General features: G+C 35.6%; 5 protein-coding genes, 16 long non-coding RNA genes and 1 pseudogene across 24 annotated transcripts; 12 read left to right on the top strand and 10 right to left on the bottom strand.

The window, feature by feature from the left end:
- Nucleotides 1-10,941: 10,941 nt before the first annotated feature.
- Nucleotides 10,942-11,780, bottom strand: LOC124459313. Its single transcript, XM_047008801.1, has 3 exons — nt 11,528-11,780; nt 11,277-11,390; nt 10,942-11,114 (listed from the first exon to the last, which is right to left on the bottom strand). Exons 1-3 carry the CDS (start codon nt 11,778-11,780, stop codon nt 10,942-10,944), a joined length of 540 nt encoding a protein of 179 aa, XP_046864757.1.
- Nucleotides 11,781-18,158: 6,378 nt separating this feature from the next.
- LOC124459224 lies at nt 18,159-18,929 on the top strand. The gene is made up of 2 exons (XR_006953516.1): nt 18,159-18,562; nt 18,779-18,929. It is a non-coding gene; the product is annotated as an uncharacterized LOC124459224 (long non-coding RNA).
- Nucleotides 18,930-37,731: 18,802 nt separating this feature from the next.
- LOC124459257 lies at nt 37,732-42,556 on the top strand (annotated as a pseudogene).
- Nucleotides 42,557-43,620: 1,064 nt separating this feature from the next.
- LOC124459272 lies at nt 43,621-44,295 on the bottom strand. Its single transcript, XR_006953549.1, has 3 exons — nt 44,124-44,295; nt 43,825-44,009; nt 43,621-43,739 (listed from the first exon to the last, which is right to left on the bottom strand). It is a non-coding gene; the product is annotated as an uncharacterized LOC124459272 (long non-coding RNA).
- A 44-nt stretch (nt 44,296-44,339) lies between these two features.
- On the bottom strand, nt 44,340-47,398 carry LOC124459262. The gene is made up of 5 exons (XR_006953537.1): nt 47,292-47,398; nt 47,113-47,139; nt 46,705-46,998; nt 45,649-46,002; nt 44,340-44,455 (listed from the first exon to the last, which is right to left on the bottom strand). It is a non-coding gene; the product is annotated as an uncharacterized LOC124459262 (long non-coding RNA).
- Nucleotides 47,399-47,961: 563 nt separating this feature from the next.
- On the top strand, nt 47,962-49,308 carry LOC124459269. 2 transcript variants are annotated; one of them, XR_006953546.1, is made up of 4 exons: nt 47,962-48,488; nt 48,643-48,849; nt 49,065-49,129; nt 49,212-49,308. It is a non-coding gene; the product is annotated as an uncharacterized LOC124459269 (long non-coding RNA). The 2 variants fall into 2 exon arrangements; XR_006953545.1 differs by having other exon boundaries at nt 47,962-48,493.
- A 2,223-nt stretch (nt 49,309-51,531) lies between these two features.
- LOC124459312 (carboxy-terminal kinesin 2-like) lies at nt 51,532-55,015 on the top strand. The gene is made up of 5 exons (XM_047008800.1): nt 51,532-51,795; nt 51,947-52,234; nt 52,398-52,568; nt 54,703-54,776; nt 54,905-55,015. The coding sequence occupies exons 1-5, from the start codon at nt 51,532-51,534 to the stop codon at nt 54,984-54,986; spliced, it is 879 nt and encodes a 292-aa protein (XP_046864756.1). The 3' UTR covers nt 54,987-55,015.
- A 1,003-nt stretch (nt 55,016-56,018) lies between these two features.
- On the bottom strand, nt 56,019-58,503 carry LOC124459265. Its single transcript, XR_006953541.1, has 4 exons — nt 58,182-58,503; nt 56,601-56,932; nt 56,302-56,486; nt 56,019-56,216 (listed from the first exon to the last, which is right to left on the bottom strand). It is a non-coding gene; the product is annotated as an uncharacterized LOC124459265 (long non-coding RNA).
- Nucleotides 58,504-59,330: 827 nt separating this feature from the next.
- LOC124459260 lies at nt 59,331-60,118 on the bottom strand. Its single transcript, XM_047008765.1, has 3 exons — nt 59,791-60,118; nt 59,610-59,636; nt 59,331-59,497 (listed from the first exon to the last, which is right to left on the bottom strand). Exons 1-3 carry the CDS (start codon nt 60,101-60,103, stop codon nt 59,466-59,468), a joined length of 372 nt encoding a protein of 123 aa, XP_046864721.1. The 5' UTR covers nt 60,104-60,118; the 3' UTR covers nt 59,331-59,465.
- A 6,380-nt stretch (nt 60,119-66,498) lies between these two features.
- On the bottom strand, nt 66,499-69,616 carry LOC124459270. The gene is made up of 6 exons (XR_006953547.1): nt 69,450-69,616; nt 69,182-69,243; nt 68,946-69,035; nt 68,257-68,344; nt 66,676-66,805; nt 66,499-66,564 (listed from the first exon to the last, which is right to left on the bottom strand). It is a non-coding gene; the product is annotated as an uncharacterized LOC124459270 (long non-coding RNA).
- Nucleotides 69,617-71,120: 1,504 nt separating this feature from the next.
- Nucleotides 71,121-72,751, top strand: LOC124459268. Its single transcript, XR_006953544.1, has 3 exons — nt 71,121-71,185; nt 71,267-71,344; nt 72,552-72,751. It is a non-coding gene; the product is annotated as an uncharacterized LOC124459268 (long non-coding RNA).
- Nucleotides 72,752-73,668: 917 nt separating this feature from the next.
- On the bottom strand, nt 73,669-75,732 carry LOC124459263. The gene is made up of 4 exons (XR_006953538.1): nt 75,345-75,732; nt 75,186-75,248; nt 75,054-75,098; nt 73,669-73,970 (listed from the first exon to the last, which is right to left on the bottom strand). It is a non-coding gene; the product is annotated as an uncharacterized LOC124459263 (long non-coding RNA).
- Nucleotides 74,859-75,261, top strand: LOC124459281. The gene is made up of 2 exons (XR_006953560.1): nt 74,859-74,888; nt 74,962-75,261. It is a non-coding gene; the product is annotated as an uncharacterized LOC124459281 (long non-coding RNA).
- A 514-nt stretch (nt 75,733-76,246) lies between the features above and the next one.
- Nucleotides 76,247-76,836, top strand: LOC124459273. The gene is made up of 3 exons (XR_006953550.1): nt 76,247-76,385; nt 76,595-76,659; nt 76,739-76,836. It is a non-coding gene; the product is annotated as an uncharacterized LOC124459273 (long non-coding RNA).
- A 2,742-nt stretch (nt 76,837-79,578) lies between these two features.
- LOC124459311 (deleted in azoospermia protein 1-like) lies at nt 79,579-82,868 on the top strand. The gene is made up of 10 exons (XM_047008799.1): nt 79,579-79,604; nt 79,649-79,655; nt 79,766-79,857; nt 80,146-80,267; nt 80,454-80,512; nt 80,593-80,622; nt 81,937-82,008; nt 82,252-82,343; nt 82,631-82,751; nt 82,824-82,868. The coding sequence occupies exons 1-10, from the start codon at nt 79,579-79,581 to the stop codon at nt 82,866-82,868; spliced, it is 666 nt and encodes a 221-aa protein (XP_046864755.1).
- A 3,794-nt stretch (nt 82,869-86,662) lies between these two features.
- On the bottom strand, nt 86,663-87,068 carry LOC124459280. Its single transcript, XR_006953559.1, has 2 exons — nt 87,039-87,068; nt 86,663-86,964 (listed from the first exon to the last, which is right to left on the bottom strand). It is a non-coding gene; the product is annotated as an uncharacterized LOC124459280 (long non-coding RNA).
- On the top strand, nt 86,667-88,260 carry LOC124459264. Of its 2 annotated transcripts, XR_006953540.1 has the most exons (3): nt 86,667-86,739; nt 86,828-86,872; nt 87,959-88,260. It is a non-coding gene; the product is annotated as an uncharacterized LOC124459264 (long non-coding RNA). The 2 variants fall into 2 exon arrangements; XR_006953539.1 differs by having other exon boundaries at nt 86,667-86,872.
- Nucleotides 88,261-90,627: 2,367 nt separating this feature from the next.
- On the bottom strand, nt 90,628-90,970 carry LOC124459275. Its single transcript, XR_006953552.1, has 3 exons — nt 90,924-90,970; nt 90,763-90,840; nt 90,628-90,681 (listed from the first exon to the last, which is right to left on the bottom strand). It is a non-coding gene; the product is annotated as an uncharacterized LOC124459275 (long non-coding RNA).
- A 1,423-nt stretch (nt 90,971-92,393) lies between these two features.
- On the top strand, nt 92,394-92,997 carry LOC124459274. Its single transcript, XR_006953551.1, has 3 exons — nt 92,394-92,493; nt 92,700-92,761; nt 92,910-92,997. It is a non-coding gene; the product is annotated as an uncharacterized LOC124459274 (long non-coding RNA).
- Nucleotides 92,998-102,696: 9,699 nt separating this feature from the next.
- On the top strand, nt 102,697-103,730 carry LOC124459267. The gene is made up of 4 exons (XR_006953543.1): nt 102,697-102,787; nt 102,900-103,030; nt 103,361-103,426; nt 103,502-103,730. It is a non-coding gene; the product is annotated as an uncharacterized LOC124459267 (long non-coding RNA).
- Nucleotides 103,731-104,071: 341 nt separating this feature from the next.
- Nucleotides 104,072-106,929, bottom strand: LOC124459258 (fibroblast growth factor receptor-like). The gene is made up of 3 exons (XM_047008759.1): nt 106,636-106,929; nt 105,587-105,940; nt 104,072-104,330 (listed from the first exon to the last, which is right to left on the bottom strand). The coding sequence occupies exons 1-3, from the start codon at nt 106,778-106,780 to the stop codon at nt 104,089-104,091; spliced, it is 741 nt and encodes a 246-aa protein (XP_046864715.1). The 5' UTR covers nt 106,781-106,929; the 3' UTR covers nt 104,072-104,088.
- A 9,373-nt stretch (nt 106,930-116,302) lies between these two features.
- LOC124459278 lies at nt 116,303-118,544 on the top strand. 2 transcript variants are annotated; one of them, XR_006953556.1, is made up of 3 exons: nt 116,307-116,368; nt 116,532-116,718; nt 118,183-118,544. It is a non-coding gene; the product is annotated as an uncharacterized LOC124459278 (long non-coding RNA). The 2 variants fall into 2 exon arrangements; XR_006953557.1 differs by lacking the exon at nt 116,532-116,718 and having other exon boundaries at nt 116,303-116,368.
- The last annotated feature ends 4,949 nt before the right edge of the window (nt 118,545-123,493 follow it).

The raw sequence follows: 123,493 nt of genomic DNA, 5'->3' as shown, positions 1-123,493 counted from the left end.
CGTCACTGCGTATCCGCGTATCCACTAAAAACATAGCTTCAACTATCTTTCTTTATATAGGTACTAGTCCTCTTATCTTATGCCTCGTTCTTTAACTAGTCCTCTTATCTTATGCCTCGTTCTTTAAACTAAACCTCTTATCTTATGCCTCGTTCTTTAAAATAGTCCTCTTATCTTATGCCTCGTTCTTTAAACTCGTCACTGCGCATCCGCGTATCCACTAAAAAACATAGCTTCAACTATTCTTCTTTAGAAGGTAATAGTCCTCTTATCTTATGCCTCGTTCTTTAAACTAGTCCTCTTATCTTATGCCTCGTTCTTTAAACTCGTCACTGCGTATCCACGTATCCACTAGAAAACATAGCTTCAAATATCTTTCTTTATATCGGTACTAATCCTATTTTCTTATGCCTCGTTCTTTAAACTAGTCCTCTTATCTTATGCCTCGTTCTTTAAACTAGTCCTCTTATCTTATGCCTCGTTCTTTTAACTAGTCCTCTTATCTTATGCCTCGTTCTTTAAACTCGTCACTGCATATCCACGTATCCACTAGAAAACATAGCTTCAAATATCTTTCTTTATATAGGTACTAGTCCTATTATCTTATGCCTCGTTCTTTAAACTCGTCACTGCAAATCCACTTATCCGCGTATCAACTAAAAACATAGCTTCAACTATCTTTCTTTATATAGGTACTAGTCCTCTTATCTTATGCCTCGTTCTTTAAACTAGTCCTCTTATCTTATGCCTCGTTCTTTAAACTAGTCACTGCGTATTCACGTATCCGCGTATCCACTAAAAACATAGCTTAACTTTCTTTCTTTATATAGGTAATAGTTCTCTTATCTTATGCCTCGTTCTTTAAAATCGTCACTGCGTATCCACGTATCCACTAAAAAACATAGCTTCAACTAACTTTATTTACATAGGTACTAGTCCTCTTATCTTATGCCTCGTTCTTTAAACTCGTCACTCCGTATCCACGTATCCGTGTATCCAATAAAAAACTTAGCTTCAACCATCTTTCTTTATATAGGTACTAGTCCTGTTATCTTATGCCTCGTTCTTTAAACTAGTCACTGCGTATTCACGTATCCGCGTATCCACTAAAAAACATAGCTTCAACTTTCTTTATATAGGTAACAGTCCTCTTATCTTATGCCTTGTTCTTTAAAATCGTCACTGCGTTTCCACGTATCCACTAAAAAACATAGCTTCAACTTACTTTATTTATGTAGGTACTAGTCCTCTTATCTTATGCCTCGTTCTTTAAACTCGTCACTGCGTATCCACGTATCCGTGTATCCAATAAAAACATAGCTTCAGCTATCTTTCCTTTATGGGTACTAGTCCTCTTATCTTATGCCTCGTTCTTGAAATCGTCACTGCGTATCCTCGTATCCGCGTATCCACTAAAAAACATAGCTTCAACTAACTTTCTTTACATAGGTACTAGTCCTCTTATCTTATGCCTCGTTCTTTTAACTAGTCCTCTTATCTTATGCCTCGTTCTTTAAACTAAACCTCTTATCTTATGCCTCGTTCTTTAAAATAGTCCTCTTATCTTATGCCTCGTTCTTTAAACTCGTCACTGCGCATCCGCGTATCCACTAAAAAACATAGCTTCAACTATTCTTCTTTAGACAGGTAATAGTCCTCTTATCTTATGCCTCGTTCTTTAAACTAGTCCTCTTATCTTATGCCTCGTTCTTTAACCTCGTCACTGCGTATCCACGTATCCGCGTATCCACTAAAAAACATAGCTTCAACTATCTTTATTTATATAGGTACTAGTCCTCTTATCTTATGCCTCGTTCTTTAAAATCGTCACTGCGTATCCACGTATCCACTAAAAAACATAGCTTCAACTAACTTTATTTATATAGGTACTAGTCCTCTTAACTTATGCCTCGTTCTTTAAACTAGTCCTCTTATCTTATGCCTCGTTCTTTGAACTAGTCACTGCGTATCCACGTATCCGTGTAACCAATCAAAAACATAGCTTCAACTATCTTTTCTTATATGGGTACTAGTCCTCTTATCTTATGCCTCGTTCTTTAAATCATCACTGCGTATCCACGTATCCACTAAAAACATAGCTTCAACTAACTTTCTTTACATAGGTACTAGCCCTCTTATCTTATGCCTCGTTCTTTAAACTAGTCCTCTTATCTTATGCCTCGTTCTTTAACTAGTCCTCTTATCTTATGCCTCGTTCTTTAAACTCGTCACTGCGTATCCGCGTATCCACTAAAAAACATAGCTTCAACTATCCTTCTTTATACAGGTAATAGTCCTCTTATCTTATGCCTCGTTCTTTAAACTAGTCCTCTTATCTTATAACTCGTTCTTTAAACTCGTCACTGCGTATCCACGTATCCACTAGAAAACATAGCTTCAAATATCTTTCTTTATATCGGTACTATTCCTATTTTCTTATGCCTCGTTCTTTAAACTAGTCCTCTTATCTTATGCCTCGTTCTTTAAACTAGTCCTCTTATCTTATGCCTCGTTCTTTAAACTAGTCCTCTTATCTTATGCCTCGTTCTTGAAACTCGTCATTGCGTATCCGCGTATCCACTAAAAAACATAGCTTCAACTATTCTTCTTTAGACAGGTAATAGTCCTCTTATCTTATGCCTCGTTCTTTAAACTAGTCCTCTTATCTTATGCCTCGTTCTTTAACTAGTCCTCTTATCTTATGCCTCGTTCTTGAAACTCGTCACTGCGTATCCGCGTATCCACTAAAAAACATAGCTTCAACTAACTTTCTTTACATAGGTACTAGTCCTCTTATCTTATGCCTCGTTCTTTTAACTAGTCCTCTTATCTTATGCCTCGTTCTTTAAACTAAACCTCTTATCTTATGCCTCGTTCTTTAAAATAGTCCTCTTATCTTATGCCTCGTTCTTTAAACTCGTCACTGCGCATCCGCGTATCCACTAAAAAACATAGCTTCAACTATTCTTCTTTAGAAGGTAATAGTCCTCTTATCTTATGCCTCGTTCTTTAAACTAGTCCTCTTATCTTATGCCTCGTTCTTTAAACTCGTCACTGCGTATCCACGTATCCACTAGAAAACATAGCTTCAAATATCTTTCTTTATATCGGTACTAATCCTATTTTCTTATGCCTCGTTCTTTAAACTAGTCCTCTTATCTTATGCCTCGTTCTTTAAACTAGTCCTCTTATCTTATGCCTCGTTCTTTTAACTAGTCCTCTTATCTTATGCCTCGTTCTTTAAACTCGTCACTGCATATCCACGTATCCACTAGAAAACATAGCTTCAAATATCTTTCTTTATATAGGTACTAGTCCTATTATCTTATGCCTCGTTCTTTAAACTCGTCACTGCAAATCCACTTATCCGCGTATCAACTAAAAAACATAGCTTCAACTATCTTTATTTATATAGGTACTAGTCCTCTTATCTTATGCCTCGTTCTTTAAACTAGTCCTCTTATCTTATGCCTCGTTCTTTAAACTAGTCACTGCGTATTCACGTATCCGCGTATCCACTAAAAAACATAGCTATAATTTTTTTCTTTATATAGGTAATAGTTCTCTTATCTTATGCCTCGTTCTTTAAAATCGTCACTGCATATCCACGTATCCACTAAAAAACATAGCTTCAACTAACTTTATTTACATAGGTACTAGTCCTCTTATCTTATGCCTCGTTCTTTAAACTCGTCACTCCGTATCCACGTATCCGTGTATCCAATAAAAAACTTAGCTTCAACCATCTTTCTTTATATAGGTACTAGTCCTGTTATCTTATGCCTCGTTCTTTAAACTAGTCACTGCGTATTCACGTATCCGCGTATCCACTAAAAAACATAGCTTCAACTTTCTTTATATAGGTAACAGTCCTCTTATCTTATGCCTCGTTCTTTAAACTAGTCCTCTTATCTTATGCCTCGTTCTTTAAACTCGTCACTGCGTATCCACGTATCCGCGTATCCACTAAAAACATAGCTTCAACTATCTTTATTTATATAGGTACTAGTCCTCTTATCTTATGCCTCGTTCTTTAATATCGTCACTGCGTATCCACGTATCCACTAAAAAACATAGCTTCAACTAACTTTATTTATATAGGTACTAGTCCTCTTAACTTATGCCTCGTTCTTTAAACTAGTCCTCTTATCTTATGCCTCGTTCTTTAAACTAGTCCTCTTATCTTATGCCTCGTTCTTTAAACTAGTCCTCTTATCTTATGCCTCGTTCTTTAACTAGTCCTCTTATCTTATGCCTCGTTCTTTAAACTCGTCACTGCGTATCCACGTATCCACTAGAAAACATAGCTTCAAATATCTTTCTTTATATAGGTACTAGTCCTATTATCTTATGCCTCGTTCTTTAAACTCGTCACTGCAAATCCACTTATCCGCGTATCAACTAAAAAACATAGCTTCAACTATCTTTCTTTATATAGGTACTAGTCCTCTTATCTTATGCCTCGTTCTTTAAACTAGTCCTCTTATCTTATGCCTCGTTCTTTAAACTAGTCCTCTTATCTTATGCCTCGTTCTTTTAACTAGTCCTCTTATCTTATGCCTCGTTCTTTAAACTAGTCCTCTTATCTTATGCCTCGTTCTTTAAACTAGTCCTCTTATCTTATGCCTCGTTCTTTTAACTAGTCCTCTTATCTTATGCCTCGTTCTTTAAACTAGTCCTCTTATCTTATGCCTCGTTCTTTAAACTAGTCCTGTTATCTTATGCCTCGTTCTTTAAACTCGTCACTGCGTATCCACGTATCCACTAAAAAACATAGCTTCAACTATCTTTCTTTATATAGGTAATAGTCCTCTTATCTTATGCCTCGTTCTTTAAACTAGTCCTCTTATCTTATGCCTCGTTCTTTTAACTAGTCCTCTTATCTTATGCCTCGTTCTTTAAACTCGTCACTGCGTATCCACGTATCCGCGTATCCATTAAAAAACATAGCTTCAACTATCTTTCTTTATATAGGTACTAGTCCTCTTATCTTATGCCTCGTTCTTTAAACTTGTCCTCTTATCTTATGCCTCGTTCTTGAAACTCGTCACTGCGTATCCGCGTATCCACTAAAAAACATAGCTTCAACTATCTTTCTTTATAGGTACTAGTCCTCTTATCTTATGCCTCGTTCTTTAAACTAGTCCTCTTATCTTATGCCTCGTTCTTTAATTAGTCCTCTTATCTTATGCCTCGTTCTTTAAACTCGTCACTGCGTATCCGCGTATCCACTAAAAAACATAGCTTCAACTATCCTTCTTTATACAGGTAATAGTCCTCTTATCTTATGCCTCGTTCTTTAAACTAGTCCTCTTATCTTATGCCTCGTTCTTTAAACTAGTCCTCTTATCTTATGCCTCGTTCTTTAAACTAGTCCTCTTATCTTATGCCTCGTTCTTTACTAGTCCTCTTATCTTATGCCTCGTTCTTTAAACTCGTCACTGCGTATCCACGTATCCACTAGAAAACATAGCTTCAAATATCTTTCTTTATATCGGCACTATTCCTATTTTCTTATGCCTCGTTCTTTAAACTAGTCCTCTTATCTTATGCCTCGTTCTTTAAACTAGTCCTCTTATCTTATGCCTCGTTCTTTAAACTAGTCCTCTTATCTTATGCCTCGTTCTTTAAACTAGTCCTCTTATCTTATGCCTCGTTCTTTAAACTAGTCCTCTTATCTTATGCCTCGTTCTTGAAACTAGTCCTCTTATCTTATGCCTCGTTCTTTTAACTAGTCCTCTTATCTTATGCCTCGTTCTTTAAACTAAACCTCTTATCTTATGCCTCGTTCTTTAAAATAATCCTCTTATCTTATGCCTCGTTCTTTAAATCGTCACTGCGCATCCGCGTATCCACTAAAAAACATAGCTTCAACTATTCTTCTTTAGACAGGTAATAGTCCTCTTATCTTATGCCTCGTTCTTTAAACTAGTCCTCTTATCTTATGCCTCGTTCTTTAACCTCGTCACTGCGTATCCACGTATCCGCGTATCCACTAAAAAACATAGCTTCAACTATCTTTATTTATATAGGTACTAGTCCTCTTATCTTATGCCTCGTTCTTTAAAATCGTCACTGCGTATCCACGTATCCACTAAAAAACATAGCTTCAACTAACTTTATTTATATAGGTACTAGTCCTCTTAACTTATGCCTCGTTCTTTAAACTAGTCCTCTTATCTTGCCTCGTTCTTTGAACTAGTCACTGCGTATCCACGTATCCGTGTAACCAATCAAAAACATAGCTTCAACTATCTTTTCTTATATGGGTACTAGTCCTCTTATCTTATGCCTCGTTCTTTAAAATCGTCACTGCGTATCCACGTATCCACTAAAAACATAGCTTCAACTAACTTTCTTTACATAGGTACTCCTCTTATCTTATGCCTCGTTCTTTAAACTAGTCCTCTTATCTTATGCCTCGTTCTTTAAACTAGTCCTCTTATCTTATGCCTCGTTCTTTAAACTCGTCACTGCGTATCCGCGTATCCACTAAAAAACATAGCTTCAACTATCCTTCTTTATACAGGTAATAGTCCTCTTATCTTATGCCTCGTTCTTTAAACTAGTCCTCTTATCTTATGCCTCGTTCTTTTAACTAGTCCTCTTATCTTATGCCTCGTTCTTTAAACTAGTCCTCTTATCTTATGCCTCGTTCTTTAAACTAGTCCTCTTATCTTATGCCTCGTTCTTTAAACTAGTCCTCTTATCTTATGCCTCGTTCTTTAAACTAGTCCTCTTATCTTATGCCTCGTTCTTTAAACTAGTCCTCTTATCTTATGCCTCGTTCTTTAAACTAGTCCTCTTATCTTATGCCTCGTTCTTTAAACTAGTCCTCTTATCTTATGCCTCGTTCTTGAAACTAGTCCTCTTATCTTATGCCTCGTTCTTTTAACTAGTCCTCTTATCTTATGCCTCGTTCTTTAAACTCGTCACTGCATATCCACGTATCCACTAAAAACATAGCTTCAAATATCTTTCTTTATATAGGTACTAGTCCTATTATCTTATGCCTCGTTCTTTAAACTCGTCACTGCATATCCACGTATCCACTAAAAACATAGCTTCAACTATCTTTCTTTATATAGGTACTAGTCCTCTTATCTTATGCCTCGTTCTTTAAACTAGTCCTCTTATCTTATGCCTCGTTCTTTAAACTAGTCACTGCGTATTCACGTATCCGCGTATCCACTAAAAAACATAGCTTCAACTTTCTTTCTTTATATAGGTAATAGTCCTCTTATCTTATGCCTCGTTCTTTAAACTAGTCACTGCGTATTCACGTATCCGCGTATCCACTAAAAAACATAGCTTCAACTAACTTTCTTTACATAGGTACTAGTCCTCTTATCTTATGCCTCGTTCTTTTAACTAGTCCTCTTATCTTATGCCTCGTTCTTTAAACTAAACCTCTTATCTTATGCCTCGTTCTTTAAAATAGTCCTCTTATCTTATGCCTCGTTCTTTAAACTCGTCACTGCATCCGCGTATCCACTAAAAAACATAGCTTCAACTATTCTTCTTTAGACAGGTAATAGTCCTCTTATCTTATGCCTCGTTCTTTAAACTAGTCCTCTTATCTTATGCCTCGTTCTTTAACCTCGTCACTGCGTATCCACGTATCCGCGTATCCACTAAAAAACATAGCTTCAACTATCTTTATTTATATAGGTACTAGTCCTCTTATCTTATGCCTCGTTCTTTAAAATCGTCACTGCGTATCCACGTATCCACTAAAAACCTAGCTTCAACTAATTTATAAAGGTACTAGTCCTCTTATCTTATGCCTCGTTCTTTAAACTCGTCACTGCGTATCCACGTATCCGTGTATCCAATAAAAAACATAGCTTCAGCTATCTTTCCTTACATGGGTACTAGTCCTCTTATCTTATGCCTCGTTCTTTTAACTAGTCCTCTTATCTTATGCCTCGTTCTTTAAACTAAACCTCTTATCTTATGCCTCGTTCTTTAAAATAGTCCTCTTATCTTATGCCTCGTTCTTTAAACTCGTCACTGCGCATCCGCGTATCCACTAAAAAACATAGCTTCAACTATTCTTCTTTAGACAGGTAATAGTCCTCTTATCTTATGCCTCGTTCTTTAAACTAGTCCTCTTATCTTATGCCTCGTTCTTTGAACTAGTCACTGCGTATCCACGTATCCGTGTAACCAATCAAAAACATAGCTTCAACTATCTTTTCTTATATGGGTACTAGTCCTCTTATCTTATGCCTCGTTCTTTAAAATCGTCACTGCGTATCCACGTATCCACTAAAAAACATAGCTTCAACTAACTTTCTTTACATAGGTACTAGCCCTCTTATCTTATGCCTCGTTCTTTAAACTAGTCCTCTTATCTTATGCCTCGTTCTTTAAACTAGTCCTCTTATCTTATGCCTCGTTCTTTAAACTCGTCACTGCGTATCCGCGTATCCACTAAAAAACATAGCTTCAACTATCCTTCTTTATACAGGTAATAGTCCTCTTATCTTATGCCTCGTTCTTTAAACTAGTCCTCTTATCTTATGCCTCGTTCTTTAAACTAGTCCTCTTATCTTATGCCTCGTTCTTGAAACTAGTCCTCTTATCTTATGCCTCGTTCTTTAACTAGTCCACTTATCTTATGCCTCGTTCTTTAAACTCGTCACTTATCTTATTCCTCGTTCTTTAAACTCGTCGTCTTATCTTATGCCTCGTTCTTTAAACTAGTCATCTTATCTTATGCCTCGTTCTTTAAACTCGTCACTGTGCATCCGCGTATCCACTAAAAAACATAGCTTCAACTATTCTTCTTTAGACAGGTAATAATCCTCTTATCTTATGCCTCGTTCTTTAAACTAGTCCTCTTATCTTATGCCTCGTTCTTTAACCTCGTCACTGCGTATCCACGTATCCGCGTATCCACTAAAAAACATAGCTTCAACTATCTTTATTTATATAGGTACTAGTCCTCTTATCTTATGCCTCGTTCTTTAAACTAGTCACTGCGTATCCACGTATCCACTAAAAAACATAGCTTCAACTAACTTTATTTATATAGGTAATAGTCCTCTTATCTTTTTCCGTTCTTAAAACTCGTCACTGCGTATCCACGTATCCGCGTATCCACTAAAAAACATAGCTTCATCTATCTTTCTTTATATAGGTACTAGTCCTCTTATCTTATTCTCGTTCTTTAAACTATTCCTCTTACCTTATGCCTCGTTCTTTAAACTAGTCACTGCGTATTCACGTATCCGCGTATCCACTAAAAATTATAGCTTCAACTTTCTTTCTTTATATAGGTAATAGTCCTCTTATCTTATTCCTCGTTCTTTAAACTATTCCTCTTACCTTATGCCTCGTTCTTTAATCTAGTCACTGCGTATTCTCGTATCCGCGTATCCACTAAAAATTATAGCTTCAACTTTCTTTCTTTATATAGGTAATAGTCCTCTTATCTTACGCCTCGTTCTTTAAAATCGTCACTGCGTATCCACGTCTACGCGTATCCACTAAAAACATAGCTTCAACTAAATTTATTTATATAGGTTCTAGTCCTCTTATCTTATGCCTCGTTCTTTAAACTAGTCCTCTTATCTTATGCCTCGTTCTTTAAACTCGTCACTGCGTATGCACGTATCCGAGTATCCACTAAAAAACATAGCTTCAACTATCTTTCTTTATATAGGTAATAGTCCTCTTATCTTATGCCTCGTTCTTTAAACTAGTCACTGCGTATCCACGTATCCTCGTATCCACTAAAAAACATAGCTTCAACTAACTTTCTTTATATAGGTAATAGTCCTCTTATCTTATGCCTCGTTCTTTAAACTCGTCACTGCGTATCCACGTATCCACTAAAAAACATAGCTTCAACTATCTTTCTTTACATAGGTAATAGTCCTCTTATCTTATGCCTCGTTCTTTAAACTAGTCCTCTTATCTTATGCCTCATTCTTTAAACTAGTCCTCTTATCTTTTGCCTCGTTCCTTAAACTCGTCATTGCGTATCCGCGTATCCACTAAAAAACATAGCTTCAAATATCTTTCTTTATATGGTAATAGTCCTCTTATCTTATGCCTCGTTCTTTAAACTCGTCACTGCGTATCCACGTATCCGCGTATCCACTAAAACATATAGCTTCAACTATCTTTCTTTATACAGGTAATAATCTTCTTATCTTACGCGTCGTTCTTTAAACTCGTCCCTGCGTATCCACGTATCCGCGTATCCTCTAAAAAACATAGCTTCAACTAACTTTCTTTATATAGGTACTAGTCCTCTTATCTTATGCCTCGTTCTTTAAACTAATCCTCTTATCTTATGCCTCGTTCTTTAAACTCGTCACTGCGTATCCACGTATCCACTAAAAAACATAGCTTCCACTATCTTTCTTTATATAGGTAATATTCCTCTTATCTTATGCCTCGTTCTTCTTGTTCATGGTGGTGTCATAACAGTATGACACCTCCATGATACCTCGTTCTTCGTTGTTCTTGGTACTGTCATAACAGTATGACACCACCAAGAACAAAATTCATCACGAAATGAACGGAGGCAATAAAACGAACCAAAAAAAAATTGTCTTGGTAAATGAGATCAATAGGTGGTAGTATACTCATAGTTTAATTTAAAAACTACTTAAGCTACTGAACTTGTAAACTTACATTTTATACTCTCGAATGAAAATGAAAGTATAACAGCTACACAATCGCTTTGTGCTGGATTTAAAGTAAGAGACCTTTTTACTCTAGAATCGGTACTTGTAAATCCAGTTTTATTATGTCATAACCATAAACTCTGACAAAAGGTTGAGTGGACTGTGCATGCTCAGATAATTTTGACTGAGTGAGCTAGTTACTCTCATGGCATGGTAAAGAGATCCAGTTAATAGCCTAAATTATCTTTACCTTCATCTTTACATTCTTCTCTGTACTGCAGTGTTTGAGGGCAAAACTTCAGATGTTGCTCCCGTAGTAATTGTTATTTTTCAACTTAGTTATTGATGATGTGCTCTCAGTTGTTGGTGGGCTTGGCAGTCTTGGTCTTTGTAGTACACCATTGATCATTTCCATTCGGTATTGAATCTCTTTTGGTGGTTCGCATATTGGTGGCTCCCAGATGCATGTCTCTGAATTACAAACATACTGTGATATACTTACATGTACCTACTTCTTCAAATAGAGTCAGTACAACAAGGAATGAGTTTTAATTTTGCAATATTCACAAAAAGTTTTGTTTTTTTCACACTTGAAACACTAAATGTTTGACTCCTTCATGTCTGGCTACCTACCAACTTTAGGGTTGCAAACATAGATGTGAAGTTTCATGTGATTGGTTAAACAATGTCCATCAGGCCCACTAGTCTTCCGGGTTTGAAGATCCTCAGGATAACCAACGCTTGTACCTTGTATATACAAACATTATTAAGTGATGGTTATTTTGATCATTTAGTCGATTAAAGTTAGTCGGGCATGGGACTTACGAACCTTACACTAGCCACTTGAATAGAAATGGATTTATTGCTAAAATGAAATCACTTACTTATAAAGTAGTAATGTTTTCCCGGAATAAATCTTGGCTCTTTAGCTGAGTATCGCGGATGAAATCCTAACTGCAATTTTTTGACATAACTTGGATTATTGCACACCAAGAGAAGTTTACCGCCGTCATTCACTTCGCATTTGTCGTATCCCGCTTTGTTCACGTGCCACAGGTTTTCATACAGCGAATCCGTATACAAAGGGCGTGATCGCCACGTGTTAACGGACGCTTCACTAGGACAAACAATGTTCATTCCCGTATAAGGTAAAACTTTTATGTAAAATTCTTTTGTCGAATTTGTCAGGTGTGTTTCAGCCAATCTGCTAAATCTGAAAGCATTGCAACAATTATTTCTCTGGAAAAACTCTTAAAAGCAACATTTAGGAACTATAAAACAATTTTAAAGAAAGCTCTGTTTTTGAGTAGTTATGGTGCAGGTATGGTCCCGGAAGTAAACGGAGCTCTTACCCGTGTCAATTAGTTTCCAGTCCTAGGAAGTAAACAGGGCGCGCGCGTGTAAACCGGAAACGATATAAAATGAACGAAGGTTGCTATTGGATGACATGATTAATTGCAACACGATAAAACTTAATTAAAATTACCAAATGGTTTCTATTCTTAAAGCAATATTAGATCTAAAAGATATTGATGATGCTCAAAATATTCTAATCGGTAACAAAGTATACAGCACAGCGCCCACATTGTATTATATGTTCATTTGGCTTTTACAAAATATGCGGTCTTTTTTATAACGAATGTTACTGCAAACGCGCATTGTGAAGTATATTATTCTTTGTTATTGAGCTTGCTTGTAATATGTTCTATAAGATATTGTCGATGCTCAAAAGTATTCTAATCCTAAGTATTCTGCTCAAAACCTGTCGTCATTTTATAACAAATCACACTTCAAACGCGCATTGTGACGTTAAATTTACGTATGAGATTAAATCTAGAAGTTACTACTTAGATCGTAGGAAATGGCCTATCCTCAATGCCTATACTCATTATGCTGAATATTCGCGCGCTTTTCATTCTTACGTATATGTACTTGCGTTTTCAAGTGCTTTATCGGTCTCGCCTTAACTGCACCTAAATAGCCTATCCTTAATTTATATGTTCAATATTCGCGCACTCTTCATTCTTACGTATAGGTACTTGCGATTTTCAAGTGCTTTATAGGTCTCGCCTTAACTCCACCTAGTTAAGAAAAAATATAAAAACCTCGCATCAAAAGTGGGCACATTACTGGCTCGTGGAATGAAATTTATATAAAGACGTATAAGCGTTCGAGTGTTTGCTCTGACTCATTATTAAACATTTCAACAGACTAAAATATATTAAGGAACAAATTTCGTGTTTCATACTCAGTATATGGCGCAGACAATTCTTCAGCGTGAATCTGCAGAATGCTCAAATAAACAAGTAAACTTCCTTAGAGAAAAACTCGCAAGTGTGCAAATTCTGGAAAATTACTGCACAGGATACATTGATGGAACGGTGGAGCAAATGGAAGAACTTCTTGAACAGTTTCAGGTCTCGTAGTTTGTTTTCAATTGTTGCACCAAACTGCAAACAATTTGTAACATATTCCGAAAAACATCATCATGTAAACTCAAAATTTCAGTTATAATAGCAAGAAACAAAATCTAAAAGCAATATTTTGACATTATTTCAAAGTCATTATAAAGCTAATATAGCTAAGTCTACGAGATCATGTTTTGTCGGCTGGAAAAGGTTTTTGTAATTCTTGAACAGTTAACTTTCAAAGGCCGTAATACGTAAACCTTGATAAATTGATTTCACGCGTTAGCTAATATATTTGAAAAGTGAAAGAGGTTTTTGAATTTAGGTAATTCACTCTATCTCATTTGTGAAAGCTGACAACCACTCAAAAACAAGGGGCAATAAACGTTTTTCACTTACAGGTAATCAACTCAACCGCATCAAGCATCTTACCCCAAATTAAAGCGAGAAAACACCAAGAGATTTTCAACCGACGCATAAATTGGGCAGCCAAGCCTGCTACATCCCCCCCCTTCTTTAATATTGCATGACCAATTAACATTTTATAGTCGCAAAGACATTCCACTATGGAGTTAGAAGAATCGAATCTAACAGTCATTTCTATCTATATTAACAAAAAACTCATTAGGAAAAAACCGTTCAATGACTCGCCAATTATTTTGCTATCTCTTTTAAATACATTTTATTATCTAACACATCTGCATAGCTTAGTATAATAAGAATGTTTTACTTGAAGACAAACAAAATGCTGAAAAAACATATCATTTATTTTTTCTAGCAGCGCCAGTGTTTGAAAGCAAGAAGGGAAATATTCCAATTGAGTTTTTTGGAAATCCGTTTTTGATTGTGAGCAACGAAACAAGACATTGTTTACATGGGAGCGCGAAAGTATGTATTCTTCGTTATGATATTTAAGATTTATTTGTGCACAATTTGTCTTGACACCACACTGTTTTATTTTAACAAACTTCTCAGGACAGCAGAGGCACTCGCAATAGAGTCCCTTAAGGACTGCAAAAACGATCAAGAGTCCCTGCGCAGGAAGGTAGAAACCTGGAAACAGAATTCTCCAAGCAGCAAGTTTTCTACCGCACAAGAGATAACGCTTCCAGAAACGATATTCCTCCAAAGGAGGATAAAAGTTTTGTTTGTGCATCAAGAGCATTGGCTCTTATTGACTTTGTCATAACGTCCTATCCATTTCCTGTATTCTGCTTACAAACCTTTTGCATTATACACTCTAAAAGCATGGTTGTAGTTTCTTAATTCAGTTGCTTAACTTAAAAGTCAAAAATTGATTACAATTTAAATACAAAAACAGTAAATACGAAAAGGAGAATACATACGTAACATACCTGCTTTTGACGAGTGCAGAAAAAAGTTTTCGTATTCAGCGATCAATTACGTAGCATGAACTCATACAACATGTACATCGTTTTTTGCTGACCCTCTAATCTTATCTTTTATCATTTTCAATGATAAACAGTGAACTGTAATTACAACATTGTTGTTATTTGAATGTTTTTTATGCAGTGCGGTGTTTTGAAATTAAATGAGATATGATCTTCGCACTTAGCTGGACAATTTAAGCAATCGTCTCAGCATAAAAAACATTCACATGACATTCATTTCACGAGAAAACATGAGCCCAACAATATTGACCTGCTCACCACTGTGTGACTTCATAGCTCAGTGGTCAGAGCACTGCACCGGCACCGCAGAGGTCATGGGTTCGAATCCCGTTGAGTCACCTGATTTTTTCAGGTCCTGAGACGATTGCTTAAATTGTCCAGCTAAGTGCGAAGATCATATCTCATTTAATTGTTGTTATTACAGTTCACTGAATATAAATCATTGGGATAAATGGGATTAGTTGAATAATACCATTTTATCCACTACACTGACCATAATGCATCGCAGACGCACCCTCTCTCTCCGCCCGGGATGTAATAGGGAGTTTTAGCCAGTGAACTCCATATATATATATATTTTCAATTATACCGCTCTGCCGTGGCATTGAGCACTCTAACCGTACGATTTTGTTTGCGATAGTTTCTATCACAAAATCCCATTATATTTCGCTCCTTTATTGTTGAGCACTCTACATATCGATATGGAACCCACAAACCTTGGATACTCGACGAAGAACATCCCTATAGCACAGCCAGACGTATACCTGAGATGCCTGATTGAAAAAACTCAAAACTTCCTACAACGCATGAGATGGAAAGCATATCATTTCCTCAACCCAAACGTCGCACCGACGCAAAAAGAGACTTTCGGATTTAAGACCACAAAATCACCACCACCAATTAACGAACTGCGCGAGTTCGAAGAAAGAATGTTAACACTTGTTCAGAATACTAACTTCCAAAACTCAACCTCCACCTTCCAAAACAATCTACGCCAAGATATGAACAAAATCAAGAAAGACAATATGCTATTTGTGCCAGCCGATAAAACAACTAACTTTTTACCGCATTAATCCGAACACATACCAACAGCTCCTCCAAAGTAACATAACCAAAAACTATAAGAAAGCTTCACCAGACGCAAAAACCGAAGTCATTAGGGAAGAGAAATCAATAGCGAAAGACCTCAAACTCGAAAGCAGAATCGACGCTCTAGCCGAGAAAAATTGCTTCATCACACTAAAATACCACAAACCAAACTTCAACAACAATCCGACATCGCGACTCATCAATCCAACAAAATCCGAGATTGGCATCATCAGTAGAAAGATTCTCGAAAGGATCAATAACAAAATAATAGCACACACCGGCGTAAAGCAATGGCAAAGCAGCGACTCAGTGATTGAATGGTTCAAAAGCATCCCCAACAAACGCTCCCAGTCATTCATCAGCTTTGACGTCGTTGATTTCTACCCCTCGATATCAAACGACCTTCTACACAAAGCCCTGGAATTTTCTTCCGAATTTGTAGAAATCACAGAGAAAGACAAGCGTATAATCACACAAGCTAAGAATTCCCTATTATTCAACAGATCTGAAGCATGGTGCAAGAAAGGCAGCATCTCAAATTTCGACGTAACAATGGGTAGCTTTGACGGAGCGGAAACATGGCAGTTGGTAGGCTCATTTCTACTCTCACAACTTCCTACAGACTACAGAAATAACATTGGTTTATATCGCGACGATGGCCTCGGTGCATTCAATGCTGCCCCAAAGACGATAGAAAAAATCAAGAAACTACTGTGCCGAATATTCAAAGAAAACAACCTGAAATTAACCATTAAAGCAAATAAGAAATCCGTGAACTTCCTTGACATAACCTTTGATTTACGATCTGACTCCTTTAAGCCACACAACAAACCTGGAAACATTCCTCAATACATAAACATTCACAGCAACCACCCTCCATCTATCCTACGCAGAATCCCGGAAACCATCAACCAGCGGCTCTCAAGAATCTCATCCAACAAGCAATCATTCGACTCAAGCATACACCCATACCAAGAAGCACTAACAAAAAAAGCGGCTTTAACTACAAATTACAATACAGCCCACAAACCACACGAAAGTCAATAAACAGAAACAGAAATAGAAACATCACCTGGTACAATCCACCATACAACTCCAATGTCCACACAGACATCGGACACAAGTTCCTTAGTATAATCAACAGGTCCTTTCCAAAAAACCATCCACTCAGCAAAATCTTCAACCGAAACACACTTAAGCTAAGTTACAGTTGCCTGCCAAACATCGATACGATAATTTCTACACACAATAAGACCGTTTTAACCAAAGAAGAAACGATGATAAACGCCACCACAGACAGAAAATGCAACTGCCGGAAAAAAAAGAGGAATGCCCACTAAAAGGAGAATGCCAAACCAAAGGGGTAGTCTACCAAGCCACAGTCACCAACACACTAACCAAACACAAAGAAACCTACATCGGTCTAACGGAGAATACTTTTAAAACACGCTACTTGAACCACACCAGCTCATTCCGAAATAAATCAAAACAACACTCCACAGAACTTAGCAAACACATATGGAAACTAAAAGACTCTAACACGCCATACACCATCAATTGGAAAATTGTAAAGAAATCACAACCTTACTCAAACAAAACCAAACGCTGTAATTTATGCCTCTCGGAGAAATTCTTCATCATCTTCCACCCAGAACTCAGCTCGCTCAATAAACGAAACGAACTCATTTCCGCATGCCGCCATCGTAATAAACACTTACTAACGTCATTAATGTAATACTATATCACCTAAACACTTAATTATTCATCTTAGTGTATAAGTTCCGTTGTGCTATAGTGCTATATTTATTCTCCTGACGAGTGTGGCAAGTTAAACAACTGCCATACGAAACAGCTCTGTAGTGAATAAATTTCGATGAAGTAATTCGTGGTTTATTATTTTATCAATTATATATATATATATATAGAAAGTTTTGTTTATTTGAATCTCCGTAAGTACAGTGCTCGATGCTTAAGAGCAGAGCGTAAATATTGATGAGAAAAAGAAAATACACAAAAACTACAATTTCATCCCGACAAGCCTGTTTCGTGATTTCTCACTCTTCAGGGGATAATATTAAATGAATACAAAGCATGTGCTAGATATATATACAAGAGGAAGTTAGGTTAAAAATTGAGATAGAATTACATAATATATTGAGTGTACGATTACAAATTACATAAAAGTGCTTTGTGTCTATGGCGACAAGAGGAGATAAGTTCGTTACGTTTGTTGAGTGATGATAGTTGTGGTTGGTAGGTGATGAAGAGTTTTTCTTTCAGGCATAGGTTGCATCTTTTGTTGGCGCTGTTGTACGGTTTGCTGTGAGTAATGATGTTCCATGAGATATTGTGAGCGATGTTGTTGTCTTTTAGTGTCCATATGTGTTTGCTGAGTTCGGTGGAGTTTCTTAGTTTTTTTGTGGCGAAAAGAGGCAGTATGGTTTCTGTGTCGAGTCTTAAATTCGTTTTCTGTAAGTCCGATGTAGGTCTCAGTTGTGTTATTGTCTAAACGTTTAACAGTTGCTTGGTAGATGACAGATGATTGTAGGCAGTTTCCGTTAAGTGGGCAGTTTTGTTTTTGACGGCAGTTGCATGTTTTTTGTTTGTGTATTTTTGTCATTGATGGTGTCATTAGTATTGTCAGGTTCTCTCAATATGCGTTTGTTATGGTTATTAATAATATGTTCCATATTGTTCATGCAGCTGTAACTTAATTTAATTGTGTTGCGGTTAAATAGTTTTCTGAGTTTGTGGTCTATGGGAAAGTGCTTGTCAATTAGTGAAATGAATTTGTAGCCGATGTTTGTGCTGACGTTCTTGCTGTATGGTGGGTTGTACCAGAGTATGTTATTTCTAAGTCTGTTTTTCCGTTTCGTAGTAGCGTTTGGGTCATATTTCAGTGTGTAATGATATCCATTTTCGTCAAGTGCTTTTTGGTATGGAGGGATTGCTTGGTCGAATGATGCTCTGTCGGATGATAAGGATGAAAGGCGTTTGTTAATGGTATCGGGTATGTTCTTTGTAATGCTTGGAGGATGGTTGCTTTCGTGGTGGATGTATTGCAAAGAGGTATTGGGCTTAGTGTAAGGTCGATGGGAAGAATTCTTTAGATCGGACGTAATGTCGAGGAAGTTAATGACTTTTTTTTTAGCTTCGATAGTGATACGCAATCCGTTGTTGTTAAATACGCGGCATATCTCTTTTTTAATTTTTTCTGTTTCTTTAGGTGTTGCTTTAGTAATGGCTAGTCCGTCGTCGCGATAGAGTCCTATGTTAGTAATGATGTGTTGCAGTTGTGAGAGTAGATAGCTTCCTACGAGTTCGCATGTTTCGGCGCCGTCGAAGCTGCCCATTGTCACGTCGAATGTGGAGTTGTATTTCTTTTGCCATGGTTGTTGGTTGTGAATGAGGTATGAGTTCTTGGCATGTATGATAATGTTTCTCTCTTGGTTTGTGATGTTGTCGTAGGATGAGGTGAATTCAAGTGCTTTGTTTAAAAGGTCTTGGTTGATAGACGGGTAGAAGTCTACAATGTCGAAAGATATGAAATTGTGATTTTTACGGTGGCCCACAGCGGCAATGCGGATATATAAGTTAGGAATAGAAATCAAAGTATTTTGCATGAAATGTTTTTATTATTCATGATATATATTAGTGGAGCAGTAAATATATATTCATTGAGCAGATATATTTATAAAGTACGCAGATATATATTTTCAGTACGCAGATATATATTTTCAGTACGCAGATATATAATTTCAGTGCACAGATATATAATTTCAGTACACAGCGTAGATATATATTATTAGTGCGCAGATATATATTTTCAGTGCGCAGATATATATTTGTAGTGCGCAGATATATATCAGATTTTCAGTGCGGATATATATTTAGTACGCAGATATACATTTATGGATAAATTGATATTGTTTAAAAATGAAAACATTAAACAAAATGGAAACATTAAACAAAATAAAAACATTAAACATTTAACTATGCTCTTATATTCGAATCCTCTAGTAAAATAATATTCAATCACAGTTCGCTCGTTTTCTACATTGTTTGTATCAGAATCATGCGAAGGAATGTCAACCATATTGGCAATATTTTGTAACTTTAATACAAATTTTCTCGCAGTTTCTCTTTTGTTGCTGAAACGTTTCTATATTTTTTGTATATATTCACAGTTCACACTATAAATATATGTTTGCGGAGTAAAAATATGTGTCTGCTTGTCTGCTTGCCATAAATATATATCCGCACTGAAAATCTGATATATATCTGCGCACTACAAATATATATCTAAATATATCTGCAATGAATATATATTTACTGCTCCACTAATATATATCATAATAAAACATTTCATGCAAAATACTTTGATTTCTATTCCTAGCATTGCCGTTGGGCCACCGTAGATTTTGTTTGTGTTTGATGGAGTTGAACCACTTGATGGCAGATGACGAGTTTTCCATTGGTTCAGCGAAGTGGCTTTTATGATATTGTTGTTTATTCTGTCAAGTATTTTTGCTAATTTTTCCAATTTCAGATTTCGTCGGGTTGATTAGTCGGCACGTGGGTTTATTTGAAGTTAACAAAAGTCATTAACTTCCTCGACATTACGTTCGATCTAAAGAATTCTTCCCATCGACCTTACACTAAGCCCAACACCTCTTTGCAATACATCCACCACGAAAGCAACCATCCTCCAAGCATTAAAAAGAACATACCCGATACCATTAACAAACGCCTTTCATCCTTATCATCCGACAGAGCATCATTCGACCAAGCAATCCCTCCATACCAAAAAGCACTTGACGAAAATGGATATCATTACACACTGAAATATGACCCAAACGCTACTACGAAACGGAAAAACAGACTTAGAAATAACATACTCTGGTACAACCCACCATACAGCAAGAACGTCAGCACAAACATCGGCTACAAATTCATTTCACTAATTGACAAGCACTTTCCCATAGACCACAAACTCAGAAAACTATTTAACCGCAACACAATTAAATTAAGTTACAGCTGCATGAACAATATGGAACATATTATTAATAACCATAACAAACGCATATTGAGAGAACCTGACAATACTAATGACACCATCAATGACAAAATACACAAACAAAACATGCAACTGCCGTCAAAACAAAACTGCCCATAACGGAAACTGCCTACAATCATCTGTCATCTACCAAGCAACTGTTAAACGTTTAGACAATAACACAACTGAGACCTACATCGGACTTACAGAAAACGAATTTAAGACTCGACACAGAAACCATACTGCCTCTTTTCGCCACAAAACTAAGAAACTCCACCGAACTCAGCAAACACATATGGACACTAAAAGACAACAACATCGCTCACAATATCTCATGGAACATCATTACTCACAGCAAACCGTACAACAGCGCCAACAAAAGATGCAACCTATGCCTGAAAGAAAAACTCTTCATCACCTACCAACCACAACTATCATCACTCAACAAACGTAACGAACTTATCTCCTCTTGTCGCCATAGACACAAAGCACTTTTATGTAATTTGTAATCGTACACTCAATATATTATGTAATTCTATCTCAATTTTTAACCTAACTTCCTCTTGTATATATATCTAGCACATGCTTTGTATCCATTTAATATTATCCCCTGAAGAGTGAGAAATCACGAAACAGGCTTGTCGGGATGAAATTGTAGTTTTTGTGTACCGTAAATGCTCGAATAAGCGCCCAGCTTCCAATAAGCGCCCCGCTTCGAATTAGCGCCCCCCCCTAGGACTCAAATTTTGAAATAAGCGCCCCCCTTCCAATAAGCGCCCTCGAGAAAAGACGGGTTTTGCTAAGCGTCCTCTCAAATAAGCGTCCTCTCAAATAAGCGCCCCAACCCCCACCCTTCCCCGATAAAGATGAACTTCGGTACTCAGTTCGATACACAGTATTTTTAATTTTTTACATCGGTAACGGACATTCGTTAGAACTCAAAATCAATGTTCTTCAGAGGTTTGCTTCTCATTTGCTTGATTTCAATATCCATGTGGGCACATAGGAGCTTTACTTTATCAAGTTCCTCGTTAAACTTTGCTCCCAGTCGCCGGCTTCGTGTTACTGCTTTAAAAGTTCCTGGAACAACTAGGCCGTTTTCAAGTTTTTTTTCCAGTTACTTTTACCTCCACCGCATTATCCTTATGAGCTCGTAAAAATGTAAACACGAGGAACGAAAGTTCAATGGGCGCATGTCCAACCAGCTTGCCACTGTCTTGAATAAATGTTCCAATCGCATATTCATCGTGCTCTTTAGCCTCCTTTCGATCGTCTTTCCGACACACTAGCCGTTCTCCAAGCTGTGGTGACCATTCAGCTTTATAAACATGGTGTCCTCTTATCACAGACGCAAATTCTATTTCGTAAACCATTTGCCAAGTAAAGGTATAGCTTGAACGCGCCATGTTGTAAACAGCAGATGAATGTCACCCACGTGTTTGGTAGCACGTGATACAATGTGATCTTCTCATGGGAGGTCTTTTCCGGCCTTCTCGCATTACAGCATGCTTACCTTTGACATCATGGACGAAAGTATAACTCTAGCATCTACATCGCACGCAGGATTGAAGAACTCTTCTTATTCTAACGAATTTAAACTTAAGGCTGTTCAATTTGCCGAAGAGTGTAACAGTAACCGAAAAGCCGCAGCAAAGTTTGGTGTCGACCGCAAGAGAGTAAGAGAATGGCGACAAAGAAAAGCAAATTGGAAGATACTAGCAGCAAGAGAAAGCGGCTTGAAGGAGGCGGACGAAAGCCATTCGATGAAGACCTAGAAGAAGCATTATTACAGTGGGTACATGAGCGCCGTTCCAATGGCCTTCGTGTTTCCAGAAAAATGATCGCAAGCAAAGCAAAATTTTTCGATAACGAGAAATGCAAAGAAGGAAATGCCACCATCGTTTCTTGCCAGTTCCGGTTGGTTACAGCGGTTCATGTCAAGACATGGTTTGGCAATCAGACGCAAAACCACTGAATCACAAAAGGCCCCCGAGAAACTGATAGACAAACTCATAGCGTATGTTTTGCAGATTCGCCGGCAATGTAAAAATCGCTTACCAAGACAGGGATATCATTGCAATGGATGAGACAGCAGTATGGCAAGATATGGTATCCAATACCACGGTCGACAACATTGGCGAAAGCACAATTCGATTGAAAACAACTGGCCATGAAAAAACGAAGGTTTCAGTGTGTTTGACTGCAAAGGAGACGGTACCAAACTAAAGCCGTTCATCGTTTTCCAGGTGCCAGAGAGAGTCGAAAGCACTGAATGAGGAATTCAGAACAAAGTGTGTCGTAGCGTCCTCGAATGGATGGATGAATGAAGAACTAACCGTTTCTTGGGTTAAAAGTGTCTTGGGCCAGTTTTCGTTCACCAGACGGATGCTGGCTTGGGATTCTTTTAGATGCCACGTCTTAGACAGCGTTAAACAAGAGCTCAATCGCGCGAAGATAGATCCTGTAATTATACCTGGGGGGTGTACGAAATATATCCAAGCGCCTGATGTATCGTGGAACAAACCATTCAAAGCCAAAGTGACTGAGAGATATGACGAGTGGATGGCAAATGGTCAACACACGTTTACTGCAGCAGGGAACATGCGAGCTCCTCCTAGGCGAGAGATTGTCCAGTGGATCATTGAAGCATGGAATGATCTGGATAAGGACATTATTGTTAACTCCTTCAAGTGCTGTGCGCTGACACTTGCTGTCGACGGTTCTCAAGATGAGCTGATACACTGCTTAAAGCCGAGTCAACCTTGTCATTCTGGCCTGGCACAACTGAAGGCAGTTCAGCAGCAACTTCAGCAAACACTGGTGAATGATCCTTTTCAGGATATCACGCTATCAGATGTTGAAGATGCTGCTCCTGTGTCAACATTGCTTGATGACAGCGATACAGAAATTGAGATTGATTAAGGATCAAATGGTTAGCGAAAGACGCGATATAGCATAAACAATGTCAGTACTATTTTCATTGTGTGTTAAATTGAAGACAACCGCTGAACATTAACGGCAGGCTTTCTTTATATATACAAAACATTTCACGATGTTAAACGCATTGTACAATACACATGCCCTTTAACGGGCACCAGGAAATCGCTTGGAGAACATTTCAAGTTTCACAAAATGTTAATGTTGCTTTCTAGAATGTTAACGTTTTCAAAATTTTCATACTTATGTTACAGTTAAGGTCACAAGAAATAAAAATACCAGTGTCATTTTCACGTCAAAAATCCGAAAATGAAATAAGCGCCCCCCTTCCAATAAGCGCCCCCCTTCGAATTAGCGCCCCCCTCTCGCCTCCAAAAATTAAATAAGCGCCCCGGGCGCTTATTCGAGCATTACGGTATTTTCTTTCTCATCAATATATATATATATATATATATACAAAGTGTATATACAATGTGCCCTCCCGGCTATCACCGTATTAAAACGGTGACTCCTGCACTTGGGACACAGGACGTACGGTTACATTGTATGGATTGTATTGTAGAGTCACCACAGTGCTCAAACCTATAAAGGTGAGCTTTGCATATCGCGAACACGGTGAACGTCTCCATTTGAGACTCTCTACACAATCCGACAGTGCTCAAACTACGCACGCGCAGTGAGCGTAATATACAAAGTGTAAATACAATGTGCCCTCCCGGCTATCACCGTATTAAAACGGTGACTCCTGCACTTGGGACACAGGACGTACGGTTACACATTATATGGATTGTATTGTATATATATATCTGGAATGATAATGACAATACATTTTATAGATATAAAATTGAAGCCAAAGTCCTAGTCTCTTGCGCGGTTTGTACGTCAGTTCCAGTCCTTCAAAGTCGCATATTCACGCGGTTTGTACGTCAGTTTCATTCCCCTGAGTGCTAAACATACACGGCCAATATAAATTTGAATACAAATTGCAAAAGCATAAACATATAAACAACATCACGACAAACAACACACGAGGCCAACTCTTCGCAAAAAGTTATTTTTTACAGCTGAAACTTTACTACAGTGAGTTTGTTGTAACTTACAACTTAAAACAAGAAAAAGCCAACTGAAAATTACACTGTATGCTAAAAAGACAATACAATAAGAAAATATGACGTGAAAATATTCAAGCAAACATTTTTCTTACATCGGAAGGTCAAACGGTGTTAAACGGTGTCAAACGGTGTTAGACAGTGTTTGTCTTTTTTTTTGTCGATTCAGTGGATTTAAAGATTTGTTTTCCGAAGAAAAAGAAACTTGAATATCCAGTTTCATAAAAAATATTGAGTCTATAACTCTCATTTTTACTTTTTACAGAGCGATTGTATTTTTCATCGATTTTGATAGTGCTTGAAATACTAAATGATTGTCATCTCGATATCAATTATTGAATATTCTTAAAGACTTTGATTTGTTTTAAAGGAAAACCACAGCGTTAAGAGCAGATCGACTAAGTTCACCTCACTTTGCTTCTCGATTTATCACTTTGATTCACTTTCCGTGAACCTTTTCATTCCAAAAATTTCTTATTTTTACGCTCTGATAAAGATCCGAACTCTATCATTACCAAGGGACAAATGATTTAAAAAAATTTAAATGAACATGCGAGAGACTTGAGCCTGGCGCGTGATGACGAATGATGACGACAAATATTTTTTTGGCTTCAATTTTTGGCTTCGGTTATCATTCCAGTTATTCAAATGTTGAGTTCACTGGTACGCCTACGAGTACGATTTACGTCATTTTGGCGCGAAAACATTGTTTGTTGCGACAACAAAAACACGTAGCCGTCATCAATCTGAGTACGATGTTTTGTAAAAAATTCTTAGTCGCGACTACGATGTCTTTTTAAGCAAAGAAAGTAGGTATATTTCTTCATTCTGTAAGAAATTAGTTTACAGTACTATTTTCGAGCATCCAGGCTTTAATTTAGAACCCTTTTTGAGCGCAGATGTACATTAAAAAGGAAAATATGACCTGCAAAACTTTCATGTATTTCGTACGCAAAGTGAAAGGTAAACAAACAATAAAATAGTACAAATATATCGTACATAAAACTTAAAATAGTGAAGATTTTTCAGTCTAAAGAGTCCTATATTCTCGCAAAACCAGTACTGTCGATTCTTTGATATCATGATTGACAAATAGAGCCGTAGCTGCTTCGCACACGTCGGTGTTTTACACAATAAAAGTCTCTTTCTGTTGTTTACAACTAAAGCAAAATTTTGAAGAAGCGACAAGGACAACAAACTTCCTCGTGCCATTCCCTTACACGGTCAAATTTCGTACTCGTTCTCGTAGTCGTACTCTTGCTAAAACTCCTAATGTTTCCCTAACTTCCAACATGGCGAAGCATTCTTGCAAAGGTTGCTGGGATCAAAATGGGATCAAAATGTAAAGCCAAAACCAAAACCCGGCATCCGATACAGTGATCCAATCCTGTAATCCACCTGATCATACGCTTGAAATTCAAGTCCGTAAAGTAAATCGCTACTCGATAATCCGCAAACTTTTAAGTGCGGCATAATATTTGAATGAGCAGAAACGGTTGCAATAATAAAAAGTACAAAATACGAGCTCGTTATTATACTGCTCAATTAGCAGAGCATGACAGCCCACTCTACAGTCTCTACTATGCCAAGGATAATTCCACATAGTTTTCTGATTTTGTATGCTTATACGCGCATGCGTACAGTTAAACGCAGAACAGAAGGAAGACGGCAAGGCAGTTATATCTTCATTAGATCGATTTAACAGACCATCAGTAACGCCGAGGAAACCTTCTCAGAGGATTCTCCCACACTAAATTCTGAAATGATAGTGGATAGCTGAGGAAAAAAAGCAACATTAAGGAATTCTTGACTTGCTATCAATCTCTCTTGGGATATACCGAATCTCAGGCAGTCAAACACCAAAGGAGATGATCGTGTATTGAAGGAATGAAGAGTATTGGGGAGACAAAATAGTTTGAGAAAGTTGAGCAATACTGTGAAAAAGTTGAACAGAAAAATAATGTTAATATATTCCATTTTGACTTTTCTGAAGATGAGCTGAATGTCAAAATAGAAAAAACATCAGAAATAGGAAAATTGAAAACTCCTTCTTTCCTATATTTTCGATTTTTTTGAAAACACAACTATGTAACAAAACTTTCATGATATTTCTACTTTTTTATAAAAAAATAAACTGGTTTGTAAAGTAAACATGCGAACAACGAAATTAAATTTTGCGTATGTCTACAGTCTTGCTATCTACAGTCTTGCTAAACACAAAAATAGATTAAATACTCCATCTCCATGGGCGAGTTCATCAACGCTGTATAAATATAGAATGCATTACTTTTTAAGATACATGACTAAGCTATTTACACAAAAAACGAGTAAAGACTTTGCGGCAATTCAAAACGATCTTGGCTTTATCTCATCATAGTAACCCAAATGATAAGTTTGATACTTCAAGGCCATTTTTGACTTCAGACATCTGGAATGCTGTCAATATGTATGGACAACAGTTGTATGACCCATTGCTAGTGGGGCAATGGTCCGCACATCAGTTAAGCTATAAATCATCGCTCAATAGTCCACTGAAACTGATAATACTCAATGGCCTTAAAATCGATTGACTAAACTCGCTTTATCCAATTTACGTCTATGGTTAACCTTTCTATAAAGACATACCAGCGTACTGTGATTTGAAACTGTAACACTTAGAATAACAACAGCGCTGTAAAACCATTTAGAAAACCTATACGGAGTTGCTTTATCATGGAATGTGTAATGATGATAAATTTTGCATCAAACGTAAAGTGAGTGGTAACTACTGTTTCTCATTTTTATCGAAGAGCTTCCAAAAAGCTTCCTTCATTCTCGGTTTCAATGACAACAGCGCTATTATCATTTTTCTCTAAAATTAGAGGTCAATTACAACCTTGAAAAACTTGTCAAGGAGGAAAGCGAGCAGAATAGGTCATTTCAAACTTCGCATAGGAACTGTTTTAAAAACAGCTGTACAACATGCGATTGCTTGACGATAAGTATTGCCGAGACAGATAAAGATTAAGACAACGGTTTCAATACCTCAGCAGTACGATATAGATTGTAGACTCTCGCCTCTGTCAATACTACAATCGTTGACGCTGCTAACGCTTTCGTCACTACCTTGATGACCCATCTGACTATCAAGATCACATAGCGGATTAATGTAATCCTCTTCAACGTCATAGAAAGGATTATCGAAAGCCAATCTGTAACCGTTATGGCGGATGCCCCGCGTTCGCAACTCTATCTCCATCTCCGCTTCGTTTTGCCGTTTTTTTTTCTCCGATTTTATTTTCTTCAAACGTCGCTGACGTTTACGGCAAAACCACAATGTTATCATCAAAACCACCAGGCCAAGAGAACCTGAATGAGACACGCATTGAACATGAAATAATATCCACCCAAGGCCATCTTTTTGGCTATTTATATGCGAAATTGCCTGTCATAAAGAAGGTAGGAAAAAACAACAAGTCTTACCTCCACTCGCGCCAATTACCAGCGGAGAGTACACTGAACCCGGGACGGAATTCTCTGAATAAAACACCCCGGAATAATAAGTACATCCAAGGATATTGCTTACAGCTTCTTCATCCAAACATGAAATCACATCCTTCACAATGCTACCCTTAAGTAGGATCTCGCCATCGAACATCACCATATTAATTGCGACAACTTCTTCAGAGCCATCCGATGTCAATCCGGGTTTGAGATCTGAAACGACAAGCTTAAATTACAGAGAGCATTCTGTATTTCATATCCAACAATAGATGCACTTCATCGATTCTGATATTACACTTCAATCACGAATTCTCAAACAATAACTTGCAATTGCAATTTGCAAAGTGAAATAATGCGTTCCATCGCGAGCAACTAAAGTTATGTAATACATTACTATCGTTTACAGCACTTTTCTATACCGATGAACTTACTTTTAGCGTGCGTGAAAAGATTGGTATATACGAAGGGAATTTGACAGTGAGAAGTATTCAAATTATATCTACTTATCGATAGCAAAAAATACCATATCGATTTATTAAAGTTGACGGAGCCTCCAAAGATGAAAATTTAAGATCAAATTGAGCAGCTTATAAACGAAAGGCAGATGTTGCCGATAGCTGTGAAGGTAAGCGCTTCTTACCTAAAATACATGCAACAAAGTCGTGCCTAGTTGCAGGTTGAATTGTTTCCGTTATCTGCGTGCTGACGATGCTTATATTTCCATGAATTGACGTGACCGGAATCCTTCGTCTCGAGAGATGACGTAGTTCCTCATACATGTTATTGTATTTGGCTATCAAAACGGCAACATTGAGTTTCAACTGTTTTCGCCGTACCATCTCATCGAACTTTGTGAAGTTTTCCTTGATGACGATTTGAAACCTTCCCACACGCGTTAGATAACAAGCACCAGTCACGTGATGGCACACGTGATCAACATCACAATCGCAGCGCTTTCCGCAGTTCTTTCCATAATTCTTCAGCATGCAATCACTGTCACACAAATGTCCTTCGGTAACCTGGAGAGCAGGGGCAACGGCCGTCAATTTTATAACACGTGCCGATCACGTGTCGGGAACAAACCGGGCAAGGATGTTTGCAATCTTCACCATAAGTCCCATCTTCGCAGAACTAATACATTTAAAGGAAGATGTGTTAAATATTGAAGTAAGATGGAGACACATGAATAGGAAGAGGTGCCTGTTGACAAGTGGCACCTCTGTAGCCATCGTGGCAAAGACATTGCCCGTTATCACCTCGAAATTTCCTTGTCTGATTCCACTCACACGAGTACTTGTTTTGACATTCAATGCCCCATAAACGGTCGGGACACTTGTCCTTACAACGACTCCCTGTGAATTCCGAAAGACACAGACATTTCCCATTTACTTTATCACATGACGCACCGTTTTCACACAGATAGACTCCTACAGAGAAAATCCATATCTAATCACGTGACTGTAGTCCTAGAGTGATCTCATAAATCACCATCTGCACAGACATAGGTTATTTGACTTCATCTCATGTAATTGAAAAATGCATCCCAAAATACAAACATACCTAAACAGTTCGCACCAAACTTTCCTTGAGGACAGGGCTTTTCACATTTCTTCCAATAAAACCTTTCGTGCAATCACATGTTCCGCTCATGTGATGACAAGAAGCCTCTTTTGCGCACTCGCAGTCCAATGCACAATCCTGACCGTATTTACCTTCCGGACATTCATTCTCGCAATGGTAGCCATAGTAACCAGGTAAGCAGATGCATTTTCCTGTCACGTGATCACAGGAAGACGACTGACTCTGGGCACACATACTGCAAGTGTCAGTACAGTTCACCCCAAACGTCATTGGAGGGCACTTGTGTTCGCATTTATCCCCTATAAACCCCGCCAAGCAGATGCACCGACCATCATGTAAACAAACTACACTTTGTTTGCAATCAGTAAATCAACTAACACTTTGATTTACTGTCGAATGTCCATCATGTTTATGCGTTATGCGTTATGCATTTGTCAATTGTACTTTTCTTCAATGCCCTAGTCCCGTTTAAGATATACCTTACCCAAAAAGTTAACGCTATTGAAATCGACCTTTTGTTCATAACAAAGAAGATTTTCTCGTCTAGTAATCATGACTGTGAACAGCAGTTTATGAATAATAGCGCTTTATGCGATTGCTGGGACATGTTTCATGTAAAAGCCATTTTCTTTAAATCACCAATGTTATCTTTAAGATCTTTTGATTATTCTACTCTCACCTGGTGATGGAGTGGGTTAGTTTCTGTTCTGTCATGGTGTAAGTAATTTGACTCATCAAACAGCATTAATTTTATCATGAAGCATATGCTAATTTGGGGGATATAGAATGCAATGAATGTGGGCTAGTGACGCCATACGTCATCGTAATTATGCTATTTGCATATCCTACATAAGTTTTGATTTGTTCGTTTGTGGTCATTCTTCATCGTGACGTGCTGGAGGCTTCTCAAAGTTTATAAAAAATGGCAAAGAGTAGGAGAAACCTCAAAATAAAGAGGAGTCCTCAAAAATGCAGAAAATGCAAGAATCACGGCGTACTCGCCGATTTAAAAGGACACAAAAAATATTGTAAATATAAACATTGCAAATGCAATGCATGTAAAGTAATCAATGATGAGAGAAGGAAGACGGCTGCAAGAATAGCTGTATCCAGAAAAGGCAAGTGTTTGCTCGAATCAGATGGTATGTTGCACAACAATCTATACTTTCTTTTCTAATGTTAAATTAATAGAACATTTGATTTTCCCAATAATTCATGCACAATATGCGATGTTTGTTTGGTGAAAGATTAAAATCATTTCGTCCAACTAAACAAATTTTGTTTTCTTATCTTCAATTTCTCTAAAGTGATGTTAGCTAGCAAACTGTTTTTCACACATCGTTACGATAGACAAAATCTTTCAAAACTATTTGTGTAAAACGAACAGACTCACTTGAATGGCACTATCGCAGACAAAATGAAACATGTGTTAGAAGCATTAGTTACGACATAATCCTGGGTCGAGAGAAAAGATTTTATTCCAGAATGAGAAATATTTCATTCAAAATCATACGAAAGTTATTTACGTTGTTCTTTCTGTCATTGGTGTAACCTGTTCTGAGCAAATGCCACCGCTATAGAAAATTACCATTTTCATTTCTATAGAACTTTTATCATTTTGAAATGAGTAAAACCAAAAATATTATCTATGTTACAACAACCACCACTTCGCCAATAAGAAGCACTTTTAATTGGAATTTTCATTTACCGCGTGGTAAAAACTTCGCGCCAGGGACGCCGGACTTTTACAATGTCCGAGTACAAACGTTTAGACATGATTTAAAATCGATGTGATTAAAGTATACTTTCAAGCTGTAACTGACGCACTGACTAACTTGTAACTGCTTCTAACCTCAGGTTAATAAAGTCCTGAGAAGGACTGTTTTTGTTGTTGTTGACTGACGTTTCGACAACCTTAGCGGTAGTCATCGAACGACAAGGTGCACAATTAAGGTGCAGTTTACAAAATAAACTGCTCCGACTGCCACGCCTCCTATATCGGGGAAACTGGTAGGAACTTAAACATAAGACTTACTGAGCACAAACGAGCTAATAAGAAACAAGACAAAACTAATCACAATGCTGAACATCACCGAATCACAAAGCACAACATTGACTGGGATTCGGCAAAATGCATCATTTACAGTACTGACTATAGACAGGGGCGTAACTAGACTTAGAGTAATGGGGGGTGTGGAGAAAATTTGCCCTGCAAAAGGGCGTTGCCCACAAAAACAAGGACATGCATTACGATTTCTTGAGTAAACATTATTTCTGAGGACAACGTTTCAGCGACAGTTTTTTTGCAGTGGTTAACATTTTCAGCCAATATGTTTAATTCAGCTACACAATTTTCTCATGACAGGTGAGATTTCTCTCTCTCTTCTTGTTCGTTAACAGATTATTCTTCATCAATCTAAAAAAGACCAAAATATAATTACTTTAGAAATAATAATTTTAAAAAATTAATTTAATTATTTCAATGTCATATTCAGATATTACAAACCACATCCATATTTTCCTCTTCCTCTGAATCAACTTCATTTATCTTGTTATCTATTTCAAATATTTCCTGGCATACATTGTGTATTTTTTATGCCACTTCAAGGTTTTCCAGCAAGGTAGCATTTTTAAACAGTATTTAACGTTAGAAAACGATGCATTGCCTGAAGATTGCTTTGGCATGAAACCCAGACTCCCAGTAGCAACATTTAAGAAATGTAATTTATTAAATTATATATATATATATATAAAATAGACAATAGCTGTAGTTTTTCGGAATTTCACGCAGTAGGGCGATCTTCAGGCAACTGACAGATTATTTATTATTCACTGCATATACAATTCGTTACTAGGTGTTAAATTAACGACGGCATGCACTAAAAGTTCAGAGCGTTTATTTAAAATTTACTTTTATGTCCTTTTAGGATTATTAGTCTTTTTCAAAACAAACATGGCAGGTTTTCAGCTTTGTTCGGAGGTGGAAGTTGTTTGATGAAGTCCCTCTTGATGCTGTAGTTTTGTTTGTTTTCTTTCTGTACCCACGTGTTTTTATAAATCATATATAAACAAGTGTATATACAATGTGCCCTCCCCGCTATCACCATAGTGCAATTGTGACTCCTGCACTTGGGACAGAGGATGTACAGTTAGGGTTAGGGTATATATGTGCAAATGTGCTATTACAGATTTACAAATCATGAGTTTTTGAATGTAACCTTTTGTGATATATAAGTATCATTGCAGAATTTTGTTTTACACTTTTGACTTCTTCATGCATTTCATCAAAGCTATCACATGTGACAGGGGCAGTTGGAAGGATCTAAAATAAATAAGAATACATTGAAACTTTATGGTATGAGTGTCCTTCACAATAACAGAGATAGTTGCTGCTGCAACAGTGCAGAATAACAAAGTTTTGTGCAACACGAATTATCAATTATTTCACATAAATTGAACGGCACTTATACAGAACTAACCAGCAATTTTCTAAGAGATCTATAACGCATGCTAAAGACTTTCATTTTATTTACCATGTACATATATAAGTAAGTGACATTTTACTAACCTTAGAAAAATGAAGCATTGTTTGTGATGCTTCTACAACATCTTGGGATTTTGCCATACCATTGTGTTTATTTGAACTGTGCTTCAAAAAATTATCAGCATTCATTTCTACACCACAATCTTTACATTTAACCTTTCGTCTATAAATTCGTGTACGTTGAGGTTTTGTTTTTTTTTGCGCGGGGCTCCTGAACGTTTTCATCTATAACTCTAGTTGCGCCTCCCTCTTAAGAGAAATTTCAATTAAATTAGAAATGTATCTGAGTAAACATCAAAATTATGACAGCGTACAATGAACTCACAACTCTCCTTCGGTAATTGTGGGTCTACAAACTTCGGTAAATATAACTAACCTTCCATTGAAAAGTAGTCTTTCTCGCCCTAATATACAAAACCGCATAGAATTTGACGAAATTATTGGATTAAAGCTCGCTTCACGGCTTTCGACAATGCAAAATTAGCATTAGCATGTTTTTACATTTGCAATCATTGTATCTGTTAGATTTTGTGATGTAGCCATCTACCTTCTTTAGTATATATTGACTTACACCAACAAATAGAGATATTACAGATAACTGTTATGATCACATTTAATGTTCAACGTCAATGTCTATGGTCAACGATCTATCCTACAATGGTTAAATTACTTATATTTATACAAGATATTACGTGTGGATATATTTGTTTCTTTACTAAATATGGTTAATTTACAATCAACGGAAAGCTATTAGGAACTATAAAAAATATTGTGATTATTGCATATAACTATCTCTTAAAACAATCAATTAGTTAGTTAAACTTGACTTGATTATTTACTAATTACAGGAAGAATATGAGAGCATATCTTAACAGTATCCAGCGGAATCTGTACCTGCATTTATAATTACTTCATCTTACACATCTCACAGACACATTGCACTGTAGAATTAAGCCAAAATTGTCAAAAATGAAGGTTTGTTATTTCCACTTAGTAATCATTTAGTTGTTTTCGATGGTATGGCAATTTTTCTACTTCCTGAACACTGCCCTGTCACTTGACGGCAATATGCCCTGCTAAAACACAGCTTTCAGCAATTGGGGGGGTGTCGCACCCCACACCCCAACAGTTGAGCCCTGACTATAGACAACGGCTTACATTAGAAAGTTGGTATACCAACTTGGAACAAACCCTGAACAGATCACAGCAATCACCGGCACCTTACAAACGACTTATTCACAATACAAACAAACGATCAACTAAAACACTACACTTCAAACTAATTCACAATGACAATACACAATTGACACCCACACATTACAACTAAATACGTCACACCTAAATCACACATCACAACTAAAATAAAATATTCCACTTCACACTGATCTACAATGACAATACACAATTCCTGTACACACAATACAATGACGAAAGAACCAGATAACAAATACGGCTAACTTGACGTTTACTCCTCATTTGACTCTGAAGATGACTACCGCTAAGGTTGTCGAGACGTCAGTCAACAACAACAAAAACAGTCCTTCTCAGGACTTTATTAACCTGGACGATCGTCATTTACAAATATATAATTGAAATATGCATGTTTAATTGCTTTAAATAATGAGGTCAAAAAATAAATCCTGAAAGATAAAGATCGTACAAACAGACGTTCGTCTTACATCTGCGTCCGCCGTCCGCGTCCTTCGTCCGCGCCCGCTTTTATCTACACCTAGTTTCACTTTAACATTTCTTTGTTTTAAGTACGTTTTTTAAGTTCTTTGTTTGTTTAATTTATTATTCTTTTTTGTTTTAACGAGTGAGAACTTGAAACGCAATGAAAGAGTGAGTACTGCTAATGACGTAAAGGAAAGCTCGACTTATGTAATTACCGATAGTATAAATGACATGTAAATAATTAACTCTAATAGATTGCGTAAGAATACTCCAGTAATACACACAGAAATGAAAGAAGAATTAAATATTTTGGAAAATACAATACATGACAAATTGTAAACTAGTGACGTTACATCGTTTGATAGTTATATTATCGTTAATATTTATCGACCAAAGCTGCGGACATGTGCTTCTCTACAGTGTATTGCAGGTAGCACATCTCTTTGGTGTTTATCAATATGAGATTATTTTTAGTATATTTCACTAATGTGGCCTTCCACAAATGCTTGCCCCTCCTGCCCTTTTGCCGTTCCGGCGTCCCTGCTTCGCGCTCGTCAGAGAAATGTTTGTGCTGAATCATAAAAACAGAAAAGACAGCTATATTTACCACTTGCATTGAGTCAATACATTACAAATGAACTGAATCACTATTTTCACATTATTTCTTCAAGTTTGGATAGCAAGAATCGTTTTTACAAGGCCACCATTTCGGTCTACACAATTCAGACACGTTTATACTTTACCTGAATGCTTTTGAATGGGGTGTTATTCTAACCGATTAAAATTATATAATTATGTGTTCACATTATATGATCACTTATGATTTTGCGCAACGTATAGTTTGGGTCCAAATATGTATAACATTTTGCAATTGTAAAATTGTATAAACCTAGATTGTACAGGTTTAACACCAAAAAGTGCAATTGTATAAACCTAGATTGTACAGGCTTAACACCAAAAAGTGCAATTGTATAAACCTAGATTGTACAGGCTTAACACCAAAAAGTGCAATTGTATAAACCTAGATTGTACAGGTTTAACACCAAAAAGTGCCTAGAGCGTAAGTTAATGAAATTATTTACTGAACGAAGATAGGTTTACATTTATATGTTTCTACGAGACCACGCTATCAAACAAAGAAGTGAAACAATTTAAAGTTGATGACAAATTTTCTTGTTTGACAATTTTAACGTTGGCAAAGAAAATGCCATATTTAATTTAACAACTTTTACTCAATTTTGTCTTAAACACTGTGCAGAGGAAACACTGTATAGAATGTCGGTTTTAAAATGGAGTCAGAATATCACCAGTTGTAGAAGTACGTTTTCATGTATGTTTCTATAAATACTAAGAGCTCTAATGCACGAGTTTTCTGAATGACTTTTTATGTTGGAATATGTTTCATTATACAACAAAAGCAAACCGGGCTTCAAGGTTGAGCAAAAATATTATAACCACTAATTTGAAAATAAGCTTAAAAGAATAACCTTAGTCTTTCCACTTTTCATTCCCTATTGCTTATAACCTCGGCGTTATACTTATACATTTCCACCCCTTGTCTATGTGTACATGTATGCCTTATTTATTATAACTTGTTTTGCTCGTTTTTATTACAGCTGTTGCCCCAAAGCGTGCTCCATTGGACTATAAAGGTCGTATGGAGGATATGGAGCAGTATCTGGGTACATTAAAAAGTACCCAGCAGGAAAGCATTCAAAGAATTGAGATATTGGAGTCACAGAAACACCAACTTCAAGGAAACGTTGTGATGAAAGAAAAAGAAATGCAAGAAGTATGTATTTTGAATGATTTTGGTTTTTTGAAATGCATAATTGCTTTTCTCTGTTAGGAACTTACGACGAAACATTGAAACATTACATTGGGGCGGTCACCTGTAAATCTGGTCGTGCTATGCAAACTTTTCTGTGTTTAATCATTGTAAAAACATTTTCTTTAAAAATGATTGATGATTGTGCTCTAAACTTTACATACCAGGAGTTCTACTTGCGGCCTTGCTACGCTTATGAAACATTTAAGTCACTAAAGCCTGTTTTCCACTTGCCACGTATTGTAACGCATCGTAGCAAAACGTAACATGGCGCATGCGTACTTATGAATTTGATGGTCAATAGGCGCAAGCACGCATGCGCCATGTTACGTTTTGCTACCATACCTTACGATACGTAGCTAGTGGAAAACAGGCATAAGTCAGGTTTTTATTGCCGATTTGATTTTATGACTTACCCATGGATTAGAAATGCTGCCTAAAAACATTCGTCTTTGCGAACTTCCTCGCCTTAGCATTTCATTTAGAACTGTGAAATTTCCTTAGATAGAGATGCGTGAATATAATCTGTAGGTTTTTGTAGGCGGATTGTTAAACTTTTCCGTGTCTGTTTTTCAATAAATTTAATTCAAAGTGATCTGAACCCTCTGGATCAACGATTTAAAAACGATACTTTCACTTCATTCAGTGCTTGCTTTGCAAAAAAATAAACGAAATTATGACGAAGAAATTAGTTTGCTGTTGATTTTAAGAAGCGCGATTTCTTTGTCGCACTCCAAAAGTACGTATGAGAGTTAGGGAACATTTAGAGTCCGTTGGGTCTTACTGATTTAAATGCTGAAAAGTCGTCTCGTGTTCTACGTATAAATATACTTTTGTGTCCTCGTTGACAAAGCTTTTCTTCAGGCTGCAGCATTGAGTAAAAATTGCAAAATCGACTGAATGAAAAGACAGAAGTTGAGGAAGAGTTAAGAGGCGAAATCGAGAGGCTGTTATCGGAAAAGATTTAATTGATCGTTAAAGAGAAGAGCTTAAGTTTAAACTGGAACTATCGCAAAATGAAGTGAAAACTTTAAAATTGAAGATGTCGACCTTTTCATCCAAACTGCTTGGTGTAAACACTGAGTTAGATGCTAGTAAGGTACGGACGTATGTTGTAAAAAAAAAATATATCGTAATAAAGTAAATGGTTTGAACCGTAAATGTAAGTGTTTGAAAAGTAAAAGGTTTGAACACAAAAAAAAAACAGATCATCGTAAAGCATAATCAAACTCGCCTCGTTTGTTTATTGTATTTATTGTGTAAAAATTTCCAGTGTCACACGGCGTGTATATCTTTAGAGACATAATATGTTTATGCGTGTATTGCTGTGCAGGTAGCCGCACAAATATTTTATCTCTAATTATGTATTGTGTTGATGATTTAAGGATGCTTACAAAAAAGCAAAAATGGAAATCGATCGTCAGGCAAGTGTTATTTTACAATTGGAAAGTAAGTTACGCGAACATCAAGATAGTATTTGTGAACTGGAGGCGAGACTTCGAGGTGAGGAGACAATACGACGTCAGCTTCATAATAAAGTACAAGAGTTGAAGGGTAACATTCGCGTCTATTATCGTGTTCGGCCAAGTCTGCCTTCAGAAACTAGTGTTTCGCTCATTAATATGGAGTTCGCCAATGACACTGATATTATTCTACGCAATAACAGCAAGGTATGTGTTTATTTATGTAGACCTTTCAATCTTTTATTGGGAACATTACGCTGTTCCGTTTATTTATGTTTACGTACGTACATAAACATACCAACGTTGTTTGGTGAATATTGAAGATTGATTCAAATGTTTTGCAAACTTTCCTGTTTAGTCTAGTACTTTGTCTAAGAAAAGCCAACAAGCCAGAATGTCATATTCATTTGACAAAGCATTTTGTCCAGAAACCACTCAAGTAACAATTTATCAAGAAATAGCACAGCTAGTTTAAATTGTGCTTGATGGATACAATGTTTGCATCTTTGCGTATGGTCAGACTGGATCAGGTAAAACATTTACAATGGAAGGTGATATCAACGGCCGTGATACGTGGGGTGTGATACCACGTGCTATGGAACAAGTCTTCTTTAGTGCCAAGGATCTCATGAGAAAAGGTTGGAAGGTAATAAATGTCCATTTTGTACACATAAAGTATCTTATTTATGACGACAGTTGACATTCCAGAAAGATACATGTAGCTCACGACACATGATTATGTTAAATCGCTCGATTGGGGTTTTCCAGCCATTTATTCAATCATGATTTTTCCCAAAACTTTATGTAGTACGAGATACAAGCGTCTTTTCTCGAAATATACAACGAGACAATACGTGATCTCCTTGGAAACCCTGACAGCAAACATGAGATTAAACAAGTAACCACAAACAATGGCAAACAAGCGAACGATGTGTTTGTTACCAACTTGAAAGCCGTTGCCGTTACATCATCCGATCAAGTAAGTAGCATTCTATTTCGTCATCGGCCTAAGTCGTTACGGGGCCGTACGAAAGGCTGTAACACCTGTGCGCAAAGATTTTTTGAAGAGGTTTTCATTTCAGTTTTTGGATTTTGCGGTTGTAGAGTGTTATCTGTGTTGCTTTAAGTTTATATCGTTTTAGTTTATGGTTTCTATGTTTTTTTTTAAACTTTGTTTCGTCTTAGTTTTACGTTTTTAGCTCTCTATCATTGAAGCAAACGATGATATCGTTGAATTTCATAATTAGTTTTCTCATACTAACATGACGGCTACGTACGTCTCCTACGTGAATCGCCATCTTCTATGTAACGCAAAAAAATTATGTGTTTATAAATGCAGTTCGTCCAGGTTGGTATAATCCTGAGAAGGACTGTTTTGTTGTTGTTGACTGACGTTTCGACAACCTTAGCGGTAGTCATCTTCAGAGTTCATCTCTGAAGATGAAACAAGTTCATCTCTGAAGAGTCATTTTGACTCTGTATATGGCTTCCGCTAAGGTTGTCGAAACTTCAGTCAACAACAAAACAATCCTTCTCAGGACTATAACCTGATGATCTACATTACAAACATGTAACGATACTCTCGGTTCAAACCATTTACTTTACTGCAAAAAAGTATGGTTGATGACAATAACTTAATACTTCCCTCTCTCAGCATCCGTGGTTTCTCAAAAATCACAGCAATCGGCGACAAAGGAAGCCAATGCACTAGCCTCATAAGAGGCAACACATGCAGCCTCTGATGAAACATAAGCCCGTCTTCTGATTAAGCTGAAACGTTATACAACAGGGACAGTGTTCCCCATAACACGCAAGTATAGCCTTTTTGAAGGAAATGATCACCCCTTTAATTCCAAAATTTTTGATGGTTTCCTTCATGTTGCCTTCATACGGCAACGCTGAGAGAGAAAGTTTGAGAAGACGAAAATGATGGTTTTCTTACAGTTGACTCTCGGGCCTCTTATGATCATCCAAAAACACGCATATCAGATGAGAAAACTAAAACTGTTCATAGAAATTACAAGCAAGCCACATGAAATGCTTTTTCGAGTTGATTTATACAAACAGCCAGTGTATCCCTTTAAGGGAATCTGTGACAACTGTTCTTCTATTTGAATAGGTAGAATAGCAAAGTGGAAAAGTTGAATTTTTAGAAAGGCAATATATTTGCTTCAGTAAATCATTTGCAAAAGAACATGCTTTTGAGGGGTTTTTCGGAAAGGCTTCCAATGCAAATTGTACAAAGCTTGTAAAACCGGTTGCTAGTTTTCTCTTCCAAAATTCTCTTCTTTTCCCAATACTGCTATACAAAGTACTATCTTTCAAAAGAACTTAACACTACATATCATGAATATATGAGTACGAGCCTCTTCCCCCAGTTAACAATCTTTCTACGCCCATGCTCGTCCAGTTGCTCAGCATAAACAGTTACACTCGCTCTTTAACACTGGTTTGCGCATGCATCGTGCTGTATCTTGTACAACTTCCATTTGTAACTGTTGACTCGTAGAATTCCTTCTAATTTGCGTTATAATGTTCTACGTTGCGTACAATACACTGCTGTGTTGCATCTTGTTTGTAATTAATAAAATGCTTTACATTCATTTGTCATCTAAATATAATAGGGAGCTTTAGCACGAGTACGGCTACGTGTTTTTGTTGTCGCAACAATCTTTTCGCGCCAAAATGACGTAAGTCGTACTCGTAGTCTTTGCTAAAGCTCCCTATTATTTTGTTACGCGTCATTTTAGGTAAGTGAGCTTGTCATGGCATATTTACTCTTTAAGAAACATGATTACAATGAGTGTGGTCTCACTCACTTTTTGCTGTTGTTTTTTGTAATTTTTTATCTATATTGTAAAATTTTCATACTCTAGGTGTCAAGTTTACTACGAAAGGCTTACGAAAATCGTTCTGTGGCCGCTACAAACTGTAGCGATCGCTCGTCGAAGTCACTCTGTCTTTCAACTAAAACTCGTCGGGAGTAATGAGATTACTGGGGAACTAAGTCAAGGCAGGATTATGCATATTTATGTTTTGTTTTCAGTTTAAGAATTTTTGAAATAGTTCGTCATATTAGAATATGGATGTTGACTATCGACTTAGTTCTATATGATTAGTCCAGCTTTTATTCTGCTTTAACACGTTTCCACGCGGTAAAACAGGGACTGCGCAGCGAAATCAAATCTGGAGGGGGGTTGGTTAAAGCCTGTTTTCCACTAGGCACGTGTCGTAACCTATCATAGCATGCGCCCTGTTACGTTTTGCTACGATACGTTACGATACGTAGCTATTGGCAGGCTTAGACATATTAACTAAATATACTACGTCTTACCTTGCCTTTAATTTAGCTAAAATGTATAAATGTTAGCAAAAACTTTATCTGGGGGTGGGGTGGTGTGTGCTCTAGTCCCCACTTTGGCGCCGTGGCTGTAAATGTCTCCTCGATATTCATCATATATTCAGTAGCAAAAGAATCTGCAAAATTGTTATCTATTGTTTTGCGATGACGATGAGCTAAATTTTTTCAGGGGTATTGAGTTTGGTTGATCTGGCGGGTTCTGAAAGAATAAGTGAATCCGGATGAACAGGATTAAGACTTAAGAAAGCTATACACATAAACTAGAGCCTCACACATTTGGGTATATTCTTCAACTTCTTGGCTATACTTACCTTATGATGGATGAACTTTAATTCATTGACAGGAGATATGATTTTTGTATTTTATTGATTAACGCTGTGCACAATGCGATTTTTAAACATTACATAAATATAAGAAAAATATACACATCTGCAACAATAGACCGTTCTTTGCAATTCCAACAATAGAAAGTTGCATGTTTAGATTATTTATTCCAGAAAATAAATGTTTGCGTCTGTTTTTAAATTTACTCAATCATACGTAGCTATACTGTGTAGAGAGATGATAGTCAAATAAATTATAATACATTTTAGGTTGGTCACGTGCCATATAGAACCTCGAAATTAACTCATTTGTTGCAAAACTCTCTTGGTGGTAACAGTAAAAGGTTGGTATTACTGAATATATGTGTATCAGATTTTCATCAATGTACACACGTCATTGTAGATGACATGAAGTATTAACATGTGTTAGTTGTGATAATTAGTGTATATGTAAATAATACATTCATATTTCAGTTTGATGTTCGTGAATGTTTCTCCTCGCGAGGACTCTTTCCACGAAACCCTATGTTCACTTCGATTTGCCACTCAGGTATGATTCGTATATGTCATAGCATGATTTCGAGTGCAATTCGGGGAAAACATGCACGAGTGAGTTTTTCAAAGACTATCGAAATTGCACGAGTCTGAAGGACGAGTGCCTGTTTTTCCCAAATTGCACGAGAAACCATGCTATTACTTATTAATAATATACATGAAAAAATTTCTCAATCCTGCCGGCAAGTTGTAAATATCGACCAACTCGTATTTTTGAATTCCGTCAAATATTACTTTTCACAACACCATAGCTTCCGCACACGCAGCTAGAACAAGGTATCTACTTTTAGCAGTGTTCATGTTTTCATACAGAAATAATTTGAAAACGGTGAACTGTAAGCTCGTTCGCCAAAGCATGAGTGTATGATCTATGAAGTAGAACATATATTTAGCATTTAATCTATTGTTGTATTTTCTCATGCTCTGTCATTAGGCTGCGACTACAGATATTTTTCATACGTCAATTTCTACGTGAGAAAGTGAATCTCATTTCATTTGGTTATAAACTATATATGTATGTTGCAACTAGCATTCAAGTTATTGTTTTTGAAATTTAACGTAAATTGTAACAGTGAAATCTGCACAACAATGTCATCAGGCATTAATATTTCACTATTGGCTGATTTCTAAAGGACATGACATAAGCATCCGCATAAACGTAAACTTAAAAAATATTTAACTCAAAGAAGAACAAATGAAGAATTGAATAAAAATTCCACGATGTCTTTGTTCTTGTAAACATTTTAGTAAGAGAAACTAAAGTCTTTTCGCTCATGTTCATTCCACTGTTGTAAAACATGCATAAACGTTTTAGCACGCTGCCTTACTCTACACTTTTATTCCATCAAAATCACCATTTTCCATTCATTGATATTCCGTGTGAAAACTTTAAGAAATAACTTACAAGACATTCCTCTGCAGTACAAAAAGTGTGAAGTTCAAAGTAATTATAAATGTCTTATAAAACAATGATATCAAACAAAAATATTTCCACTCGAAGTTCAGGCACAAAAATAGAAAATTTACTATAATATACATATACAAGAAAGTTTCTTTACGAAAACAATAAAATCCATAAAGACAAAAAATGCTTTCATATTCTTAAAAATTATTTATCAGGATTAATGGCACATTTTCACAGAATACATACGTCAGTTTTTTTGCGGTAATAGTCAATCTGATTAATGTCGCGAGCTAAACCAAAGTCTGCAATTTTCATTACTTTATCTTCACCAACTAAAATATTCCTGGCAGCAAGATCGCGATGAATACACTACAAAACTATTGGTGGTGTAAGGATAAATCATCACACCAATGCTTATATAGCTGTACAGTGATATAGTTCAAACTAAAGCTACCTTTCTTCCTGACAAATATTCCATTCCACGAGCAATTTGATAACTGAAGGAGACGAAATCCCTAAAGCACAACTTTTCTTCTCCTTCTATTGGAATGGTCTCTCCGTTTCGGTCAAGTCTTCTTTCACGAAGATATTCTCGTAAAATGCCGAAAGGTGCGTATTCGACAACCACCAGTAGCGGTCCTGAGAATTTCATGAAAGTAAATCAACGAAGCATAGTTTATGCGTGTAAGCATGTAGCTAGTAGGTATTCTCAACATTCAGTAGACTTTCAAAATCATCAGGAATGACACTTACGTCTGACAAAGCCGAGTCATGTCTTCGAAAACGCTGATTGTTCAACAGCGGATTCGTCGAGCTAGTCGACACAGATGATGAAGTAGAGCTCAGCAGGTCTCTCCCCTTCCGTGGATAATTTCGAGGGCGATAGCCGGCAACGCTAAACACGCGTTTCTTGTGTTTCTTGCATTTGAATGTTAATAAGTAGGCAATAGTTGAGCCTATGACACGAACGATGGTAGCCACGGATACAACAATGTAAAGGGAAATTCTTGAACTCTGAACTGATTCGTCCTTCTCAACTGGTTGTTGCTGGAGCATGCTGATGGTGCTGGAAAAAGTCTGGTTTGCTGTAAAAAGAAATGTGTGTAAACAAATAGTTGCAAACCTTGTTTTTGAAAATAGCTACAGTCAAACAGTCTTTGTCAGAAAATCACGTGTCATATGTAGATCACGCGTCAATGATAACACCTTTTTTATGGAAATAATCGTGGAAGTGAGATTAAAATCCATTGCTCTTAAAATTTCAAATAAAGTAAAAATCTCTAAAATAGCAGTTGCCCAGACAACGTGGAAAAGTTTTTTCGCTATTCGTAAAAATCATTGTAGTTTTTTCAGAATTTTGTTGCTCCTTGTGAAAACATACAATGCGTTGATTGGTGTCAGAGTGTTAGATATAATTATATGTTATTTACCGGCTGGGAGGTTCGGATGGAAAAATATTTTCCCGAGGTCTCAAAAAAAGCCCGTGGCCGCAGGCTGAGAGATATTTCTGAGACCGGGGAAATATTTTTCCATAAATCTAAATAACGTATATATTTTGCTAAAATAAACAATGAAAACTTTGCTCTTCATTTCACTTGAGCAAACTCAAAATTCACCTAAAATACATTATTATAATCAAAAGATGGCTGATAATTTCCTTTCGGAGTAAAACAAAACCAAACAAAACAGAAAAAGTCTTCGCTCAAGTATTAGCAAGAGGATTCCGGACAGCAGTCAGATATCGTAAAATTTCGCAAAATCGATCCCAACTCTACCAACAAAGGATTTCAAAAGGATTTATCCATATCGCAGTTAAATTCAGCTAGTCACTTGATTAACAGTCGAAATAAAACTAATGAAACCATTCGACTAGACCAGGGATCTCCAACTTTACAGCCAGAGGGCCACATGAACTTTCATTCAGCATGTTGAGGGCCGACAAACCGTATACCGCAGGTCAAAGAGCGAATATTTTAATAAAACGAAGTACATTACACAAGCTTTATTAGTTAAGAAAATATGTATTCAAAATTTGAAGGTTAAATTTCAACCAAGAGTAGTATCATAACAAAATAACTATTAGTCTGTTCAGTTTTCTCAATGTGAGTGGTGAAATTGGCTTCCTTAAGTGTCTCTGCGGGCCGGATTCAGAGGCCGCATCTGGCCCGCGGGCCGTAGTTTCGAGACCCCTGGACTAGACAATAAGCTCATGCAATGGTTGCGAAACTGCGCCAATGGTTTTATATGAGCGAAAAATAAAACATAAAAACGCACTCACCTGACATGGAGACTGGCGTCATAGGTCTTGGTAAAACGTGGAGGTAAAATCTTGTTTCATCATAACCCAGGTTATCGCCAACGACACAATAATAGTACCATTCGTCTTTTCTGGTTACGTTAATGAAGAGAATATGCACACCATGATATCGTTCATCTCCACCTTTCCATATACATTCGTCTTCGCTCAAGTTGGGATCCAGGACACGTACAGTTGCATTTTCTCCTTCGACGACAGCCCACTGAAAGTGCGGCAGACTATCGCTAAAAGCTTTACAAGTTGCCTTCACGTTGTCACCTTCTTATGCAGTGATGTTCTTCATATGCGTAATTAGAGGCTTTGTTATGAAGACTTCTGAAAAATCGATTTTAGCATGCTTTTTGTAAGCGATTTGTAAAAAAATAGGAAGAAAATTAAAGAAAGAATTGATATATATTAAAGCATTTGACATAGCAATTTTATTGGTGAAAATCTCTAGATACCGATGTTAAATGCTTTGTAAATAAGTCAATTAATATTCGGAAAAGAGTGTAAAAAAACAGGTCCATTTTACTACATAAATTAAGAAACGTGAAAAATGCCTTGATGTTATCTGCAAGATTTAATTTCTATCAGTCACTTAGAAAGTAATTCAACCCAGAAATTTAGCATTCAAATAAACTCATGCGCCTTTATTTTGTATAATGGTCATTAAAGAAAGTGTGCTATCCTGCATGCTGCCCAAAGCACCCTCAAATTTTGCAATTTCAGGCTGTAATTATTCATAGAAGGACTGAGGAGAGTGAATTTCACTAAATTCCATCAACCACAATTCAAAAATCGAAGATGGCGTCTAACGATCAACCAGCAATTTTAAAGATTTGAAAAGCAATTATTCGAGTTTGGGCGCATAGTTTTCTTGGGAATTTTTTTATGGGTGTATGCTAAGAGGAAAAGTACAAAATTGTAAAAATTTTCCATTTCTCAGATGTGTATCACGAAACAAAACAATTTGGTTTCATGGTCACGGCCTATCTGAAAGGAAAAGCATAAAACGAACGTTTTTTGAGTAACTACCTTTTGCTAGTACTGTGTATGTTGTTGAGATATTTCCCACTCTGTTCCATAAAAAACAACGGTAAGATCCGTCGTCTTTTGGATTTACATCGTGAAATATTAATACTTGTGTATCGTTCGCTAGAGGGTTTTTTCCATCCGGCATCTACGACATAAGTTGACCGTTTTTGTACCATTGCACCTTTGGTGAAGGTCGTCCATTAGCTTCACAGTTCATTGAAAACCGTTTTCCAACAGGAAAGTACTTGTGTTTCTTTTTTATCAAATGCGGAAATAGAAAAACGGGTGCAAAATCTATGAACATTTAGAGAGAGCAATGAATGTCCACAAAAAAGAGGTATGTCGTTATGATAGCCACTCCAGATTCTGAATACTCGATATTATAGGAGTGCCCTTTTTGGCACTTACCTTTAGTGATCTTGTCTACACGTGAGTCTGAAAAAATAAACATAATAGGAAAACAGGAAAGCACAAACTACAAGTCTTTGCCAGAACTTTGTCAAAAGAAAACCAGAAAATACAAATCAAAAGAAAGTTGAAGGTATAGCATTGTCGTGATCAAGGATCGAAGGCATTTAAACACTTACCCACGACAACAACGTTTATTATTCTGCTCACTTCTCCCGCCTTGTTTCTTGCCCAGCAAACGTATTCACCCAGCGTCAGCCATGTGATCTTTTTTATTATCAGATATCTATTCTTCTTGTAACGATATATTTTGCTATTTGTTATGCGTTTCCCTTCTCGTGTGAACCAGTAGTCGTTGTCCTCAGCACTGAGCACGTTACAGAGAATCTTTCCTTGCGAGACTCGTTTTCAACTTCGACCTTTGTGATGTTCGTTGTGAACGATGGAAGTTTCGTACTATTGGCTAAAATTGTTTTGAAAAAGATCGTCATTTCCACTAATTTCAATAATTCCAATAATAATAAAAAATTCAGTAATACAGAAGGAAAAACCGTCGTAAGATTAGCTGGATTGCAGAATTGTGTCGCAAAATTTAGTAATTCATATTAATTTGCTGTTGAATTTATCTGGTATTTTTCTTGGTAATACTTAATGACATTAATTATTCATAAAATATATTATGTTCATGTTGTTTAATATTCGCATAATTTAAACATCACACTAATGTTTATCACTTACAAATCATTTTCATGTACGGCCCAAACATATCTTCTTAATAGGTCATTTCAGTGTCAGTTTCATTACTGCGATCAGATGAAGCCATATCATAGCTGCTGCTTGTCCAAATAATTTCAAGTGACGTAAATTTATCAAACAAACGATTTTTATTGTCTCTCAATGAAATACGAAGTTTCAGATCTTGAGGACTTCGTACGTGGAACTAAATATAACAAAGATGGTGATTGTAGATACATGAATAATGAATTCAATAATAGAACATGCAGTAAATAGATAATGCTGCGGTATAGTCAATACATTGCAAACATATTTGTATTTTATTAAATCTATATTTGACACATCCTTAACATGACAATTTTCGTTCTACCATAATTTCTAATTAGCAGCAATTTTAAAAAACACTTGAGAAAAACGACGATTTATTTGAGAGCAAACATGTTTCGACATTATCAGAATGCCAGGTGTAAATGTAGATGTGCATGTACATGTACATGTAGATGTACATGTAGATGTAGATGTGAACGTTAAACGCGAGATGGAAGTGGAAGCTGTTACAATGGAGACGAAAATCGACAAAGTTAGAAAAACATATGATTCTGAAATAAAAGAAATTTAGAAGAATCATAAGAAGGAAATTGGTAAGGTAAAAATGGATACTCAATAAATTTTAAGTCTACGTACGTATGGCGTTGATCAAACTAAACAGCGTCGATTACTCATCATTTGATTCCGCCAATTTTTTTGTTCATTTTTTTTTCATGAAAAAAATAAACAAATAATTATTTCTTCTAGATGCGCAAAGATTTTCAGGAAATAGTGAAGCTAAAAAACTCTTTGAAAGAGGAAAATGTTTGGTTTAAAAGCGAAAAAGAAGAGATGGATGGTAGGATTAAGAAATTACGAGAAAAATTAAAACAAACAAAACATCAACTGGATGAGTGTGTCAAACGAGAAAATGATAAAGAAGTAGAGTTGGAAGTTGCCCATAATAAGATTGAAGTAAGAGTAAGTTTTTTTTGTAACTTTGTGTATATGTGACACGTTTTTTACGGTAAACAATCTATCACGTGTTGTATTCAATCCATCACGTGATGTATTAATCTATCACGGGGTGTATTCAATCTATCATGTGGTGTACTCAAAGATCCATTAAACTTTATCATATTCAAATTTTTTTTATTGAAATTGTCTGATTCAAAATCGTTTCATTTCAGTCAATGAATCGTGAACGACATTAGACAACTTGAAAATTGAATACAATCAGAACAATATTGAACGGGTCCGGTTTGTTGCTTAACTTTTCACCCATTTTCCATCAAATTTTACTTCTTTATCTTCTCTTTTATCCCATATCTTCCTAGGCCCGTTCATTACAGGATTTCATTTCACAATTAACAGAACTTCAGGAGCAATTTCAAACATTAGCGCAAGCTCAACATGAGACAAAATTACTTTGCAAGTAAAGTTCTATAAATTTACATATCCAAAAAAGTCACCCTGTTTCATATGGTGGACTTTATATAATCCATGTGGTAAACCGTATTGTCCATTTAGTGAACCATATCATTCATTTAGTCTTAGTGAACCATATTATACATGTATTGAACCGTATAATCTATCCAGTGAGCCGTCTTATTATCCATGTAGCAAACCGTATTATCCATGTAGTGAACCGTATTATCCATATAGTCAACCGTGTTATCCATATAGTCAACCGTGTTATCCACATAGTCAACCATGTTATCCATGTAGTGAACTATATTATCCATACAGTCAACCGTGTTATCCATGTAGTGAACCATATCCATACTGTCAACCTTGTTATCCATACAGTCAACCGTCTTATCCATGTAGTGATCCGTATTATCCATATAGTCAACCGTATTATCCATGTCGTGAACCATATTAACTATATAGTCAACCGTGTTATCCATGCAGTAAATTGAATTATCCTAATCATAAAACAATTTTCTACATCGTCAAGGCAAAAGGATGAGAAGATCAAAAAAGAAAAACAGCGTCGAATAGAAACTGAATTGATTTGTGAAGTGAGATAGTTGTTATTATAATATTATCTATTTCAAGAAATACAGCATTGATTTCATAGTTTTTTCTTCTATTTTTTAGTTTCTTGTGAATTGTTGCTTTTCATCGATTTTGTTATTCGAATTTTTCGAAATTGAAATCTCGTGAAAAACATCTTAAAGTGAAACACATCAGGTCAACTATATTCAAACTTTCTCAACAGCAAAATTCAAAAGAGACGCGAAAACACGAGATTGAGTATTCATTAGCAATCTATAATAAACGTATGAAAAAAAATTTTCGTTGCCAATGTCCTTTAATATAAATGATTGGAGTGACAGAAACACCAACTTCAAGGAAACGTTGTGATGAAACAAAAAGAAATGCAAGAAGTATGTATTTTGAATGATTTTGGTTTTTTGAAATGCATAATTGCTTTTCTCTGTTAGGAACTTACGACGAAACATTGAAACATTACATTGGGGCGGTCACCTGTAAATCTGGTCGTGCTATGCAAATTTTTTTGTGTTTAATAATTGTAAAAACATTTTCTTTAAAAATGATTGATGATAGTGCTCTAAACTTTACATACCAGGAGTTCTACTTGCGGGCTTGCTACGCTTATGAAACATTTAAGCCACTAAAGCCTGTTTTCCACTTGCCACGTATTGTAACGTATCGTAGCAAAACGTAACATGGCGCATGCGTACTTATGAATTTGATGGTCAATAGGCGCAAGCACGCATGCGCCATGTTACGTTTTGCTACGATACCTTACGATACGTAGCTAGTGGAAAACAGGCATAAGTCAGGTTTTTTTATTGCCGATTTGATTTTATGACTTACCCATGGATTAGAAATGCTGCCTAGAAACATTCGTCTTTGCGAACTTCTTTGCCTTAGCATTTCATTTAGAACTGTGAAATTTCCTTAGATAGAGATGCATGAATATAATCTGTACGTTTTTTGTAGGCGGATTGTTAAACTTTTCCGTGTCTGTTTTTTAATAAATTTAATGCAAAGTGATCTGAACCCTCTGGATCAACGATTTAAAACGTTACTTTCACTTCATTGAGTGCTTGCTTTGCAAAAAAATTAGCGAAATTCTGACGAAGAAATTAGTTTGCTGTTGATTTTAAGAAGCGCGATTTCTTTTGTCGCACTCCAAAAGTACGTATGAGAGTTAGGGAACATTTAGAGTCCGTTGAGTCTTACTGATTTAAATGCTGAAAAGTCGTCTCGTGCTCTACGTATAAATATACTTTTTTGTCCTCGTTGACAAAGCTATTTCTTCAGGCTGCAGCATTGAGTAAAAAATTGCAAAATCGTCTGAATGAAAAGACAGAAGTTGAGTTAAGAGGCGAAATCGAGAGGGTGTTTTCGGAATAAAGTAAATGGTTTGAACCGTAAATATAAGTGTTTGAAAAGTAAATGGTTTCAACACGACAAAAAAAAACAGATCATCGTAAAGCATAATCAAACTCGCCTCGTTTGTTGATTGTATTTTATTGTGTAAAAATTCCCAGTGTAACACGGCGTGTATATCTTTAGAGACATAATATGTTTATGCGTGTATTGCTGTGCAGGTAGCCGCACAAATATTTTATCTCTAATTATAAATTGTGTTCATGATTTAAGGATGCTTACAAAAGCAAAATGGAAAACGATCGTCAGGCAAGCGTTATTTTACAATTTGAAAGTAAGTTACGCGAACATCAAGATAGTATTTGTGAACTGGAGGCGAGACTTCGAGGTAAGGAGACAATACGACGTCAGCTTCGTAATAAAATACAAGAGTTGAAGGGTAACATTCGCGTCTATTGTCGTGTTCGGCCAAGTCTGCCTTCAGAAACTAGTGTTTCGCTCACTAATATGGAGTTCGCCAATGACACTGATATTATTCTACGCAATAACAGCAAGGTATGTGTTTATTTATGTAGACCTTTCAATCTTTTATTGGGAACATTACGCTGTTCCGTTTATTTATGTTTACGTACGTACATAAACATACCAACGTTGTTTGGTGAATATTGAAGATTGATTCAAATGTTTTGCGAACTTTCCTGTTTAGTCTAGTACTTTGTCTAAGAAAAGCCAACAAGCCAGAATGTCATTTTCATTTGACAAAGCATTTTGTCCAGAAACCACTCAAGTAACGATTTATCAAGAAACAGCACAGCTAGTTCAAAGTGTGCTTGATGGATACAATGTTTGCATCTTTGCGTATGGTCAGACTGGATCAGGTAAAACATTTACAATGGAAAGTGATATCAAAGGCCGTGATACGTGGGGTGTGATACCACGTGCTAAGGAACAAGTCTTCTTTAGTGCCAAGGATCTCATGAGTAAAGGTTGGAAGGTAATAAATGTCAATTTTGTACACATAAAGTATATTATTAATGACGAGAGTTGACTTTTCAGAAAGATACTTGTAGCTCACGACACATGATTATGTTAAATCGCTCGATTGGGGTTTTTCCAGCCATTTATTCAATCATGATTTTTCCCAAAACTTTATGTAGTACGAGATACAAGCGTCTTTTCTCGAAATATACAGCGAGACAATACGTGATCTCCTTGGAAACCCAGACAGCAAACATGAGATTAAACAAGTAACCACAAACAATGGCAAACAAGCCAACGATGTGTTTGTTACCAACCTGAAAGCCGTTGCCGTTACATCATCCGATCAAGTAAGTAGCATTCTATTTCGTCATCGGCCTAAGTCGTTACGGGGCCGTACGAAAGGCTGTAACACCTGTGCGCAAGCAAGATTTTTTTTGAAGAGGTTTTTCACTTCAGTTTTTTGGAATTTGCGGTTGTGGAGTGAGTTATCTGTGTTGCTTTAAGTTTATATCGTTTTAGTTTATGGTTTATATGTTTTTTTTTAAACTTTCTTTCGCCTTAGTTTTACGTTTTTAATTTAGCTCTTTATTATTGAAGCAAACGATGATATCGTTGAATTTCGTAATTAGTTTTCTCATACTAACATGCCGGCTACGTACGTCTCCTACGTGAATCGCCATCTTCTATGTAACGCAAAAAATTATGTGTTTGTAAATGTAGATTGTCCAGATTGGTATAATCCTGATATGTTTGTAAATGTTGATCGTCCAGGTTAATAAACCCGGACCGACTACTAGACCAATAATCTTACAACCCTACATAAACAATCAGAACAATAACAAGACGTGCACAAATCATATGAACACAATCAGAACATTAACAAGAACATCATATGAACACAATCAGAACATTAACAAGACGTGCACAAATCACATGTCAGAACATTAACAATCAGAACATTAACAAGAAAATCATATGAACACAATCAGAACATTAACAAGACGTGCACAAATCATATGTGATTCACAGGACGCTTTACAATACGAAAACAACTATCTCAAACGTGTTTTCGACAAAAACAACTATAACTCTGACTTTATCAAACGCAACACGTACAAACCCAACGAACCCAACGAAACGAACAACTCAGTGACAACAGCAACGATACCTTACATCAAAGGTACGTCTGATAATATCACGCGTATCTTACGACCATACAACATACGTGTCGCACATAAACCAATCACAACGTTACGACAAGTACTAACGAACATAAAGGACAAAGAACAACCCCAGGAACGACAAGGTGCAGTTTACAAAATAAACTGCTCCGACTGCCACGCCTCCTATATCGGGGAAACTGGCAGGAACTTAAACATAAGACTTTCTGAGCACAAACGAGCTACTAAGAAACAAGACAAAACTAATCACATTGCCGAACATCACCGAATCACAAAGCACAACATTGACTGGGACTCGGCAAAATGCATCACTTACAGTACTGACTATAGACAACGGCTTACATTAGAAAGTTGGTACACCAACTAGAAACAAACCCCCCTGAACAGATCACAGCAATTACTGGCACCTTACAAACGACTTATTCACAATACAAACAAACGATCAACTAAAAAACATCACACTTCAAACTAATTCACAATGACAATACACAATTGACACCCACACATTACAACTAAAAACGTCACACCTATATCACACATCACAACTAAAAATAAAATATTTCACTTCACACTAATCCACAATGACAATACACATTTCCTGCACACACAATACAATGACGTAAGAACCAGACAACAAATACGGCTAACCTGACGTTTACTCCTCTTTGACTCTGAAGATGACTACCGCTAAGGTTGTCGAAACGTCAGTCAACAACAAAAACAGTCCTTCTCAGGACTTTATTAACCTGGACGATCATCATTTACAAACTTATAGTTGACTCTCGGGCCCCTTCTGATCATCCAAAACACGCATATCAGATGAGAAAACTAAAATTGTTCATAGAAATTACAAGCAAGCCACATGAAATGATTTTCGAGTTGATTTATACAAACAGCCAGTGTATCCCCTTAAAAGAATCTGTGACAACTGTTCTTCTATTTGAATAGGTAGAATAGCAAAGTGGAAAAGTTGAATTTTTAGAAAGGCAATATATTTGCTCCAGTAAATCATTTGCCAAAGAACATGCTTTTGAGGGTTTTTTCGGAAAGGCTTCAAAATAGATTTTTGTATTCTATTAACGCTGTGCACAATGCGATTTTTAAACATTACATAAATATAAGAAAAATACATACATCTGCAACAATAGACCGTTCTTTGAAATTCCAACAATAAAAAATTGCATGTTTAGATTATTTATTCCAGAAAATAAATGTTTGCGTCTGTTTTTAACTTTACTCAATCATACGTAGCTATACTGTGTAGAGAGATGATAGTCAAATAAATTATAATACATTTTAGGCTAGTCACGTGCCTTATAGAACCTCGAAATTAACTCATTTGTTGCAAAACTCTCTTGGTGGTAACAGTAAAAGGTTGGTATTACTGAATATATGTGTATCAGATTTTCATCAATGCACACACGTCATTGTAGATGACATGAAGTATTAACATGTGTTAGTTGTGATAATTAGTGTATGTAAATAATACATTCATATTTCAGTTTGATGTTCGTGAATGTTTCTCCTCGCGAGGACTCTTTCCAGGAAACCCTATGTTCACTTCGATTTGCCACTCAGGTATGATTCGTATATGTCATAGCATGATTTCGAGTGCAATTCGGGAAAACATGCACGAGTGAGTTTTTCAAAGACTATCGAAATTGCACGAGAAACCATGCTATTACTTATTAATAATATACATGAAAAAATTTCTCAATCCTGCCGGCAAGTTGTAAATATCGACCAACTCGTATTTTTGAATTCCGTGAAATATTACTTTTCACAACACCATAGCTTCCGCACACGCAGCTAGAACAAGGTATCTACTTTTAGCAGTGTTCATGTTTTCATACAGAAATAATTTGAAAACGGTGAACTGTAAGCTCGTTCGCCAAAGCATGAGTGTATGATCTATGAAGTAGAACATATATTTAGCATTTAATCTATTGTTGTATTTTCTCATGCTCTGTCATTAGGCTGCGACTACAGATATTTTTCATACGTCAATTTCTACGTGAGAAAGTGAATCTCATTTCATTTGGTTATAAACTATATATGTATGTTGCAACTAGCATTCAAGTTATTGTTTTTGGAAATTTAACGTAAATTGTAACAGTGAAATCTGCACAACAATATCATCAGGCATTAATATTTCACTATTGGCTGATTTCTAAAGGACATGACATAAGCATCCGCATAAACGTAAACTTAAAAAATATTTAACTCAAAGAAGAACAAATGAAGAATTGAATAAAAATTCCACGATGTCTTTGTTCTTGTAAACATTTTAGTAAGAGAAACTAAAGTCTTTTCGCTCATGTTCATTCCACTGTTGTAAAACATGCATAAACGTTTTAGCACGCTGCCTTACCCTACACTTTTATTCCATCAAAATCGCCATTTTCCATTCATTGATATTCCGTGTGAAAACTTTAAGAAATAACTTACAAGAAATTCCTCTGCAGTACAAAAGTGTGAAGTTCAAAGTAATTATAAATGTCTTATAATACAATGATATCAAACAAAATATTTCCACTCGAAGTTCAGGCACAAAATAGAAAATTTACTATAATATACATATACAAGGAAGTTTCTTTACGAAAACAATAAAATCCATAAAGACAAAAAATGTTTTCATATTCTTAAAAATTATTTATCAGGATTAATGGCACAATTTCACAGAATACATACGTCAGTTGTTTTGCGGTAATAGTCAATCTGATGAATGTCGCGAGCTAAACCAAAGTCTGCAATTTTCATTACTCTATCTTCACCAACTAAAATATTCCTGGCAGCAAGATCGCGATGAATACACTACAAAATTATTGGTGGTGTAAGGATAAATCATCACACCAATGCTTATATAGCTGTACAGTGATATAGTTCAATCTAAAGCTACCTTTCTTCCTGACAAATATTCCATTCCACGAGCAATTTGATAACTGAAGGAGACGAAATCCCTAAAGCACAACTTTTCTTCTCCTTCTATTGGAATGGTCTCTCCGTTTCGGTCAAGTCTTCTTTCACGAAGATATTCTCGTAAATTGCCGAAAGGTGCGTATTCGACAACCACCAGTAGCGGTCCTGAGAATTTAATGAAAGTAAATCAACGAAGCATAGTTTATGCGTGTAAGCATGTAGCTAGTAGGTATTCTCAACATTCAGTAGACTTTCAAAATCATCAGGAATGACACTTACGTCTGACAAAGCCGAGTCATGTCTTCGAAAACGCTGATTGTTCAACAGCGGATTCGTCGAGCTAGTCGACACAGATGATGAAGTAGAGCTCAGCAGGTCTCTCCCCTTCCGTGGATAATTTCGAGGGCGATAGCCGGCAACGCTAAACACGCGTTTCTTGTGTTTCTTGCATTTGAATATTAATAAGTAGGCAATAATTGAGCCTATGACACGAACGATGGCAGCCACGGATACAACAATGTAAAGGGAAATTCTTGAACTCTGAACTGATTCGTCCTTCTCAACTGGTTGTTGCTGGAGCATGCTGATGGTGCTGGAAAAAGTCTGGTTTGCTGTAAAAAGAAATGTGTGTAAACAAATAGTTGCAAACCTTGTTTTTGAAAATAGCTACAGTCAAACAGTCTTTGTCAGAAAATCACGTGTCATATGTAGATCACGCGTCAATGATAACACCTTTTTTATGGAAATAATCGTGGAAGTGAGATTAAAATCCATTGCTCTTAAAATTTCAAATAAAGTAAAAATCTCTAAAATAGCAGTTGCCCAGACAACGTGGAAAAGTTTTTTCGCTATTCGTAAAAATCATTGTAGTTTTTTCAGAGTTTTGTTGCTCCTTGTGAAAACATACAATGCGTTGATTGGTGTCAGAGTGTTAGATATAATTATATTTTATTTACCGGTTGAGGTTCGGATGGAAAATTTTCCGAGGTCTCAAAGCCCGTGGCCGCAGGCTGAGAGATATTTTTGAGACCGAGGGGAAATATTTTTCCATCCGAGCAAATCTAAATAACGTATATACTTTTGCTAAAATAAACAATGAAAACTTTGCTCTTCATTTTACTTGAGCAAACTCAAAATTCACCTAAAATAGATTATTATAATCAAAATATGGCTGATAATTTCCTTTGGAGTAAACAAAACCAAACAAAACAGAAAAGGTCTTCGCTCAAGTATTTAGCAAGAGGATTCCGGACAGCGTTCAGATATCGTAAAATTTCGGACCGCGATCAAATATCGCAAAATCCCGATGGCTGCTACAGCCACTCAGATTACAGGAAAAGCTAGGATTCTGCTCGCTGCGAAATTTTAAAAAAACAAAAAGATTTATTCATATCGCAGTTAAATTCAGCTAGTCACTTGATTAACAGTCGAAATAAAACTAATGAAACCATTCGACTAGACCAGGGATCTCCAAACTTTACAGCCAGAGGGCCACATGAACTTTCATTCAGCATGTTGAGGGCCGACGAACCGTATACCGCAGGTCAAAGAGCGAATATTTTAATAAAACGAAGTACATTACACAAGCTTCATTAGTTAAGAAAATATTTATTCAAAATTTGAAGGTTAAATTTCAACCAAGAGTAGTATCATAACAAAATAACTATTAGTCTGTTCAGTTTTCTCAATGTGAGTGGTGAAATTGGCTTCTTAAGTGTCTCTGCGGGCCAGATTCAGAGGCCGCATCTGGCCCGCGGGCCGTAGTTTCGAGACCCCTGGACTAGACAATAAGCTCATGCAATGGTTGCGAAACTGCGCCAATGGTTTTATATGAGCGAAAAATAAAACATAAAAACGCACTCATCTGACATGGAGACTGGCGTCATAGGTCTTGGTAAAACGTGGAGGTAGAATCATAACCCAGGTTATCGCCAACGACACAATAATAGTACCATTCGTCTTTTCTGGTTACGTTAATGAAGAGAATATGCACACCATGATATCGTTCATCTCCACCTTTCCATATACATTCGTCTTCGCTCAAGTTGGGATCCAGGACACGTACAGTTGCATTTTCTCCTTCGACGACAGCCCACTGAAAGTGCGGCAGACTATCGCTAAAAGCTTTACAAGTTGCCTTCACGTTGTCACCTTCTTCATATGCGTAATTAGAGGCTTTGTTATGAAGACTTCTGAAAATTGATTTTAGCATGCTTTTGTAAGCGATTTGTAAAAAAATAGGAAGAAAATTAAAGAAAGAATTGATATATATTAAAGCATTTGACATAGCAATTTTATTGGTGAAAGTCTCTAGATACCGATGTTATATGCTTTGTAAATAAGTCAATTAATATTCGGAAGAGTGTAAAAAAACAGGTCCATTTTACTACATAAATTAAGAAACGTGAAAAATGCCTTGATGTTATCTGCAAGATTTAATTTCTATCAGTCACTTAGAAAGTAATTCAACCCAGAAATTTAGCATTCAAATAAACTCATGCGCCTTTATTTTGTATAATGGTCATTAAAGAAAGTGTGCTATCCTGCATGCTGCCCAAAGCACCCTCAAATTTTGCAATTTCAGGCTGTAATTATTCATAGAAGGACTGAGGAGAGTGAATTTCACTAAATTCCATCAACCACAATTCAAAAATCGAAGATGGCGTCTAACGATCAACCAGCAATTTTAAAGATTTGAAAAGCAATTATTCTAGTTTGGGCGCATAGTTTTCTTGGGAATTTTTTTATGGGTGTATGCTAAGAGGAAAAGTACAAAATTGTAAAAATTTTCCATTTCTCAGATGTGTATCACGAAACAAAACAATTTGGTTTCATGGTCACGGCCTATCTGAAAGGAAAAGCATAAAACGAACGTTTTTGAGTAACTACCTTTGCTAGTACTGTGTATGTTGTTGAGATATTTCCCACTCTGTTCCATAAAACAACGGTAAGATCCGTCGTCTTTGGATTTACATCGTGAAATATTAATACTTGTGTATCGTTCGCTAGAGGGTTTTCCATCCGGCATCTACGACATAAGTTGACCGTTTTTGTACCATTGCACCTTTGGTGAAGGTCGTCCATTAGCTTCACAGTTCATTGAAAACCGTTTTCCAACAGGAAAGTACTTGTGTTTCTTTTTTATCAAATGCGGAAATAGAAAACGGGTGCAAAATCTATGAACATTTAGAGAGCAATGAATGTCCACAAAGAAGAGGTATGTCGTTATGATAGCCACTCCAGATTCTGAATACTCGATATTATAGGAGTGCCCTTTTTGGCACTTACCTTTAGTGATCTTGTCTACACGTGAGTCTGAAAAAAATAAACATAATAGGAAAACAGGAAAGCACAAACTACAAGTCTTTGCCAGAACTTTGTCAAAAAGAAAACCAGAAAATACAAATCAAAAGAAAGTTGAAGGTATAGCATTGTCGTGATCAAGGATCGAAGGCATTTAAACACTTACCCACGACAACAACGTTTATTATTCTGCTCACTTCTCCCGCCTTGTTTCTTGCCCAGCAAACGTATTCACCCAGCGTCAGCCATGTGATCTTTTTTATTCTCAGATATCTATTCTTCTTGTAACGATATATTTTGCTATTTGTTACGCGTTTCCCTTCTCGTGTGAACCAGTAGTCGTTGTCCTCAGCACTGAGCACGTTACAGAGAATCTTTCCCTTGCGAGACTCGTTTTCAACTTCAACCTTTGTGATGTTCGTTGTGAACGATGGAAGTTTCGTACTATTGGCTAAAATTGTTTTGAAAAAGATCGTCATTTCCACTAATTTCAATAATTCCAATAAAAATAAAAAATTCAGTAATACAGAAATTCAGTAATACATGCAGTAAATAGATAATGCTGCGGTATAGTCAATACATTGCAAACATATTTGTATTTTATTAAATCTATATTTGACATATCCTTAACATGACAATTTTCGTTCTCCTCATTTATGTATACAGAAAAAAATTTTTTCATTAAAAGTTACAAAAACATTTATGTTTCTCTAGAGATACCAAACAAATGAACAATTGCTAATTATACGTAACAAATACCTCTTTATTAGGACTCTGACAATCCTGTAAACTGAACGTACGATCCGTGATCTCGGGTAGTTGGACATCTGGTTCAGAGTTGAGGGTGGCAGGTATCATGCAGGCAAATCTCAAAGTGATAATAGAGCTCGCTGGATAGTTATTAGTTTCTGATGGATTATTGCCAATTTTAACCACAATATTTTGTTCCCCGAACTCCTTACAAGTCACGTGATAATAATGTAGAGAGCTTTGTTCACCGAACGGATGTTGTGGTATCACATCAGTTCTTATTGAGATCAGAGCTAACTTCTCAGAGTTCAATGAAGTACAAAATATATTATAATTAGTTACTAAAGTAATACAATGGATGTAATTAACTTTCTCATAATGTGTAGATCTGACATGAAACCATAAATGACGTGGTTACGTACCTTTCTCATAATGTGTTGATCTATCATGAACCCATGGTTGAGGTCCACCTTGTATGATAAAGTTCTTTGCTGAACCAAGGGTGACAACAGCAATGTCAACAGGATCGAGAGCCTAGAAGATAATACATTTATAACGTGACAATAATGGTGTGAGATTTCTCATTTAGGGGATTGAAATTTGACAGTAAAACGAAACAGTAAATAAAATGTTAGAGAAAAGTAGATGAATTTTCCTTACTTTAAGTATTAAGTACGCAGCTACTGTAACAGTTGCTTTAATATTAATATTTTTATATTGATATCCAGCTGTGACAATGACATATCCTTCACGCAAAGCTTTGAGGCACGCTGATGTACAACCAGGAGTAATAATATCATCAAACTCATCCAAAATAAACATTTAAACATTAAAATCCTGGCCAGAGATTTGCGAGGCGGAAAGCGAATTTTCAATATGAACATAATAGCCCAACATAAGACTTTTAAAAAAGCCATCACAATAATAAATAAAAGGTTTTTTTTTATTAATAACGTTTCGTCTTTAATTTAAGACATCTTCAGATTATATGAGATAAATTATATACATAAGGTTTTAAATACGAGCATATACTACAGGGTGTTAAATTACATTAGGAAGGAGGAAGAGAGAATTGAGAAGTCATTAAAATCGGCAGAGTGAGATGTATTTCTTATATGGAAAGAACTGCTGATGGTTGTGGACATAAGGAAGGTTTCTCTGTTAAGGGAGAGATTCCCAAGTGTTCCGATATTCTGGTGTGTAAATGACGCCAGTGAAAGTGTAGACAGAAGTAAGATAATGCTCCTAAGAAAATCATGTACTTCTGTCTCCGATTCACTGACCTACACTGTCTTCAGATTCGCACTCAAATCACTCGACTCTGCAATGCTGCCTTTCCTCATATCAACGTTCGCTTTGTTTTTCGTTCTTCCAGGCGTCTCTCCTCTTTCTTTCCTTTTAAAGATAGGGTTCCCAAGCTCCTGAGATCTGGTATTGTATACTCATTTAGGTGTCGATGCTGCTCTGCATCGTATGTGGGTCAAACCACGCGTCATTTACACACCAGAATATCGGAACACTTGGGAATCTCTCCATTAACAGAGAAACCTTCCTTATGTCCACCACCATCTGCAGTTCTTTCCATATAAGAAATACATCTCACTCTGCTAATTTTAATGACTTCTCAATTCTCTCTCCCTCCTCCGACAATTATGACCTTATGATTCATGAAAGCCTTCTTATATCCAAACTTAAACCCTCTCTTAACACCCAAGGCAACTCAATCCCCCTTCACCTTCTTTAATATACCGCCGTTCTCCCTTAATTCCGTCATCTAAACTTCCTACTCCCCTCACATGTAATTTAACAACCTGTAATATATGCTTGTATTTAAAACCTTACGTATATAATTTATCTCATATAATCTGAAGATGTCTTAAGTTAAAGACGAAACGTTATTAATGAAAAAACCTTATATTTTATTATTGTGATTGCTTTTTTAAAAGTCTTATGTTGGGCTATTATGTTCATATTGAAAATTCAAACATTAGTAATAGTGAGACGATCGTTAAAAAGCGTTACGGTACACTGATGTATCTCCAGGAGTTAGAAAATCATCTATTTGTCTTAAATAAACGTAAAGTCATTCAAAATGTACGACTCGAAAATTGTGCTGTTTAGATTATATTTTCATTGAACATAACTTTATTCACGTCACGTTTCACTCTCAAGATAATGTAGTTTGTGTAATGGACGCTTTACAAAACGTTTTTCGTCACATTGCATAATGAAAATTTGACAGAGCAGGTATACTTGCTGTTAACCGAAGAGAAGCTTCTTTTATTGTGAGGAGTTAATGATAAAAAAGATTTCCTCATAATTTTGACAAAAAAGTTGCCTTGAAACTAAAGGATGTTGGAAACTTTGTATCAACTCATTGTGCAAAATGACGTGGAAAGTTGTGTAAATCGGTTATTAAAAAAACTTTAATATCGCAATATCTACGATATGCATAAACAGTTCTACAAAATACACTGCCATTTTTAAAGTTCTGTTGAACGAAAATATAATTAGAATAGTAAATTTTTGGAGTCATATGCCCTTTAAAAATAACATTAGTATCATCATATGTTTGTAAATGATGATCGTCCAGGTTAATAAAGTCCTGAGAAGGACTGTTTTTGATGTTGTTGACTGACGTTTCGACAACCTTTGCGGTAGTCATCTTCAGAGTCAAATGAGGAGTAAACGTCAGGTTAGCCGTATTTGTTGTCTGATTCTTACGTCATTGTTGTTCTTGTTGTTTGATGTAATAGTTGATTCGTCTGTGACAGTTGTTAATCCGTGCTCGTATCAGTCGTCTGCTGGTGGATTTGATAATCTGAATAGCCTCTTGTGTGTTCAACGGAGACTTAATTCTAAGTCCTGCCGGAACGAGACCAAAATCCTTGCAGCGGTGGTTGAACCAGAGTTGTTGGCGTATGCGTCTGACGTTGCTTGCAAAACGTATGTAGTCGTTAGCAAGTTGTTCGCTCTGTCGTCCAAATGATCGTAATAAAGTAAATGGTTTGAACCAGTCAATGATTTCAGTCAACAACATCAAAAACAGTCCTTCTCAGGACTTTATTAACCTGGACGATCATCATTTACAAACATATAACGATACTCCCGGGTTCAAACCATTTACTTTATTACGATCATTTGGACGACAGAGCGAACAACTTGCTAACGACTACATACGTTTTGCAAGCAACGTCAGACGCATACGCCAACAACTCTGGTTCAACCACCGCTGCAAGGATTTTGGTCTCGTTCCGGCAGGACTTAGAATTAAGTCTCCGTTGAACACACAAGAGGCTATTCAGATTATCAAATCCACCAGCAGACGACTGATACGAGCACGGATTAACAACTGTCACAGACGAATCAACTATTACATCAAACAACAAGAACAACAATGACGTAAGAATCAGACAACAAATACGGCTAACCTGACGTTTACTCCTCATTTGACTCTGAAGATGACTACCACAAAGGTTGTCGAAACGTCAGTCAACAACATCAACAACAATCCTTCTCAGGACTCTACTAACGTGGACGATCCTCATCCACAAACATTTAATGATACTCCTGGGTTCAAACCATTTACTTTATTAGTATCATCAGTCGCCACGTAAACAACAAACCTGATGTTCCAAGTACTTGAAATATTGAAGGATCATTAACAGATATCGTAAGCTTCATTTTGCGACAATCATCAAAAAAACAATAAATCGTCGTTTTCTAAAAAAATTATTCATAAGTTAAATAACTTCAATTAATAATCACGCCTAAACTTTTGTACGTAAAGTTTCAATGTTTAGAAGTATTTAAAAAAGGATAAATTATATCTATCTTTAAACATGTATTATCGAAAGAAAGGATGAACTACGTATAACTGATTCTAAACATTACATGTTTGTTAAACAATATACGTATCTACAACAAACCTGATAAAGAAAATGCAGCAGCAGACACAGGAATCTTTAACTTTGTACCAATTTCAACTTCAACTCTTGAGGGGACAAACTTTAAGTTGTCCGGAGGCAATATATAAACCTAAAATACAACAAGTGAATTAAAAAAACAACCATTTAAAGTTTTCTTCTTCAAGTTACGCATACACACCTTTGATTGACCATAATGCAATAAATTCTCAGTGTCATGAGCCTTCACAATAGTGAATCCAGAGTCAGCAGTCGTAGTGAGAAGACCTCGAATGTTGACACTTGCAATAATCGTAGCATCAGAAGGCCACGAGTATTGTCCACTCCCCCCTGTGGCGTAAAAAGGTAATGCACAATGCTACATAAAGTATTTATATTGTATACAACGTGATCTACGTAAAATAACTGGTTAAACTTTTGGAAAGCGAAAACAAAACAGCAATTTCTTTATGTCAAATCCTCTTCCCTCCTCCCAACATGCAGTAAAATTAGGTTCATGTACATACTTCAAGTTGGTATTTGTAATGATCCCAACCATTTAGTATCCATTGAAACGCCAAAACAGCAGGTGTCACGGTGACAGGATTATAAATAATAACATTTTGTTTACCACGTACGGGAGTATCGAGGACCGCATTTTCTCCAGTGATAATTGACTATAAAATGGAGTAAGTGAACATTACATAACTTGACAATAATATTGATATGAAAATCATTATTGAGCAGCTGGCATCAACTTCTCCACAATAATGAAACAAACTGTGATATCCTTCACTTTATTAGTATAACGACCTACCGTACAAGGCATTTACGTATGATTTACATATGAGCGTTTAAATCTGATCAGTGAGAAAATAAACTTTGTAATCCATACAAATATCCATTACATAGTAGTACATATGTATGGCAATCAACTACACAACACAAAACATTCAAATTGTTACCGTAATCTTAGACAGTACAGCACGCAGCACTATTTTCCCACTGGTCAACGTCTTGGTCTCATGATACGATCCATTATCAGATGAATAAGAAACATCGAAATGGGATTTTGGAAATTAAGTTGTGATTTGAATGTTACCACCAACATAAAGTTTATGATTAAGTTTGTTAAAGACGTTCACTGTGACAAAACATTCACGTTTACTTTCTAAGATCCAAACATCGCCAGAAGTGATAGAAAATCCTAAAAAATCATAGAGACGGAATCATCTCAATGTTAACATTACATGAAAACTTTCTTGATTTTGCTTGAGTTTATGTGATAAATATTTACGTGATGAAGCAACAGTAACAACAGCTTAAGCAACGCACGAAAATTGAAGATTTCTTTCATAAGACTATTGATGTGGTTTTCAAATAGTTAGCAAATGTTCAAGTTAATACGAGAGAGTTGTGAGATTTCTATAAACGTTAAGCTGAAATATCAATGATATTTTACAAATCAAAACTTAAACATGTAGAACTCGTGTAAAACGTCACAGGTAAATGTGCTTTAACTCTTTCATTCAATGAAATCAATAAGAATTTTTCCAAATCCTTTTCTAACGCAATTTCTTCGCCCAAGTTTTGAAATTTTAACGTCGTTTCGTGTTTGAAAACAAAATTTGGCGCCAAAAGTTTTGCCTTGCAAACGTCACAACTTGCGCTCAGTGACGTCACACGAACACGCTTCAATAATGAATCAAGCACGTGCAAATCACGACGTCCATAATCATTTTAAACAGTTATGAATTCAAGAATTACCTAGATGAGGTTCATCAACATAAATATAAGCTGTTGGTTGTCTTGTAGATATTTGATCTTTCATGTCTCATCATTACGTTAAAGATTAAACCAAAGTATCCATAAAAGTACCTACGTAATGTACTACAAGTATCTACTGACGTACCATAAGTACATGCTGTCTATTGTATTGTACAGTGAAACAGAAATACGTACATACACAATGATTTTAAGAGAAGCTAATAAAGAACATGCATATATAAATGTTAGCCAGCCTCCCTCGCGCGACAATTGTCAACCCACCCAGTCCATAGTGTGCACAAAAGAATACTTTTATCAACAAGGGTGACTTGTACATACCAAAGAACAAAAACCTACCCCTCAGTCCAGAAGTACACACAAAAAGATACTTTTATCAACGAGGGTAACTTGTGTATAACCAAGAACACGACCAATAAAATTAGATGATGGCTCATGAAGAACTGCAACAGTTTTATTGCTTAGAACAAACTCAAATTGTGTTGACGGCATTTCGACATCTAATGATAAAATGATGTTTTACAATTTTAATTGTACAATTACTTTTCTTAAATCATTGATATTATTAAAGTAAACGACAGCACGGGAATAAGAAATGTAATTATGTTTACCTATCATAGAGTTTTGTCGAAATCTTTTGACTGTGTATTTGACAGCAGTATTTATCACAATGTAGACATCCCTCGATGGAATTATTAAGTTATCAATCACCAATAACTTTACTTCGTCAGATTGAACATCCTAAAAGACAACATGAACGTAAAAGTACAAGAAACATCAATAAATAATCTTAGAGTTTTCCTTCCAGCAATAAATTCCATTTGCGATATTACATTTTAGTGTGATAAATGGAAAAGTTTCTAATTTTGTCAAATCGTTCTGTTTTTACGGTAAAGATTAAATTGAGCGTCGACATTTTTCAATGACTTTGCCCCAAGCCTGGAGCAGCTAATCTTTGTGACGTCACGCACAGGATTCGTTAATACGAGAAATAAGTATATGCCAACTACCTTGGATGACGTCAGAATTAGGCTAGACCCAGACCTCGCGCCACGACGGACAAGGTTCATTAAAGGCAACTTAAAAGCGTTATAATAAGCCGACGATTTGACCGAAGAATTAAAAATTTTTATTCAAGAACAATAATAAAAATTTTGTTAGTTGGGGCACTTTAATACGTAATAAAACCATGTTTATGAAAAGACGATGTTGAGTTCAAATGTTTTATTTATAATTAAACTGCATCATTTTGATTCCACCCAAACATTGCAACAGTTATTGCAGCTTTTCTCCTATTTTTTTCGGAAACAAGGAAACGTTTCTTCGAAGTTTTCTAATTTACTCACGCTCTCAGATTGATATTTTGCTTTTTTTATATAACAAAGGAAATACGCTTATAAGCTACGTACGAACATCGTTATAATTTTCATCTCCGAAAAACAAAACTCACGTGATTAGTCTTTTCACAAAAATAACATAAAGTTTCTAACAATTTATTGGCAAATTGCAGAGAAGTCGCACTGACAGTACGGATCCAAAGATAATACAATGTAAAAAAAACACAGTCTTTTGACTCCCATTTAATTTTGATTCACGTACGTATTATGAGAAGAACATCCATTGACTTCAATTTACATTTTGAACAAAACATATCACAAGCTTATGGTGTAAATAACCACTTCTTGTCTTACAATCGACGGTTTGCAAGCTGAGCGATTTTCTCTTTAAGATCTAAAGTGTAATGTCCATGGTAATGTAGAAGCACGCCATGCACATATTGGACGTCAAGTTAAGTCTCTCAATGAAACGTTAACACGCGATGAACTAGTGCTTAAATGTCTCGTCCATTTTAGGGAAAATAAGAATTCATTAAACGCTCAAAATACGTAACAAACTATATAACATAGGAATTCTTGAATACGTGTGAATTGTTTGCACATTGGAAAACAACACTGTCTGGCTCGTTGTTAGATTTGTGAATTGATCTACGACGTATGGACTATGTTTCATACGTGCATAAAGCTGTCCAAGAAAGACTTAAGTACTACGAAGTACCATCCTTTACATAACCCACAAAATTTACAATAAACGCAACAATTTACAAATTGCCTAAATCATTTTTAAATGGGACAACTTAAACTGTCTAGTGTAAGTTGTGAATACATTAACGATAATTTATATATTTAGCAAACCTGGAAGGTTGGATGACTTAATTTTGCTCTGACCAGTGCTGTTCCTGTTGTTAGGCCTTCAACAATGATACTGCTGCCCCATTAAACCCTAAAAATAAACAATTTTCATGAGTTAAGTCCAACTTCAACAACAGCAATGTGGTAAACATAGAAGACTTGAAGAACTTCTGGTGATTTTCCCAGTAAAAGTTCATGTGTTGTAGTTTGGATTTGAATACAATTTATTTTGCTGACGAATACATCAGCACGAATGACATTGAAAGTTACTGAAAGTAAAAAAAATCAGATAAAATCATGATCTTTGCTTAAATGTATTGAAGTGAAAGGGAGACACTCTTACAGCTGAAATTGCAGATATATCTTTTTAATACAAGATGTTTGTGCTTGTGTTACAATGAGAAATTACTCTTTCCTCATTAATACACAAACATTTAGACAATGACATACATCACATTACAAGATTACAATTGGCATTTGCATTTTCTCTTGAAATTAAGGAGATTACACACACCAAATAAAATATTTAATATATAAGATATCTTTTAGCTGAAAATAGCTAATTTTAGTGTCAAGTAAACACATCTGTCACAGAGATCATTTATTACTAGACATGATCAAATTTCAATTTTATTAGAAAAATCCCTCATACAATGACACAAATAGTTTAAAATCATCAAGATTTGACAAACCTTTCTCTTCAGCAACAATTATTGCAGTTTGCTTTTCAGGTTTTGATGACTGTGATGTGACTATTGCCTTTTGACTACAGTCATTTTGACCTAATGACAAAAATAAATAATCTTTCTTTTTAGAAATCAATACTAGTCTTGCTGGACGTTATATTCATTATCATTCATGTACACATTCACACTGACTGTACACCGAATAATTTAAAGCATAATTTAGTGGGAAAAACAAAATTCACTTTTCTTTGGTGAAATACCAATAACAGGTCGAATTTCGGCAATCTTTGGTCTTGAAGAACTCCTAAAATCAAATCACATTATACGTTATAAGTCTTTCATGTTTCTTAATTCTAAGCAATTTTACCAGTACACAAATTGGGAATAATATCATCTTAATCAAAGCCGTTTTTTAAACCTTTCATCTTACATAATATACATATAAACAAAGACTCAATAGAAAGTCATATATAAAATTAAACACGTGCAAATATGTTCATTTCAACGAACCACTTATAGCAACCACTCTGTGCCCAAACAGTAAAGTTGACGTTAGCTGAGCCTGCCGTAGAATAAGGAAGAAGGATGCTTAAAACATTCAAAGCATCAGGTTGTTTTTCACAGAAAAATAAATCAAATAATGAAAGAAAACATTTTAACAAAAGAATCTTCCTAAACCCCGCCATTTTTTGGAGTTTAGACGAACGGTATGTTTCGTATTTCTTACATAAAGTCCTTCCTACAATAAATAAGAAGTAAATTTACCCAAAAATGCAAATTATCTTTTTAGTAAGAAAATAAACACAATAATTACAATCCACTATTTTCAAAAAGCTTATATCCGCTCTGCATGTGAAATTTATAAGCAATTTTTATTGACGGTTGAAGTAGGGCTGTATTAAGAGGAGGGCGTCAAGGCAGTTGTCAGGAGCCCAGCGATTTTGAGGGCCCCGCGCAAAGCGAATAATTTCAAAGGAAATGTTGTCTTTTTGTGGCAAGTGCAATGCAAACTTCATATTACAGAGAAAATTTCGAAAGATTGCTTGTGCTTCCATTAGATGTTAGACATAATAAACGTGCAGGTTGTTATTGAGGTGTTAAATATTTGTCATGGATAGCATTAATTATAGTGGAATTTGCGTTAAATTGGCATTTTTGTTTTCACACATCAATGATTGGCATTTAAAAGCTTGGGGGACTAAAATTCCAGCCATTCATGCATTAATTTGTGACTTTTATTTCTATTTTTCATTTAAGACACGAAGGTGGTATTAAAAAATAATTTGAGAATAAATTTAACATATTGTACAAAATTCAAAAAAGTCTTTGTAAATAAACGCTTTTTTCTACTTTTTAAGACGTCGACCTTTATTATTGATACAGACCAGTGCTGACCAAGGCTAAATTTTTAGAGGAAAGGGGTCTTGACGAGGCTGAAGCCATGTAAACATAAGTCACGTACGAAATGATCATATAGACGTTCACAACGTTTACTGAATTGACTAACAGATGTAAAATCATATAACTTACAAGTAATGATCACAATTATATTTGAAATAAGCTTACACACATTCCTACTGCACTATATAAGTGTGACAAAACTCGGCAGATTAAAAGCAAAAGGTCTGCAAGAAAATCAGTCAGTTTTTACAGTAACTTCTAATTTATAAATGATTCTCAAAAAGTAACAATACTATTATAAAATTATGTATAGTTGTATACTAAGTACTAAATACTCTTATTCTACAACTGGATTACTAGCATTCTTAAACAGCAATGAAAGTCTCCCAAATCAAGGCAACTAATAGTTAGATAATTCACCACTTACAGTAATTAGCAGCATTGATAAATTGTTTTGTCTTATTTTTCACTATCAATCGGTAAAACGTCGGATTATAATGTTTTACTTTAAAACATTTTAAAAGATTTCTTTCGTCACAGCATTAAATTCAAGCGCACATTTAAGAGTACTCTAACTTTAACATTTTTCTTTTCTTTAGTAAACTTTGCTCAGGTTGTCCCTGATGGAATGTTGGTGTTTTTTCCATCCTATACCTCGCTTGAGGTCGCTGTTCAAAACTGGAAGGTCCTGGATATCGCTTTTCATAAATCATATGATATTATTGATCACATCGTCTCATATACATTTTCTTTATCTATACCTTACAGACCAAAATATTTGGCCGAGACTTGAGCAACGTAAACCTATATTCATCGAACCTCGAAGGAATGTTGAGTTTGCGGAGGTGATAGATTTTTCATTTGTTCAGATCGTCTTCAGATGTGCTATAATATATTAATAATTAGTTCTAATATTGTATTTTCAGACTATGGATGGCTTTTATGAAAAAGTGAAAAGCACCAAGTTTAAAGGAGCGATGTTTTTGGCTTTATGTAGAGGAAAGGTATGAGAGGCGAATATTGTCCGATACATTGTTTTGGAGCACTATTTTTCTTTATAAATATTATAGTCCACAGTTAATCTTGTAGTTTAGTTGATCGAATATTGAAGACAATGATCAAGTTAATCCTGTAGTTTAGTTGATAGAACATTGAAGACAATGATTATCTTGTTACTATACCTGAGTACATCACAGCAACGTGATGATATTATCTATGATATTAAAGTATGAAAGAAACTAGAACTGTGTTTTGAAAAGTCATCATAGTCCAATGTTGTTGTTGTAGTTCAGTTGGTAGAACATTGAAGACAATGATTATCTTATTGCTATACCTGAGTACATCACAACAACGTAATGTTAATATCTATGATATTAAGATATGAAAGAAACTAGAACAAATCACGGATATAGTAGATTTCAAATAAAATATCCCATTAAAGCATTGTTAGTTGAAATATAAATAGCAAGTATGATTCCTTTCTTTACTTCCCCATTGCAAACAAGACTCCTCACCCCCCCCTCCTTACCGATTGTTTTTTTTTGTTGTTGACTGACGTTCCGACAACCTTAGCGGTAGTCATCTTCAGAGTCAAATGAAGATGACTACCGCTAAGGTTGTCGAAACGTCAGTCAACAACAACAAAAATAGTCTTTCTCAGGACTATACTAACCTGGACGATCTACATTTACAAACATGTAACATTAAACATCTTTTGTTTCTTTTATAAAATAACAGTAATGAGAGACAGTTGAATTAAAAATAGATGTTTTATTAAACCTCTTATTTTATTATACGTCTTTAAAGCTAGTATCTTGTGTAATATCATCGCATTGAATGCTCGTTGCTGTGAATAACTTTGTTTGCAAGTACGTTACTACGCTACCGTTAGTCCGTCACTTTGTGGGGTCGCTTTATGGTGACTACGAAGTTTCATCTTCCGCTAAAGTAGCTCATTGTGACTTAAACTATTTATATTTTTCTAAACTTCAAGTGCTATTTTTAGTAGTGTTTTACTAAAACTGGAAATAGTTCCCTCAAAAGCAATTTTTTCCAGCCTTACAGCTGTACTAAAGATGACATCACAAGATGTTGAAATATTCGTTGTCATGTTTATTAAATGCGTATTAACGATTCGGCTTCTACGTGGGCAAAATTGCTTTATCTATGCTGTTGTATGATTTATATCATCTGTTTTTTGTAGCTATCAAGATCATACAGAAGAAAAGTTAAAGGAAAAGACTGAGGATGATGCCAGTAAAGGAGATGGCAAAGAATCCGATAGCAATGTGCTGGAAAGTAACGATGAAAGCTCTGTAAAGAAAACATTGTAAAAAATGCTTCACACGTGGAATATTAAAGTCAGAAAATAATGCTATGGCAAAATATAGAGTTTGAAATTTGAAGCGATATAATCTGTGTAATGCAAAAGTATTTTAGCGTTGGGGTGAGGTGAGGTGGGGAAGGGCAGTCAGGCATTAAATAGTACTTAGTAATATGACCGATTTTCCAGTTGGTCAATCAGACCATAGGCGTCTCTAAAAAATCATTTAGCTAGCTAAATAGATTAAACAAATACATTAAACTCTCCTCATTTCATCGTAACAGACCGCGCACCGCAAACTTCTGTTTCAATGTTACGGTCTGTTGCAATGAAATGGGAGAGAGTTATCGTTTAATTATACAATTTAGCTATGTGATTTTTTGGGCCACCTATGATCAGACCATACCGATAAACAACTATTTTCTCTTTGCATTTTCTTTGCTCTAGGAAGTATATGTATAGGGAGGGTAGCGAGTAAAAACAATGGAATTTTTGCCTTGTTGGATGAGGAACATCCTTATTTTCAAAATCGTTCAACATTCGTGTAACGTCCAAGCGGCCATTTTGTTAGGATACTTTAAAGAACCGATGCTCAACAGAACCTTGAAATCAACATAACTTTTTCGCTGTATGTGTTTTCGAAAAATAAGTCAACCGATAAAAACATCTCATCCATGTCATGTGCGCAGCAAAATAGGTAGACACTAGACACTCAAATTGGGGAATGAACTCAACTCTACCATGAAGTGAGATTTAATACGTTATTAATATCAACTGGTACGTATAAATTGTTATTTCTTTATAGTAAATTGTCATCCATTATATAAATTATTCTGAAGGTCGTATACTGATAGAATGTTTCAACAGGATTGAAGGAAATGGGGAAAGACTTATCGACCAGTTTTCTGGTTATTTTACAATTTAATTGTGTTTAAGTATAGCCCTGGAAGGAAACATAGCCCATTGTGTTTAAACATAGCCCTGGAAGGAAATATGATGAAAAAGTTTATCAGTTTCAAAATATCAAATCAGTTTCACAAAAATTCGACACGAAACTTCTACATGCGGTTAGAAAAGATACAAAACTAATCAAACAGTGCACGAAACCTACAAAACACTGAAGGATAATTTTAACAAGAAAGGTTTACAGCCTGATGATAAAAAAATCCATAAAACGGTAAGCACGATTCAGACTTGGAAAGTTGTTTCAACAGTTATTGCTGAAAGTATCATTCCTGTGTGTACGATCCGTTCCATACGTTTATCATAAGTGCACTTGTTCTTTCATGAAACAGTTCAAGCTAAGCCTAGAGAAAACAAGATATCATGGAATATAACATGAGCAACAACATACAAAGAACACATGTTTGAGATCTACAAACTAAAAAAAATATCGTAAAAGAACATAAACTGGTGACAACACAAAAACGAAAAGAGAAAAAAAGCTCTAGAAAAACGTATGAACGAACGAAACATATTGATTGAAAAAACAAAATGAAATAATAAAGAAAGTTAGAATACTGCTGGATAACTGTGGATGGCTTGCTATGGGTAACTAGGGACACTGTAAAGCAAGAGTAGACTGTTCGACTAATGTCAGTGTACTGTTTGGTTTTGTTACATACATATCATAAACTTAAACTTAAAAAGAAGGGAAATAACATTAAAAAAGAGCACATAATGAAATAACAGACAACAAGATATTTAGCTAAGAAAGATAAATATGATTGGTTTTCATTGTAATAATTTGTCACATGAAAGGACGTTAATCATGCTATCTTTCTGCAAGTACGTATTAATTTCTTTTACATATGAAAAGAAGAAAACTACAAAGTAAATGACAGGTTTTTACTTGCTATTTTTGTAAAAATTTAATATTTTAATGCAAATACATATGAAAAGAACAGGTATACCTGTTCGTACGTGAACTGGTGTAAACCATAAACTATACCCAATGTTGCGTATACTTTTATTTCGTTTCCATCGTAGAAATGCGCAGAATACTCTTATTTTATGAATCTGACGATGAAATGTTTGACATATAAATCAATGTTACATGCGGTAAATGAATAATGGTTATTGGATTATTTAAAGATATTTTCTAATAAAATATTAAAGAATCTTACGTAGATATAACATGAAATACATAATGAAGAGACATTCACTTGAATAACACCATGCACTAACTACAACCTTGACTCGTTTACAAAAAAATGACAAGAAAAGTTAGTGAAAATTATAACAAAGTTGCAAAGTTAAACTATCGTGGATACATCGCACAGTTTGTTATTTTTCTAGTTCTACGATCTCTAGACATTGCTACATCTATAGCAGTTCTCGTAAACGCTTGGTCAAATAATGATGACTGGAAAAACATCGATAGTACTTACACAAACAAATCTATTGGAGAGGGAAGAGTGGATTGCTCAATCAACCTAAAAAAGTTTGTCAAGACCTTAAAGATTGGAAAAACATGGTATCGATGCAAGTATTTCAAACTACAAACTGATTCTCTATTTTACCGTAATATTTGATGTAACGTCTGTCATTATCTTCTTAACACGTCTCGCATTTTGGTCACAGACCTTACGTAAAATATCAAAAGATGAAAAGAAAAAATTATACAGACGACAACATCGTTACAAGATTAACAAAAAACATTAGAATAGCTTTACTAACACCTATTGTTCGTGCTGTACCATTATCTTGTTTAAACACAGAACTTCTTGCTTTACGTTCCGGACATAATGGTCTCGTATGTATGGCGTGTATACTTGGAGAAAGATGTTTGTTTAAGCAACAATATGAAGCCATATCATAGCTGCTGCTTGTCCAAATCATTTCAAGTGACGTAAATTTATCAAACAAACGATTTTTATTGTCTCTCAATGAAATACGAAGTTTCAGATCTTGAGGACTTCGTACTTGGAACTAAATGTAACAAAGATGGTGATTGTAGATACATGAATAATGAATTCAATAATAGAACATGCAGTAAATAGATAATGCTGCGGTATAGTCAATACATTGCAAACATATTTGTATTTTATTAAATCTATATTTAACACATCCTTAACATGACAATTTTCGTTCTACCATAATTTCTAATTAGCAGCAATTTTAAAAACACTTGAGAAAACGACGATTTATTTGAGAGCAAACATGTTTCGACATTATCAGAATGCCAGGTGTAAATGTAGATGTGCATGTACATGTACATGTAGATGTACATGTAGATGTAGATGTGAACGTTAAACGCGAGATGGAAGTGGAAGCTGTTACAATGGAGACGAAAATCGACAAAGTTAGAAAACATATGATTCTGAAATAAAAGAAATTTAGAAGAATCATAAGAAGGAAATTGGTAAGGTAAAATGGATACTCAATAAATTTTAAGTCTACGTACGTATGGCGTTGATCAAACTAAACAGCGTCGATTACTCATCATTTGATTCCGCTAATTTTTTGTTCACTTTTTTTTCATGAAAAAAATAAACAAATAATTATTTCTTCTAGATGCGCAAAGATTTTCAGGAAATAGTGAAGCTAAAAAACTCTTTGAAAGAGGAAAATGTTTGGTTTAAAAGCGAAAAGAAGAGATGGATGGTAGGATTAAGAAATTACGAGAAAAATTAAAACAAACAAAACATCAACTGGATGAGTGTGTCAAACGAGAAAATGATAAAGAAGTAGAGTTGGAAGTTGCCCATAATAAGATTGAAGTAAGAGTAAGTTTTTGTAACTTTGTGTATATGTGACACGTTTTACGGTAAACAATCTATCACGTGTTGTATTCAATCCATCACGTGATGTATTAATCTATCACGGGTGTATTCAATCTATCATGTGGTGTACTCAAAGATCCATTAAACTTTATCATATTCAAAGTTTTTTTATTGAAATTGTCTGATTCAAAATCGTTTCATTTCAGTCAATGAATCGTGAACGACATTAGACAACTTGAAAATTGAATACAATCAGAACAATATTGAACGGGTCCGGTTTGTTGCTTAACTTTTCACCCATTTTCCATCAAATTTTACTTCTTTATCTCTTTTATCCCATATCTTCCTAGGCCCGTTCATTACAGGATTTCATTTCACAATTAACAGAACTTCAGGAGCAATTTCAAACATTAGCGCAAGCTCAACATGAGACAAAATTACTTTGCAAGTAAAGTTCTATAAATTTACATATCCAAAAAAGTCACCCTGTTTCATATGGTGGACTTTATATAATCCATGTGGTAAACCGTATTGTCCATTTAGTGAACCATATCATTCATTTAGTCTTAGTGAACCATATTATACATGTATTGAACCGTATAATCTATCAAGTGAGCCGTCTTGTTATCCATGTAGCAAACCGTATTATCCATGTAGTGAACCGTATTATCCATATAGTCAACCGTGTTATCCATATAGTCAACCGTGTTATCCACATAGTCAACCATGTTATCCATGTAGTGAACTATATTATCCATACAGTCAACCGTGTTATCCATGTAGTGAACCATATCCATACTGTTAACCTTGTTATCCATACAGTCAACCGTCTTATCCATGTAGTGATCCGTATTATCCATATAGTCAACCGTATTATCCATGTCGTGAACCATATTATCTATATAGTCAACCGTGTTATCCATGCAGTAAATTGAATTATCCTAATCATAAAACAATTTTCTACATCGTCAAGGCAAAAGGATGAGAAGATCAAAAGAAAACAGCGTCGAATAGAAACTGAATTGATTTGTGAAGTGAGATAGTTGTTATTATAATATTATCTATTTCAAGAAATACAGCATTGATTTCATAGTTTTTTCTTCTATTTTTTAGTTTCTTGTGAATTGTTGCTTTTCATCGATTTTGTTATTCGAATTTTTCGAAATTGAAATCTCGTGAAAAACATCTTAAAGTGAAACACGATGTGACGGAAGTGATGTGCCGATGTGATGTGCTTCATTGTAAATGAAGCACATCAGGTCAACTATATTCAAACTTTCTCAACAGCAAAATTCAAAAGAGACGCGAAAACACGAGATTGAGTATTCAATAGCAATCTATAATAAACGTATGAAAAAAAATTTTCGTTGCCAATGTCCTTTAATATAAATGATTGGAGTGACAGAAACACCAACTTCAAGGAAACGTTGTGATGAAACAAAAAGAAATGCAAGAAGTATGTATTTTGAATGATTTTGGTTTTTTGAAATGCATAATTGCTTTTCTCTGTTAGGAACTTACGACGAAACATTGAAACATTACATTGGGGCGGTCACCTGTAAATCTGGTCGTGCTATGCAAATTTTTTTGTGTTTAATAATTGTAAAAACATTTTCTTTAAAAATGATTGATGATAGTGCTCTAAACTTTACATACCAGGAGTTCTACTTGCGGGCTTGCTACGCTTATGAAACATTTAAGCCACTAAAGCCTGTTTTCCACTTGCCACGTATTGTAACGTATCGTAGCAAAACGTAACATGGCGCATGCGTACTTATGAATTTGATGGTCAATAGGCGCAAGCACGCATGCGCCATGTTACGTTTTGCTACGATACCTTACGATACGTAGCTAGTGGAAAACAGGCATAAGTCAGGTTTTTTTATTGCCGATTTGATTTTATGACTTACCCATGGATTAGAAATGCTGCCTAGAAACATTCGTCTTTGCGAACTTCTTTGCCTTAGCATTTCATTTAGAACTGTGAAATTTCCTTAGATAGAGATGCATGAATATAATCTGTACGTTTTTTGTAGGCGGATTGTTAAACTTTTCCGTGTCTGTTTTTTAATAAATTTAATGCAAAGTGATCTGAACCCTCTGGATCAACGATTTAAAAACGTTACTTTCACTTCATTATTCATCCTTATTTTTGTTTTTTCATATTACAAAAACTAAGATTATATCTTAATTTGTAAATAAAGATAGATAGATAGATAGATAGATAATTTTATTTTAACGCGCTTGCCATTGTCAACATACAAGTGATTTCCACATGGGGCGTGTGCAAAAATGAAAATTACAATAGAATAGTGAACTACTCACATTTTACGATACACAAGACACTAAAATGTACATTAAATGAAGTATAGCTAGGTTAGAAAAGTTTTTTAACGCATTTATTATCCAGCGTACGTACGTTGGACGGCTATTACCCATGTATGTATAACATCATAAGTAAATAAAGAGGCTAAATGGGTTAAAATGAGTGCGAAAGAAAAACAACAATTAGTTTCATGTAAACACGGATTGACATCACGTTTCGATGGGGATTGAAATTCATTCCGGATTCATGTAAACACCCCCTTAGTCATTGAATGTTCCGTTTTAATAATGCAAAGAGAATATTTCAAGTGATTAGTTTGCTTAAGAAAAGCAATGTAAAGCAAAACTGTTGTTACAAATCGGCACAACAATTATTGTATCGTAATAAACAAAGTATTTGTTTGTTTCTAGCGTTTAAAATGTAGTTGAATTACAAAAGTTAACCTCCCGAAAATGGTAAGTAGACCAGATGCAATTTGCATAACAAATGACAGCGTTTTTATGAAAGGCTGTTCGCTGTGAAATGTTTTTTCTTGCTATGATTTTGCATTATACCATTGCTCATAAAACGTATAGTTACATTTTGTTTGTATATAATTTTCATTGTAGATATTTGATTGCGTTTTGTTTTCGCAAATTACCACCCCCATGAGGCTACTAAAGTGTGAATATCCGAATGTGCTGTAAAGCTTTGCAGGTGTTTTGTGTTTCATTCAATGAAAGTTTCTTGATTATAGGCTGAAATACAGACGTACCTGTATGGAAAGAAGTTTCCAAACAGAATTTTTGTTGGACGCCTTCCCCTAAATGTGAGTATTTATTAATGCTTTCCAGTTAGGCAGCTACACGTGCAGTTTTCTATCAAATGTTGAGCGATTTTGTTTTGAAAAGGTTCATTTACAAAAGACTTAGATTTGTTTTCATGATTCATTTAGATGTGTTGTACACAAGTCATGTCATTATTGTCTTGTCAATATTAAAAATTAATCAAATTTTTGAGCAATCGTGTTTATTTACTATGAGTTGATTTCATATTTTTCTCTTTTTTTTAGACAAGCGCAGTTGAACTGGCAGAGTTCTTTCGTGTGTTCGGACACGTCACCGAAACAAAAATAATTTTGGACCATTCGGGTCTATCCAAAGGGTTTGTGATCTTTTCGTGTATGCACTTGTAGTATGAGTTATTTTCGCACCATGACCAGTACGCAGCCAAATTTGCTTCATAAATTCCGATACAATATTTGAAGAAGAAGGCTATTATGCAAGCTTCCTTTTTTGGCATCATTGACGATTGTTTTGAAGCAATATCAGGAAACAGTTGCAAATTAACGTGACAAGTGCGCTGCGAAAATGTACACACCTCCACATTTTATGTTAATGAGCCATCGTCATTGTTGCGAAACCTTATTTTTGCATCTATTTTTTGTTTCAGTTACGGTTTCGTCACATTTGAGTCGAAATCGTCCGTCAAAGCTATTGAAAATATCGGTGTGATATATTTTCTTGTTTTTAAAATATACTACTGGCGTCAAAATACATACATTCCCCAAACAGGTAGGCGTATTTGCTTCGTTTTGAATGTATTAAGTCATTGATTTCATGTTTTATCGCGATCTGTTTTATAGACCCAATGTTGCATGGGTTATTCACCACCAATTACGGGTATGTAATTGATGTTTTGCTTTTTAGTATTTTGCTTTTATTAAGGCAGATTTTCCAATCGTTTGTAACTTTTTTTAGACCCTATTAATTGGAATTGTTATCCCTACGCCAATCAGCAAGTTCCAAATGCCAGCAATGTAAGAATAAGATTGTTACTTGTTTTTTCACTTGGCGAATATTTTAAGACTCAAATTCCATATCCTTATTCCTTGCTCAGATTCCAGCTGAAGCTCATACTCCAAGGATGGTGAGGAGCCCTAGAGCAAAAACTGACGTGCTTCCTCTATTCAAAAACGATAGATTTTAACAAAGATTATAGGCCGGTAGGATGCGTTAGCGGTTTTAGACTTGTAGTAAGGTTTAACATATAGGTAATTCATGATGTAAAATGCCAATGCATTAGTATAAGTGTCTTAGGTTTTATCTATACCTAAAAGAGAAAAACGGCATTTACCCATAATTGTTTCTTTGACATAAACAAAATAAGTTTTTATGCACATCATATATATTTTGGTCTTCATAAGGAGCATAGTTTGATAGGGCATAAAAAGCTTATGATGCAATCTGAGTCTGTAGCCTCCATCATAAAGGTGTTTTTAATATATATGTGTTTTTCATATTACAAAACTAAGATTATATCTTAATTTGTAAATAAAGATAGATAGATAGATAGATAGTTAATTTTATTTTAACGCGCTTGCCATTGTCAACATACAAGTGATTTCCACATGGGGCGTGTGCAAAAATGAAAATTACAATAGAATAGTGAACTACTCACATTTTACGATACACAAGACACTAAAATGTACATTAAATGAAGTATAGCTAGGTTAGAAAAAAGTTACATACGACAGTTCAACAAGTATTTATTTAACAAAAAGTTTTTTTTCAACGCATTTATTATCCAGCGTACGTACGTTGGACGGCTATTACCCATGTATGTATAACATCGTAAGTAAATAAAGAGGCTAAATGGGTTAAAATAAGTGCGAAAGAAAAACAACAATTAGTTTCATGTAAACACGGATTGACATCACGTTTCGATGGGGATTGAAAGTCATTCCGGATTCATGTAAACACCCCCTTAGTCATTGAACGTTCCGTTTTAATAATGCAAAGAGAATATTTCAAGTGATTAGTTTGCTTAGGAAAAGCAATGTAAAGATAAACTGTTGTTACAAATCGGCACAACAATTATTGTATCGTAATAAACAAAGTATTTGTTTGTTTCTAGCGTTTACAAGGTAGTTGAATTACAAAAGTTAACCTCCCGAAAATGGTAAGTAGACCAGATGCAATTTGCATAACAAATGACAGCGTTTTTATGAAAGGTTGTTCGCTGTGAAATGTTTTTTCTTGCTATGATTTTGCATTATACCATTGCTCATAAAACGTATAGTTACATTTTGTTTGTATATAACTTTTCATTGTAGATATTTGATTGCGTTTTGTTTTCGCAAATTACCACCCCCATGAGGCTACTAAAGTGTGAATATCCGAATGTGCTGTAAAGCTTTGCAGGTGTTTTGTGTTTCATTCAATGAAAGTTTCTTGATTATAGGCTGAAATACAGACGTACCTATATGGAAAGAAGTTTCCAAACAGAATTTTTGTTGGACGCCTTCCTCTAAATGTGAGTATTTATTAATGCTTTCCAGTTAGGCAGCTACACGTGCAGTTTTCTATCAAATGTTGAGCGATTTTGTTTTGAAAAGGTTCATTTACAAAAGACTTAGGTTTGTTTTCATGATTCATTTAGATGTGTTGTACACAAGTCATGTCATTATTGTCTTGTCAATATTAGAAATTAATCAAATTTTTGAGCAATCGTGTTTATTTACTATGAGTTGATTTCATATTTTTCTCTTTTTTTTAGACAAGCGCGGTTGAACTGGCAGTGTTCTTTCGTGTGTTCGGACACGTCACCGAAACAAAAATAATTTTGGACCATTCGGGTCTATCCAAAGGGTTTGTGATCTTTTCGTGTATGCACTTGTAGTATGAGTTATTTTCGCACCATGACCAGTACGCAGCCAAATTTGCTTCATAAATTCCGATACAATATTTGAAGAAGAAGGCTATTATGCAAGCTTCCTTTTTTGGCATCATTGACGATTGTTTTGAAGCAATATCAGGAAACAGTTGCAAATTAACATGACAAGTGCGCTGCGAAAATATACACACCTCCACGTTTTATGTTAATGAGCCATCGTCATTGTTGCGAAACCTTATTTTTGCATCTATTTTTGTTTCAGTTACGGTTTCGTCACATTTGAGTCGAAATCGTCCGTCAAAGCTATTGAAAATATCGGTGCGATATATTTTCTTGTTTTTAAAATATACTACTGGCGTCAAAATACATACATTCCCCAACAGGTAGGCGTATTTGCTTCGTTTTTGAATGTATTAAGTCATTGATTTCATGTTTTATCGCGATCTGTTTTATAGACCCAATGTTGCATGGGTTATTCACCACCAATTACGGGTATGTAATTGATGTTTTGCTTATTAGTATTTTGCTTTTATTAAGGCAGATTTTCCAATCGTTTGTAACTTTTTTTAGACCCTATTAATTGGAATTGTTATCCTACGCCAATCAAAGGGGTGTTTACATGAATCCAGAATGACTTTCAATCCCCATCGAAACGTGATGTCAATCCGTGTTTACATGAAACTAATTGTTGTTTTTCTTTCGCACTCATTATAACCCATTTAGCCTCTTTATTTACTTACGATGTTATACATACATGGGTAATAGCCGTCGAACGTACGTACGCTGGATAACAAATGCGTTTAAAAAAAACTTTTTGTTAAATAAATACTTGTTGAACTGTCATATGTAACTTTTTCTAACCTAGCTATACTTCATTTAATGTACATTTTAGTGTCTTGTGTATCGTAAAATGTGAGTAGTTCACTATTCTATTGTAATTTTCATTTTTGCACACGCCCCATGTGGAAATCACTTGTATGTTGACAATGGCAAGCGCGTTAAAATAAAATTAACTATCTATCTATCTATCTATCTTTATTTACAAATTAAGATATAATCTTAGTTTTTGTAATATGAAAAAACACATATATATTAAAAACACCTTTATGATGGAGGCTACAGACTCAGATTGCATCATAATGATAGCTTTTTTTTATGCCCTATCAAACTATGGTCCTTCTTATGAAGACCAAAATATATATGATGTGCATAAAAACTTATTTTGTTTATGTCAAAGAAACATTTATGGGTAAGTGCCCTTTTTCTCTTATTACGGGTATGTAATTGGTGGTGAATAACCAATGCAACATTGGGTCTACAAAACAGATCGCGATAAAACATGAAAACAATGACTTAATAGATTCAAAAACGAAGCAAATACGCCTACCTGTTGGGGAATGTATGTATTTTGAAGCCAGTAGTATATTTGAAAAACAAGAAAATATATCACACCGATATGATATTTTCAATAGCTTTGACGGACGATTTCGACTCAAATGTGACGAAACCGTAACTGAAACAAAAAATAGATGCAAAAATAAGGTTTCGCAACAATGACGATGGATCATTAACATAAAACGTGGAGGTGTGTGTATTTTCGCAGAGCACTTGTCACGTTAATTTGCAACTGTTTCCTGATATTGCTTCAAAACAATCGTCAATGATGCCAAATAAGGAAGCCTGCATAATAGCCTTCTCCTTCAAATATTGTATCGGAATTTATGAAGCAAATTTGGCTGCGTACTGGTCATGGTGCGAAAATAACTCATACTACAAGTGCATACACGAAAAGATCACAAACCCTTTGGATAGACCTGAATGGTCCAAAATTATTTTTGTTTCGGTGACGTGTCCGAACACACGAAAGAACTCTGCCAGTTCAACTGCGCTTGTCTAAAAAAAAGAGAAAATATGAAATCAACTCATAGTAAATAAACACGATTGCTCAAAAATTTGATTAATTTTTAATATTGACAAGACAATAATGACATGACTTGTGTACAACACATCTAAATGAATCATGAAAACAAATCTAAGTCTTTTGTAAATGAACCTTTTCAAAACAAAATCGCTCAACATTTGATAGAAAACTGCACGTGTAGCTGCCTAACTGGAAAGCATTAATAAATACTCACATTTAGGGGAAGGCGTCCAACAAAAATTCTGTTTGGAAACTTCTTTCCATACAGGTACGTCTGTATTTCAGCCTATAATCAAGAAACTTTCATTGAATGAAACACAAAACACCTGCAAAGATTTACAGCACATTCGGATATTCACACTTTAGTAGCCTCATGGGGGTGGTAATTTGCGAAAACAAAACGCAATCAAATATCTACAATGAAAAATTATATACAAACAAAATGTAACTATACGTTTTATGAGCAATGGTATAATGCAAAATCATAGCAAGAAAAAACATTTCACAGCGAACAGCCTTTCATAAAACGCTGTCATTTGTTATGCAAATTGCATCTGGTCTACTTACCATTTTCGGAGGTTAACTTTTGTAATTCAACTACCTTTTAAACGCTAGAAACAAACAAATACTTTGTTTATTACGATACAATAATTGTTGTGCCGATTTGTAACAACAGTTTTGCTTTACATTGCTTTTCTTAAGCAAACTAATCACTTGAAATATTCTCTTTGCATTATTAAAACGGAACGTTCAATGACTAAGGGGTGTTTACATGAACCGGAATGACTTTCAATCCCCATCGAAACGTGATGTCAATCCGTGTTTACATGAAACTAATTGTTGTTTTTCTTTCGCACTTATTTTAACCCATTTAGCCTCTTTATTTACTTACGATGTTATACATACATGGGTAATAGCCGTCCAACGTACGTACGCTGGATAATAAATGCGTTGAAAAAAAACTTTTTGTTAAATAAATACTTGTTGAACTGTCGTATGTAACTTTTTCTAACCTAGCTATACTTCATTTAATGTACATTTTAGTGTCTTGTGTATCGTAAAATGTGAGTAGTTCACTATTCTATTGTAATTTTCATTTTTGCACACGCCCCATGTGGAAATCACTTGTATGTTGACAATGGCAAGCGCGTTAAAATAAAATTATCTATCTATCTATCTATCTATCTTTATTTACAAATTAAGATATAATCTTAGTTTTGTAATATGAAAAACACATATATATTAAAACACCTTTATGATGGAGGCTACAGACTCAGATTGCATCATAAAGATAGCTTTTTTTATGCCCTATCAAACTATGCTCCTCCTTCTTATGAAGACCAAAATATATATGATGTGCATAAAAACTTATTTTGTTTATGTCAAAGAAACAATTATGGGTAAATGCCGTTTTTCTTTTAGGTATAGATAAAACCTAAGACACTTATACTAATGCATTGGCATTTTACATCATGAATTACCTATATGTTAAACCTTACTACAAGTCTAAAACCGCTAACGCATCCTACCGGCCTATAATCTTTGTTAAAATCTATCGTTTTGAATAGAGGAAGCACGTCAGTTTTGCTCTAGGGCTCCTCACCATCCTTGAGTATGAGCTTCAGCTGGAATCTGAGCAAGGAATAAGGATATGGAATTTGAGTCTTAAAATATTCGCCAAGTGAAAAACAAGTAACAATCTTATTCTTACATTGCTGGCATTTGGAACTTGCTGATTGGCGTAGGGATAACAATTCCAATTAATAGGGTCTAAAAAGTTACAAACGATTGGAAAATCTGCCTTAATAAAAGCAAAATACTAAAAGCAAAACATCAATTACATACCCGTAATTGGTGGTGAATAACCCATGCAACATTGGGTCTATAAAACAGATCGCGATAAAACATGAAATCAATGACTTAATACATTCAAAAACGAAGCAAATACGCCTACCTGTTGGGGAATGTATGTATTTTGACGCCAGTAGTATATTTTAAAAACAAGAAAATATATCGCACCGATATTTTCAATAGCTTTGACGGACGATTTCGACTCAAATGTGACGAAACCGTAACTGAAACAAAAATAGATGCAAAAATAAGGTTTCGCAACAATGACGATGGCTCATTAACATAAAACGTGGAGGTGTGTATATTTTCGCAGCGCACTTGTCATGTTAATTTGCAACTGTTTCCTGATATTGCTTCAAAACAATCGTCAATGATGCCAAAAAAGGAAGCTTGCATAATAGCCTTCTTCTTCAAATATTGTATCGGAATTTATGAAACAAATTTGGCTGCGTACTGGTCATGGTGCGAAAATAACTCATACTACAAGTGCATACACGAAAAGATCACAAAATATTATATTACTTATTTTACGTAAGGTCTGTGACCAAAATGCGAGACGTGTTAAGAAGATAATGACAGACGTTACATCAAATATTACGGTAAAATAGAGAATCAGTTTGTAGTTTGAAATACTTGCATCGATACCATGTTCTTTCCAATCTTTAAGGTCTTGACAAACTTTTTTAGGTTGATTGAGCAATCCACTCTTCCCTCTCCAATAGATTTGTTTGTGTAAGTACTATCGATGTTTTTCCAGTCATCATTATTTGACCAAGCGTTTACGAGAACTGCTATAGATGTAGCAATGTCTAGAGATCGTAGAACTAGAAAAAATAACAAACTGTGCGATGTATCCACGATAGATTAACTTTGCAACTTTGTTATAATTTTCACTAACTTTTCTTGTCATTTTTTTGTAAACGAGTCAAGGTTGTAGTTAGTGCATGGTGTTATTCAAGTGAATGTCTCTTCATTATGTATTTCATGTTATATCTACGTAAGATTCTTTAATATTTTATTAGAAAATATCTTTAAATAATCCAATAACCATTATTCATTTACCGCATGTAACATTGATTTATATGTCAAACATTTCATCGTCAGATTCATAAAATAAGAGTATTCTGCGCATTTCTACGATGGAAACGAAATAAAAAGTATACGCAACATTGGGCAATAGTTTATGGTTTACACACCAGTTCACGTACGAACAGGTATACCTGTTCTTTTCATATGTATTTGCATTAAAATATTAAATTTTTTACAAAAAATAGCAAGTAAAAACCTGTCATTTACTTTGTAGTTTTCTTCTTTTCATATGTAAAAGAAATTAATACGTACTTGCAGAAAGATAGCATGATTAACGTCCTTTCATGTGACAAATTATTACAATGAAAACCAATCATATTTTCTTAGCAAAATATCTTGTTGTCTGTTATTTCATTATGTGCTCTTTTTTTAATGTTATTTCCCTTCTTTTTAAGTTTAAGTTTATGATATGTATGTAACAAAACCAAACAGTACACTGACATTAGTCGAACAGTCTACTCTTGCTTTACAGTGTCCCTAGTTACCCATAGCAAGCCATCCACAGTTATCCAGCAGTATTCTAACTTTCTTTATTATTTCATTTTGTTTTTTCAATCAATATGTTTCGTTCGTTCATACGTTTTTCTAGAGCTTTTTTTCTCTTTTCGTTTTTGTGTTGTCACCAGTTTATGTTCTTTTACGATATTTTTTTTAGTTTGTAGATCTCAAACATGTGTTCTTTGTATGTTGTTGCTCATGTTATATTCCATGATATCTTGTTTTCTCTAGGCTTAGCTTGAACTGTTTCATGAAAGAACAAGTGCACTTATGATAAACGTATGGAACGGATCGTACACACAGGAATGATACTTTCAGCAATAACTGTTGAAACAACTTTCCAAGTCTGAATCGTGCTTACCGTTTTATGGATTTTTTTATCATCAGGCTGTAAACCTTTCTTGTTAAAATTATCCTTCAGTGTTTTGTAGGTTTCGTGCACTGTTTGATTAGTTTTGTATCTTTTCTAACCGCATGTAGAAGTTTCGTGTCGAATTTTTGTGAAACTGATTTGATATTTTGAAACTGATAAACTTTTTATCATATTTCCTTCCAGGGCTATGTTTAAACACAATGGGCTATGTTTCCTTCCAGGGCTATACTTAAACACAATTAAATTGTAAAATAACCAGAAAACTGGTCGATAAGTCTTTCCCCATTTCCTTCAATCCTGTTGAAACATTCTATCAGTATACGACCTTCAGAATAATTTATATAATGGATGACAATTTACTATAAAGAAATAACAATTTATACGTACCAGTTGATATTAATAACGTATTAAATCTCACTTCATGGTAGAGTTGAGTTCATTCCCCAATTTGAGTGTCTAGTGTCTACCTATTTTTGCTGCGCACATGACATGGATGAGATGTTTTTTATCGGTTGACTTATTTTTCGAAAAACACATACAGCGAAAAAAGTTATGTTGATTTCAAGGTTCTGTTGAGCATCGGTTCTTTAAAGTATCCTAACAAAATGGCCGCTTGGACGTTACACGAATGTTGAACGATTTTGAAAATAAGGATGTTCCTCATCCAACAAGGCAAAAATTCCATTGTTTTTCTACTCGCTACCCTCCCTATACATATACTTCCTAGAGCAAAGAAAAATGCAAAGAGAAAATAGTTGTTTATCGGTATGGTCTGATCATAGGTGGCCCAAAAAATCACATAGCTAAATTGTATAATTAAACGATAACTCTCTCCCATTTCATTGCAACAGACCGTAACATTGAAACAGAAGTTTGCGGTGCGCGGTCTGTTACGATGAAATGAGGAGAGTTTAATGTATTTGTTTAATCTATTTAGCTAGCTAAATGATTTTTTTAGAGACGCCTATGGTCTGATTGACCAACTGGAAAATCGGTCATATTACTAAGTACTATTTAATGCCTGACTGCCCTTCCCCCACCTCACCTCACCCCCCCCCAACGCTAAAATACTTTTGCATTACACAGATTATATCGCTTCAAATTTCAAACTCTATATTTTGCCATAGCATTATTTTCTGACTTTAATATTCCACGTGTGAAGCATTTTTTTACAATGTTTTCTTTACAGAGCTTTCATCGTTACTTTCCAGCACATTGCTATCGGATTCTTTGCCATCTCCTTTACTGGCTTCATCCTCAGTCTTTTCCTTTAACTTTTCTTCTGTATGATCTTGATAGCTATAAAAAACAGATGATATAAATCATACAACAGCATAGATAAAGCAATTTTGCCCACGTAGAAGCCGAATCGTTAATACGCATTTAATAAACATGACAACGAATATTTCAACATCTTGTGATGTCATCTTTAGTACAGCTGTAAGGCTGGAAAAAATTGCTTTTGAGGGAACTATTTCCAGTTTTAGTAAAACACTACTAAAAATAGCACTTGAAGTTTAGAAAAAATATAAATAGTTTAAGTCACAATGAGCTACTTTAGCGGAAGATGAAACTTCGTAGTCACCCATAAAGCGACCCCACAAAGTGACGGACTAACGGTAACGTAGTAACGTACTTGCAAACAAAGTTATTCACAGCAACGAGCATTTAATGCGATGATATTACACAAGATACTAGCTTTAAAGACGTATAATAAAATAAGAGGTTTAATAAAACATCTATTTTTAATTCATCTGTCTCTCATTACCGTTATTTTATAAAAGAAACAAAAGATGTTTAATGTTACATGTTTGTAAATGTAGATCGTCCAGGTTAGTATAGTCCTGAGAAAGACTATTTTTGTTGTTGTTGACTGACGTTTCGACAACCTTAGCGGTAGTCATCTTCATTTGACTCTGAAGATGACTACCGCTAAGGTTGTCGGAACGTCAGTCAACAACAAAAAAAACAATCGGTAAGGAGGGGGGGAGGGGTGAGGAGTCTTGTTTGCAATGGGGAAGTAAAGAAAGGAATCATACTTGCTATTTATATTTCAACTAACAATGCTTTAATGGGATATTTTATTTGAAATCTACTATATCCGTGATTTGTTCTAGTTTCTTTCATATCTTAATATCATAGATATTAACATTACGTTGTTGTGATGTACTCAGGTATAGCAATAAGATAATCATTGTCTTCAATGTTCTACCAACTGAACTACAACAACAACATTGGACTATGATGACTTTTCAAAACACAGTTCTAGTTTCTTTCATACTTTAATATCATAGATAATATCATCACGTTGCTGTGATGTACTCAGGTATAGTAACAAGATAATCATTGTCTTCAATGTTCTATCAACTAAACTACAGGATTAACTTGATCATTGTCTTCAATATTCGATCAACTAAACTACAAGATTAACTGTGGACTATAATATTTATAAAGAAAAATAGTGCTCCAAAACAATGTATCGGACAATATTCGCCTCTCATACCTTTCCTCTACATAAAGCCAAAAACATCGCTCCTTTAAACTTGGTGCTTTTCACTTTTTCATAAAAGCCATCCATAGTCTGAAAATACAATATTAGAACTAATTATTAATATATTATAGCACATCTGAAGACGATCTGAACAAATGAAAAATCTATCACCTCCGCAAACTCAACATTCCTTCGAGGTTCGATGAATATAGGTTTACGTTGCTCAAGTCTCGGCCAAATATTTTTGGTCTGTAAGGTATAGATAAAGAAAATGTATATGAGACGATGTGATCAATAATATCATATGATTTATGAAAAGCGATATCCAGGACCTTCCAGTTTTGAACAGCGACCTCAAGCGAGGTATAGGATGGAAAAAAACACCAACATTCCATCAGGGACAACCTGAGCAAAGTTTACTAAAGAAAAGAAAAATGTTAAAGTTAGAGTACTCTTAAATGTGCGCTTGAATTTAATGCTGTGACGAAAGAAATCTTTAAAATGTTTTAAAGTAAAACATTATAATCCGACGTTTTACCGATTGATAGTGAAAAATAAGACAAAACAATTTATCAATGCTGCTAATTACTGTAAGTGGTGAATTATCTAACTATTAGTTGCCTTGATTTGGGAGACTTTCATTGCTGTTTAAGAATGCTAGTAATCCAGTTGTAGAATAAGAGTATTTAGTACTTAGTATACAACTATACATAATTTTATAATAGTATTGTTACTTTTTGAGAATCATTTATAAATTAGAAGTTACTGTAAAAACTGACTGATTTTCTTGCAGACCTTTTGCTTTTAATCTGCCGAGTTTTGTCACACTTATATAGTGCAGTAGGAATGTGTGTAAGCTTATTTCAAATATAATTGTGATCATTACTTGTAAGTTATATGATTTTACATCTGTTAGTCAATTCAGTAAACGTTGTGAACGTCTATATGATCATTTCGTACGTGACTTATGTTTACATGGCTTCAGCCTCGTCAAGACCCCTTTCCTCTAAAAAATTTAGCCTTGGTCAGCACTGGTCTGTATCAATAATAAAGGTCGACGTCTTAAAAAGTAGAAAAAAGCGTTTATTTACAAAGACTTTTTTGAATTTTGTACAATATGTTAAATTTATTCTCAAATTATTTTTTAATACCACCTTCGTGTCTTAAATGAAAATAGAAATAAAAGTCACAAATTAATGCATGAATGGCTGGAATTTTAGTCCCCAAGCTTTTAAATGCCAATCATTGATGTGTGAAACAAAATGCCAATTTAACGCAAATTCCACTATAATTAATGCTATCCATGACAAATATTTAACACCTCAATAACAACCTGCACGTTTATTATGTCTAACATCTAATGGAAGCACAAGCAATCTTTCGAAATTTTCTCTGTAATATGAAGTTTGCATTGCACTTGCCACAAAAAGACAACATTTCCTTTGAAATTATTCGCTTTGCGCGGGGCCCTCAAAATCGCTGGGCTCCTGACAACTGCCTTGACGCCCTCCTCTTAATACAGCCCTACTTCAACCGTCAATAAAAATTGCTTATAAATTTCACATGCAGAGCGGATATAAGCTTTTTGAAAATAGTGGATTGTAATTATTGTGTTTATTTTCTTACTAAAAAGATAATTTGCATTTTTGGGTAAATTTACTTCTTATTTATTGTAGGAAGGACTTTATGTAAGAAATACGAAACATACCGTTCGTCTAAACTCCAAAATGGCGGGGTTTAGGAAGATTCTTTTGTTAAAATGTTTTCTTTCATTATTTGATTTATTTTTCTGTGAAAACAACCTGATGCTTTGAATGTTTTAAGCATCCTTCTTCCTTATTCTACGGCAGGCTCAGCTAACGTCAACTTTACTGTTTGGGCACAGAGTGGTTGCTATAAGTGGTTCGTTGAAATGAACATATTTGCACGTGTTTAATTTTATATATGACTTTCTATTGAGTCTTTGTTTATATGTATATTATGTAAGATGAAAGGTTTAAAAAACGGCTTTGATTAAGATGATATTATTCCCAATTTGTGTACTGGTAAAATTGCTTAGAATTAAGAAACATGAAAGACTTATAACGTATAATGTGATTTGATTTTAGGAGTTCTTCAAGACCAAAGATTGCCGAAATTCGACCTGTTATTGGTATTTCACCAAAGAAAAGTGAATTTTGTTTTTTTCCCACTAAATTATGCTTTAAATTATTCGGTGTACAGTCAGTGTGAATGTGTACATGAATGATAATGAATATAACGTCCAGCAAGACTAGTATTGATTTCTAAAAAGAAAGATTATTTATTTTTGTCATTAGGTCAAAATGACTGTAGTCAAAAGGCAATAGTCACATCACAGTCATCAAAACCTGAAAAGCAAACTGCAATAATTGTTGCTGAAGAGAAAGGTTTGTCAAATCTTGATGATTTTAAACTATTTGTGTCATTGTATGAGGGATTTTTCTAATAAAATTGAAATTTGATCATGTCTAGTAATAAATGATCTCTGTGACAGATGTGTTTACTTGACACTAAAATTAGCTATTTTCAGCTAAAAGATATCTTATATATTAAATATTTTATTTGGTGTGTGTAATCTCCTTAATTTCAAGAGAAAATGCAAATGCCAATTGTAATCTTGTAATGTGATGTATGTCATTGTCTAAATGTTTGTGTATTAATGAGGAAAGAGTAATTTCTCATTGTAACACAAGCACAAACATCTTGTATTAAAAAGATATATCTGCAATTTCAGCTGTAAGAGTGTCTCCCTTTCACTTCAATACATTTAAGCAAAGATCATGATTTTATCTGATTTTTTTTACTTTCAGTAACTTTCAATGTCATTCGTGCTGATGTATTCGTCAGCAAAATAAATTGTATTCAAATCCAAACTACAACACATGAACTTTTACTGGGAAAATCACCAGAAGTTCTTCAAGTCTTCTATGTTTACCACATTGCTGTTGTTGAATTTGGACTCAACTCATAAGATTTGTTTATTTTAAGGGTTTAAGGGGCAGCAGTATCATTGTCGAAGGCATAACAACAGGAACAGCACTGGTCAGAGCAAAATTAAGTCATCCAACTTTCCAGGTTTGCTAAATATATAAATTATCGTTAATGTATTCACAACTTACACTAGACAGTTTAGGCAATTTGTAAATCATTGCGTTTATTGTAAATTTTGTGGGTTATGTAAAGGATGGTACTCAGGGTGCGAATTAACGGTGTGCAATGTGCAATTTGCACATCGTTTTGGCTAAAATGAAAATAATTGCACATCACTTTTTCAAACGATGTGCAAAAGAAGTTTTTCATTAATTATTATCACATATATTGAAAAGAAAATTTTTAAATCTTAGGCCATGTAATTGGCCATGTTGACACAATGTCATCAAATTGAAAACGTCGTCACTTTGAGACTGGAAAGTCTGTCAACAGTCGACATACTGGTTGACATAAATGGTTCTTCTGACCATATACGGATGTAATTCATTTATAAATATTAATTTTGCATTGCACTGTTTTGTAGTTTGTGCATCATTACTTTTTGGCATCATAGCTATTTTGAATGTTTTCGATAAAATCAGGAGACATTTTCCTTCTGATTCCTAAAAAAACCTTTAAAATTTTCAAATTTGAAAAATAAGCCAAAAAGATTTTTGGGAGCGAAACCAAACTGGCAACCTTGATTAACCGTATTTTTTGCTTTTACGCATAGTTTGTAATATGACAAAAATATTTTTTGTTATAAGTAAGCATCAATAAAACATATTAGATAATCAGAAGACAAAAGTAGCTATATGCGGTGCATGTTTCTTTGTCGCTTTTGTTTTTCTTGCCATGATGGCTTCTTCGTCGAAAGGTTGTACTAGCAAAATTAACACAGTAGAAAATGGATAGAAACATTAAATGCCGACTTGCTTGAATACGAGAATGATGGCCAAGTGGTGAATTCACTGCGCTGTAAAGTTTGTGGAAACAAAGAGGACAGAATAACAAGCGCAAAAAATTTCTCTCGCACATTCATAACAGGATCAGCTGTTGTAAAGAAAAACGCAGTGGTCAATCATATGAATTCTGAGTTGCCTTTCAAAAAGTATATCCCCATTTGCAAGCTCCTGGAGAAGGGAGGCGTTGATCTAGGTTAATCGTATCGAACAGACCGATCAGCTGCTGAGTTGTCAGATCACATTTCTGGGGTCATAAAAGGAAATCTTGATGAAGATTTAAAGGTATTTAAAGATATTTGACAGTTTTTTGCGATGGCAGCACCGATACCAGTGTAAAATCACAATAATTATTTTACGTGTTATATGTGAATAAGAACGGTCATAGTGCTAATTGAGGTCAGTTGAAACAGTTGAAAACGAAGATGCTTCGGGACTGAAGGAAGCTATGAACGAAGCTTTTGCCCGTTTTGGCATTACAAACTTTGAATCGAAACTAGCTGCAACTGGGTCTAGATGGGGCAAGTTTTAATATGGGGAGAAATACTGGTTTAGAAGCTCGTCTAAAAGAAGTCGCTCCTTGGCTCACTGTCGTCCACTGCTTCAATCACCGTCTAGAATTTGCTGCTGCCGACGCATTCAATGCTACGTTTTTTGCACAAGTAGATGGAATAATGCGTCAACTGTTTTCTGTACCAGAAGTCATCGAAGAAACTAAGAGAGCTGAAAAAACTAGCTGAAGTGTATGGAGAAACTGTTTATAAGCCCATCAAAGCAAGTGGGACAAGGTGGATAGATCACAAAGTGCGCGCCACGAAGGTTTACCTGGAGAACTACGGCATGTATATGCAGCATCTTGAACAGGTAAAAATGGCTAATTTTCCAACTTTTGCTGTTTTCCATCAAATTTGCATCGCCTCCTTAAATTTTCTAGAATAAAGTTTGCCTGTAATAACAGTAATAAGCATTTTTATTAAATTATTTAATTTCATGTAATATGTTACTTTTTGTTTCTTATGTAGGCCGCAACTATTTTCACCTGATGCCCAAAAGCAGAAGATAAATGGATTCCTAGCTAAATGGAAAGACGCTCGTTTCCCAATGTATGCTTCTATCTTTGTGGACATTATTGGTCCTTTGCGTGTTTTGTCTCCTGGACTACAAACTGACTACAATGATCCAGTCAAAGCTTTAAGGAGAATCAAGGAATTTGACTGGACTATGGTCAAGCTTCAAGGTTGTACATTTGGCAAAGCTACTTCGATAAATTTAGGAAGGATTGCAAACCTACTGGTGACGACAAGAACCAGATTTCGTATCAAGGTGTTGTGCTCACAAATTATCCCCGCACTAAATGGAGCTGCGGGACAACGACAAGAGTGGATAGATGCGATTATCCTGTTTAGGCAATCGCTTTAGTGATCTTAAAGAGACACCAGTTTACAAACACCTTTGTCCAATTATAGACACCCAGTCTTGGCCAGGTGAGGAAGTTAATTTGGTGAGCTATGGAGACGAATCGGTTACGCTACTTGTCGACCACTTCATTCAGCTTTGAAGCATAACGTATGGGATGTGTCGAACGATACGATGCTGACAGAAGAATGGAGTAGGCTTAAGTTGTTGATTTCAGAGACGTATGGCAGAGCTATACCATACTTAGATGTTTGGCTGCCATTCTCTCTTCACCAGTTAGTAAGGAAAAGTTTTTAAACGTTCTTAACATTGTGGAACTGTTATTAATTACGCCCATCTCTAATGCTGTGGTTGAGCGAATGTTCTCAACAATAGCCAAAATAAAGCCACACCTACGTAACAGAATGTCAAGAGGAAGATTGGACAGTCAGCGAATTAGTGAGGAGGGTACATCAGTGGAAGAGTATGATCCAGCTCCCGCAATAGAGCGGTGGTATGAACAAAAGAAACGAAGGATTGATATGGAGGCCATGCTTACCCAGAGAAGCGAAAGAAGAAAGTCGATACGTCAGAGGCATCAAGCTGCAGCAAACATTCTTATTTTTCGGACCAAGACTCGTCAGAAAGTAACTAGTCGTGTACTATAACATGATAACTTGTAAAAATGTATACGTTGATAAAATGTTATAAAAATATCACGTTCTAAAAATGTTAATTTAGTAAATAGTGCAGTATAATAATTACTGTGATATCATTTGATTATGCCTCTGGAGAAAAATTTTTGTCGAAAAAATTTGCACATCGTTTTTTCTCAACTAATTCGCACCCTGATGGTACTTCGTAGTACTTAAGTCTTTCTTGGACAGCTTTATGCACGTATGAAACATAGTCCATACGTCGTAGATCAATTCACAAATCTAACAACGAGCCAGACAGTGTTGTTTTCCAATGTGCAAACAATTCACACGTATTCAAGAATTCTATGTTATATAGTTTGTTACGTATTTTGAGCGTTTAATGAATTCTTATTTTCCTAAAATGGACGAGACATTTAAGCACTAGTTCATCGCGTTAACGTTTCATTGAGAGACTTAACTTGACGTCCAATATGCATGGCGCTTCTACATAACCATGGACATTACACTTTAGATCTTAAAGAGAAAATCGCTCAGCTTGCAAACCGTCGATTGTAAGACAAGAAGTGGTTATTTACACTATGCTTGTGATATGTTTTGTTCAAAATGTAAATTGAAGTCAATGATGTTCTTCTCATAATACGTACGTGAATCAAAATTAAATTGGAGTGAAAAGACTGTGTTTTTCTACATTGTCTTATCTTGGATCCGTACTGTCAGTGCGACTTCTCTGCAATTTGCAAATAATTGTTAGAAACTTTATGTTATTTTTGTGAAAAGACTAATCACGTGAGTTTTGTTTTTCGGAGATGAAAATTATAACGTTGTTCGTACGTAGCTTATAAGCGTATTTTCTTTGTTATGAAAAATAAAGCAAAAATATCAATCTGAGAGCGTGAGTAAATTAGAAAACTTCGAAGAAACGTTTCTTTGTTTCCGAAAAAATAGGAGAAAAGCTATAACTGTTGCAATGTTTGGGTGGAATCAAAATGATGCAGTTTAATTATAAATAAAACATTTCAACTCAACATCGTCTTTTCATAAACATGGTTTTATTACGTATTAAAGTGCCCCAACTAACAAAATTTTTTATTGTTCTTGAATAAAAATTTTTAATTTTCGGTCAAATCGTCGGCTTTATTATAACGCTTTGAGTTACCTTTTAATGAACCTTGTCCGTCGTGGCGCGAGGTCTGGGTCTAGCCTAATTCTGACGTCATCCAAGGTAGTTGGCATATACTTATTTCTCGTATTAACGAATCCTGTGCGTGACGTCCCAAAGATTAGCTGCTCCAGGCTTGGGGCAAAGTCATTGAAAATGTCGACGCTCAATTTAATCTTTACCATAAAACAGAACGATTTGACAAAATTAGAAACTTTTCCATTTATCACACTAAAATGTAATATCGCAAATGGAATTTATTGCTGGAAGGAAAACTTTCAGATTATTTAATGATGTTTCTTGTACTTTTACGTTCATGTTGTCTTTTAGGATGTTCATTCTGACGAAGTAAAGTTATTGGTGATTGATGTTAGATTATGAACTTTATTCATAGAGAAGGATTCGTATTGATTTTACAACAACAATATATATATGTACATGTGTAGGAAGTATGTAAGATCGTACGATTGTCACGTGTCCACTGATCTGTATCTAATGAACTGAATTAACATTAACTTTAACAAATGAAATACTTTATGTTATATTGTATCATGTTAACACCCCCACTCAGACTCAGCTTGCTCATGATGAGTCTGCTATGTGGTTAACTAAATCCCTAAAAGTGTTGCTCGATGTTTTTCTACTTTGACTCGAGATAATGACTTTGTAAGAATGTCTGCTGTCATTTCTTCGGTTGGAACGTAACTGATCTTTATCTCCTTGTTTTGTACTCTTTCTCGAATGAAATGTAGTTTCGTATCGATGTGCTTTGATCGTTTATGCATTACGGGATTGTGACACATCTTTATACAAGATTGGTTATCTTCTCCAATGTTGGTTGGTTTCTTCATTGGATAACCTAAATCTTTCATTAGTGCTCGTAGGTATATTGCTTCTTGTACAGCTGCCGCCATAGCTTGATATTCGGCTTCGGTTGACGAAAGTGCTACAGTTGCCTGTTTCTTCACTTCCCAGCTGATTGCACCTCCGTTCCCTTCAAATTTGAAGTAATATCCTGTAGTTGATTTGCGATCATTGAGATCACCACTCCAATCTGCGTCTGAATCACCAACGATATCGAGATTGGAATTCTTCAAGAATGTTAATTGTAAATCGATAGTTCCTTTAAGATATCTTAATACGTGCTTTGCTGCTTTCCAATGTGAAATGTCTGGTTTATCTAGGAATCTTGATAGCTGATTAACAATGTGAAGGATATCTGGACGGGTTTGTTTACCAATAAATAGTAATGATCCAACTAAACTTCTGTATAACTTCGCATCGACTAACTTCTGATCGTCGTTGCTTTTGATTAGCTTCAGATTTACTTTCCAGGCGTTGCTGCTGCTTTACAATCACTCATATTGAATTGTTGAAGAACAGATTCGATGTATTTCTTTTGGTCAACGGTAATCTTGTCGTGAGATCGTAGAATTCGCATTCCTAAGAACCAGTGCAGTTTGCCACGGTCGTCCATCTTGAAATTTTTGCTTAACATTGCTTTGATGTGATTAACTGCTTTTTCACTCGTACCAGCCACTATAATATCGTCTACCCAAACTAATACGTATGAGTATGTTCCATCTTCTTCTTTTCTCACAAATAAACAATAATCGTTGCAGCTACGTTTGAATTTTTCTTTAATAAGTAGACTAGCCAGTGCTTCGTACCAATTCTTTGCCGCTTGTTTCAATCCATAGATTGATTTGTTTAGCTTGCAAACTTGCTTTCGTCCTGATTTTGCTTTCTTGGTAAAACCTTCTGGTTGTTCTAGATAAATTTCTTCTTCTATGTTGGAGTGAAGGTATGCTGATTTAACATCCATCTGGCCAATATGTAGACCTTTTTGTGCTGTCATTGCGAGCAGGATTCGAAAAGTTTCGGGTTTACATGTTGGAGCGTAAGTATCGAAAAAGTCTAAGCCTTCGACTTGAGCATAACCCTTGGCTACATATCTTGCTTTATATTTGTCGATTTTACCATCTACTCCATATTTTACTTTATACACCCATTTTCCTGGTAGGACTTGCGCATTTTCTGGTTCGTTTTCTATTGTCCATGTGTTATTGTCCATTAGTGAATCATATTCTGCTTTCATCGCTTTTCTCCAGTTTTCAGCATGCGGTGTATTAATTGCTTCATGATAAGACTTGGTTTCTTGCACACTTTCTTCGTTAGTCGTATTGAACGTATAGTATAATCCATACCTTTCTGGTGGTCGCCGATTTCTGCTTTCTCTAGGAAGCCAAATTTCTTCCTCTGGATTTTCTTCATCTTCTTGCTGATGTTGAACAGCAGGTATCGGTGCATTATTTTCCCCCACTTCATCTTGAATCGGTTCCTTCGTTTTCTCATCTTTCGAACGATCATCGTCGAAATCCATGTTAGCTCATAAGATTTGGTTGTTCTGGATTTATCGTATCTTTTGCTGAAAATGGTTGAATTTCACTTTCTTTGAAGACAACATTGCGTGCTTTGATGACTTTCATTGATTCGAATTCTTGCAGGATGTAAGCTGTGCTTTTGTCATCGTAACCAATAAATTTTGCTTTCACAGATCTTGAATCCAATTTCTTTAGGTTGATCTTCCTTTTCATGACGTATGCTGTGCAGCCAAAAGTGCGTAGATGATTTAATCTTGGCGTTTTTTCTGTGAATAGCTCAAAAGGACTTTACTTTGTTCGCTGTTGGCAGTAACGGTGAGATTTCTGATATGAGATGCTGTGGATAAGGCTCTTACCCAATAACGTTTTGGTAACTGTGCTTGGATTAATAGACATCGTCCCATTTCAACTAGAGTTCGATTATAGCGTTCGGCAACTCCATTTTGTTGCGGGGTTTCGGGTACTGTAAATTCCTGCTTTATTTTTGATTCTATGCAGTAAGCTTTGAATTGCTTCGATGTATACTCTGCTCCATTATCGCTTCTCAATTTTCGAGGTAATCCTGATTCTGCTACGTACTCTTTAAATTTTTCGAATGCTTGTGCTTTCTTGCTCATGAATTTAACGATTGCATACTTCGAGTATTCGTCCACAAAGGTAATTGCATATCTGCATCCACTGAGGCTAGGCACTTCAAATGGACCAAGAATATCTGTGTATACCAATTCGCGTGGTTTCTGGGACTTATTGTGAGCTTCTTTAGGTACAGGTTTGCATGATTGCTTTCCAAGCGCATGTTTCACACACTTTCTTTAATTTGTCTTCGCAGTTAACTGTGCGTTTGACATCATCTTTGTTCAAATGTCCGAGGCGTTGATGCCACAGTTGAAAATCTCCTTTCATTTCTCTTTTATTCTGGTTGCTTGTAATGGAATTACAGGAACTGGATCTTTGGAATATGATCTCTAGATAAAATAAACCTGCGTTTTGTTTAGGGCAATTCCTGGACCATGATTTAACATCAACTTTGCTTCACACTCTTTGAATACGAACTTATGTCCAAATTTGACAGCTCGGTTGACAGAGAGTAGGTTGACTTCATAATTTGGCACATAAAGGACATTTCAGTACCATCTCTACTTCTTCTCCATCGTTCAATAAAAGCTTTACTGGTACGTCACCAATACCTTCGATAGGTGTTAATTTTCCTTTGGATCCTTAACATTTTTGTATTGCATGGTTTTAAGTTGTCGAATAGTTCCTTTTTGTAATGATGTGATCTGTGCAACCGGTATCAATGATGATATAATTCAATCTTCTACTGTCACTATTTATTCCAGTGCCACTGTTCATGCATTGAGAGTATGATGAGAATGAATTTGGTCCTCTTGTTGAAGGTTCTTCGGTTTTATTCTGACTCCTACATGCTCTTGATAGATGTCCCTTTTCTTGCACTTTGAACAGAAAGCTGAACTTCTTTACTACATTGCTTGGCAAAATGACCAGGAGTCCACAAACATAACAAGTTCCTTTTGCTTGATTGGGGCTTTGTTTTTGCCTGATGCATTTCCAGAATGCATTGCTATTGCGCTATCTTCTTTTTCTTTGATCCGACTATCCTCGTAATTCTGTAGTCGAGTTCTCAGTTCTGAGAAGTTAGCTGCTGGTTGAAACTTTCTTGAACCACGAAGTGTTCAAATTTTTCTGGAAGTCCATTAATGACTAGAGCATTAAATAATGTTTCTGATATATTTTCTCCGGCTTCAGTGAGTCGAGACATTAATTCTTGTGATCGTATGAAGTATTCGGATAACTTTTCACTTTCACCTAATTGTAATCGAGATATTTGTCGAACTAAACTTACTACAGTTGGTTTTTCTACGTTAGAAAATCTTTGTTGCAGTAGACGCCACGCTTTTGCTCCGTCTCCGACACCATCTGGCGACAAGCAGTCATGTCGTATGTATAAAAGGCTGTTGTTGTCAAGAGCTAATGCAATATGACACCATACCGCGTTGTTTCTTTCTTTGATTTCATCGATTTGTTGATTTCTCTCGCGTACTTTTGTTTCCCATTCGGGCCTTTGCTCACTTGTAGCGTCGACTGTTAACGGTGTAACTTCTTGAGGTATGACTTCTCTCCCGATGAGAGCTTTGTACAAACCTTTCGTTTGCATGTATGCAGTAAATTTTGTGCTCCATGCCGGATAATTCTCGGCTGTTCCATCGAACACAAGCCACTTTATTGTTTGACTATCCATAAATACGGTCTTGTACTATTTCTGTACTATTGCTGAGCTTTTTCTGGGCTATTCCTTTGCTACCTGAGCTACTTCTGGGTTTCCTGGGCCCATAACCTGTTAGATTATGAACTTTATTCATAGAGAAGGATTCGTATTGATTTTACAACAACAATATATATATGTACATGTGTAGGAAGTATGTAAGATCGTACGATTGTCACGTGTCCACTGATCTGTATCTAATGAACTGAATTAACATTAACTTTAACAAATGAAATACTTTATGTTATATTGTATCATGTTAACAATTGATAACTTAATAATTCCATCGAGGGATGTCTACATTATGATAAATACTGCTGTCAAATACACAGTCAAAAGATTTCGACAAAACTCTATGATAGGTAAACATAATTACATTTCTTATTCCCGTGCTGTCGTTTACTTTAATAATACCAATGATTTAAGAAAAGTAATTGTACAATTAAAAATTGTAAAACATCATTTTATCATTAGATGTCGAAATGCCGTCAACACAATTTGAGTTTGTTCTAAGCAATACAACTGTTACAGTTCTTCATGAACCATCATCTAATTTTATTGGGGTCGTGTTCTTGGTTATACACAAGTTACCCTCGTTGATAAAAGTATCTTTTTGTGTGTACTTCTGGACTGAGAGGTAGGTTTTTGTTCTTTGGTATGTACAAGTCACCCTTGTTGATAAAAGTATTCTTTTGTGCACACCATGGACTGGGTGGGTTGACAATTGTCGCGCGAGGGGAGGGGGGAGGCTGGCTAACATTTATATATGCATGTTCTTATTAGCTTCTCTTAAAATCATTGTGTATGTACGTATCTCTGTTTCACTGTACAATACAATAGACAGCATGTACTTATGGTACGTCAGTAGATACTTGTAGTACATTACGTAGGTACTTTTAAGGATACTTTGGTTTATTCTTTAACGTTATGATGAGACATGAAAGATCAAATATCTACAAGACAACCAACAGCTTATATTTATGTTGATGAACCTCATCTAGGTAATTCTTGAATTCATAACTGTTTAAAATGATTATGGACATCGTGATTTGCACGTGCTTGATTCATTATTGAAGCGTGTTCGTGTGACGTCACTGAGCGCAAGTTGTGACGTTTGCAAGGCAAAACTTTTGGCGCCAAATTTTGTTTTCAAACACGAAACGACGTTAAAATTTCAAAACTTGGGCGAAGAAATTGCGTTAGAAAAGGATTTGGAAAAATTCTTATTGATTTCATTGAATGAAAGAGTTAAAGCACATTTACCTGTGACGTTTTACACGAGTTGTACATGTTTAAGTTTTGATTTGTAAAATATCATTGATATTTTCAGCTTAACATTTATAGAAATCTCACAACTCTCTCGTATTAACTTGAACATTTGCTAACTATTTGAAACCACATCAATAGTCTTATGAAAGAAATCTTCAATTTTCGTGCGTTGCTTAAGCTGTTGTTACTGTTGCTTCATCACGTAAATATTTATCACATAAACTCAAGCAAAATCAAGAAAGTTTTCATGTAATGTTAACATTGAGATGATTCCGTCTCTATGATTTTTTAGGATTTTCTATCACGTGAATATGTTCAATAATAAAATATAATAAATATATTTATTATAAGAGCGGATTCGTCGAGCTAGTCGACACAGATGATGAAGTAGAGCTCAGCAGGTCTCTCCCTTCCGTGGATAATTTCGAGGGCGATAGCCGGCAACGCTAAACACGCGTTTCTTGTGTTTCTTGCATTTGAATATTAATAAGTAGGCAATAATTGAGCCTATGACACGAACGATGGCAGCCACGGATACAACAATGTAAAGGGAAATTCTTGAACTCTGAACTGATTCGTCCTTCTCAACTGGTTGTTGCTGGAGCATGCTGATGGTGCTGGAAAAAGTCTGGTTTGCTGTAAAAAGAAATGTGTGTAAACAAATAGTTGCAAACCTTGTTTTTGAAAATAGCTACAGTCAAACAGTCTTTGTCAAAAAATCACGTGTCATATGTAGATCACGCGTCAATGATAACACCTTTTTTATGGAAATAATCGTGGAAGTGAGATTGAAATTCATTGCTCTTAAAATTTCAAATAAAGTAAAAATCTCTAAAATAGCAGTTGCCCAGACAACGTGGAAACGTTTTTTCGCTATTCGTAAAAATCATTGTAGTTTTTTCAGAGTTTTGTTGCTCCTTGTGAAAACATACAATGCGTTGATTGGTGTCAGAGTGTTAGATATAATTATATGTTATTTACCGGTTGGGAGGATGGAAAAATATTTTCCCGAGGTCTCAAAAAAAGCCCGTGGCCGCAGGCTGAGAGATATTTCTGAGACCGAGGGGAAATATTTTTCCATCCGAGCAAATCTAAATAACGTATATATTTTTGCTAAAATAAACAATGAAAACTTTGCTCTTCATTTTACTTGTGCAAACTCAAAATTCACCTAAAATACATTATTATAATCAAAAGATGGCTGATAATTTCCTTTCGGAGTAAAACAAAACCAAACAAAACAGAAAAAGTCTTCGCTCAAGTATTAGCAAGAGGATTCCGGACAGCAGTCAGATATCGTAAAATTTCGGACCGCGATCAAATATCGACAAATCCCGATGGCTGCTACAGCCACTCAGATTACAGGAAAAGCTAGGATTCTGCTCGCTGCGAAATTTTAAAAAAACAAAAGGATTTATCCATATCGCAGTTAAATTCAGCTAGTCACTTGATTAACAGTCGAAATAAAACTAATGAAACCATTCGACTAGACCAGGGATCTCCAAACTTTACAGCCAGAGGGCCACATGAACTTTCATTCAGCATGTTGAGGGCCGACGAACCGTATACCGCAGGTCAAAGAGCGAATATTTTAATAAAACGAAGTACATTACACAAGCTTCATTAGTTAAGAAAATATTTATTCAAAATTTGAAGGTTAAATTTCAACCAAGAGTAGTATCATAACAAAATAACTATTAGTCTGTTCAGTTTTCTCCATGTGAGTGGTGAAATTGGCTTAAGTGTCTCTGCGGGCCGGATTTAGAGGCCGCATCTGGCCCGCGGGCCGTAGTTTCGAGACCCCTGGACTAGACAATAAGATCATGCAATGGTTGCGAAACTGCGTCAATGGTTTTATATGAGCGAAAAATAAAACATAAAAACGCACTCACCTGACATGGAGACTGGCGTCATAGGTCTTGGTAAAACGTGGAGGTAGAATCTTGTTTTATCATAACCCCGGTTATCGCCAACGACACAATAATAGTACCTTTCGTCTTTTTTGGTTACGTTATTGAAGAGAATATGCACACCATGATATCGTTTATTTCCACCTTTCCATATAAATTCGTCTTCGCTCAAGTTTGGATCCAGGACACGTACAGTTGCATTTTCTCCTTCGACGACAGCCCACTGAAAGTGCGGCAGACTATCGCTAAAAGCTTTACAAGTTGCCTTCACGTTGTCACCTTCATATGCGGTGATGTTCTTCATATGAGTAATTATAGGCTTTGTTATGAAGACTTCTGAAAAATCGATTTTAGCATGCTTTTTGTAAGCGATTTTTAAAAAAATAGGAAGAAAATTAAAGAAAGAATTGATATATATTAAAGCATTTGACATAGCAATTTTATTGGTGAAAGTCTCTAGATACCGATGTTATATGCTTTGTAAATAAGTCAATTAATATTCGGAAAGAGTGTAAAAACAGGTCCATTTTACTACATAAATTAAGAAACGTGAAAAATGCCTTGATGTTATCTGCAAGATTTAATTTCTATCAGTCACTTAGAAAGTAATTCAACCCAGAAATTTAGCATTCAAATAAACTCATGCGCCTTTATTTTGTATAATGGTCATTAAAGAAAGTGTGCTATCCTGCATGCTGCCCAAAGCACCCTCAAATTTTGCAATTTCAGGCTGTAATTATTCATAGAAGGACTGAGGAGAGTGAATTTCACTAAATTCCATCAACCACAATTCAAAAATCGAAGATGGCGTCTAACGATCAACCAGCAATTTTAAAGATTTGAAAAGCAATTATTCTAGTTTGGGCGCATAGTTTTCTTGGGAATTTTTATGGGTGTATGCTAAGAGGAAAAGTACAAAATTGTAAAATTTTCCATTTCTCAGATGTGTATCACGAAACTAAACAATTTGGTTTCATGGTCACGGCCTATCTGAAAGGAAAAGCATAAAACGAAGTTTTTTGAGTAACTACCTTTTGCTAGTACTGTGTATGTTGTTGAGATATTTCCCACTCTGTTCCACAAAAAACAACGGTAAGATCCGTCGTCTTTTGGATTTACATCGTGAAATATTAATACTTGTGTATCGTTCGCTAGAGGGTTTTTTCCATCCGGCATCTACGACATAAGTTGACCGTTTTTGTACCATTGCACCTTTGGTGAAGGTCGTCCATTAGCTTCACAGTTCATTGAAAACCGTTTTCCAACAGGAAAGTACTTGTGTTTCTTTTTTATCAAATGCGGAAATAGAAAAACGGGTGCAAAATCTATGAACATTTAGAGAGAGCAATGAATGTCCAGAAAAGAAAGGTATGTCGTTATGATAGCCACTCCAGATTCTGAATACACGATATTATAGGAGTGCCCTTTTTGGCACTTACCTTTAGTGATCTTGTCTACATGTGAGTCTGAAAAAAAATAAACATAATAGGAAAACAGGAAAGCACAAACTACAAGTCTTTGCCAGAACTTTGTAAAAAGAAAACCAGAAAATACAAATCAAAAGAAAGTTGAAGGTATAGCATTGTCGTGATCAAGGATCGAAGGCATTTAAACACTTACCCACGACAACAACGTTTATTATTCTGCTCACTTCTCCCGCCTTGTTTCTTGCCCAGCAAACGTATTCACCCAGCGTCAGCCATGTGATCTTTTTTATTCTCAGCACTGAGCACGTTACAGAGAATCTTTCCCTTGCGAGACTCGTTTTCAACTTCAACCTTTGTGATGTTCGTTGTGAACGATGGAAGTTTCGTACTATTGGCTAAAATTGTTTTGAAAAAGATCGTCATTTCCACTAATTTCAATAATTCCAATAATAATAAAAAATTCAGTAATACAGAAGGAAAAACCGTCGTAAGATTAGCTGGATTGCAGAATTGTGTCGCAAAATTTAGTAATTCATATTAATTTGCTGGTGAATTTATCTGGTAATTTTCTTGGTAATACTTAATGACATTAATTATTCATAAAATATATTATGTTCATGTTGTTTAATATTCGCATAATTTAAACATCACACGAATGTTTATCACTTACAAATCATTTTCATGTACGGCCCAAACATATCTTCTTCATAGGTCATTTCAGTGTCAGTTTCATTACTGCGATCAGATGAAGCCATATCATAGCTGCTGCTTGTCCAAATAATTTCAAGTGACGTAAATTTATCAAACAAACGATTTTTATTGTCTCTCAATGAAATACGAAGTTTCAGATCTTGAGGACTTCTTACGTGGAACTAAATATAACAAACATGGTGATTGTAGATACATGAATAATGAATTCAATAATAGAACATGCAGTAAATAGATAATGCTGCGGTATAGTCAATACATTGCAAACATATTTGTATTTTATTAAATCTATATTTGACACATCCTTAACATGACAATTTTCGTTCTCCTCATTTATGTATACAGAAAAAAATTTTTTCATTAAAAGTTACAAAGACATTTATGTTTCTCTAGAGATACCAAACAAATGAACAATTGCTAATTATACGTAACAAATACCTCTTTATAAGGACTCTGACAATCCTGTAAACTGTACGTACGATCCGTGATCTCGGGTAGTTGGACATCTGGTTCAGAGTTGAGGGTGGCAGGTATCATGCAGGCAAATCTCAAAGTGATATTAGAGCTCGCTGGATAGTTATTAGTGTGTGACGGATTATTGCCAATTGTAACCACAATATTTTGTTTCCCGAGCTCCTTACAAGTCACGTGATAATAATGTAGAGAGCTTTGTTCACCGAACGGATGTTGTGGTATCGCATCAGTTCTTATTGAGATCAGAGCTAACTTCTCAGAGTTCAATGAAGTACAAAATATATTATAATTAGTTACTAAAGTAATACAATGGATGTAATTAACTTTCTCATAATGAGTAGATCTGACATGAAACCATAAATGACGTGGTTACGTACCTTTCTCATAACGTGTTGATCTATCATGAACCCATGGTTGAGGTCCACCATGGGTTAAATTTGTTTGGATTTAATCTAACACAATATATATCTAAAAGCTCTATATTTTTTTATAGATACCTGTTAACATAAAGAAATTATGAAAAAATAATGGAAAAGCGATAATTGATTCGAAAGATGGACCTGGTTCTGATCCTTATAAATGTCAATGTCGTCATGGTTTCACTGGAAAATATTGCTCATTTGGTAAGTTTGTTCATTAGTACGATTTTTAAATGTAGATGTAAATGTAGATGTAGATGTACATGCACATGTAGATGTAAATGTAAATGTAAATTATGTAGATGTAAATGATGATGTAAATGATGTAGATGCTAATATAGATGTAAATGTAGATGTAGATGTACATGTAGATGTAAATGTAGATGTAGATGTACATGTAGATGTAAATGTAGATGTAGATGTAGATGTAGATGTAGGTGTAAATGTAGATGTGCATGTACATGTACATGTAGATGTACATGTAGATGTAGATGTGAACGTTAAACGCGAGTTGGAAGTGGAAGCTGTTACAATGTAGACGAAAATCGACAAGGTTAGAAAAACATATGATTCTGAAATAAAAGAAATTCAGAAGAATCATAAGAAGGAAATTGGTAAGGTAAAAATGGATACTCAATAAATTTTAAGTCTACGTACGTATGACGTTGATCAAACTAATCAGCGTTGATTACTCATCATTTGATTCCGCCAATTTTCTTGTTCATTTTTTTTTCATGAAAAAAATAAACAAATAATTATTTCTTCTAGATGCGCAAAGATTTTCAGGAAATAGTGAAGCTAAAAAACTCTTTGAAAGAGGAAAATGTTTGGTTTAAAAGCGAAAAAGAAGAGATGGATGGTAGGATTAAGAAATTACGAGAAAAATTAAAACAAACAAAACATCAACTGGATGAGTGTGTCAAACGAGAAAATGATAAAGAAGTAGAGTTGGAAGTTGCCCATAATAAGATTGAAGTAAGAGTAAGTTTTTTGTAACTTTGTGTATATGTGACACGTTTTTACGGTAAACAATCTATTACGTGTTGTATTCAATCTATCACGTGATGTATTAATCTATCACGTGGTGTATTCAATCTATCATGTGGTGTACTCAAAGATCCATTAAACTTTATCATATTCAAAGTTTTTCTATTGAAATTGTCTGATTCAAAATCGTTTCATTTCAGTCAATGAATCGTGAACGACATTAGACAACTTGAAAATTGAATACAATCAGAACAATATTGAACGGTTCCGGTTTGTTGCTTAACTTTTAACCCATTTTCCATCAAATTTCTACTTCTTTATCTTCTCTTTTATCCCATATCTTCCTAGGCCCGTTCATTACAGGATTTCATTTCACAATTAACAGAACTTCAGGAGCAATTTCAAACATTAGCGCAAGCTCAACATGAGACAAAATTACTTTGCAAGTAAAGTTCTAAAAAATTTACATATCCAAAAAAGTCACCCTGTTTTATATGGTGGACTTTATATAATCCATGTGGTAAACCGTATTATCCATTTAGTGAACCATATCATTAATTTAGTCTTAGTGAACCATATGATACATGTATTGAACCGTATAAACTATCAAGTGAGCCGTCTTATTATCCATGTAGCAAACCGTATTATCCATGTAGTGAACCGTATTATCCATATAGTCAACCGTGTTATCCATATAGTCAACCGTGTTATCCACATAGTCAACCATGTTATCCATGTAGTGAACTATATTATCCATACAGTCAACCGTGTTATCCATGTAGTGAACCATATCCATACTGTCAACCTTGTTATCCATACAGTCAACCGTCTTATCCATGTAGTGATCCGTATTATCCATATAGTCAACCGTATTATCCATGTCGTGAACCATATTATCTATATAGTCAACCGTGTTATCCATGCAGTAAATTGAATTATCCTAATCATAAAACAATTTTCTACATCGTCAAGGCAAAAGGACGAGAAGATCAAAAAAGAAAAACAGCGTCGAATAGAAACTGAATTGATTTGTGAAGTGAGATAGTTGTTATTTATAATATTATCTATTTCAAGAAATACAGCATTGATTGCATAGTATTTTCTTCTAATTTTTAGTTTCTTAGAATTGTTGTTTTCATCGATTTTGTTATTCGAATTTTTCGAAATTGAAATCTCGTGAAAAACATCTTAAAGTGAAACACGATGTGACGGAAGTGATGTGCCGATGTGATGTGCTTCATTGTAAATGAAGCACATCAGGTCAACTATATTCAAACTTTCTCAACAGCAAAATTCAAACGAGACACGAAAACACGAGATTAAGTATTCAATAGCAATCTATAATAAACGCATGAAAAAAAATTTTCGTTGCCAATGTCCTTTAATATAAATGATTGGATTTACAGAAACACCAACTTCAAGGAAACGTTGTGATGAAAGAAAAAGAAATGCAAGAAGTATGTATTTTGAATGATTTTGGTTTTTTGAAATGCATAATTGCTTTTCTCTGTTAGGAACTTACGACGAAACATTGAAACATTACATTGGGGCGGTCAACTGTAAATCTGGTCGTGCTATGCAAATTTTTCTGTGTTTAATCATTGTAAAAACATTTTCTTTAAAAATGATTGATGATTGTGCTCTAAACTTTACATACCAGGAGTTCTACTTGCGGGCTTGCTACGCTAATGAAACATTTGTCAGCCTGTTTTCCACTTGCCACATATTGTAACGCATCGTAGCAAAACGTAACATGGCGCATGCGTACTTACGAATTTGATGGTCAATAGGCGCAAGCACGCATGCGCCATGTTACGTTTTGCTACGATACCTTACGATACGTAGCTAGTGGAAAACAGGCATAAGTCAGGTTTTTTTATTGCCGATTTGATTTTATGACTTACCCATGGATTAGAAATGCTGCCTAAAAACATTCGTCTTTGCGAACTTCTTTGCCTTAGCATTTCATTTAGAACTGTGAAATTTCCTTAGATAGAGATGCATGAATATAATCTGTACGTTTTTGTTTGCTGTTGATTTTAAGAAGCGCGATTTCTTTGTCGCACTCCAAAAGTACGTATGAGAGTTATGGAACATTTAGAGTCCGTTGGGTCTTACTGATTTAAATGCTGAAAAGTCGTCTCGTGCTCTACGTATAGATATACTTTTGTGTCCTCGTTGAGAAAGCTTTTTCTTCAGGCTGCAGCATTGAGTAAAAAATTGCAAAATCGACTGAATGAAAAGACAGAAGTTGAGGAAGAGTTAAGAGGCGAAATCGAGAGAATGTTGTCGGAAAAAGATATAATTGATCGTGAAAGAGAAGAGTTTAAGTTTGAACTGGAACTATCGCAAAATAAAGTGGAAACTTTAATATTGAAGATGTCGACCTGAACACTGAGATAGATGCTAGTAAGGTACGGACGTATGTTGTGAAAAAAACTGCCAATGTTCATATATATATATGAAGGGCAGGCACATTGTATATACACTTTGTATATATATATATATATATATATACATAAAAGATAACAGTTTCTCCGGATTTTAATTGATTTTTTATTGAGCTTTCGACTCGTTGCTTCGAGCCTTCATCAGAATGAGGATATTTATTTACACGTGCTTTTTAGCTTGAGACGTTTAGAGCGTCTAATTGGATTAGTGGGTGGATTAATGTGATTGGATGGGGTGAAATGCGTTGCCATGGGTTTTGTGTGTTGTTAATATGATTGGTGTTAGTAATAGAGTGTAGTGTTTTAGTTTTGGTGTTGTTTGTAGTTTTTTTGTCCTTTGTCTTTAGTTGTGAGTATATGATGGGTATGTCGATACGTCTGTTTATTGTGTCGTTGTCTTCACTGTACCAAGCTTCTTTAAATTCGCGTGCGTGTTTAGTCTGGGCGCGTCCGAGTACTTTAGTTTCTGTCCAGTCGAATGTGTGGTTGTTTCCGTGGGTATGTTCTGCCGGTAGTGAGTTCGGATCTCGTCGTTTTATGGCGTTTTTGTGTTCTGTTAGTCTTGTTTCAATTTTCTTAGATGTTTGTCCTATGTATTGCTTCGAACAGTCTTTGCATGGTATCATGTAGATTTCGTCAGTTGTATCATGAATTGTTGTTTTGTCTTTATGTTTGGTGAAGCATGATCATATTAACAACACACCAAAACCCATGGCAATGCATTTCACCCCATCCAATCACATTAATCCACCCACTAATCCAATTAGACGCTCTAAACGTCTCCAAGCTAAAAAGCACGTGTAAATAAATATCCTCATTCTGATGAAGGCTCGAAGCAACGAGTCGAAAGCTCAATAAAAAATCAATTAAAATCCGGAGAAACTGTTATCTTTTATGTATTCAATGCCTGGATTACAAATTTTCAAACTTATATATATATATATTGGTAAGAAGAAGAAAATACACAAAAACTACAATTTCATCCCGACAAGCCTGTTTCGTGATTGCTCACTCTTCAGGGGATTTAATGAATAAAATACTTAAATGCTTAAATATATATACAAGATGATGACGGAAGCTAGTGTATTAATCAAGGTGTATAGTTTCAAGTTAGATGACGGAAGTTAGAGTATTAATTACGGTGTATGGTTACAAATTACATAGGAGTGTTTTGGATCTATGGCGACAAGAGGAAATAAGTTCGTTGCGTTTATTGAGGGATGATTTGGATGGTTGGTACAGGATGAAGAATTTTTCTTTAAGGCAAAGGTTGCATCTTTACTGGTGCTGTTGTATGGTTTGCTGTGTGTAATGATGTTCCATGAGATGTCGTGGTCGATATTGCTGTCTTTAAGGGTCCAAATGTGCTTACTGAGCTCGGTCGAGTTTCGTAGTTTTTTGTGGCGGAAAGAGGCAGTGTGATTTCTATGTCTAGTCTTAAATTCGTTTTCTGTAAGTCCAATGTACGTCTCAGTTGTGTTATTGTCTTTGCGTTTTACAGTAGCTTGGTAAACAACGGATGACTGCAGGCAATTTCCGTTAAGTGGGCAGTTTTGTTTTTGTCGGCAGTTGCATGTTTTTGTAAGTGTCTTTTTGTTCGCGGTGTTGTCGTTAGTTTTGTCTGATGTTCTCAGTATATGTTTGTTATGGTTGTTGATTATTTGTTCGATGTTGTTCATGCAGCTGTAGCTGAGTTTGATGGTGTTACGGTTGAATATTTTCCTGAGTTTATGGTCTATGGGGAAGTGTTTGTCGATTAATGAAAGGAATTTGTGGCCGATGTTCGTGTAGACGTTTTTGCTGAATGGAGGGTTGTACCAAAGTATATTTTGTCGAAGTCTGTTTTTCCGTTTGGTAGTAGCGTCTGAGTCGAATTTTAGTGTGTATCGGTATCCGTTTTCGTCGAGTGCTTTTTGGTATGGTGCAGTTATTTGGTCAAATGATGCTTTGTCGGATGATAGTGAAGATAGACGTTTGTTGATGGCGTCGGGTATGTTCTTCGTTATGGTTGGTGGATGGTTGCTTTCGCTGTGGACGTATTGCAGAGAAGAGTTGGGTTTTGTGTAAGGGCGATATGAAAATTGTTAAGATTGAAGGTGATGTCGAGGAAGTTGATGATTTTTTGTTTGCTTCAATAGTTATGCGTAGTCCATTGTTGTTGAATATCCGGCATATTTCCTTTTAATGTTCTCTGTTTCTCGTGGTGGTGTTTGAAATGGCAAGTCCGTCGTCTCGATAAAGTCCTATGTCTGTTGTGATGTTTTGTAGTTGAGAAAGGAGTTAGCTTCCTACGAGTTCGCATGTCTCAGCTCCGTCGAAGCTACCCATTGTGACGTCGAATGTAGAGTTATGTTTTTTTTGCCAGGGTTGTTTGTTGTGTATAAGGAATGAATTCTTAGCGTGTATAATGATGTTTTTTTCGGCGTTTGTGATGTTGTCGTAGGATGAGGCGAAATCCAGTGCTTTGTTTAGTAGGTCTTGATTAATGGATGGATAAAAGTCTACGATGTCGAAGGATATGAAGGTGACGTTTTTTTTGTGTTTGATAGATTTGAACCACTGGATCACAGATGATGAGTTTTTCCATTGGTTGTATGAGGTTGTTTTTATGATGTTGCTGTTAATTCTGTCCAGTATTTTCTTGCTAATTTTACCAACTTCAGATTTTGTTGGGTTGATAAGTCGGCAGGTTGGTTTATTCGTAAAGTTTGGTTTATGGTCTTTGAGTGAATTTTTATTTTACTCTGTCAGATATACCAAGGGTATATCTGACAGAGTAGAAGCCACTGCCCATAAAAATGCATGTAGTTTTTGTGCATTTTCTTCTTCTTACCAATATTTACGCTCTGCTCTCGGGCATCGAGCACTGTTTTATACGGAAAATCATAAATTATAAACTACCTACAAAGTGTATATATATATATATATATATATATTATTATGGATAATATTCCTGGATAAAAGAGCGCTCAATATTCTATATATTAGAAGAGCGTAAGATAAAATGAACTAAAATAAAATGGACAATTGTTTGCTGTCGATCGATTGATTGTTTGCCTGAAGATCGCCCTACGGCGTGAAACTCTGAGTAGCGACAGCAAACAATTGTCCATTTTATTTTAGTTCATTTTATATATATATATATATATATATATATATATATATATATATATACAAAGTGTATATACAATGTGCCCTCCCGGCTATCACCGCTTTAAAACAGTGACTCCTGCACTTGGGACACAGGACGTACGGTTATATATATTATATATTCGTACGCATATTAGTTTTAAGTAATTTTTTTAGACGACAAAAAAACATATCGTAATAAAGTAAATTGTTTGATCCGTAAATGTAAATGTTTGAAAATGTAATGTTTAAAAAGTAAATGGTTTGACCACGACAAAAAAACAGATCATCGTAAAGCATAATCAAACTCGCCTCGTTTGTTTATTGTATTTTATTGTGTAAAAATTCCCAGTGTCACACGGCGTGTATATCTTTAGAGACATAATATGTTTATGCGTGTATTGCTGTGCAGGTAGCCGCACAAATATTTTATCGCTAATTATAAATTGTGTTCATGATTTAAGAATGATTACAAAAAATCGAAAATGAAAAATGATCGTCAGGCAAGCGTTATTTTACAATTTGAAAGTAAGTTACGCGAACATCAAGATAGTATTTGTGAACTGGAGGCGAGGCTTCGAGGTGAGGAGACAATACGACGTCAGCTTCATAATAAAGTACAAGAGTTGAAGCGTCTATTGTCGTGTTCGGCCAAGTCTGCCTTCAGAAACTAGCGTTTCGCTCACTAATATGGAGTTCGCCAATGACACTGATATTATTCTACGCAATAACAGCAAGGTATGTGTTTATTTATGTAGACCTTTCAATCTTTTATTGGGAAAATTACGCTGTTATCAAAAATACGTACGCACATAAACATACCAACGTTGTTTGGTGAATATTGAAGATTGATTCAAATGTTTTGCGAACTTTCCTGTTTAGTCTAGTACTTTGTCTAAGAAAAACCAACAAGTCAGAAGGTCATTTTCATTTGACAAACATTTTTGTCCAGAAACCACTCAAGTAACAATTTATCAAGAAACAGCACAGCTAGTTCAAAGTGTGCTTGATGGATACAATGTTTGCATCTTTGCGCATGGTCAGACTGGATCAGGTAAAACATTTACCATGGAAGGTGATATCAACGGCCGTGATACGTGGGGTGTGATACCACGTGCTATGGAACAAGTCTTCTTTAGTGCCGAGGATCTCATGAGTAAAGGTTGGAAGGTAATAAATGTCAATTTTGTACACATAAAGTATCTTATTTATGACGACAGTTGACATTCCAGAAAGATACATGTAGCTCACGACACATGATTATGTTAAATCGCTCGATTGGGGTTTTTCCAGCCATTTATTCCATCATGATTTTTCCCAAAACTTTATGTAGTACGAGATACAAGCGTCTTTTCTCGAAATATACAGCGAGACAATACGTGATCTCCTTAGAAACCCAGACAGCACAAACAATGAGATTAAACAATGAGATTAAACAAGTAACCACAAACAATGGCAAACAAGGCAACGATGTGTTTGTTACCAACTTGAAAGCCGTTGCCGTTACATCATCCGATCAAGTAAGTAGCATTCTATTTCGTCATCGGCCTAAGTCGTTACGGGGCCGTACGAAAGGCTGTAACACGTGTGCGCAAGCAAGATTTTTTTTGAAGAGGTTTTTCACTTCAGTTTTTTGGAATTTGCGGTTGTGGAGTGAGTTATCTGTGTTGCTTTAAGTTTATATCGTTTTAGTTTATGTTTTCTATGTTTTTTTTAATCTTTGTTTCGCCTTAGTTTTACGTTTTTAGCTCTCTATTATTGAAGCAAATGATGATATCGTTGAATTTCATAATTAGTTTTCTCATACTAACATGCCGGCTACGTACGTCTCCTACGTGAATCGCCATCTTCTATGTAACGCAAAAAATTATGTGTTTGTAAATGTAGATTGTCCAGATTGGTATAATCCTGATATGTTTGTAAATGTTGATCGTCCAGGTTAATAAACCCGGACCGACTACTAGACCAATAATCTTACAACCCTACATCACACAAAGCCACCACAATCAGAACATTAACAAGACGTGCATAAATCATATGTGATTCACAGGACGCTTTACAATAGGAAAACAACTATCTCAAACGTGTTTTCGACAAAAACAACTATAACTCTGACTTTATCAAACGCAACACGTACAAACCCAACGAACCCAACGAAACGAACAACTCAGTGACAACAGCAACGATACCTTACATCAAAGGTACGTCTGAGAATATCTCGCGTATCTTACGACCATACAACATACGTGTCGCACATAAACCAATCACAACGTTACGACAAGTACTAACGAACATAAAGGACAAAGAACAACCCAACGAACGACAAGGTGCAGTTTACAAAATAAACTGCTCCGACTGCCACGCCTCCTATATCGGGGAAACTGGCAGGAACTTAAACATAAGACTTACTGAGCACAAACGAGCTACTAAGAAACAAGACAAAACTAATCACATTGCCGAACATCACCGAATCACAAAGCACAACATTGACTGGGACTCGGCAAAATGCATCACTTACAGTACTGAATATAGACAACGGCTTACATTAGAAAGTTGGTACACCAACTTGGAACAAACCCCCCTGAACAGATCACAGCAATTGCTGGCACCTTACAAACGACTTATTCACAAAACAAACAAACGATCAACTAAAAAATATCACACTTCAAACTAATTAACAATGACAAAGAAGCAAAGAAGCAAAAAACAATAGTGACAAAATAAGCAAAACGTCGAAATATAAAGCTAACCCTAACCCTAACCCTAACCCTAACCCTAACCCTTACCCTAACCCTAATCCTAACCCTAACCCTAACCCTAACCCTAACCCTAAACCTAACCTAAACCTAACCCTAACCCTAACCCTAACCCTAACCCTAACCCTAACCCTAACCCTAACCCTAGCCCTAACCCTAACCCTATAAACATTGTCCTCTTCATTGATTTCTTCTTTATTGATTTCTTTCAAACATTGTCCTCTTTAGGGAATTATTTATCAAGTATTTCATCATGGGTGATCAGATGTTCATGGGAACTCAGCCCGAATGCTTTCTGTTTGGCGATAACAGTGACTAGAGCTTTCTACCGTCAAAACCAGCTTCGGTGTAAACAATTATTTGTTACATAACAAATAGATAACAAATAAATAACAAATAAACAAATAGATTATTTGTTACATGACAAAAAGATATTAATTATACAGTAAGAGCTGTTTAACTAAAGAAATGACGAAAAGTTTGTTTGATTATTAACTTTGGAATCAGGCAATTTCATTTTCATTATTTGTGTAAGAGAATGAAGAAAATTAGTTTGATGAAAGACAAGGAAGGCTTGCTTTAAATGAAAATGCATATTGTTTTGCAGCTGTATCTGTCAAGTTGCTGCATCAACGAGTTGTTGTTTCGTTTCGTCCGTAGGACAATGGTTTATTCGATTTCAACCACTAAGAGGCTTAACTACTGAAATTTACATCTATAGTTTGACACAATGTTTCTTCTTCGATTACTCTGTGGGCAGACTTTTTTTATTGTTTGTATGTCACTTACCTTGACAACTTGAACAAAGTCTTTGTTTTTGTTTTCCAACTGCTCTGCTGCTAAATTTGTCTAGAAACAACAACACGATCTCCCCCCATTGTGTCAAATCGCTTATGTTAAGAATGTGAAGCATAGCATATAAATAATGTGTAAACATTTATTTTGCTATTGATAGTCATATTTTGTTCAAACTTTTTTGTTTGTATTACAACTAAACAAACTTTGGAGATTTTCAAGTTTCAAACTTAAGATTTGAGTTTAATAAAAAGCCAACTAATTTGTGGTTTGGTTTTCCATCATAACTTAAATCTTAAATTTGCAAGATGAGAATCATCAAGGAGTTTTTCATTTTGTATCGTGTTGTAAATTGATAGCATCCGACGGATATTGTTATGTTTTTTATTTAAATTTATGAATGTTGTTATTCCTTATGACCTTAGAATAAACATACAATGCATTATTTCTATACAATGCAATACAATGCAGAAGAGTAAACATACAATGCATTATTTCTATGTTGCCTTTTTTTGCAATTTTTTTAGTTTCCATATCAAGAATCTTCAAATTCCGAACCTGCAAAAATGCTGCAGAGCTTGTTGAATTTACGTAAAGATTCTTTAAGTCTTGTGAAGTATGTATTTAAAGTTGTCACATGGGAGTTGTAGTAAGGAGGAGACATTTCCCCAGAAATTCTGTTGTTTTCTAGAGTTGTCATGCGGGAGTCTGGAGTGAGAGGTCACATTTCCCAAAAACTGCTGTTGTTTTCTAGAGTTATCATGTGGGAGTCCGGGGAGAGAGGTGACATTTCCCCACAACTGCTGTTGTTGTCTAGAGTTGTCATATGGGAGTCTGGGGAGAGAGGTGACATTTCCCCAGAACTGCTGTTGTTGTCTAGAGTTGTCATATGGGAGTCTGAAGAGAGAGATGACATTTTCCCATAACCAAACTTACGGCCAACCTGCTGAAAAAAGGACCCAAAGTTTTGAGCAAGAGCACCATATAAGAGAGTCGACAGTACCACTGCATTATACACGGCGATCTTTGTAGTAACTTTAATGTCATGCGAAGACCACAGACGTTTCCACAGCCTGCCGAATGACGAACTGGCACACTGTATGCGGTTGTCAAGTTCTTTGTCAATGGAGCAGTCGCTGGTGACAGTACTGCCAAGATACTTGAATGATTGAACGTTTGATAGCGAAGTGTCATTGACAGTGATCGGGGACGTGATCGGTGAGTACGAGAGAGACATGACTTCTGTTTTCTTCGTGTTGATGATAACGCCGAATGATTTGGTAGCAGCCTCGAAGTTATCAATCATCCGCTGAAAGCATTCCTCCGAGTTGGCAACAAAAGCGCAATCATCTGCATATTGAAATTCTCTCATCAGTGTCCGCGTGCATTTGGTGCTGGTTTGGAGGCGACGAAGGTTGTAGAGTGAGCCATCCATCCTGGATCGTATGTATATGCCTTCTTCAGGTATGTTTTGAAAGGCATATGTAAAGAAAGCAGTCGCAAAGAGGGAGAAGAGGGTGGGAGCAAGTATACAACCTTGCTTCACTCCATTTTTGTATTGAATGTCACGAGTCAACTCGCCGCCTACCGAGATCTTGACGCATATTTTGATATGTAATCAATTTAAGATATCCACAAATTTTGGTGGGCAGCCCATTTTTGCGACGATGGTCCACAGTGCCTCACGGTTCACAAGATCAAACGCTTTGGTAAAGTCAACAAAAGTCATGTACAGCTTTTGGTTCTGTTCTCTCGATTTCTCGATGAGCTGTCGAAGGGCGAATATCATATCACTCGTTCCACGATTTCGGCGGAATCGACACTAGGTTTCTGGCAGTACTGCTTCGTCAATCATTAGAGTGATTATTTTCCCGGCTACAGCCAACAGACTGATGCCTCTATAATTGTTGGGGTTATGGCGGTCATTCTTCTTGAAGATGTTGATAATGTTTGCATCACGGAGTTCAGCAGGAATGGTCTCATCGGACCAGATCTTTTCAGTTATGCCATGTAGATGTTTTGCAACCAAGGGTCTTCCGCGCACAAATAATTCTGATGGAATTCCATCAGGGCCCGCACTTTTGTTGCACTTGATATGTTTGATGGCATTTTCAACTTCTTCGAGAGTGGGAACATCACCAAGAGTGTCAATTATAGGTCGTTGAGAGAGGTTGTTGATGACATCCTCATCATAGACGCTGGTCTCACTCAGAAGCTGTGTGAAGTGCTCAGTCCAACGTTCTCGGATGTCGTCGGATGTCATAAGGAGCTTGGTACCGTCCGAGTTGAGCAGCGGGACAACGGAGCTCTTTTTTGGCCCGTAAATGACGTTCAGCGACCGAAACAATTCCTTCGCATTTCCAGTGTCAGTATATCTTTGGGTCTCTTCTGCGCGTTCTTGCCACCATTTGTCTTTCATAACTCGGAGTCTGTTCGCTATGGTCCTCTTTATTTCCTTTAGTCTGTCACCGATTTTATTCATTCTTGTTTTCATTAGTTCGGCGATTTCTACGTCATTCTCATCAAACCAGTCCTTATGAGAATGTTTTTGGTAGCCAAGGACAGTCTTAGCTGAGTTAAGAAGAACCGTTTGAAAATTTGTCTTTTTCCTGTTTTTCTACAAAACTCCACGGCAATAAACAAAATTCCTCGGCAATAAACAAAACTTCACGGCAATAAACAAAAGTCCACGGCAATAAACAAAACTCCAAGCAATAAAAAAACTCCACAGCAATGAATCTTGTAAGCTTACTGTATCTTTCAGCTTCCTTAAAATGGTTTTCCGACTCTTCAGTTTCAGATTCTCACGTTGCTTTAAGAACTAAGGCTCTTTTACACCTTCTGGCTATAGGAGTGTCTAAATTCATTGGTGTCAATGCTATAGCATTGCACCATCGACTAGATCGTTCAAAATGTGATGTTATTTGTCAAATTAATGTTACCCGCGGTTAGTTCGAAGTATATATAACTGAGACTACTTTGATTTACACGTGTTGATATCATTTTAAAATGTTTATTTCTTTTTAAAAGTTTATCCAAAAAAAAGTTTATTTTGAAAAGTTGAAAGTAAAACAAAATCATTATTAACATTACTCCCATGATCAAAGCCTAAATACACCAGTGATACTTAACCGCTAAATATGTTAAAATTTGAGAAGTTGTAAAAACCTAGTTTTAAAAAATGTAAGAAAACCTTTTCACTCACAATTGTATTGATTAAAGAGCTGGAAGACAGATAGGGTGCTGGTGTGGTACATAAACAGAGTTGCCCACAATGTGGTTGTGAAAGTGAGATTTGGAGGGCTGGTGTTTACAGTTCAGCTAGTGGTTGCATAGGTGTTTATTCTGAAGACGAATCGTTCACTTGCACTGAGTGTACTTATTGTGCTGAACAAAACTAGGAAAGCAACAACTGACGCAATTTTATCAATGAACTTCAGTTATTTAACTACCACTCACTAGAAACTAAAGAACAAATTTTATTGATTTACAGAGAACATACCAATTTATACTTTCCTTTTCATCCAAGATAGCTTACATATTTTCATATGAGGTAAATCTGATGTACCATTCTGAGGGAAAATGTGCTGCTGTTGCGCAAATAGGCAGCAGTCAATTGTGACTTTTTTAGCTTGTTACTCGGAGACTGGTATATCTTGAGGAATTTAAGAAGGGGTTAGAGTTATTTAGTCTTTGCAAAGCTTTGGAAGATAACACTGGAATAGGCAAAAATTTATTCATCTGTCAGCAAAACAAAGTCGATGCCTATTTTGTTGATTCCACTCTCTACCCACACTTCTCCGAGCAAGGTTCAAGTAGAAGAACCAAAGAGGAAGCTGCATTTAACAAACTTTCACGATTTCATAATGTCAACCGAAGATGAGGTTATTGCAGGTTTCAATGAAAAAGTGGCATGGGGTGACATTGAAAGCACTGATGATTGGAACAAATGCAAGTGCAGTCAAACTGCTGATATTTTCCCAAGTGTAGTCTTGGGTTGGCTTACGGGTCGAAAGTATCAACCATAAGATGACCAGAAGCTTTCTGTATCAGTTAACTTCGATCATGATTGCTTGCAAAAAGAGCCCCATAATACTATTTGCTTCCCTATAGTCAGCGCTTGTACTCAGACCATCAACTTTCCTGTCTGTCATATGGTAAATCCTGAAGAATTCAAAAGAATAATGTTGCTGGCATTAGGCCAGGGACAGCCTTTGCAAAACCTTGACTCTTCTTATGTGTCTATGGAATTAATATTTTTTTACAATTAATCAAAAATATAAGTCTTAAAAATGTTCATGTTTTTTATTGGTTTGTTGGAAGAACTAATACATGCAGCTGAAGATTTGTTTTAAATTCCTCAAAATGAGATAACATCATTACAGAAAAACTAGTTTTAACCGATTTGTATGAATTCAATGTTTTCTTAGAAATAAATACTAATGACTTCCGTGTCTTATCTGGGAAAATGTTCGTTGGTCTTCCACATAAATCACTCAAAAATTAGTCTGTCTCAAATGAAATGTTGTCTATGAAAATTTGTTTACTGCAAAACATATATTTAAAGTTTGCGTTAGTCTTTAGCCCGCAAAGTTGTGACTTCTATGAACTTAATTTTATGGCAGATGATAAATAATGGAAATACCCAATAGCAATTTGCAAATAGCAGTTTTTGCCTACTCGGGAGGGGGAGAGGCAGCAAACCCTTATAAGTTTTCTGTATCAGTTAACTTCGATCATGATT

The sequence above is a fragment of the Xenia sp. Carnegie-2017 genome, unplaced genomic scaffold, assembly GCF_021976095.1.
Source record: "Xenia sp. Carnegie-2017 unplaced genomic scaffold, XeniaSp_v1 HiC_scaffold_71, whole genome shotgun sequence".
NCBI lineage: Eukaryota > Metazoa > Cnidaria > Anthozoa > Malacalcyonacea > Xeniidae > Xenia > Xenia sp. Carnegie-2017.
Note: the sequence above shows the minus strand (reverse complement) of the source record. Positions and strands in the feature narration are given on the sequence as shown.

Coding starts and splice junctions, on each gene's coding strand:
- LOC124459313 (XM_047008801.1), bottom strand. CDS start 11,780: ATGAACATTGTTTGTCCTAGTGAAGCGTCCGTTAACACGTGGCGATCA. Junction 11,391..11,527: donor AAAACATTACTACTTTATAA/GTAAGTGATTTC, acceptor TGTATATACAAG/GTACAAGCGTTGGTTATCCT. Junction 11,115..11,276: donor TGTTTGCAACCCTAAAGTTG/GTAGGTAGCCAG, acceptor TTTGTAATTCAG/AGACATGCATCTGGGAGCCA.
- LOC124459312 (XM_047008800.1), top strand. CDS start 51,532: ATGGAAAACGATCGTCAGGCAAGCGTTATTTTACAATTTGAAAGTAAG. Junction 52,235..52,397: donor TCATGAGTAAAGGTTGGAAG/GTAATAAATGTC, acceptor AACTTTATGTAG/TACGAGATACAAGCGTCTTT. Junction 54,777..54,904: donor CTTGGTGGTAACAGTAAAAG/GTTGGTATTACT, acceptor TTCATATTTCAG/TTTGATGTTCGTGAATGTTT.
- LOC124459260 (XM_047008765.1), bottom strand. CDS start 60,103: ATGACGATCTTTTTCAAAACAATTTTAGCCAATAGTACGAAACTTCCA. Junction 59,637..59,790: donor AATAAACGTTGTTGTCGTGG/GTAAGTGTTTAA, acceptor TATTTTTTTCAG/ACTCACGTGTAGACAAGATC. Junction 59,498..59,609: donor TGTAGACAAGATCACTAAAG/GTAAGTGCCAAA, acceptor AAATGTTCATAG/ATTTTGCACCCGTTTTCTAT.
- LOC124459311 (XM_047008799.1), top strand. CDS start 79,579: ATGTTGAGCGATTTTGTTTTGAAAAG. Junction 79,858..80,145: donor CATTCGGGTCTATCCAAAGG/GTTTGTGATCTT, acceptor TTTTTGTTTCAG/TTACGGTTTCGTCACATTTG. Junction 82,009..82,251: donor TTGGACGCCTTCCTCTAAAT/GTGAGTATTTAT, acceptor TCTTTTTTTTAG/ACAAGCGCGGTTGAACTGGC.
- LOC124459258 (XM_047008759.1), bottom strand. CDS start 106,780: ATGCCGGATGGAAAAAACCCTCTAGCGAACGATACACAAGTATTAATA. Junction 105,941..106,635: donor ATACACAGTACTAGCAAAAG/GTAGTTACTCAA, acceptor TCGATTTTTCAG/AAGTCTTCATAACAAAGCCT. Junction 104,331..105,586: donor GACGCCAGTCTCCATGTCAG/GTGAGTGCGTTT, acceptor TTCTTTTTACAG/CAAACCAGACTTTTTCCAGC.